The sequence below is a fragment of the Solanum dulcamara genome, chromosome 1 (genome assembly GCF_947179165.1).
Source record: "Solanum dulcamara chromosome 1, daSolDulc1.2, whole genome shotgun sequence".
NCBI lineage: Eukaryota > Viridiplantae > Streptophyta > Magnoliopsida > Solanales > Solanaceae > Solanum > Solanum dulcamara.
Window position 1 is genome coordinate 16,925,817 of NC_077237.1, and position 144,179 is coordinate 17,069,995.

The 144,179-nt window shown below is 36.6% G+C and overlaps 3 protein-coding genes across 4 annotated transcripts; 2 read left to right on the top strand and 1 right to left on the bottom strand.

Moving 5' to 3' along the window:
• Positions 1–35,748: 35,748 nt before the first annotated feature.
• Positions 35,749–51,291, top strand: LOC129902781 (cyclin-dependent kinase C-1-like). Of its 2 annotated transcripts, XM_055978194.1 has the most exons (12): positions 35,751–36,029; positions 39,281–39,362; positions 39,495–39,585; positions 39,681–39,710; positions 39,804–39,919; positions 40,015–40,087; positions 40,188–40,308; positions 40,411–40,528; positions 43,588–43,727; positions 43,817–43,874; positions 50,215–50,285; positions 50,518–51,291. In XM_055978194.1, the coding sequence occupies exons 1-12, from the start codon at positions 35,920–35,922 to the stop codon at positions 51,044–51,046; spliced, it is 1,539 nt and encodes a 512-aa protein (XP_055834169.1). In that variant the 5' UTR covers positions 35,751–35,919; the 3' UTR covers positions 51,047–51,291. The 2 variants fall into 2 exon arrangements, with proteins under 2 accessions (XP_055834159.1, XP_055834169.1); XM_055978184.1 differs by having other exon boundaries at positions 35,749–36,029; positions 39,681–39,919.
• A 384-nt stretch (positions 51,292–51,675) lies between these two features.
• Positions 51,676–65,279, bottom strand: LOC129902795 (ubiquitin carboxyl-terminal hydrolase 4). Its single transcript, XM_055978206.1, has 6 exons — positions 64,996–65,279; positions 60,066–60,182; positions 56,526–56,624; positions 55,482–55,670; positions 52,514–52,695; positions 51,676–52,359 (listed from the first exon to the last, which is right to left on the bottom strand). The coding sequence occupies exons 1-6, from the start codon at positions 65,110–65,112 to the stop codon at positions 51,954–51,956; spliced, it is 1,110 nt and encodes a 369-aa protein (XP_055834181.1). The 5' UTR covers positions 65,113–65,279; the 3' UTR covers positions 51,676–51,953.
• A 25,733-nt stretch (positions 65,280–91,012) lies between these two features.
• LOC129891968 (uncharacterized) lies at positions 91,013–92,186 on the top strand. Its single transcript, XM_055967480.1, has 5 exons — positions 91,013–91,133; positions 91,289–91,471; positions 91,591–91,709; positions 91,818–91,888; positions 91,985–92,186. Exons 1-5 carry the CDS (start codon positions 91,013–91,015, stop codon positions 92,184–92,186), a joined length of 696 nt encoding a protein of 231 aa, XP_055823455.1.
• The last annotated feature ends 51,993 nt before the right edge of the window (positions 92,187–144,179 follow it).

The following is a 144,179-nucleotide window of genomic DNA, read 5'->3' on the forward strand; positions in this document are numbered from 1 at the left end:
TCCATAAATTAGTTTAATTAATTAAGTAAAGGACCATCTCTTTCACTTTTTTCTTTCTCATTAACTTTCCTACTTTTATTAAAGTTGGGGTGGGTGTGCCTCAATATAGATTCAATAATTTATTGGGCGTACATTAGAGAGATAGATAAAATTGTTTTTTTATAAGTGGTGTAAATTTATTTCCCCTAGAAAAATCAGTTTCCTTATATTTAAGTAACTTATTTTAGTAAGAATAATATATCTTAAAATATTTTTGACCAATTAAACATGAGAAAATCAAACAATTTTTTGGAACATATTTTCTTCCTTACCAAACACATTTTGATGGATGAAGACATTTTCAACATGTTACAATACATATTACTTCTTTTGATTGGTTGTTAGTGACAAAGAAATTTACGGTAATAGATTTTCTTTGCAGCTTCATCCACTTGTACTTTTAGCTGTCCATTGTGTATGTATTGCTGTGGAGTTCGTTGAAAATTTTACAAAAAATACTGTCACGCCCCGGGAGGGTACCCTAGACGTAACCGGCACCCGAAGGCCATTTCTGACCTCTGAGCGAACCACCTGATCCAGTCACACATTCATTCAATCGCATTCTCTTAGCGGAAACTCAATTAATGAGATACTATTCACAATATGGGGGCCGAAGGCCAAACATCCATCAACTCAACAAACAAATATAATAAGACTCCTCAAAATAACCGTTCAACCTCCCCACACTCCAGTCTATGAAGCCTCTATCAAAGTTTAAAAGGTGCCAATGACAAGTCCATGGCTACCAACAATCAAAATAAGGGAAATGACAACAAAACTGTACAAGAAGGCTCAACATCCTCCGGGAACTAGGAGGACTCACCAACTAGCGGGAAGTGTATGTGGATCCTCAACGGAGCGCCGGTTGATGATCTCTAGTACCTGTCTCTGCATCATGAAATAATACAGGCCAAATGGCGTCAGTACATGGAATGTACGAGTATGTAAAATGGCCGAATACAACGAACATCAAGGAAGAATCAGTCAACTCGGAATCTCAACTCATATATATATATATACAGGACAACTCACTCAAATGTCCTAAGTCTAAATAAGAATATGATTTAGACGGGACCAATCACATATCATTCAACTCAGTCTGACTCAGAGTACTATCAAGACCTATTTGGGAGTTTCTCTTATCCGACAACCATCACTTATGAGCCAGTGAAAGTACAACAAATCGACGTTGTTGCCGCGTCCGTTCATACTTTGCCAAGGTATGAACGAATCAACCAATCATGGATCCAATCCAACCAAGTCCTATAATGTCAGGACAAATCTCTCGGGGAAGCATCCGACTTTAACGGTTCAATCCCCCTACGTTTGGCAACACAAGTATTGGGTTCGAGTATGGACTATACTCTTGCCCAATTCGGTGCTCGATACTCCTCCCAAGACTCAATGCTCATAAAATTCCATCCAATCAACTCAATCAACTCATATCGACAAGTCTCATTACAACCTTGTCAACTCATAAACTCTATCACAATCAAATTTCTTCCAATCGTACTATCCGATCAATCTCAATCATCTCTTCAAAAGAAATTTAAATGCACATTTATAGCAACATATAGATATAATCAATCATTACCTCCATCCATTTGAGAAATCTTTGTGACTCATCACGACTTCAAGACTTTAAATCGTCATTTTAAAATCGACAACATTTTTAGGAAAATAACATCCTTTATCACAATCTAAATAATTAAAAGGTCAATAAAACATATTTAACAACTCTTCTTTATCAACTCATACTCACATAAAGGACCATTTTAAGAACTTTTTAGCTCAACAACATCAACACATATAGAGTCAAATAAATAGGGGACAAAGCTCATACAAACATAACCATACCAAGAAAACTCCATTTTTCATGAACATCTAACCTCAAAGCAAGAGTAGGGTACATGGGTGGACTCAACCCATGTTTTGGATAGCCTTACATACCTTAGTGAAGACTTGAAGAAAACCTTGTGGTTGGGTCTTCAATGGAGAACTCAAATCTTGAAGCTTTTGGACAAACCTTTGTTGGAAATGGAGGAGAAGGAGAAGAAGAAGAAGAAGAGAGAGAGAGAGACTTCTAGGGCTTTTAGAGAGAGAGTGGGGGCTGAAGAAATGGTCCAAAAATGTTCAAGGCTTGTGAATATATAATTTGGGACAATTCCCAAATTACCCTTCCTCCAAAAATTTTGAAAAATAGGCCAAAAACACCTTTGGCGCGATAGTGGCGCGTCGCGCCCTTACAGTGCCAAGGCCAATTACGCCTAAAAACCTGCACAACTTTTAGTGGCGCGCCGCGCCAAGGACCAAACTACTGAGGCATGTTTCTGGCGCGATAGTGGCGCGTAGCGCCCTTACAGCGCCAAGGCCAATATTTTTTAGGTTCTGGAAATTGGCTTGAAAAACCCTGCACACCTTTTAGTGGCGCTCCGCGCCAGAGCCCAAACTACTGAGGTATGTTTCTGACGCGATAGTGGCGCATCGCGCCACTGCGGCGACAAGCCCAGTTTTCCAGCAATTTCAACCCAGGCCTGAAAATCTCTACTGGGCTAGTTCATCTTAGGATCGTCATATCTTTTGACTCCAAACTCCAAAATGCACATTCTTGGTGGCGTTGGAAAGAAGACTTGACGACCATTAATTTAATAGGTTGTGGGCCACCCAGATCGTCATATATCAAAAGATAGGGTCGTTAGAAGTCAACCCCTCATGCAAACTCCTCCTCAAACTTAGCCACGACGAACCTTTTTGGTCTTAGCTCGATCCTAGGGGTCCTCCGTGACACCACATAACCTCCAACACTCCTCAATTACTCAGGGACTCATCTCAACTCAAGCACACACTTCTAAATAATTGGGTTCGACCCGGCACGATACAAGAAGGGTCTGAATCCTAGGGAAGAATTTTTGAGGGGTGTTACATTATCTCCCCCTTGGGATCATTCATCCTCGAATGACGAGTAACCAAGAATGGACTCGGAGTACAAATCACAATCAGAATTCAGTCAATCAATCAATCAAATTCTCAATCAATTATCAATCAAGACTCAAAATGCACAAATGAATTCAAGTCAAGGAAATGGGCATTACCTTCAACATTCTCATCGGTAGGCATGAATAGATGTGGATATTTAGATCTCATGGCTTCCTCCGCTTCCCATGTGGCTTCCTCAACAAATTGGTTCCTCCACAGGACCTTGACTGAGGCGACCTCTTTGTTCCTCAACTTGCGAATTTGGCGATCGAGAATTTGGATCGGAACCTCTTCATAAGACAAGTTATCCTTAATTCCAACGCTATGAATGGGGACTACCAACGAGGGATCGCCCAAGCACTTTTTCAACATCGAAACGTGGAACACCGGATGAATAGAGACTAGCTCTGAAGGTAACTCCAACTCATAGGCAACACTCCCAATTCGCCTTGAAATCTGGTAAGGACCAATATATCGAGGACTGAGCTTTCCTTTCCTTCCAAACCTCATGACACCCTTCATGGGTGACACTTTCAAATACACCTAATCACCCACCTCAAACTCCAAGTCTCTCCTCCTCACATCGGTGTAAGATTTTTGGCGGCTTTGGGCTGTCTTTAGCCTATCTTGAATAATTCTCACTTTCTCCATGGCTTGGTGGACAAGGTCAGGCCCAATCAACTCGGCTTCACTAACATCAAACCACCCAATAGGAGATCTACACCTTTTCCCATACAAAGCTTCATAAGGAGCCATTTGAATGCTTGCATGATAGCTATTGTTGTACGCAAACTCTATGAGAGGTAAGTGGTCATCCCAATTTACCTTGAAGTCAAGCACACATGCCCTCAACATATCTTCCAATGTCTGGATGGTGCACTCTTCTTGGCCATCTGTCTGGGGGTGGAAGGTTGTACTCAAGTTCACCTTCGAACCTAATCCCTTCTAAAAGGATTTCCAAAATTGGAAAGTGAATTGGGCTCCTCTGTCTGAGATGATAGACAAAGGGACCCCATGCAATCTGACGATCTCCTGTATATACAACTTTGCATAACCCTCTGCGGTGTTAGTAGTCTTAACCGCCAAGAAGTGAGCTGATTTCGTCATTCTATCCACAATCACCCAAATGGAATCGTGTTGCTTTCGGGACCTCGGCAAGCCTGTAATAAAGTCCATGTTGATCATCTCCCACTTCCATTCTGGAATTTCTATGTTTTGGGCTAAACCACATGGACTTTGATGCTCCACCTTCACCTGTTGGCAATTTGGGCATTTGGAAACAAATTCCGCAATATCCCTCTTCATCCCACTCCACCAATAGATTTCCCTCAAGTCATGATACATTTTCGTGGAGCCTGGATGAATAGAGTACCTGGAACTATGCGCTTAGGCCATAATCCTTTCTCGAACATCATCGACATCAGGTACACACAATCTACTTTGGTACCTCAACACACCATCTCCCCCTTTGGTGAAAACCATCACCCCTTGTTTGTGAACAACTTCTTTCAACCGGAGGAGGATGGGATCCTGATCTTGTTTCTCCTTTACTTCTGCTACAAGTGAGGACGTAGCCCTATCTCAAACGTTTACTCCACCTTCATTATTTTCTTCGAGTCGAACTCCTAATCGGGCTAATCGATGTACCTCCTTCGCCAATTCCCTCCTTTCTTTTTCCACATGGGCAGTGCTACCCATGGACAACCTGCTAAGAGCATCAGCAACAACATTAGCTTTACCTAGATGGTAGAGGATGCTCATGTCGTAGTCCTTGAGTAGCTCTAGCCATCGCCTTTGCCTCAGGTTGAGTTCCTTCTGGCTGAAGACATATTGTAAGCTCTTGTGATCGGTAAACATATCAACATGCACTCCATACAAGTAGTGGCGCCAAATTTTAAGCGCAAACACCACCGCTGCCAGCTCAAGGTCATGAGTTGGGTAATTCCTCTCATGAACCTTAAGCTGTCTTGAAGCATAGGCTATTACCTTCCCCCTTTGCATCAACACACAACCCAAACCAATTCTGGATGCATCACAATAGACCACAAAGCCCTCTATTCCATCGGGCAAAGCTAGAACAGGAGCAGTGGTTAGCTTGGTCTTCAATTTCTGGAAACTCTCCTCACAGGCATCGGACCATTGGAACTTAGCCTTTTTTTGAGTCAGCTTAGTCAATGGTGATGATATGGATGAGAATCCCTCTACAAACCTTCGATAATAGCCAGCCAAACCCAAAAAGCTTCTTATCTCTGTCGGGGATATGGGTCTGGGCCAATTCTTCACCGCTTCAATCTTCTGAGCGTCAACCTGAATACCATCTCCAAATACAATGTGGCCTAGGAAGGCCACTGATGCAAGCCAAAATTCACATTTGGAGAACTTTGCATACAATACCTGGTCCTTCAAAGTTTGTAAAATGACTCTAAGATGATAGGCGTGCTCCTCTTCATTCTTGGAGTAGACCAGAATATCATTTATGAATACAATCACAAATATATCAAGATATGGTTTAAACACGCGGTTCATGAGATTCATAAAAGCTGCGGGGGCATTAGTCAACCCAAAGGACATGACCAAAAATTCAAAGTGGCCATAACGAGTCTGGAAAGCAGTCTTCGGAATATCACATTCTCTCACCTTCAACTGGTGGTAACCGAATCTCAAGTCTATCTTTGAGAAACACGTGGCACTCTGAAGTTGATCAAATAAATCATCTATTCTGGGGAGAGGGTATTTGTTCTTTACGGTGACCTTATTCAACTGCCTGTAGTCAATACACATTCTAAGGGACCCATCTTTCTTCCGCACAAATAGGACCGGAGCACCCCATGGTGAGACACTCGGCCTAATAAATCCCTTATCTAATAAGTCCTTCAACTGTTCTTTCAACTCCTTCAACTCGGCCGGAGCCATTCTATATGGAGGGATTGAGATAGGCTGGGCATCAGGAAGAACATCAATCCCGAAGTCGATCTCCCTATCAGGAGGGACTCCAGGCAGATCTTCAGGAAAGACATCCGGAAACTCGTTGACAATCGGAACCGACTCAAGGGATGGAGACTCAATATTGTCATTTTTCACTCAGACAATGTGATAAACACACCCTTTTGAGATTAGCTTCCTGGCCCTAAGGTATGAAATAAACTTACCCTTAGGCGTGATAGGACTCCCTTTCCACTCTATGACTGCCTTATTCGGGAATTTGAACTTGACAATCTGAGTCCTACAATCAATAGAGGCGTAACAGACATAAAGCCAGTCCATGCTAAGGTTCACATCGAAATCCACCATGTCCAACTCAACCAAGTCAACCAAGGTATCCTTGTGATGAATTGACACAGTGCAATCTCTATAGACTCTCTCAGCTAAGACAGAATCACCGACAAAAGTAGCTACACTGAAAGGCTCAAGAAGACATTCGGGAATTTTATTGAACTTACTAGCCACATAAGGAGTTACAAAAGATAGGGTGGCACCCGGATCCATCAAAACATAACAGTCAAGAGAAGAGACTCGAATCATACCCATCACGACATTTGGAGAGTTCTCCTGATCTTGGCGACTACCCATGGCATATAGGCGGTTTGTACCTCCACTCATACCTGAAGTAGTGCCCCTCTGATTACCCCTAGCTGGCGGTGCGGTGGTAGAGAACTGGGCTCTATTCCCCCATGCTGGACACTCCTTCTAAAAATGGTCTATTTGGCCACATTTATAACAACCAACCCTTCCCGCTCTGCATTCTCCCAAGTGGAGCCTACCACACTTGCCGCATGGTGGCTTCCCTTGCGAACCTTGACCCATGCTAGCTTGTGATTGAGAACCCTGGGGTCTAAAATTCTGGCGACTCTGACCCTGCCGATCGTACCTGTTCTGCGGCATAGGTGCACTGGCGGTAGATGAGGCATAGTTGGAAGGCCTCTTCTGGAAGAAGGACCTGTGGCCCTTGCTCTGCCTCTGTTCACTCTCATGGCCCGCTGATTTTACCTTCTTGCTCAGGTGCTCTTCTCTGTCTTTTCTTTTCTCCTCCTCTATCTGTTGAGCATACACCATTAATCTAGAAATATCCATATCCGAGATCAATAATGCTGCTTTGCATTCCTTCTTCACATGCCTCCCTAATCCGGAGACGAACTTCCTCATCTTTGACCTCATATCTGGGATCATTTCTGGAGCATACCTGGATAGCTGGATAAACTTCAGGCCATACTCATTAACTGTCATACCCTCTTGTTTCAGATTTACAAACTTCTCCACTTTTGCTTCCCTCAGTTCTCGGGGAAAGAAGTGGTCAAGAAAGGCTCCCTCAAATTCATCCCACCTAGCAGGTTCAACATCCTCACCCCTACCTTGCTCCCATTGGTTATACCAGATGTTTGCCACATCCTTGGGTTGATAGGACACCAACTCAACCCCCTCAACCTCCGTAGCATGCATAGCTTTCAGGATTTTCCACATCTCATCAATAAAATTTTTGGGGTCTTCGTCAACCTTAGAACCCGTGAATGCTGGCAGATTCATCCTCAGGAAGTCTCTAATTCTAGTGGCAGCAGACGGCTCTTGGGAATTAGAGCTAAGAGTCGGCGAACTCTGGTTACCATTTCGGGCAGCCATTAGTTGCGTGAGCATTGCAATTGCCCTTCGAAATTCTGTCTCTGATGTGGTTGCAGGCGGAGTAGCAGGCAATTGGGGCGCCTCCGCATACCTCGCAGGTCGGCCTCTAGCCCTTGACGGGCGTACCTCAGACTGAGGCATCTCTGCATTGACGCATGAATTAGAAGGGAAGTTTCATAGAGTTTAACTCTATCGTACGAAGTCAGAGTATGAAAGAAGTGAAACAATTCCTAATGTCCTATAGCCTCCTGCTTATAAGTGTGGTGCACAACACACCCATAAGCAAGACTCTACTAGACACGGCTTCATAGACTCCCTAGGAGACTTGAACTCTGTGCTTTGATACCATGTTTGTCACGCCCCGAGAGGGTACCCTAGACGTAACCGGCACCCGAAGGCCATTTCTGACCTCTGAGCGAACCACCTGATCCAGTCACACATTCATTCAATCACATTCTCTTAGCGGAAACTCAATTAATGAGATATTATTCACAATATGGGGGCCGAAGGCCAAACATCCATCAACTCAACAAACAAATATAATAAGACTCCTCAAAATAACCGTTCAACCTCCCCACACTCCAGTCTATGAAGCCTCTATCAAAGTTTAAAAGGTTCCAATGACAAGTCCATGGCTACCAACAATCAAAATAAGGGAAATGACAACAAAACTGTACAAGAAGGCTCAACATCCTCCGGGAACTAGGAGGACTCACCAACTAGCGGGAAGTGTATATGGATCCTCAACGGAGCGTCGGTTGATAATCTCTAGTACCTGTCTCTGCATCATGAAACGATGCAGGCCAAATGGCGTCAGTACATGGAATGTACGAGTATGTAAAATGGCCGAATACAACGAACATCAAGGAAGAATCAGTCAACTCGGAATCTCAACTCATATATATATATATATATATATATATATACAGGACAACTCACTCAAATGTCCTAAGTCTAAACAAGAATATGATTTAGACGGGACCAATCACATATCATTCAACTCAGTCTGACTCAGAGTACTATCAAGACCTATTTGGGAGTTTCTCTTAACCGACAACCATCACTTATGAGCTAGTGAAAGTACAACAAACCGACGTTGTTGCCGTGTCCGTTCATACTTTGCCAGGGTATGAACGAATCGACCAATCATGGATCCAATCCAACCAAGTCTTATAATGTCAAGATAAATCTCTCGGGGAAGCATCCGACTTTAACGGTTCAATCCCCCCTACATTTGGCAACACAGGTATTGGGTTCGAGTATGGACTATACTCTTGCCCAATTCGATGCTCGATACTCCTCCCAAGACTCAATGCTCATAAAACTCCATCCAATCAACTCAATCAACTCATATCGACAAGTCTCATTACAACCTTGTCAACTCATAAACTCTATCACAATCAAATCTCTTCCAATTGTATTATCCGATAAATCTCAATCATCTCTTCAAAAGAAATTTAAATGCACATTTATAGCAACATATAGATATAATCAATCATTACCTCCATCCATTTGAGAAATCTTTGTGACTCATCACGACTTCAAGACTTTAAATCGTCATTTTAAAATCGACAACATTTTTAGGAAAATAACATCCTTTATCACAATCTAAATAATTAAAAGGTCAATAAAACATATTTAACAACTCTTCTTTATCAACTCATACTCACATAAAGGACCATTTTAAGAACTTTTTAGCTCAACAACATCAACACATATAGAGTCAAATAAATAGGGGACAAAGCTCATACAAACATAACCATACCAAGAAAACTCTATTTTTCATGAACATTTAACCTCAAAGCAAGAGTAGGGCACATGGGTGGACTCAACCCATGTTTTGGATAGCCTTACATACCTTAGTGAAGACTTGAAGAAAACCTTGTGGTTGGGTCTTCAATGGAGAACTCAAATCTTGATGCTTTTGGACAAACCTTTGTTGGAAATGGAGGAGAAGGAGAAGAAGAAGAAGAGAGAGAGAGAGAGAGACTTTTAGGGCTTTTAGAGAGAGAGTGGGGGCTGAAGAAATGGTCCAAAAATGTTCAAGGCTTGTGAATATATAATTGGGGACAATTCCCAAATTACCCTTCCTCCAAAATTTTTGAAAAATAGGCCAAAAACACCTTCGGTGTGATAGTGGCGCGTCGCGCCCTTACAGCGCCAAGGCCAATTATGCCTACAAACCTGCACAACTTTTAGTGGCGCGCCGCGCCAAGGACCAAACTACTGAGGCATGTTTCTGGCGCGATAGTGGCGCGTCGTGCCCTTACAGCGCCAAGGCCAATATTTTCTGGGTTCTGGAAATTGGCTTGAAAACCCCTGCACACCTTTTAGTGGCGCACCGTGCCAGAGCCCAAACTACTGAGGTATGTTTCTGGCGCGATAGTGGCGCGTCGCGCCACTGCGGCGCCAAACCCAGTTTTCCAGCAATTTTAACCCAGGCCTGAAAATCTCTACTGGGCTAGTTCATCTTAGGATCGTCATATCTTTTGACTCCAAACTCCAAAATGCACATTCTTGGTGGCGTTGGAAAGAAGACTTGACGACCATTAATTTAATAGGTTGTGGGCCACCCATATTATCATATATCAAAAGATAGGATCGTTAGAAGTCAACCTCTCATGCAAACCCCTCCTCAAACTTAGCCACGACGAACCTTTTTGGTCTTAGCTCGATCCTAAGGGTCCTCCGTGACCCCACATAACCTCCAACACTCCTCAATTACTCGGGGAATCATCTCAACTCAAGCACACACTTCTAAATAATTGGGTTCGACCCGGCACAATATAAGAAGGGTCTGAATCCTAGGGAAGAATTTTTTAGGGGTGTTACAAATACCTTCTCATAACAAACACAAAAACTTTATCACGAACATGTATACTTTATCACGGATACTTGTAAGGAATTCACATAGTTTGAGGTGTGTTTCTGTCATTATCCTTAAGAATATTTCACCCGATATGGGTGTATCCCCTAGGATTCAATAAGCTCTTCTAGTATAAAACTACGACCCAGAATCTAACAAAGATTTAAAGAAAAAAACCCAGAACACCAATAGAATGTTATTTAGTTTTGATGATCAACAAACTATGGAACCTGATACACGGACCTGGTCCCATGAGTAAGTCAAGCTGCAAGACAAAACTAGTCAGCTGTAAAACTGCTATCCTCTGCTGTGGTTGGTAGAACCAGCAGAGGTAGCAGACCTAACAGCCAATTAGATAAATCCTAGGATGAGTATCTCCAACGTTAATACTCAACCCTTGGACAACAAAGTTTGTTGTTTTTCGACTAAAAGAATCAACAATCAAAAAGGCTTTGTTTTTGTTTTCTCAAGAAAAGACAAACTTCTACAAAGCTACACGGGACCTGATAGAGTTGTTCACAAGATGTTCTTCTTTGTAGCTTTATTGTTGTGTTAAGTCTTATGTGTAATATTGTAAAATCAGTTCCTGTTGTATAAAGAAATCTTGATTATTTTTCGTTGTATTGCATGGTTGTGACTTCATTGCTAGAGTTAGCTTTGAAGTAGTTTCTAAACTCTACGTCAACTAGAGTATGTTGGGGTAGTGGGCAATAGAGATATTGCTTAGGCTCAAGTCTTGTAATAGTTGTGTTACAAGCAAAAGGGTAGAGAGGGTTAATAACTAGTTACAATAGGTTGTAATAGTTTACTTTGCTCTTGCATCTTAGTGAAGATTGATAGTTAAACCCTGAGGGTCAGGTCGTGGTTTTTCCTTCCTTGAGCAAGGAGGTTTGTCTTATAGTTTATAATTTATTCATGGGACCAGGTCCATTGACACAGTGATGGACTTGTGCAAAGCTATCAATTGATATATCAGAGCAAGTGTTCTCTATACAGTTAATACTGCCAGAAGATCCTATAACTGAAAGATGGTTGCTCCACCTAATCTTGAAGAGGGAAAATCATCTACTAGGCCACCTAGATTTAATGGTCAGTTTTATGGGTGGTGGAAGACTCGCATGCACGACTTTCTCATGGCAGAAGATACTGAACTATGGGATGTTGTTCTAGATGGACCCTATGTTCCTCTAGGTGAAAGAATGAGAAGTTACTCGAGTTATACCTAAAAATTGAAAGGAATATGATGAAGCTAACAAAAAGAAGATAGAAAAGAACTACAAAGAAAAAAAACTACTGGTCTGCAGAATAGGACCTAATGAATACAATAGGATTTCTGCATGTGAATCTGCCCAGGAAATATGGGATTTCTTAAGGACCGCTCATGAAGGAACTACTCAAGTGAAGGAATCAAAAGTTGACATGTTGACTACTCAATATGAGAACTTCACTATGAAGAAAGGGGAAATAATTCATGAAATGTATATGAGGTTCACCTCTATCACCAATGAACTTCGGTGTTTAGGTGAACCCATCCATTCCAGTAAACAGGTCAGAAAAATTCTCAGAATTCTTCTAAAGTCCTGAGAGAGTAAAGTAGATGCCATTACTGAAGCAAAGGATCTGAAGATTCTTACTATGAATGAGTTGATTTAAAATCTTCAGACTCATGACTTAAATAAGCAGCACGATCATTCCAGGAAAGGCACGAAGAAAGAAAAATCCTTAGCTCTAAATGTAACTCAGAATGAGGATTATGAAGAAGATCAAGATATGGCGTACTTAACTAAAAGATTTCATAAAATAATAACATCTCATGATCTTGACGTAGCAAACAATATCGTAAAAAAATATATTAGATCCGTAGCCAAGTCGATCTTCAATAAATAAAGTTTAAACCAAAAATTTAAAACGATGATACCGGAAAGGACCTGTAAAGATCCGTCTTCAATAGAACAATCTGATCTCTCATTTTTGCGGCATCTCGTCTTCATCGTCGGATTTCACTAGAGCAACTCTTCTCGCCGGAGCTGGGTGATGCAGTGGCTATTTATTGTTGTTGTTGTTGTCGGTGGATCGCTGGAGGAGTTGTAGCAGGTGGTGCTTCTGCTCATGGCTGCCGTTCGTGGCCGTGTTGCTGCTGCTGGTGGCTCGCTGCAGCTGAAGGTTGATGTCCAGCTCACCGTTGCAGCTGGTTGTTGTTGGTTGTTGTAGCTATGCGTCATGGCTGCTGATAGCAGCGCTGGGGTCGTTATATTGTGCTGCTGAACAGCAGCTCCAACAGCTCGGAGGAGAAGGAGCAACGGCGGTGGCTGCTTGGTGAAGAGGAGAGGACTGGTAGTTGCTGGGGGTTTTCCGGTGGTTGGTTTCGATGGTGAAGAAGAGAGATCGAGAGAGAGACGGCGGATCTTCTTCTTCTCCTTTGGAGAAAATGACCAGAAAATGGAAAAAGGAAAAAAAAATCCTTTAGGTTTAGGGTGTGGGTAGTTAGAAATAAGAGTTGTACTCCTAGTCGTTCATTAATTTTGATGAGCGGTTGGAATTGAATCTTGGCATTGGATAAAGATGAAATAGATGGGTGGGATTAAGAGATGGATTTAAGATTTGAATTTGGGTCATATTGAATTTAATTTAGGCTAAAATTAAAATGAATTGAACAAAAAGGACCATGCTTAAAATAAAGTAGAAAAAAATGGATAGATTGCTATCTAATTAATAATCATAATATATATATATTGAATACGTAAAATCATAAATTTTATTCAAGTAGTAATATTTTTATACATAAGGTAACTACTTATGGATATACTATATAAATATATGTATATATATAGCGTACGTATGTATATAATACGTACTAAAATAGATGCATAATTAATATAGTTAACTAAAATATATAATAAACTTAATTAAATAATAACTTTATAAACACATGTATATATGAGACGTATTAAAATAGATATGTAATATGTATATGTTAATATGAATAAGTAAATTATAAACTTAGTTAAGTAATATTTTTATATAAAGAAAATACACACATATATAATATATGCTAAATAGACATGTAAAAATATTCGAACGTATGAAGCTCGTTATTTAAAAAATAAAAAATAATAAAGATAATAGTAGTAATATTAATAAATATCAAAAATATTGTAAATTACGAATGTCAAAATATACGATTTATCGGGTAAAGCTAAATATAAATTTATTTATTTAATAAAGAAATAATTTTGAAAAAATACTTATTTATTAAGATAACAATCCGAAAAATAGTTATGAATTGGTCAAAATTGGATGTCAACATCTTTTAACTGTCATGCCCTACAACTAGAAGTCCACCTGCCAAGATCTACACTGTGTTGACATAGTCCTTCTCTCACTTCAAACCCATCAACTCCATTAAATTCAATATTATAATTCATTGACCTATCAATATTCTCCTCTAGTATCTTCAAAGCCGTTGGAGAGAAATTGTATTTCCAAGTATTTGTGAACTTTGTTAACTTAGCTATTCTTGTCATCAGCTTCACTCTTATCTCTTCAAGCATAGTGATAATTGTCTTGTGTCTTGCTGCCAAGATCCATGCATTAAAGTACTCAGACATGTTGTTGTCTACAGAGTCACATTTCACTTTAGTATTAAAGTAAATTTTACACCAGTACTCTATGTTGTAGTACATTAAATCATCTATCATTCTTTCTGGACCAAGAAACTTCATCTTCCCCATATTTTTCCTCAATTGAGATTCAAATGTACTCTTGGCAATCAACCAAAATTGTTGTCTTCTTTGAAGACCTCTGCAATCCTTAGCCCAGTTAGCAAAGATGTACCTAGCACACTTTCTATGTTCAACAACAGGTAAAATATCTTGAATTGCTGCAAACAATCCCTGTAGTAGATGTAGTTATGTTAAAATAATAAATACAACATGAAAAATAATAAATACAAATATAAAATACAAGAGTATACATACCTTTTGCATATCTGTAATCAAGGTGAGATCTTCACAATCTCCTAGTCTTAGATCATCCTTTAACAGTTTGACAAACCATGTCCATGTATTTTTATTTTCATACTCAACTACTGCCCAAGCAAGTGGCAGCATCTGGTTATTACCATCTTTGGCCACAGCAACTAACAACTGAACTCTACAAACTCCTTTAAGAAAACAACCCTCTAAACCTATGCACCTTCTACAAGTTAAGAATGCCTTCTTCAAGCAATCAAAGCAAATGTAAAAGCTCTGAAATACTATCCTATCAAGTGCATCAAGTTCACTAAGTTTAACAACACAAGTGTTCCCTGGATTGGTCCTCAACAGTTCATCTTTGTAGTAAAAAATTCTGCCAAATTCCACAATATGATCACCCATGATATCTTTCAACACTTTAGATCTTGCCTTTCTAACAGTAGTCTTGCCAACATGAATTTTAAACTATTTTCTAATTAACTCTTGCAACTTGAAAACTCTTATGTTTGACTGCTCAATAATTCTTTTTCTAAAGGTAGAAGATATGAACCTTGCATTACATAAATAATTTCTTATTGTGCTGTTACAAGTATGCTTTGGATTGTATGTCTTTATCATGAAATCATTTGTTGTGTTGTCAAGACATGCATATAAAAGCCATGAACAACTATCCTTGTACCTAACTCTAACTCTTTTTGGCTCATTCACCCACTTCTCTATCTGAACTCTTTTTTGGACAGCATATTTAGTTACTGCTCTTCTAAATTCATTCACATCTGCAAAGACCATACCTAATTGCCACACAATTTTCTCGATAGTAGGATCATGAATAATTTTCTGCTTTCTTGCCTTCCTTCTTCTAGATAAATTTACACTTCTAAATAAAATTTGCTCTACTAGATTCAACATCTTCATCACTAAATACAGCTTCATCTATTTTAAAACTATCAGCATCAGAACTTACATAATAAGGTTCATCACCTTCTAACCTTCCTTCAACACTTATTTTACCTATTTGAATTTCATCAAAACCTAAATCTGGTCCAGCTTCACCTACTGGTACCTATTCAGTATCAGTTGGTGCTCTCTCACTTCTTTTTCTTCTTTTAAAAGTTCTCTTTTCAGCCCTCAACTCCCTAACATTTTCATGTTCATCATTACCATAATCCTCATCATCATCTCCAACAAATCCACATTTAGACTAAATATGCAAGTTCTGGTATATCCTAATTCTTTAATGTAGCCTTTCAATTCAAAATAGGACATCCTATCCACATCAACATCCAAAAATTTTGTAACTTGTCCACCATTATACACTGGTTGTGCACTACTTAAATATAACACCCCACCATGATACCATCTTAAAGTAACCAAAGTAAACCCACTCATTTTCTACCTGATTAGAATAAAATACGCACATATAGTATGAAATAAATTGAACAGAGATAATATTAGAGAAAATGGCCATAAGAAAGGAAAGACCAATTTTCATGACAATATGAACATAATATGATATAAACTAAACAATGAAATCCATGATACTAAAATACACATACTGCTGCACATAATTTTATTCTTTATTTTTTGCCTTACTAGTAACATTAATCCCTAATCAAACAATGGCATAAAAAAGAGATCTTAACTAAATAACCTTTAATTAGTAATGATACTAAGATATATATATATTGTTGAACATAGTGTTGCTTCACATTTTGCAAATTAACAGTAAAAATAAAAAACCCTATTAAACACTACCATTAGAAACAAAATGAAACACCTCAAAAAAAAATAACCTTCAGTTAGTAAATAACTCACCTTTAATCGCCTTTTCAAGTAGATATTTCCAACCAAACTTTGATCATCAAACTGAAGAAGAATGAGGGTGAATTTGGAGAGAATGGAGGAAGAAAGAGGAAAAGGTACGATTGAATGAAAGAGGCATTCCTAAAGTCGTCTCTAAAGTTGTGGTCGTAGGGTCAAGTCAATAATACGTGGCCAGCGCGTGTTTGCAAACATTTTTATATATCTGATATATATGGACACATCAGCGTAAAGGGGTTAAATAATATTTTAAAAAAAGGTTCAGGGGGGTCATAGGACCTCCGTGAAGAATGTGTGTAGTTAAAAATTCGATTATATCTTGGGGGGCTTTTGGCCATTTTCTCTTAAATTGATTTTAAATGAATCCCACGATGTTGCTCCTTATTTGCAAAAATTGGGATATAACAGTTACTATCTACTTTTTGTGTAAACTACCTTGTAATTCTCTTGTGAAAGAAAATTGTCTAGTGCTCCAACTTGCAATGTTGGTCATAACATCTAGGAGACGTGTTTGGCAAAACCTAATTTTTTTTCCCCGTAAAACCTAGTAATTTTTATTCGAGACTTAAATTTTTGATTTTTTATTTCAAAAATCCAAATATTTAAAATAACAAATCTTTATCTTAAAACAAATTTAAAAAATAACCAAGAGCGCGGCCAAACTTATTATCCTTGAGTTCCAACGTTGCAACAAATCTATCGATAAAAAAACAAAAGAAGTAATAAAGGTTGTACCTATATCACTTAAGAAAGAGAAATGAAGATGATAGTGTAATAGATGTAAAACATTAGAATGAATTAGGGTTTAATTAGCAGCCTCTATAATTTGTTTTCTAGGTAATTGTCACGACCTAAGGGTACCTACTCTAACACCTAAGTAGGAGAACCCTCAATTCTATAAACAAAAATAACATGTGAAATTTTGACAAAATGCAGATTAAAAGTCTAAAAGAATTAGGAGGTCACTATATGTTACATTAAAAACTCTCCAAGATTTATTACAAGAACACTTTAACACCCCTAGAATACTAGTCTAAATAGGTACAAGAGAATCTAAGAGTATAGTTTATAAGTAAAAATAAGACACAACTCCCACCATAAGGAAGGAAAAGTGGAAGCTGTTGGAAAATCATCTTCGTCTTCACCTAAGAAACCTCACTGACCCTGCAACCAAATTATGCCAAATAGCATAGCAAGAGTAGTATCATTACAAATAACACGTACTGGTAGGCATCATCGGTCAACTCAATACCCACTATATAATATAAAAAAATCAACAAGAAGAAAGCATGCTCTTAAAGAAATACACAGCCAAAACTTTATGCACAAGCTCTTATCATTCTCATTAACCTCCTTGTCGTTCAAGCCTAATACTTATCCCTTCTAGTTGGTCTGCTGCCAACTCTATTACAGATCAAGACCTAGCCATTCTAACATGTAAAGGGTAATCTGAACTACGGGCCACCAGTAACACTGTCTAACCAGTCTACTTCCTTAAGTTTTCACACCAACACTTAACTCTAGAATATTGAACATTTCACTTGAAAGAGGGAAACATTTAAGTGGACTACGAGTCACCTTCTAACTGCACTAGCCTGCCATGGCAATACCTATCCTGCTTTGGCGGCCTTACCACAGTGGGATTCCTCCCGCTAGGCCAGCTCGTCCAGAGACAGAATCTCTAAACTCTCTCCAATCTCCCCATTTTCCATATATACTAACAAGATACCATCAATATCTGACTCTAAGTCACTAATTTTACTAAACCACACATCAATTTCTCTCTACTTATTTACCCCAGCCTCATACCTATGATATAGATGCATCTAGCAAACATTGCATAATTCGAACACGCTTATACAGAAGCACATACCAACTTACTATTTCAAGAGCAATATACAGTTTCAATGTGTAAATCTCAAATACAATAGTCAACATAGTAGCATTTGGACCTTCGGTCCTTTCATATCAATTGTTACATAGGATAGGCATACTCAATTATGTTTGGGTCAGTTTCTCTATCATCAATCATATAATTAAGATCAATTCAGAGATGATAGCCACATATAGGTTTTCTGATTTAACCCATACCCAAAGTATATATGTGTCGGAATGTGACACCCATTTCAATATATGTGTCAGAATATGACACCCGATCCTATACTGGTGTTAAAATGTAATATCTGATCTAATATATATATCAAAATGTGACACCCGATCTAATATGACAATCATAAACACAATCAGAGTCCATAATGAATAGTTCACACACTTGTACAATCAAGTAACAGATTTATTGCATGCAATTATTCATAAATTATCATTTTATTGGTTTCATTCTATCTTTCTCTTCATTAACAATATTTCATCAAACCTTTTTTATTCAAGGCATAACTCTTGGTAGAGCAAGTTCAAGATTATAGATTTCAAGGTCTTGGGATTGTAGACCACTCACAACAACAGATCAATCACTCAACCATAATAATTAAATACATGGTAAACATCACAATATTACTCAATCACTATTAAGAGTCTCTCTATTATATAGACTAAACCATAACTACAGTCACATGTAATCAAATATGTTCATGGCATGAAATCCATCAATACTAAGCCAATCACATTCACCCTTTATTTCATAATTCGCATTACTCAAGTAGTTCACAGGAAATAATCAACATAAACCCACATAGTTATTCGTATAAACACATACCTCTATAAACATCAATAGCCCATAATTCCCGAGTCTCAAGATTCCGTTATAACCCAGTTATTATCTACACTTAATCTCACAAGAATCATTGGCCTTCTAAATAGTTTCACCAAGATTAAGATTAAAATATTGAACTTTTATCACTAATCACATAATAATCATCACCCACAACATATATTCCCACTATAAAAACCAATTGACAATCAGTTAACCATCCAGACTCTGTGCCAAAAGGCTTGGGCATGAAATCTCCCATCAATCTACATTATATTAAGTAATGGGAATGAATTTATAACTACTCAATTGAGAAAACCTAGACTACCTTGGCGCCAAGCAATTGTAGAAGGATTATAGCATGATCCCTAACTTCTGGAGAGACAAACTATGGAGACGGGCCTGAAATTCGTGAGTTGTAGCATTTCTTGCACTAGGAATCTCTTTTTCCCTTCTCTCCAAGCCTGTAATAACTTCTTGGGGTTTATGGGGTAACCCTCATCTATTTTGGCACTTAGAGGAAGAATAAGATAATAAATATATGCCCTTTTTAACTTCTGGCCCATCGGATCCCACTTTGGCGGCCAAATCCCGCTCTGGAGGCTCAATATAGACAGTGCTCAGTAAAATAGGCATAATGTTTTACTTCGAGCTCCAAATGAGGCAAACTTGGTGGCGTTAGAAAAAAGACTCATAGAACTTTAATTTGATAGTTCATGGGCTACTAATTCATTATTGGATGAGTGCTATGGTCATTTGAAGTTGACCATAGTTTAAACTCAAGTTCAAAACTAAATTGAAAAGACACTTTCAACTTAACTTTATGTTAGGGGCATCGTATGACCGTAATTCACAACTAATGCACTTGCATACCAAGGAATTGGTCCTAATCTTATGACGAATGAGATTCGTATACCTTTATCGCATATATTTTTAGTAACAATGGGTTAGGTCATTACAATAACTACCACTTTACCCCTCGTTCGTTCCTGAATGACAACACGGAGAAGAGAGCACAAGCCGATCTAAGAGTTTTTGAAACCAATGATGAGACATCATTATAACTTAGGAAAAATCAAATCCCAAACTAACCCTTTTTATGTCAAATGCTATATTTGGAGTTCTACAAACCCGAATTGCATTTTAAAAGTTTCTATGGGATACTATGTCCCTCACAAATCATGATACCACCTTAATCTTCTCAAAATCTACACCTCGAGACACCAAAATACCTCTGAACCACATAATTCATAAATTTTATTAGAATCTATTCTAACTGAAATCTTGTCAACTCTCATACTAGAGGGAACTTTACCTGGGCACTTACACCCTAACCGATGTTTTAACAAGCACATCATCCCCATTCAAAGAGAAGTAACCACAAAGTATCTTATGAATCAAACATAGGAATCAATACACCACAATTAAGTATGCAAGGATGCTCATTCACAATTAATAATCGAGCATCAATCACATTCGCTAGCAATGACCTCGGCATCACAATCTCATCGGAAATGACCTCGACAACACACTCTCACTGGCAATGACCTTGGCATCACACTCTCCATCTCATCACAATGTCTAGGAACAAAATACAATTTGGCATGTTCACACATTAATGACAAAACAACAAGTTCAAGCAATTCATAATCACAATGGGACTATTAAGGCACGTGTAAGAATTTTGGGGTTGTGGTCACCCATATAAACCGACCCGATCGAATCTTACCTGATCTGTGAATACAAGAATAAATCTAATTTTAAAATAAAGAGTAGAACAATTATATTATAACTGTTCAGCCTTATCCTTGAATAGTTACTGTTTAACTCCCTTTTGAAAAAGAAGAGAGAATAATTATTTAACTGTTCAACCTCTCCCTATTTTAAGGAGGCATGATGTCTTCTTTTGAGGGAAGTCAGTAACCTTTAAAGAGAAGTTACGTGACTAGAAAAATAGAAGATAGAAAAAGAAGAAAAACTAGAGAAAGGAAATTCATCTTAATTTTCTAGATTCATCAACACACAAACAAAAGGGCATTTAGTTTGTGCATATCAAACTTGATTTCCTAGTGAAATCAAAGTAGATCTGTGGTAAATTTACTTGGTAGTAATAACAATGATCCGCTGCAAATACACAAATACACAACCCATTGTTCTTGCTCCTTTTCTGCTTCATTGGTATCAGAGTGTGGTTATATGATTTGATTATTTCATGAAAATAGCCTTCAGATCATTATTTATATGTCTAAGATGAAATCTTATTAGTTGTCGAATCTTTGCGATAAGTTTTAAATAAAGCAACTTTTGTTTAGATCCGTTTTAATCATAGTTTGTTATTATTTGAGGCCTAAATCTTTGATATTCATGATCTACTCATTTTTTAAAAATCGGCAGTTTTTGACTATTTTTCTCCAAACAACTGTTGTTGTTTATGTGATTTTAGGCTTTGGTAATTAAATTTTCAGATTTGATTCTTTCATAATGATGATCTATTCGTTTTGGGATTTTCTAAAATATATTATAATAGTCAAACGGATTTAAAACAAATAAGTTAGAATTTTTTGAAAGTTTTGAGTAATTTTTTTAAAGGTGGTCTTCCAACCTTTAATTTTTTTTATGATCCTTATTTTACTTTCTACCAAAAGGTTATGACATTTGTTGTCACATTGAATGGTATTTACCATTATTCTAATTTTTGGTTCCTATTTTAAATTTGGTTGAACAGGAATATGTTTCTATTACTCCAACTAAAAGTGATGTAAACAGAGAAGCAAAAAGAAAAAGTAAAAGAACTCGACGCAAGAGAATAAAAGTGCAAGTTGATTCAGATTCAGAGCTCGCAGTCATAAGAAATGATTCAAGGAAAATACAGAATCAGAACAAAGATGAAAGGGCACAAAAAAGAGAAGAAAGAAGACTGCTTGAGGATTTCGAGAAAATTAAAGTGATTCCTTTAGACTTTATGCTAGACTACCTCAGGACCTTCAATGACAAATTAGAAAAAATTCTTGATCATCACATTTGTGTTAAGGATAAGGATGACCTAAAAATTATTTATGATTCTTTATCAGAAAAATGGAAGAATAAAATTATTAATGTTTATGATGAGTCAGAGCCCAATAAACCTTTGTGGAGGTACTTGTTGGCCCTAGAAGTCATATGGGTCAAAATTACTGTTGTAAACATTGATTAGTAATTTCTTTTATTTGTTAATGAACAAATTTATTTTGTTTACGATATATTATGTGACAAGAAAGTGCCACCATAACTTAAGGGCAAGTTCTACAAAGTGGTGGTTAGACCGGCTATGTTATATGGGTTGGAGTGTTGGCCAGTTAAGGTCTCTCACGTTCAAAAGATAAAAGTAGCCGAGATGAGAATGTTAAGATAGATGTATGGGCATACCAGGAGCGACAAGATTAGAAATGAGGCTATTCGGGACAAGGTAGGAGTGGCCTCGGTGGAATACAAGATGCGGAAAATGTGACTGAGATAGTTTGGGCATATGAAGAGGAGAGACACGGATGCTCCGGTGAGGAGTTGTGAGAGGTTGTCCATGGATGATTTCAGAAGAGGTAGGGGTAGGCCGAAGAAATATTGGAGAGAGGTGATTAGACAGGACATGACACAGTTACAACTCATCGAGGACATGACCGTAGATAGGAGGGTGTGGAGGACCCATATTAGGGTAGAAGGCTAGTACACAGTCTCCTTATTCTTTCCTATTAGTAGGCGCATTAGCGCACTATAATTTCTTTTGTGGAGGAATCAGATTAGGATAAAAGGCTAGGTAACTTATCCTTACACCATAGTAGTTGTAGTTCTGCTCATTGTTTATTGCCATTTAATTTCTATATTATATTGATGTGTATAGGTGTGGGGACGTTGTACTTTGATTATCTTATTTATTTATAGTAGTTAATGCCTCTTTCTTTCTGTACTATTCTACCATGATTTTCTCACTTTTTTTATTCCTTATTTTCATCTTATTTTCGATATGCTTGTCCCTATCTTACCTTTTATCTTATTTTCTTCTCTAGAGCCGAGGGTCTTTCGAAAACAGTCGCCCTACCTTTTAAGGTAGGGGTTAGGTCTGCGTACACTCTACCCTCCCCAGACCCCACATGGTGGGATTATACTGGGTTTGTTGTTGTTGTTGTATATTATGATTTTATATCTGTGCTTTATCATATTTTGAATTGTTTGATATTCCATAAAAATTGTAATATGAGGTTTATCTAAGACTTAGAAAATCTTTGTGATTAAGTCTTCATAGTATTAATACACATTAAGAAATTATTTCTAATTTTGGTTAAATATTTGATTTGTAGATGATGATTGGATATTTATATACCCTTTCGATTTTACATCAAATATGAAACCCTTATTGGAATTAATTTGCTTGAATGAGTATGACACATGCATTATTGATGAATAAAGTTGATTAATTGTCTCTTAACCACAGATATGACATCTTAAAGCATTATTGCTGACTCAAACAAAGGAGAAAAACTAAATGGTGACAATTACGACATCTGGAGTCGTAAGATATAGTGTGTCTTAGATAAGAAAAATGCGCTCAAAGGCATAAATAGGGTAATACTGCTCAACACAGAAGAGATCTTGAAGCTTACAAAGCTTGAAAAAGAACAGGTTTCATTGCACGTGGAATCATTGCAAGTTCTGTGGTTGATGAACTTAATTGAGAATGTGAAGGATTCTCTAATGCCCATACCATGTGGGCACACTTATGAGGAACATATGGTGTACTTCTGTGATTCGTCTGAGATAGTTGACTAGCAAGTTTGACACTATCAAAAAGCGTCATGATCAAAGCATCAAACAATACCTTAAGGTGATGTCAAATATGATAGCACAACTCAAGAGTGTTGATCACGTTCTCACAGATGAGCAACAAGTTTAGGCAGTGATCCGGCCTCTTCCCAATAATTGGGAACATTTGAAGGTTAACTTGAACCACAATAAAAGTATCAAAACCTTTTCTGATATCGCTCAACATGATGAACTTGAAGATGAGCCATTTGGTGCTGCTAAAGTTGCTTCTAATGTCATTGTGGCTGAAGCTAGTGGTTCAGAGTCTTCAGTTTCAATCGTAAGAAAAATTGAAAAAGGAAAGAAAAGAGTAAGGAAACTGAAGGACCCTCTGAGAAAAAGAACAAACCAAATTCCAAGAAAGGAAAATGGTTCTTCAAGAAGCGAGACAAGAGAAAAATGAAGTGCTACAATTGCCAAGAATTAGGGCATTTTGCTCCTGAATGTACCGAGCTAACAAGGTAGTATTTCTAAATGCATCTCCAAGTGTTTCATATGTTTCTAGCACTTCTTTAGTAACTGAATCTTATCCTATGTGGATTGTAGACTCAGGCTCCACCAACCAAGTAAGTTGAGATCGAGAAGCATTTGTGAAATTTCATCGAGTTTCACCTGGATCAAGATGGATTTATGTAGGAAATAATGCTAAACTTGAAGTCAAGGGAATAGGCACTTGCAAAGTGGAATTGCAAGGTGGCCGATCTTTGATGTTGCATGACATCCTATATGCTCTAGAGATTTGACGAAATTTAGTATCTGTCTCAGTTCTTTTAGATGTTGATTTTGATTTATTTTTTAGTTATAACAGTGTTAGAATAACTCTAGATAATGTTTTGTATGGTTTTGAATTTCGTTATGATCGCTTTGTTATTTTAGATTGTAAGTCTTCAACTTATGACTATTATGTTGATCATTGTGTAATGATATGTTATTCAAGTAATAATGATATTGATGTTATAACATGGCATGCAAAATTAGGTCATATAGGACAAGATCGAATGGAAAGGTTGGCAAAGGAATTACACGTAAACCATTATTTAACTGTTCAACCTCTCCCTATTTTAAGGGGACATAATGTCTTCTTTTGAGGGAAGTCAGTAACCTGCAAAAGAGAAGTTACGTGACTAGAAAAATAGAAGTGAGAAAAAAAAAAGAAAAACCAGAGAAAGAAAATTCATCTTAATTTTCTAGATTCATCAATACACACAAACAAAAGGGCATTTAGTTTGTGGATATCAAACTTGATTTCCTAGTGAAATCAAAGTAGATATGTGGCAAATTTACTTGGTAGAAATAAAAGCGGTTCACTGTGAATATATAGGTACACAACCCGTTGTTCTTGCTCCGTTTTTCCTTCAGCATATCATAAGATTCACATCAATGTCAATATCAAGCATTTCACACTTTTCAATCACATTATAACGACACATTGCCATTTTATTAACCCCGTTAATTTGTTAATATCAACTCACATGAATACATAATCCATCACCTAAACCCGACAACATTACCCATATCAAATTAATTACATCATGATAAATAAAAATATTATTTTAGAAACAACTAAAGCATTGAGTTCCCATAAAGTTAATCCACTAGTCTAAACAATTATGATAGATAGAGATACAATTTAACAACAACTAAAGCATTAAGTCCCCATAAACTCAATTCAATAGTCAAAATAATTATGACAAATAGACACACAATTTAGCAACAACTAAAGCATTGAGTCCCCATAAATTCAATTTAATAGTTAAAACAATCATAATCACAAGTGCAACATAGACCGAACTCTCAATCTCAAGTCTTAACTTAATAAACACATGGCATCGCATTAAGGCCCTTAACATAATTTCAAGATCAACCCAAGCAATGCATAGACAAAATTTCAGCATCACATTATTTTAAACCAGTTATGAAACGTGTTAAAGAGATCTTTTATAACAAAAAATTCCGCTATTATGAAACAATAGCCCTTTTATCACATGCTTCCCAACCAATGCTGACTGTCCTGAAACTAGAGTTTCTCCACAGTCACAAATAACTTATTTTTCTTTACCATCTTTACCAACGGTACGCACAATTAGTAGTTGTATTTCCTCACCCAAGTATATCATTTAACACATCAAAAATTCATTCATTAATCAAATTACAGTTTATCACTAGACCATTGCACATAACCAAGTTATAACCCTTTTTTCTGACAACAAGGTCATAGAAACCCAAACAATCATATCTCACACAATTTCAACCATTCAGGCAAGTATCTTTTGTACATAGATATTTATCTCAGGCAATATAAAATTCACAACACATCGTATTATCCATGTAAGAAAAAATCATACATCATATTATTCATGTAAGCATAATTCACACATCATCCATCACGTAGACATCATTATGCACAAAATCACAACATCTGGAACCACATATCCAAGCAAGTCAAACTCATTAACTTAATTAATTCACTTTAAGGATAACCATTCATTGATCATCCATACACTTACATAGCCTTTATGGCCAGATACCAATTAGAACCTTCTCGGTTTTAATTTTTCTTGCTTGTGTCCCTTCAACCGCGATAGCAGTATCAAGCTTGATTCATTGAGATAACAATTGGAATTCAGAGATACCAATTGGACTCAACCCATATCACAAATAACAAACCACACGAAAAGATAAAAGAAATGGAACAACTTCTTAGAATGTTTCATGGCTTCTCAAAGATTAAATGTGGACGTCAACACACCAATCCATAGGAGTCTATTCCACACTTGCTCTTGTATCGGGAGACCGGTAACTTGGGCTTGGTTATCAACTTGTCATAACCCAATCACCGTGCAGAGAGGACACCTACACTAACACCTAAGCAGGAGAACCCTCAATGCTATAAACGAAAATAACATGCGGAAGTTTGACAGAATGTAGATTAAAAGTCTAAAAGAATAAGGAGATTGTTATATGTTACTTTAAAAACTCTCCAAGGTTTATTACAAGAATACTTTAACACCCTAGGATACTAGTCTAAATAGGTACAAGAGCATCTAAGAGTATATTTTATAAGTACAAATAAGACAGCTCCCACCATAAGGAAGGAAACGTAGAAGCTATTGGAGAATCATCTTCGTCTTCACACATTACTGACCCAGCAACCAGACAATGTCAAATGACATAGCAAGAGTAGTATCAGTACAAACAACAAGTACTGGTAGGCATCATCAGTCAATCCGATACCCATCGCATAATATAAAGAAATCAACAAGAAGAAAGCATGCCCTGAAGGAAATACACCGCTAAAACTTTATGCATAAGCTATTATCATTCTCATTTACCTCCTCATCGGTCAAGCCTAATACTTATCCATTCTAGTTGGTCTGCTGCCAACTCTATTAAAGATCAAGACCTAGCCATTCTAACATGTAGAGGAGTCTCTGAACTATAGGCCACCACTAAAACTGACTAACCAATCTACTTCCTTAAGCTTTCACACCAACACTTGGCCCTAGAATAATTAACATCTCACTTGAAAGAGGAAAACATTTAGGTGGACTAAGACTTACCTTCTAACCACATTGGCCCGCATTGTGGGATGTATCCTGCTTTGGCAGCCTTGCCACAGCGGGATTCCTCCCGCCAGGGCAGCCCGCCTAGAGACAGAATCTCCAAATTCTCTCCAATCTCCCCTTTTTCCACATATACCAATAAGATGTCAGCAATACCTTACTCTAAGTCACTAATCTTAGTAAACCACACATCAATTGTCTCCACTTGGTTACCTTCGGCCTCATACATATGATACAAATGCATCTAGTAAATATTGCATAATTTGAACACACATATACAAAAGTGCATTACCAATTTACCATTTCAAAAGAAATATATGGTTTTACAATGTAAATCTAAAATATAACAGTCAACATGGTAACACTTGTACCTTCGGTCCTTTCATATCAATTATTACATAAGATGAGTATGCTTAATTATACTTGGGTTAGTTTCTATATCATTAACCATATAGTCAAGATCAATTTACAGATAATAGCCACATAATGGTTCTTCGGAGGGATCAGTCTCAATCGAATAACTGGGGCTCCGCCTGCTCGGTCTTGGAGCTTGAGGTCTCATGTGTATCTTGGGCCCTTCTCCGCACCCCCTCAGTTGTCTAAAGCTGGTCTCTTTATTTTTTACCTCAACCTGTACCCACCTGCAAGAAAAGAGGTCAAAAACAAGTTTCCCTTAGAGATATTACCGTACCCTTAGTAGTCCGTTAAGGAGGGATTATCCTAATAGAACAGCTTTATCGCACGATCTAAGGCAAGAAAGAAAGATAAGATCCTAAATATCTTGTAGCCTCCTGTTTATAGATATGGTGCACAACACGTCGATAAATAAGACTCTACTAGACACGGTCTATAGACATTCCAAGAAAAGACTGCTCTGATACCACTTTTATTATGACCCAACCCCGTAGGCCGTGACGGGTGCCCGAATTGGACACTCGCGTATACCCTTGCTAGCTATAAGCAAACATGTCTCCTGTTTGAGTCACAGTATACAAATATACTAGATAACACCTCAACTGGCACGACTATCACGACAGGGGAAAATGCCCCCAAAACATAAACCATATCAGCACAACTGTGCATACATGCATATACAACACATATACAACCCACATACATATCTACAGACCTCTAAGAGTACAATGATAATATAAGGCGGGACAAGGCCCTCGTCGTACCCCTGAATAAACAAAATAAATGTACAAATCAAGAGACCAGTACCACAACTAGGCTCCGATACAATGGAACTTTTCCCGAACTTGCTGGTAGGAGTCCTAAGCTGGTGGGTCTCCAAAACGTGCGTCTGTACCTGCGGGCATGAACGCAGCCCCCCGAAGAAAGGGAGGTCAATACGATATATGTACTGAGTATGTAAAGCATAACTGGAAACATATCTGAAATAAAAAGAGCCAGGGGGATAAATTCGTTACTTAAGAAAACACTGTAACTGTACCTTGTGAATCATAAAACATGCATGCTCATATTATATAATATAGCCGGCCTCTTCAGAGACTCAGTGAAAGATATATTTGTAGGACCATCATAGGGCCCGGTGCCATCATCACCTTATCACATCACATCACCATATATATATACATATATTTTCGGCCCTCTAGTGAGGGACTCAGTGAGTTGTTCATGTCATTGCATTATCATTTCCTCATATAGGTTCTCGGCCCTTTAGTAAGGGACTCGGTGGATAATGTAGTGAACTGTGCACGATTACGTTCCCGGCCCGAGACTCGGTGAAAAAAGGGTTACAGTATACATGAGTAGAGTAGTGAGTAACCATATGCAATTTAAACCATCATTTGAGACTTGTTGAAATAATCAAAATGAACTATCGTTCGAAAATTAGGACAATAGTCATAACAAGTACCTTTGGAGTGTCATTATGGTTTGCATCAAGGTAGCACTTTTGAAATTATCTACTTGTATCAAGGCGTAATAAAATATCTTTTGGAAGTCAAGAAAATGGCCATCTTAGTGGCTTTGAGAATGGGGACCTCCTTGGGATCACATATACTTCGTCTATTCATTTCATAAAGTTCATGCCAAAAAAAAAGATTTACTTTACCTACTTACTCCTTCCCAAGGTATAGAAAAACATGAGAAGCCATAGTTCAATTATTGGAAGAGTCCTAGCTTAAAGGAGTGAATGGGAGTCATGCCTTATACCACAACATAAATTATACCAACTTAGGATGGTTGTACACTTTCACATGAATCGAGGCAAAATGACATACGTTCTAGGAAATTAAAATGTTAGTCATCCTAGTGTACTTAAGAATAGGAGCTTCTTGTAGACTTTGCATATTCTTCGTCCGTTGGCTTTCTATGGGTCATGCCAAAAGAAGGAATAGAATAAGCTTTACATACCCTTTACTTTCCCTCATAGAGTCATTACATACATATATCGTACCTGCCCGTCATGAGCTCGGTATCATAACCTTCTCATTGCTTTACCATACCATCACATAACGTACCCGGCCCATGATGGGACTCGGTGAGTAATCATAATATTATAACATCGTACTTATGTCAAATACATGTCAAGAGGGAAGAAGGGTAGCTTTACCAACTTGTACCAAAAACATGCCAAGAGAAAGAAGGGCTTCACATACCTATTTAGGGATTAATTGAAATCCGTCTTGTCTTGATACCTCCTTAACCTATTTGACATGAAAGTAATACTAAGGTTAATAGATTTTCACTTTCCAATATCCCACTCTACAACCAAGTACTAATAGGAGTCATTTTCTATCCATTACCCTCGACTAGTTTGTTCTTAGTTCCGAAGCTACCGAAAATCGGGCAGCATTTCCCCTGTAACTTCAACGTTCCCGAGATTTTGACTCGGCCAAAATATCAACAACCATACCAACAATAACAAACAACAGCATATTTACAAGTAAATCACTTCAACATTGCACAATACAAGCTCCAAACAACTAGCTCTAGAATACGATACCAAAATAGAGTTTTTAATCTTTATTTCGCAAAATCTTTAACCATACCAAATGAAGGGTCGTGTGGATGAAACCAGAAGAACCCACACCCTTTTTAAAACACTTTAAAGCCATGCAACACGCAACTCACCAGCTGCACCCACAGCACCACAACGACAACACACTACGCGACTTCGATTTAGCTACTACAACTTTAATTTAGCTTGTTTTTAATGTCAAGCATCCTTGTAAAATTTTTCCACTTCTAGCATTATTTAATACATGTAATATACCTCATAACATCATCATAAACTCCAGTTCGAAAGAGAAACTCTTACCTTTCCCGAAACTCGTCAACCTCGTCGAAACTTACCTCGGAAGTTCCTTTAGTGCGCCTAAAACTTCTTGGCTATTTGGTAACGTTTTGGGATGATCCAAACCATATATTTTCATTAATAACACCTTCATAACATCGTGGTGCACCTTAGATAATTAATTCACGGAATGAAATTGGAAGCTTACCTTTTTTTTTCCTCAAATCTGAAACTCTCTCTAGCTTGAGGGTTTCTCTCCTCTTCTTCTCTTTTCTAAAATATTTGGATGAAGTAATAACTTAAGGGATAAGGATGACTAAAATTCATCAACATATATATATATATATATATATATATATATATATATATATATATATATATATATATATATATATAGTGTACTTTAAGGGGGACACATGTCACCCCCTAAGTGGTGACACATGTCAAGCCCTAAGTGGTGACACGTGTCAACCCCTCATTGGGCCAACGCACCTCTTTCCTCCAATCACAGGCTGCCACATGGCATGTGGGGGTCCACCACCCTTGCTGCAACTGCTACCACATGGCACTCCCTCATGTTGCCACATGGCACTCTCTCATGGGCTGCCACGTGTCGCTTTCTTTTCCTCTTCGTGGGTTCGTAATCTCATCTTACTTTACGAACCTATGTAATCCTTGCCACATAAGCTTGGTATGTACTCAAGTAGTTAAGTACGTAAGATTTCGAAATTGGTAGCTTACGTAAGTAAGTCGAGTCCTATGACTCATTACTTGGCCTCCAATTCCTTCCGGATTCTCATAACCATATTTCCAATCTTTCCTTCTATGGGGTGTCACATTCTCCCTTCCTTAGAGTTATTTAATAGCGTCATAGATTATCCGGCTCACATGACAACTTATAAGAAGCTTACGATCCTTTCAAGAAACTTAAGAAGCTTAAATAAAACTTAAGAAGCTTAAGAGGTTCAAGAAACTTAAGAAGCTTGAGAACCTTCCAAGGTACAAAAGTACGAGGTATAGCAAGACAGGCCTATAATTTGTGTGTTGTAGCCTTTCTTGTGCTAGGAATCTATTCTTCCCTTCTCTCTAAGCTTAGAACAACTTCTTGGGGGTTTCTAGGGTAACCCTTGTCACGACCCAACCCTGTAGGCCGTGACTAGTGCCCGAACTGGGCACTCGTGTACACTCCTATTATTTATAATCAATCCGCAACTAAAATGATATGGAACTTATACGGACGGAATGTTGTCTCGAAACTATCATACATGCACACACACACACACACACACACATATATATATATATATATATATATATATATATATATATTAAAGCCACCTGTCTTCTAAGGAGTCACGACCATCAAAAGATAACATAGTACGTAAGCCAACAAGGTTGTTATAATGTGTGGGAACATCCCAACTATACATAAATAAGCCGATAAGGCTGCCACTACATACAATATCCCAAAATATATATATACGCAAGCCGACAAGGTTGCCACTACGAATGAGAATGTCCCAAAATATAGGTCATAAAGACACAACTGAACACATATACACACAACCCCCACATATGTCTACAGATCTCTAAGAGTATCAACAGTATCATATGACGGGACAGGGACTCACCGTACCCCTAGATAAACATATATATACATAAAAAGGATCTGTACCAAAAGTCTTGGCTCTGGGACAATGGAGCATCTAAGACAGCTGAATAGAAGTTCTAAGATGGCAGATCACCAAAGCGAGTATCTGCACCTTCGAGCATGAAACGCAGCCCCCCGAAGAAGGAGGATCAGTACGAGATATGTACTGAGTATATATAGTATGAAATACAATAAGAAATATCATAACTGAAGTAGAGAGTCCAGGAGACAAGTATGATAATCAAGAACTCACTGTACCTGTGCCTTACGACACAAATCATGCATATCATTATCATATACTGTACCTGACCCATTATGGGTCTCGGTGCCATAACCGCATCATCATATTATCATATCATCATATACATATAATGTACCCGGCCCTCTAGTAAGGGACTCGGTGAATAAAGTCATGTGCACGTATACAGTACCCGGCCCATCATGGGACTCGGTAAATGATGTAGTAAAACTGTGCATGATAATATACCCGGTCTAGGACTCGGTGAATAATATAATAACAGTATGCATGAGTGGAATATTATGAGCAACCATATATAATTAGATTATCATCTGAGACTCAATAGAATAATCAAAATGAATCATCATTTGTAAATCAAGACCATAGTCATCTCCAGTACCCTTCGAATGTCATTATGAATTATACCAAATATGAATTATACCAAAATATGAATTATACCAAAATATGACGGCTGGAATCCTACACATGTATCAAGATATAATGATATAAGTTCTGGGAATCAAGAACATTAGCCATCCTAGTGTCTTTAAGAATAGGAGCTTCTTTGAAATTTATACATTCGTCGTCCGTTTGTTTCATATGGATCATGCCAAAAGAGAGAAGGGTAGCTCTACATACCTTGAACTCTATCTAAATGTCCAACGTCTACTTCTCAAGCTCATGGGTCTAAAATTAAGATAACATTGACCACAATTAGATATCCACATCACTTACTAACTAATCCAAGTACGAATGAAACTTAACAAAATTCGAGTAGCATTTCCCTTACAAACTTAATAATTCTCGAAATTCCAATTTAGCCAAACACCAATTAAAATATAAACAACAACAATACCAACAATTTCATATCAAATTAGAATTAAATCCATCCTTAAGTTACTTCCAAAATAGCCCAATATATATTCAGATGTCAATGCTAGTATACACTTCTTTATTTCTGTATATCCATAGTATATCAACAACAACAACTATAGCCAATCCCTCGATATTCCAGCCCACAAAACAGTTCATAACAATTTTGAAATAGTTCCCAAAATATCATCGCAAAACAGCCACAAAAAATATGTAAAACAGCCTCAAATATTGTCACAAAACAGTCCGATATATGCTTTGTATACAATATTTTCATACACTTTATTCTTCCAAATTCAAAGACAACAACTCATCAACAATATCAAAAATAATATCAATAATTATTATACATCATAACTCAGCTAATTCCATTCATTTAATCCACCTAAAATAGCCCCTTAATCCATAAATCTCAATAAAATAACAAACGAGTTTATAACGCTATTTTCTCCGTTCTAATCCATTAAAACTCTAAATAAACTTGTTAACAATGAAAAAGGGACTTTAATATTACCTTAAGTATGCAACAACTACATTAACACTCTCCTTCTTGGCTGATGTTTAGCTCAAATTGAAGGCAACGCGACGTACAACACTTTTCTCTTCATGAGCTTGGGGATTCGGGGCTCAAATTTTGGTCAAAATTGGTGTTTCTCTCTAAGATTCTCCTCTCTCTCTCTATGGAAATTCCTAGATGTTTTGGCCTGAAGAATGAAGGAGTAAGCTGAAAATTTTCTTTAAATGGCGTGGGTATTGGGCTTGATCCGACTTCAAATCGAGTTGGGCCGAATCCACTATTCAGCTTGACCTTTATTCCTTAAAACGTCCATATCTCCTTATCCCGATGTCACATCCAGAACCATGACCTATGATTGGAAAGCTATTTCAATTATCTACACCTTTACTTTTGAGAGATTTCCCAAATTCCCAAATTCTGAAGGGGTTATGGCCTGCCGAAATCCGATCATCCGAAAACGTAACTTAAAAATATATATTTTTTTGGATGTCTTCCACTTTGTTTACAAGCAAGTCGTGCCATTTTAAAATTCGAAATTAAAAATCCTTGAATTTATGTCCATTAGCTCACGAATAGTCCAATGTGTAAAAATACGAAATATAACAACCCTCATTTATTTTGGCACTTAGGGAAGGAATGAGATAATAAAAATATGCCCTTTTTAACTTCTGGCCCATCGGATCCTGCTCTGGCGGCTCAACACAAACGATGCTCAGTAAAATAGGCAAAACTCTTTACTCCAAACTCCAAATAAGGCAAACTTGGTGTCCCTGGAAAGAAGACTCATAGAACTTTAATCTGATAGGTATAGGCCACCTAATTCATTATAGGCTAAGAGTTATGGTCATTTGAAGTTGACCCTAGTTTAAACTCAAGTCCAAAATTAAATCGGAAAGACATTTTCAACTTAACTTTGTGCTAGGGGCATCGCATGACCTTAATTCACAACTAATGCACTAACATACCAAGAAATTGATCCTAATCTTATGACGAATGAGATTCGTATATCTTTACCACATATATTTTTAGTAACGATGGCTAGGTCGTTATAGGAATGGTCTAATGGGTATGGAAAATGGATGCATTTGTTTGGGTTAAGTTAGTAGGGTCGAGTTTGGGTTATACTAGGATAGTGGATTATTTTCTTAAAAAAATGGGTAATTTTATTTAATTTGAAATGTTCCATCCAATTGAAGTGTATGAGAAAAAACTTTATTAATAGTAGGGGTATCAATAACTTCATTTTAACGGTAAGGGTAAAGTCAACTAATAAATAAAAGTTGAAGGATAATTTTGATCCTTTCCTTATATTTGAATCTTATCACATATAACACAATATCTTACGATAATTTTAGATGGAGAAATTTTATTTTATGGCCTTCTTATCAATGACCCTGAATCAAATAATTTGAATTAACAATTACTCAAGTAATAAATAAATAAGATGGTTAAACAAATAAGAAAATAACTTTTTACAATTTTTTTTCTAATATATATTTTTTCGCTATCGTGCAAGTACTACACTAATATTATTTAATACTTCAATATTTATGTAATTTACAATTAGAATTATATTAATGATTTTAGGTGGCTACTTTAATACTTCATTTGAATGGTTGCTAATCATTATATTATATTATTATGTTAATATAAATATATTATTTATTTTAATTATTACTTAATTTTGATTATATCGTATCACTAAATTCATGATAACAATCAAAAATCTAATTTTTATGTAATTATTGAATTGACGTGATCAGATCATTATTTCAAGTTTTCTTCTTATTTTATGTTTACTTATTGATGCCAAAAAGCCCTTGTTAAACTCTATTTGTTTAGTGGGAAAAACCCACAATTCCATACCAAGTAATCCGAAGCCGCCTCCATTACAATTACAGCGTTCCCCTATATTTTGAATTGAACTTTCCTCCACACCAATCGTTCTTCTTCACACACAGAGGAGAAGAGAGGTAGGTACGAACATGGCGGTGGCTGCTTTTGGTCAGCTGAATTTTGATGAATCGCCATTATGGGGTTCTCGAAGTATCGACTGTTTCGAAAAGCTTGAACAAATCGGAGAAGGAACTTATGGGTCAGCCGTTTTTCCTCCCCAAGAAATTTAAATTCCTCTATTTTACCTATTATTTGGATAGTTACTGCTTTATTTCTCATTTTTTTTTAATAATCGACAAGGATGGGTTCGCTTAGTTTTATAACTTGAAGGTTAATGGGTTGCTTTTTTTTTTTTTTGCCTCATTGAATCAAGAAAATAGCAGTTTTTGGTACATTTGTGTTATTGATGTTACTTTTTGTATTTTGCTGTTGTACTCTTTCTGGGTAAACGAGAACTTGCGCATATGACCCGGAGGGGGGGGGGGCGTATTTTATTGTAGTTTTGTCTTAGTTTGCTGTAATGCCATTACTTCATGATCTGATGATAGGTTGTTATTGAGTTTCGAGATAGGCCATGTGAAGCTTTTTTTCTTTTGAAACTGATACTGTGAGGCCATTTTGAGAAAAGGGCATAACCAGAAGATACTTCTTGGGTAGCCCTTTATATTTTTGACTTAAAAAATATTAGTTAGGATTGTGTTTTGTTCTTTTGACATGTTGTGTATCATTCTGACCAGGCAATTTAGTTGATTCAGTTCTTACATTGGCATGATTTTGGGTTTTGAGCAAGGATCTGTTTAATTTGGAATTTCTCTCGCTCGCACAATTGAGTCAAGTTAAACTGCTTTGAGATGCTTTACTTGTGTCAGGGGTCTATCGAAAACAATCTCTATTTTTACGAGGTAGGGATAAGGTGTGTGCACACTTTACCCTCCCCTGACCCCACCTGTGGGATTACACTAAATATGCTATTGTTGTTGTTGTTGAACAATTGAGTCAAATATAAGAAGATGAATATTGGTAATTTGCATGTAATAATAAGATATGAAGAGAAGACTGCCATTGTATCGATTGTCGATGTTGGCTATATAGGCAAATCCGGTAGGTGGTAGGGGTAAGGTTTAGGTACACCCTACCCACCCTCAGATCCCACTTGTGGGATAACACTGGGTATATTGTTGTTGTAGGCAAGCCGGTGCTCATATTCCAGTCAGTGTAATATTGACAAGGATTATATTTCCTATGTAACTATGCAAAGAGTTAGTAATTAGTTCCAGTTTTTTTGGATCGAAGAAGGAGATGCTGGGAGAACGGATAGGTGGTGCATGTGGAGTTTGTTTTTAACTATAGTCTATTAATATCGGATTAAATGAATTCCGATATTTCAGCCAAAAGCTCTTTATAAATTTTGAAAATGCATTTGGAAGCCTCAAGATTCGGAGGCTAGAAAAGTTTCCATCTCTAGTGAAAGATTAGCTGCTGTTTACATGAAGAACTTTGATCTGCATTCTGGTGATAGTTGATTGCCTCCTGTAATTCCAGTACAAGTTGTTGGTTCCTGGGGTTCGGGTATCAAGAATGATCTATTTCTTGTGGGAAGCAATAGACTTTTGATACATTGCTAAATAGTTTCTAGAGTGTACGTGTGGCCATTGGTAAATTCTGGAAGGATCTGATGTACGAGTATACTTTGGAATGTAGAGTAGGCATGAGACTTTTAGTGCACATTCTTGTTGAGCAGGAGTCAGCCCTTTAGATGTTTTGCCATTATACTTGGTTGTTTCCATTTTATTGGTTGTGATACATTTTTTTTTGATTGTTTTTATTGGTTATGGTATTTCACATAAAAGCTTCGAGGATATTGTCAGTTATTACTCACTCCGGCCGTTTTATGTTTAGGTGCTTTGTGACATGTAGGTCAAATATATGCGAAATACCGAAATACTCTTTTAAATATGTAGTGGTGAGAGTTCCAATGTTACACTTTAAATGAGTGGTGGTAAGTGTCTTAACAAGTTATGTCTTCATTAAGGGTAACATGGGATGTATTTTCCAAAAAGGAAAGGTGTCATTCTTTTTGGGACAAACAAAAAAGGGAAGTGAGTTACGTAATTGGAATACTTATTTCTATTTATCATTACTGGTGTAGTGTGAGTAGATCATTTCTATGATCCCAGTGTTTGAGTGAAGTTGTGATATGGCCCCTAACTTTCAATTATCCCCATTTGTTTTGAGAAAACTTTCAATTATACCCATTCAAACTCGCTTGTGCCATTTATGACAATGCTGAGGGTTCAATTATTTGCTTCCGAATTGAAATTCGGGTGGGTGGGGGGACCTTGCTCCCATATTCAATTATCTACACAGCCCTCTTTAACTGGTGGCATTTGGTTTAGAAATGTTCTAGTTTTGTTTTGTTTTTGACTTTTTCTTGTTTGAATTTGGTTTTGGGAAATTAATGTTGACTTTGTAACAATGAAAAAATAATTGTTTTTGTCCGAAGAACTTGCACTAGTTTTGTTTTGAAGAAAAAGCATATCATTACTCACCTCATCTTATCCTCCCCAAACCCACTTGTGGGATTACACTGGGGTTTGTTGTTGTTGTTCACTCCTCGCCTTAGTGAAGGGGACCTCGTCGCTTTTTGTCACCTCTCCCCTCCCAAAACACTCGTTGGAGGTTTCCTTTTTTTTTTTGGATGAAACCCCCAGTTGAAGGCTTTCCCTGGAATAATCCAAGAGTCAATCCTTGCATACCAACCATAGATGTTGATATTCTGGTAAACTTTACAAGTGTTAAGTTGATTTTTCCTGGCCCAGATCCTTCAAGACAGTCGTGGGACCTGTTCATCAACATTTTTGGGCAGCATTGGATAGTGTGACAGTCGATCAGACAATTATTGGATGGTTGGGGGAAGGCTTCATAGATCTCTTATTATGTAGAGTAGTATCCGGGTATGTGTCTGTTTGGTAAGATGGATAGGGAGGAATTTTAGGTATTCTGAGGGCAGAACTCACTCAACTCAGATAATAAAATACAGATGTTTAGACTTTCTAGCATCTTCTTGCAATCTACAGAATGTATATGATGAAAATTGCATGATAGATTTTATCGACTCACAGCAGTACTTTTTGTATTGGTGAGCAACTTCTTTTAGTTTTTGTATAGGGGAGCTTCTCAATTTGTAATATCCAGCACTAGCTTGTTTGCTTGGCCACTTTTTGTTGATAAAAATATAACTGACTGATTAAGAATGGGCCAAAGTCATGCAATAAGGATGCAATTGGCACTATCACTTGGATTCACATTGCAACTATTGTAATTGATGACTGTAGATGCCATTGATTCAATTTAGAGATGACTCAGCCAACTTTGCGTTTGTTGATATTTCAAAGGTATTGCTTCATGGTTTGTATGCTTAGCATGATTGGCACTGTTGCTCTTTTCCAGGCAAGTTTACATGGCCAGAGATAAACAAACTGGGGAGATTGTTGCTTTGAAAAAGATACGTATGGACAATGAGAAGGAGGGGGTACTGTTCTTCTCCCCAATCATCATGCTATTTTAGATTTGTATTTATACCATTTAAATATTGGAGCTTATTTTGACTATTGCATTGCTGGCCTAAAATTGATAACCTGGTGCTTTATACTTATTTCTGCAGTTCCCTATAACAGCTATCCGTGAGATTAAAATTCTAAAGAAATTGCAGCATGAAAATGTCATTAAGCTGTTGGAGATAGTAACCTCTCAAGGTACTTTGTTTCTTAATTCTTAAATGCTATAATTTTTGGAACTTTGCGTAAGTTTGAACTTTTATTGTCAGTCCTGACATGAATTTCTCATCTAGGTCCTGAAGGGGATGAGCCAGAGAAGCTAGGTATTCCAGCTAAGAAAATTTTCTTATTGGTAGTGAAGTTCCTTTCCCAATGTTTGCAGAAATTAACATCCATGAATTTCGATTTCCTTACAGGATCAGATAATAACAAGTACAAGGGAAACATCTACATGGTTTTTGAATACATGGATCATGACTTGACTGGCCTTGCTGATCGACCAGGGTTGAGATTCACAATTCCGCAGATTAAAGTATCGTAAGCCTAACTAGCAGAAAAGATTATGTCTTTTCTTATTGTGATGACTATCTATTCGTTGCTCATTTATTGATGACACTCCTTTTCCAGTGCTACATGAAGCAACTGCTTACTGGTCTTCATTACTGCCATGTTAATCAAGTTCTTCACAGAGATATCAAAGGTTACTTTTTACTTATTTCTCTGTATGTAACATGTTGATATTTGCAAGTGTTCCTGGAAGATCGTGACACATTTGTTTTCTTTCATTTTTATGTTAGCAGGCTCTAATCTTCTGATAGATAATGAAGGAAATCTGAAGCTTGCTGATTTTGGTTTAGCCCGCTCATTTTCTGGTGATCATAATGCTAATCTGACAAATCGTGTTATTACTCTGTGGTACAGGTATATCTAAAGCCTGTTAAAGCATTCTTCTTATTACTTTGCTTGTATCACTCTGAGGTTTTTCTGCTCTTTCTAGACTAAATATACGATAATCTTGGACAGACCTCCGGAATTGTTGCTTGGAGCCACAAAGTATGGTCCCGCTGTTGACATGTGGTCCGTTGGTTGTATATTTGCTGAACTTTTATTCGGAAAGCCAATCTTACCTGGGAAAAATGAGGTAATATCCTCTTAAACTTTTTTCCTACTTCTCTAGGTGTTGTAGGTGTCAGTAGCTTCGCTTTACAAGTATCCTTGCTACTAGTGTTCTAAGGAATCTCTGCTAATGATCTATATTGCCTCTATTTCTTGATAGTATCTTATACTTATGTGATAGTTTGCGATACCATTTCTCTGGCTAATATGCTGATAACAATGAAGCTTTTGGATTAGAAAACAACTTATTCTAACCTAATCTAACAATTGAATAAAATCTGAAGAGGAGAGATTTTCTTAGTTTCTTTTATTTGATCTTGTTAGCTCTGTTCGTGACTAATAGTCTCCATTATATGATGACAAGCAAAATTTTACAAGTTCCTCCATTCTTTCTATATGATGATAATGGATTAGAAACTAAGCTTAATATATTAATTTGACTTATGTATGATATTAGCGGTGGCAGAAGGAAAAATTAAATTGACAATTGTAAAGTTTGTTGATAGATAAAAGATCATATTGAAGTTTAAAATTTGAATAGTTAATGAACTTGAAATCTTTGAAGTTATTTTGGCAATCTGTTGGGCACTTTTTTACTCTTTTTTAAATATTAGAAAAGGTAAATGTTTTTTGAGATTTGAGGTGTATGGCCAACAAAATAGATGTTTTTCTTTTTCCAAGAAACAAAAATAGGAAGTTATTTCAAGATAAAAATATCCTGCCATAAATTTATGTTTACCAAACTATCTCCTATTAGTTTTAACAAATCTATCTTTCAATTAAATATATACTCTTTGATTTTTTGGTTTACACCATGTCTTTCACTTTTCCATTTTTTGCCCTCTCTTTTTATCTCCTCTTCCCCTTTGGAATAGTCCATCAACTATAAATACATTACGAAAATGAGCTATCATTAATTAGATCATTGGGCCATGCGGGCTCGCCATAATAATTATGACCCATACCCTTAGCGTATTGGTTCTAAGCCATCTCTGACGATTAATCAACAATTCGAAGTGCGGATCTTCCCTTGCATGCGGATCTTAAAGTCGTGGATCTTTTGGGGATTTTCACTTCGTGGAGTTCGCCGGATTCGAACAAAAAGACAACTTGTCCTGTCTTTGGATAAGTATTGCGGTTAAGTTAGTAGTATAGCTCGTAACAATCTATCTTCCGGGGCATACGAAGAAGACTTCGGTCTTTTAAGTCTTAGATACTGCAACGGACGTGGATTTTTGTTCAAGAATGAAATCTTATTGGAACTGTCCATATCCGGTTCTATGCTGCTGATATGGAATAGCCCTTCTCTAGCCTTGAGCCTGGAAAAGCAAAGTCCGATCTACGATACATTTACGATCTCGAGTTTCCAGACATCTCCCATTTTCTACCATCTGTTCTTGTCTTCTTTGGAATAACAGAGCCATGGCTGGAAAAATATGGTTTATATTATTTTTCACATAACTTTAACAGCTTTCAGAACAACAACAACAACAACAACAACCACCACCCAGTGAAATCCCACAACGTGGGGTCTGGGGAGGGTAGAGTGTACGCAGACCTTACTCCTACCAAGGTAGGACGGCTGTTTCCGAGAGACCCTCGGCTCAAAAAAGGCATAAAAGGGGTCAGATAAGGTTAAGAAATTCAAAGCGCTATAGGAAAATAAATAACGAAGGCATCACAGATAAAATAGAGTAATCAAAAGTACTGAAAGCAATAAATAGTAACAGAAATAGCAGAAATGAGAGTACAAAGAATTGTAATGTGCTAGTGCGCCTATGAATAGGGAAGAATAACGAGACTATGTACTAGCCTTCTACCCTAATGTGGGTCCTCCACAACCTCCTATCTAAGGTCATGTCCTCGGTAAGCTGTAACTGAGCCATGTCCTGTCTAATCACCTCTCCCCAATACTTCTTCGGCCTACCCCTACCTCTTCTGTAACCATCCATGGCCAACCTCTCACACCTCCTCACTGGGTCATCTATGTCTCTCCTCTTCACATGCCCAAACCATCTCAGTCGCATTTCCCGCATCTTGTCTTCCACCGAGGCCACTCCTACCTTGTCCCGAATAGCCTCATTTCTAATCATGTCGCTCCTAGTGTGACCACACATCCATCTCAACATTCTCATCTCGGCAACTTTCATCTTTTGAATGTGAGAGATCTTAACTGGCCAACACTCTGCCCCATACAACATAGCCGGTCTAACCACCACTTTGTAGAACTTGCCCTTAAGTTGTGGTGGCACCTTCTTGTCGCATAACACTCCGGAAGCGAGCCTCCATTTCATCCACGCTGCCCCAATACGATGTGTGACATCATCGTCAATCTCCCCGCTCCCTTGCATGATAGACCCAAGATACTTAAAACTACTTCTCTTTTGAATGGCTTGGGCACCAAGCTTAACTTCCACGCCAACCTCCTGAGGTGTCTCACTAAACTTGCACTGTAAGTACTCTGTCTTGGTCATACTCAGCTTAAACCCTTTAGACTCCAAGGTATGTCTCCAATCCTCCAGCTTAGCATTAACTCCACTACGAGTCTCATCAATCAGGACTATGTCATCCGCGAAAAGCATACACCATGGCACCTCACCTTGAATTTGTCGCGTCAATGCATCCATTACCAAGGCAAATAAAAATGGACTTAGAGCTGATCCTTGATGCAACCCCATCCCAACTGGGATACTTAAATTTATCTCTTTAAATAATCCTAATAGTAAAATGTGTCTTGATACTTGTCCTTTTTTTAAAAAAAATATTTTGACACTTAAAGCACTTTTTGAAAAGATTGGTCAAACACAATCTGCTTATCAAATACTGAAGAAAAAACTTCTCTAATGAATTGGCCAAACATGTTTCTTTTCTCCCGCTAGTACTTTATTGTGACGAAAGTGCTTCTCAAAATAAGCAGCTTTTGGCCACTTGGCCAAACATGCTCTTAGTGTGTTTCTTTTGATGTGTGCTCTCTTACTATTTTTTTTTCTGTGTTCTTGCTTTTGCTTCATCTTTATGCTCTATTTTTAGTCCAATTTTATGATTTCAGTTGGCTTTATCTCTCTTAATCTTTTCTGATTGCAGCCTGAACAATTAAACAAAATATTTGAGCTTTGTGGAACCCCTGATGAGATTAACTGGCCTGGTGTATCAAAGATTCCTTGGTACAGCAAGTTCAAGCCAGCAAGGCCAATGAAAAGACGAGTTAGAGAGGTCTTTAGGCAGTTAAGGGTTCACCGTTTGAAATGATGAGTAGTTTGAACTACTTGTTTTGTACAATGGCTAACTTACTTGATTTTCATTCATTGTGCAGTTTTGATCGCCATGCTTTGGATTTATTAGACAAAATGCTGAATCTTGATCCATCTCAGGTATTCCCCTTAATGTGGTTTTAGTAACTAAATCGCGAAGTGCAAAGGTTTCCTTTGTTCAAACCTTTGTTCCATAACCAGAAGACGTTTGAGTACAAAACAACCGATAAGGATCAAACTCTCTTTTGCCTCAAGAATATAGGTTTTACTGGCATCTGAACTTATTTATGAAGGCAATATGTACTCTTCTTAGGAGTTCCGTTCAGTCCAAACACTTGGTTCACTAGTGTGTGACTATTCTGAGTATGTATATTGTTTATAACTGTTGTAATTTGTATGCTCAATTGATTTGCTTTTGTCTGGTGTTATCAGAATTTTTAGAGGGACGTTGGTTGTATGTTTGTTAGTTCCCGTAACGATTATAGTAGAACATAATAGTGAAACAGCGCCTTTAACCAAAGTTCTTATTCCCACTTTTATGATGTGATGCATTTTGACCGGACAAAATGTATGAGCGTCCAAATTTATGGGGTTCCCTTTCCTTTTTAGTCTGTCCCAAGAAGAATGCAACCTTTCTATTATTAGAAACAACTTAACTTTCAAATTTCTCTCTTAACCCTTAATGAAATGATTTATAGCCACATGAATGTCTAAAGGTCGTGTTTTAGACCACAAATTTCAGAGGTTCTCCTTTTTGTCTTAAAGTTTGTGCCAAGTTAAAGGGTGCCACAAAGACTGGGACGGAGGGAGTAAGCATTTGCTACTATTCTGTTTCTAATTTGATATACGCTAAGACCTATAAGAGTAAAAAAATTTGTAGAATGAAATGGGCAGGTTGATCATCTATAAGATTGAATTGAAATGAATGAATGGTGAGTTGGTGTTTTAAGCTGTGCAATTAATAGTGTTGGCATACCCTTTCCTAATTAGGGCATGCGGGTTAATGAAGTGCATCATTTACAAAGGTTGGGTGATACTTTGGGCTGTCAATTAAGAGCTTCCCTCCAATTACCTGGGCATGCCTCTTTAGGTACCAGCTACAAGGCAAAAAAGGTGTTGGAGAAGATTGAGAAGAGTTGTGAAAACTGAAAAGAGATTTGCAACCTGAAAAGGCTGTACATTTCTCTCGGGCTAGGATCATACTCATTAACAGTGTACTCACTCTCTTTCATTTTTTATTTTTTTTTAAACTGGTCAAATTGTATTCTTCTGCATTAAGGGCATGCTGGCCACTGCCAAAAAGTGTCAATTACAACCTTCCTATCAAATCTACAATTTGATCTGTATCTACTATACACAACTGTTTACACCAAAAGAGTAAAGATACTAAACAATTCCATTTAACCTTGTGTATGGAATTGGATCTATCTTCAAAACATCTACCATTCCTTTCCTTCCAAAGTGACCACCATATTCATGATGGTATTAGCCTTTTCCATCTCCTCTGACTCTTGCTGCCTCCTCTCCCAACCCAGTTCTTTAACAACTTTGATGTATGTTCTGGCATTGTCCAGTTCAGACTCGAGATGCTAAGGAATAAATTCCAGATTTGCTTGGTGAAGTTACAATGCAAGAATAGGTGGTTGTTAGTTTCTCCTGTCGTTGCACAAAAAGCATCTATGAACTAGTTGTTGCCCTTCTTCTTTACTACTTCTTGAGTTAAACAAGCCCTCTTTATCACTAGCCAGGTGAAACATTTCACTTTTGTAGGAATGTACCCCTTCCACAAATAGTTCAATTGACGTTTTGGATCCCCAGCTAACAGTTGGAGACCTCTTCTGTAGGCTCTACTAACTGAGTAAAGTCCATCTTTTTATGCTTCCATAGCATCTTGTAGATGGCATTTGTGTCCACACTCATTCCACCTATCTTCCCTAGTAACTCTGCAACCCTTTCCACCTCCCAATCAGTACCCAGCCAGTATGAAGAAAAAATTGGATAAGGTTAGGAGGAACTCTGTGGGATGTAAACAAAAAAGAGAACTTTTCCATTGGTGAAGTGGGAGGTGGTGATGCCAGATAAAAGAAAGGGAGGACTTGGAATGAGAACCTTGAAAGCACATTATAGTAGTCTACTATTGAAATGGCTATGGAGATTTTATGCAAAAGTGTAATTGTTGCTAAATATGGAGAACAAACAACAACAACAACAACATACCCAGTGAAATCCCACAAGTGCGGTCTGGGGAGGGTAAGATGTACGCAGACCTTACCACTACCTCATGGAGATAGAGAGGCTGTTTCCGAAAGACCCTGGCTCAAAAGTCACAGTCCCAAGTAAAAGATAAAAACAATAAATATAGCATAATGACACAAAAAAACGAAAAACGATGCAAATTTTAAAGAACAAGAGCAATAACAAGAACAATAATGATAGCAAAGCAATGTGATTAATGTGATAATCAAAGGCAGTAACAACACAACTAAAAAGGCACGCTTAGACCTACGACCGCTCTGAATATGGAGAACAAAGTCTCTGGTATATAGGTATAGTTCGGACACCTCATGGCTTGTATGGAAGCACATGTGCAGCTTGTGACCAGGCACCAACTTTTAGAACCAGTATAAAGATTAAGGTTACTCATGGCAGGAATACAAGGTTCTGTTTGGAAAGGACATACACCACTTACGATTTTATATGAAGACCATTATAATTTCACCACCAATGTAGGAAGTGTCATATTGTTGGAATTGTGGCAGCTGGTGCATAAACTCTAGAAGACTCTACTTTGATTGGGAAGTACCATGAATGATGCTATTGCCAAAAGACTTGGAGCATGTGGCTCTAAATGCAGAAGAAGCTGATTGTACCATATGGAAGAGGCAACAAGTGAACTATTCTTTTTAGGTTCATGTTATAAGGAGATGATTTTTTTGGATGAAGATTTTCACAAGGAGATTAAATAAAGAGTTAGGCAGCCTTTTCAGTTGGCCATGGAAGAAATGGAAATCTAAGACCTCTCTTATAAGGTTGCCTGCTTTACATGTTTGGTTTCAGATGATGTGTGCTTCAGCCGATGCAATCTACAGGGATGGGGGATGTTGATTTGTAGCAAATGTTATGTGTAGCGGGGAGGAGAACTGCATCATACTTTATTGCATTGCACTGTTGCTAGACATATTTTGAACCTGTTTTTGATCTGTTCAATGTCTTTTGTAATGCAATACACGGTGAAGGATTTATTGACTGGCTATGGTTGTCTTCATCAGAAAACCATTGAATTAATTTATGGAAAATCGTGCCATCTTGTATACATTGAGTCTTGTGGGTATGAAAGGAATTACAGATGTTTTGAAAGGGAAGATCTTGTGCAGAAACTAAAGCGTAGATGTTTATGTTTTTTGATACATACATGATGTAAAGGATGATGATAGCATGTTACAGTTCATATATTTACTACAGAAATAGAACTTTTGTACAGATGGAACTCCTTTTTTTTATAGGAGGTTTCCTAACTTTGTAATGTCCTAGCACATCTTAGTACTAGGCTTTTTATTTTAATATAATCACTACCTACCTACTCAAAACAACTTGGGGCCTTTGGGACGAGCTCATTAGATTTTCATGCAGGAGAAAAGAGAGAAACACTATTCCTTTATAGATTAAAGAAAGGTGATTACTATTTGAAAGTTAAGCAGAGGAATGGGGGAAAATGGCAAAGACAACTATTATTGACAGATTGGAAGCCAGAAGATAAATAGTGGCCGAGAATTTGAGAACTTGTGCTTTTGTGTAGAAGAAAATTATACGATGAGAAAAGATTGGATCAGTTCAAAAGGAACTTTCACTTAGTTGAATGGACTAAAGTCACTGCTAGGAAGTATGAGGACTGGAAATGAAAACCTGAGGCAGCACGATAGGGGCTTACTCTCGAAGTAGTTATTGAGGTTAAACTATGAAACTGAGGCTTTCTGGATTCAACAGTCTCATTCGAAGTGCCTCGCATATCTTGGTTAATGGACCCGAAATGCATGTTTGAGACTTGACAACCTTCCAAAAAAGGGACATTTCTTGTGCAGTAGGTGTCACTTCTGTGGGAAGCAGAAAGTATTAACCATCTTTTCATTCATTGCAGAGTAACAACAGAGCCATGACACATACCAAAACATAGTAGGCCTAGAATGGGGAATACCGCGAACCTATGTTGCTGGGACTCTTCTAAAATGTTGACGGGTGCATGTTGGATGCTCCAAAAGTAATGCATTTTGGAGAAATCTGGCACAGGTGCACAACAATATTGGAGATTCCAAGCAACATAGCCGAGAACTACCACAGATTGTTACAGGCAAAAAGAGGAGAAAGAAGTCACTATGGTGTAATATCATCCCCGGCATGCATATGGTAGATTGTTTGGAAGGAAAAGAACAATTGATGTTTTGAAGACAAAGCTAATTCAGTCCAACGTCTCAAGTTTAGTTGTATTTTGTTTTCTCAATGGGGAATTTGTAAATGAGCAGAATACAATTATCTTTCCAAATAAGCTTATAGAAAGAGATCATAGATGGTTTACTGTTTCTCAAATGACACAAATTCAAGTGTGATATAGCTTAGCTAGTGGAAATATCGATCATATGCATTGGGAGCTTCTATAGAAATGTGCATTACCTTGTCTACGATGGTTGAAATGGAACAATGTTACAAGATGTTTTGTGTGCTAGGAAGATAGCTGCAGTGAAAGAGTAGTTCTTTACGATGGGTGTGAGACTAGTGACGTTATATTTTTGTGAATATTGGGATTCCAACACGTAATCCACTAGATAAATGTCGTAAAAATGCAGATGTTAAAATGGATGTGTCCTATTCAACAGGTGGTGCATGTGGCACACAACAACAACATACCCAGTGGAATCCCACAAGTGGGGTCTGGGAGGGTAGGATGTACGCAGACCTTACCTCTACCTCATGGAGATAAAGAGACTGTTTTCAAAAGACCTTCGGCTCGAAAGTCACAGTTCCAAGTACGAGAGAAGAAAACAATATATATAGCATAAAGAAAATAGAAATAAAATTAATAAATAAATAAATAAAAAGTAAAAACAGAAATAAAAATAAAAATAAAATGCAATGCAAAATTTACAAGACAAGAACAATAACTATAGCAAAGTACTGCAATAATCAAAGGCAATAGCAAAACAACTATAAAGGCCCGCCTAGATCTATGACCACCCTAAATCGACACACGGTAAGACACCATTCTATCCCTACTAGCCTTCTACCCTAATCCGCGACCTCCACTCTTTTCTATCTAAGGTCATATCCTCGGTGATATGGAGTACCGCCATCCATATCTTGTCTAATCACCTCTCTTCAGTACTTTTTCGGTCTACCCCTACCCCTCCGCATAGCCCCCAAATCCAACCGCTTGCACCTCCTAACTGGGGCGTCGACACCCCTCCTCTGCACATGCCCAAACCATCTCAGTCTTGCTTCTCTCATCTTGTCGACCACGGATCACTCCTAGTGTGTCACATTAAGATAAAAAGAAAGGTTGCTTGATATGGTTTGGCCATGTCGTACACAAACTTGTATCCATAGATGCGCCAATGTGACGATTAAGATATGATAAAAAAGGATGAGATGACATGGAGGGAAGGTATCTAGAAAACCTACATCTCCCTCATGACCAATGCATACTTAGAATAGAACAAAACGGGATCAAAAGATTCGTAGGGGCACCAACTATTTTGGATTTAGGTTGAGTGATAGCGAAGCCAAGCTGCTGTCTATAGGCGAGAAAGGACGAAAACCCGATGAAGGCCTATGCTATAGTAAGAAAAAAGTTTAGGTTGAAGACCCCGTAGCGTGTATGCGCCAATAAGACCACCAAAGGCCTTCGTGGCACTAGTGTGCCACAGAAGTCATGGGTGATCATTGGTCTGATACTTCAGGTGGGGGTTAAGAGCAACCACTTCGTCAACTCAGTCTCTTTATGTGCAAACGATCAAATCGATCGAGAATATCATCTGTTAGGTTACATTTACTCTAGTTTGGATCAAGGGTAGGTAATAAAGATTCTGTTGATGTAAACTGGAAAACTTTCATCTATTTTTTGTGCATTTCCCTTCTGACTGTTATGTATCTTTTACTTGTTTTACCTTTATATTTATAATGGATCTAGATAATGCTTTTCTTGAGCAAGCCAGCATGATTTATTGAAAGCAAACAAATTGGAGATGTACCGGTTTTATTTATCTATATTACTTCAAAAGGACTACATATTTTTGACATTTTTATGATCTCGTTTAACCCCAATGTGGACATCTCCTTTCTTACAAAGGCATCTGAACTCGACATTAAATTTTATAATAAGCTGTTTGACTGCATAAGCTTGGTTGTAACTTGTAAAGCATGTTTCTGCTCGTTTACTAATTCTGGTTTTAATTGACACCTTTTTTTGCAGAGAATATGTGCAAAGGATGCTCTAGATGGTGAATATTTCTGGACCGACCCCTTACCTTGTGATCCTAGAAGGTGTGCACCTTATTTACATCAACATTTCTCAGTGCTGTTTGTGCATATTGTATTCCCTGCGATGGATCTGGAACTTCTTGGCCAATGTGCTTACAGCCAACCACCTGTTCCAACTAATTTGGATTTTTATAGATTTATAAGCATCAATGAAAGCATATCCTGAGATATAATATGATATGTATGCATATATATCTTTTAACCTAACAACCTGTTTCCGCACTGTATTTAACAGCCTACCTAAGTACGAATCATCACACGAGTTCCAGACTAAGAAAAAGAGGCAACAACAGAGACAGAATGAAGAAATGGCCAAAAGACACAAGCTGCCGCACCCACAGCAACATTCACGCCTCCCTCCTATCCAACAGCCTGGTCATTCTCAGCACTGGGGTGGATCTAATCATCAAATGAGCAATTCCCAGCCTGCAATATCTGCTGGGGCTGGTCATCATCAGTTTGGAAAGCCTCGTGGTTCTGGAGGATCAAATCGGTATCCTCCAGGCGGAAACCCTGGTGGGGGGTATTATCAAGATCGTGGGGCACAGGGCGGAGGTTATAGTAGTGGGGCATATCCACCTCAGGGACGAGCCCCGCCTTATCCTGGCAGTGGGTTGGCTCCCAATGGTCCCCGGGCACCGAGTGGTGGATATGGTGTTCCTCCTAATTACTCCCAAAGTGGTCAATATGGAGGTTCTGGTGCAGGGAGAGGTTCTAACCAGATGAGTGGAAACCGTAACCAGCAATATGGTTGGCAGCAATAGCCTGACCTGTGTATGCAATGTAGAAAATCTGGCTAGACAGCATCAAAGAAAATATCAATTGTTAGAAATCGGGGGCTTATGCAACATCTTTTACATATCTTAGAGAGCTTTAACGTACATGTGAAGGCATGTTTTTTGTGAAGGAAATGGTGTAGTAGATCTTTTTTGGCTTAGGTGTACAAATTTTTGTGAAAAGTTCTGCTGCCTGATTCTTTTAAATAGCAATTTATTGTTTTAAACTAGAATTTTTCGATATTCTGAATTGAGTTTATTGCCTGTGATATGCATGTAGTCGTGATAGTTGGCACTATAATGGTGCAGTTAACTGATTAAACTCATTTCAAGGAAATATTAGGAATGACTTCATATTTCAACCAGTGCTTCTACGTTTGGCCTTCTGGTAAAGGCGCATAGAGAATATTCTTGACTAGGCATGCAAAGTAAATGTAGCATTGTGAGGTTTGTAAAAGTTTATTTCAAGTCATCATAATGGGAACTTAAATATCTTTTATAAGCTGTCTGAGAAAGGGCTGTTTCCAGTTTCATCTTTTGATATAAAGTTGAAAATGTCAAACTGTAAGCTTTTTGGCTTCAGCATTCTAAATTAGCTAATGGACAACAAAAGCGGATTAGCAGTCCATAAACTGGAGAATAAAGCCTCCTAAACTCAAGCATCACATACGCTACATATCCTTTTCCCCTTTTATTGTTGGAAATATAGATGGTAAAGCTTTTACCATCCACTGTACAAGGCAACAACCTAGATATGTATTCTTCACATTTCATGTCAACTCACTAGAATTTTTTTGAAGAAACTACAAGGAAAGTAGCAAATGATAAAATTGATCATTAGAGGGAGAAATTGAGTTCAAAATTGGAAACAAAATAAACTAAACTCATTAAGCTACTAACTAATGCTTCCATTGGAGACTCTCTCGTAAAATAAGATGTACCCGTGATCTGTATTGCTGGAATACTCTTGAGCTGACCCAAAGAATGTTTGAACAGCTGACTCATCAATCATCTCAACATTCTCATCATCAAAGAACAACCAGTGGTTGTGACTCTTCACAAGGCTGACGTAGTGTCCATGGTTTGGTCCACTCCCAACATGGACTACCACAGCGAATAAGGAATACTCAGCATCTGCATCCTCAACTGTATTGCTCAGCTTCAGCTCAAGTGGGAAGACAACACGGTACGAGAGCTTCTTATACCGACCAAGCTGTTCAATGTACTTAAAACGCTTCAAATGGATAACTAGGATGTGAGGGGGCTTTTTAATCTTCATCCTCTTCTGAGCTTCCTGCAAGCTAAGTTCTCAAAAGTGGTGAATTAGTTAGTTTGCTGGAGAGAAAATAGCAAAGAGACAAATCATGTTAGTTTGCTGCAGCTATGTCAAATAGGCATATGCCTAAAAGGAGTGTTCTGTATTTATCCAACAAGAAAGCAAAAAACACATTATACCTGCAACACTTGTCACAGAAGAATTTATCCTCTGCATTCAAAGTCTCTGTGGAACTAAAGTTCTTCAGGCAGCTAGTTATTGAACTGTTCTGTTCAATGTCGAGGCTCAAATCAAGAAATGTCTCATCTCTAGCAGTTACAGTCTCACAACGCAAGCACTTAGTTTCATTTGTGAGTATACCCTGGAAGTAAATACCATTAAGATCAATTAAAGAGTCTAGACAGTACTGGTTTCAATTGTAGAGAGTAGAGAGTACTGGTTTCAATTAAAGAGTGTCGAGAGTACTGGTTTAACAGTGACATCTCAAGACCAGATAAAATACTCTTTAACTTTCTTTTTCGTACTGTCAAAGAACAACAACATACCCAGTGAAATCCCATAAGTGGGGTCTGGGTTGTACTGTCAAAGAAATGATGTTAAAATCTTAGTTCTACTTCTGAACTCTTCTTTCTCCAAGCTTTCTTTAATTTTGACAAGAGACGTCAGACACCAGAAGCAGTATAAGGATGCAATATCAGGCACTTATTCTGACTTAACCAAGTTTGTGGAGAATCTACAAGAAAAGCACATCGATCCCTGAAAAATCAATCAACTATGCCTTGATCGCCGAATAGTTGGGTCGACCATAAGAATCCTTCAATTCCATTTTATTTGGCTTATTTCATTCCAATACTAAATAATTGTCATTTTTTATAAATTAGAAATTCTTTAAAACTAGTTCTCTAAATCTCCTTTTTTTAAAAAAAATAAAAAAGCTCTCAAGAGACCTAATACAAATGTAATAACAACTAAACAACATCAACTACTATGCCCAAGTCTGAAACAAGTTGGGATCTCCATTTAAACTCATCTCGGGCCAATATTATATACAATAAATTAAAAATAAGAAGTACCAGAAGTTCTCTCATTTTCTAGTGGTATATAAATCTCTGATATGACTAGAAGATACCTATCAAAGTTTAAACTATAACATGATTCAAACATATGTCCAATTAATTGGTATCGTCTATATAGAGCTTTCTCTTCGATTGTGTCCTAACTATCGCTAAGTCTACATTGATTCCAACAGACTGTAGGGCCTTAGAGACAACTTCATTCTTCAATAGTACCAATTTCAAAAAAAAAAAGAAAAGAAAACTTCATTCTATGAGATTTTAGATCTACCTTGTTCCTTTTCGACACCTACACTCACCATAATTCTACTCCTATAAACCAGTGCATCTAAAGGTCGACATAGGACATGAACAAACCATTTCAATAGACCTTCTCTTATTTTATCCTCAGTGTGTGCTACTTGCACCTTTTGGTGCAATGTGATCATTTTAAATATTGTCCAATTTTATGACTGTACATCCATCTTTAACATTCGCATCTCTATGACACCCATCTTGTAAACGTGTTGGACTTTAGCAGCTCAATATTAACTCCTTCCATATAACATTGTTGGTCTTATAATTGTACTGAAGAACTTAACTATGACTTTGGTAGGCACATTCTACACATAACACCCTGATAACACTTCTTCATTTCAACCATCCAATTATCATTGAATGTGTAACATCTCCATCGATCATTCCATTCTCCAGTCTCACTCCAATTTACAGGTGAGCTTAGATATGTGAATTGATTGCATTTTGGTACCTCAATGCCATCTAATCTCACCTCAACTTCACTTTTCTTATGCTAACATATTTTGCAATACATATATTCAATCTACTACTACTTATCGTAAGCCTTACTCTCTAGAGTACTTCTCCATAGTCCAAGCTTATAGTTAACACCTAATTGGTTTCTTCTGTTAGTGCAATAGTGTCAACAAATTGCCTATACCACAGGACCTCATCTCATATTGTGTAGACCTAATTAGTTGATATGGCCCATAGGAATCTTTTGCTTCCTTTGTTTCTAACTTATCTAAGTCCTCATTAATTTTTTATCTGTAAGGAAAAAAAATGCGGACTTAATTAAGGCTAGAAACAATGGAAGCAAAGATTTTAGATCTTTTATGATGACTTCCTATGATTTTAAATCTACTTCCTTGCTTTCATATCTTCAATCATCCGCATCTATGGACTAGTGCATAAAAAAATCTAAGCAGACCTAATGCCATATTATCCTCCACCTGTGCTACTTGCTCCCTATGTCAGAAGTGATAATTTTGAATCTTGCTCAATCTTACTTACAAATGAATTTCTAGGACATCCATTTTGTGGATACATCGGGTCTTAGATGTCAAATATTAACACCTAGAAGACGTTGCTGGTCTTCACGATCGTTCCACTGAATGTGCCTATCACTGTCGTTATGTATCTTCCTATCACAGCATTGTCGTAGCATTCTCCCATTTCAACCATCATATACATTCGTCAGCCTGTAAGGTATCTTCAAATTGATTACATTCTAGCAGCAATCCTCCAATTTAGCAATCCTATTTTTTGTTCTGTGTTATATTCTATTTATATGTCAACTTTCAGCGCAAATATCTGAATTGTTTGGAGTTAAGAACCACAATGTCGTCTCACTTTGCTTCATTCTTCTTATCGAGGCTAAACTTACCATGCATATGTTGCTACTTGATAATAGATGCTTCACTTTAGAGTTCACATCTAGCTTTTGATAGACTCTGCTAATTTTGAAATCTAACATAATATTATTTGCAAGTAGAATGCACCATTTCAAGTATGAGTCCATAGCAGATCCCTAGAGTAAACCGGCAGTTCATTTTTATCACTCAAAATATACTTTTCTTCCTGACTGTAGCCAGAAACTGAACAATGTACATGGCAAGACTGAATGTAAGGCACAATCACGAAGTGCTGAACACCAGACAACCCAATTTAAACAGTCCTGGCAGATAAACTTAAAAAAGAAATAGAAAAAAGAGGAATACAGTTTCTGACATTTCAGGTGATGCATAACCAGAAATGATGGCATAAGCTCATAACTGCCAAGACTAGCAAGCTTTACCTGGAAATTTTTGTGCACCCATGTAACCAGGGGCTCCTTTTTAAGACCATTAGCATGAACACTGGTTGGTCTATTTGCAATCTTTTCTGTTGGGGAAGAAGTTTCTTGATCACTTTTAGCAGCACTGGCTTCTTTCTCCAGTATGTCAACCAGTTCGTTCAGCAAATAGTTCAAAAATTCGTGTGCGTCCTAACAAAGAAGGATATCTATAAACATGAGTGGCGGGAGAGTACATCAGAGCATATAAGCACCAACACATAAAGGGAAATGAAGAGTAACCGATGAATAAAAGTCAAAAGCATCATAATGACAGTTAGTTTAGCTATCATTATTTGGGAATGTGAATCTCTCTCTCTCTCTCTCTCCCTCCTCCCTCTGAATCAGTAGAATGCAAGTCTTCAATTTCTGGGACAAATTTCTTAGAAAATAGATAAAGCTGGATCTGATGACCACATGCATACCCCTCCACATAGCAGAAACAATGTAAAGCAAGTAGAATATCTAACCCTTTTAAATGAGCTTAACCTCCTAGTAGCTAAATTAACATGAAGAAGAATGTTTGAAGACTAGCACAACAATAATTGTTTAGTCTGGACCACACAAAGGCAGAGAGGGATATCTTCAAAGATAACAAATAGAAGTCCGTTAGGCAGGAAAATCAACTCCAAGCAGGGATTTTTTCATTTGATCTGATCAATTGACTGGCCTAAGAACAAGATTTCCAGTTCAACACTTACATTTCTCAATCACACTTGCCCAAGGAAAATACTACCAAATGCAGCATGAAAAAAAAATAAAAAAGAAAAAGGAGGCAAATATAAGAAACAACTAATTAATTTTTAGGATTTCTAGCGATCTCACATTATAGCAGTCTAGTAATACCAAAAGGGAGTAAAGCACACAATTCAGTAAATGCAAATAAAAGGAGGGAGAGGGGTTTTTAACATCTGTACAGACAAACTCAGGGGCTATCTTCCCCATATTTATAGGATAAAGGAATATTAGTTTCTAACTAGCATTTTAAAAGAAGTGACTATAGGACACCTGATGCATGTAACTGCGGAAAATCTCATTCTGCTTCTTCAATCTCTGTACAAAGCGCTTGGGAGCAATGACACCAGTTTTCTTCTTTTGTGAGCTTATCTACAAAATCACAAGAATAAGCCCATTGGTTCGATGATGAAGTACAATATTGATCATGGACTCATCAAATGCAAAAAAACACAAGTTCTGGCAATGTGCTTTCAAATATCTGTAAATAAAGGAGGGGGATATTATTGATTCAAACTAATAATGTGCAACCTTTTAAAGAGAACAACAGATGGTAGGAATAAGTCATCTTATATGCTTAGCTAATCACCGCCTTTTCCAAGTCATAAAAGCTGGTCTCATATGTGAGACAGTGAAAGCCGATGTATTACTTGAACTTGTTACTTTCTAATAATACACTCCCTCCGTCCTAATTTATGCAGCACTTTCCTCTTCCCGAGAGTCAATTTGAATAATCTTTGAAGCTAAATTGGATAAGATCAACTCAATATTTTAAAATTAAAATTTATATATTTAAAAATTACGCGAAAAGTACTATAAGTTGCAATTCTCATGTCAATAAGATTAAAAAATGCATTTTAAAATGTCAGTCAAACTTTACACAGTTTGAATCTCGAAAACAAAGAGTGCCACATAAATTGAGACAGAGGAAGTATTATTTTTCATTACTGAAGCTGATCGAAAGTTCAGTTTAAAGATCCCAAAACATTAGCAGAACAAACATTTATGTGCCCAAATTGTCAATTGTCAATTGCCAACATTTAATCGAATTGGACTAAACACGTCACTTATTTGGAGAAATCGTGAATGCATTCACTTTTTCCTACGGAATCAAAAATAAGAGAATAAACCAATAATAATTGAACAATCTACTCAAAGAGATGGCTTACGATAAAGTCCTAAGGAAAGTCTTGTGGTGATGCCTAAAGGCAAGAGGTGTACCGATGGCCTACATTAGGGCAATAAAGGACATGTACGAAGGAGCTAAAACGCGGGAAAGAAGGTTACACTAGGGGTCAACTCTTAGTCTGTTTCTATTTGCATAGGTGATGGATGTATTGACGTGAGACATTCAAGATGAGGTCTCGTGGTGTTTGTTATTTGTGGATGACATAGTACTGATTGCTGAGATGTGCAATGGAGTGAATGCTAAGTTAGAGGTGTGGAGACAAACTTTGGAGGCTAAAGGGTTTAGGTTGAGCAGGACTAAGATAGGATATGTGAAATGCAAATTCAATGATGCGATGCATGGAGTAGGCGTGGAAGTAAGACTTGACACACATAATATCCCCAAGAGAGAGATTCAAGTATATTAGGTCTATAATCCAAGGGAGTAGGGACATTGATGATGATATCACATACCGTATTGGTGCTGCATCAGGACTAAGACAGGATATGTGGAGTGCAAATTCAATGATGCGATGCATGTGGTAGGTGTGGAAGTAAGGCTTGACACACATAATATCTCCAAGAGAGATAGATTCAAGTATATTAGGTCTATAATCCAAGGGCATGGGGACATCGACGATGGTATCACATACCGTATTGGTGCAGTATGGATGAAGTGGAGGCTTTCCTCTGGAGTCTTGTGTGATGGAAAGGTGCCACTGAAACTCAAAGATATGTTTTATAGGGTAATGGTTAGACTGACTTTGTTATATGGGGAGGAGTGTTGGCTAGTCAAGAACTCCCATGTACAGAAGATGCATGTTGCGAAAATGAGGATGTTGAGATGAATGTGTGGTCATACCAGGAGTGATAGGAGTGATAAGACCAGAAATAAGGATATCTGAAATAAGGTAGGTGTAGCCTCTATAGTGGACAATATGAGGGAAGTGAGACTGAGATAGTTTGGACATGTGAAGAGGAGATGCATAGATGCACTAGTGAGGAGGTGCGAGAGGTTAACTATAGAGGGCACGAGGAGAGGCGAAGATAGGCCGAAGAAGTATAGGGAAGAGGTGATAAGACAAGATATGACGCAACTTTAGGGTATCGAAGACATGATCCTAGATAGAAGGGTGTGGAGGACTTGTATTAAGGTAGAAGGGTAGTAGGTAGTGTAGTGTTGTCTTGCTTAGGGTAGTTGGTGTTTGCGATTGTACTAGTGTATTATTGTTGTTTATGGTGTTTCGATGGTCACATGATTTTATTGTTGTTTTCACTACATTTGCACTGTGCCTTGTTATTTTCTATATTCTCTACATTGTCTCATTTTTCTTTATACCGAGATTTGTTACACTTGAGCTGAGGGTCCTTCGGAAACAACCTCTCTACCTCCACGAGGTAGTGGTCAGGTCTGCGTACATTCTGCCCTCCTTAGACCTTACTTGTGTGATTTCACTGGGTATGTTGTTGTGGTGGTTGTTGTACTCAAAGACAAGAACATGACATAGATCTCAAGACAAACTCTGAGCCAATGCATACTAAAGGCATGAAACTAAGAAATAAATCAATAATGGAGAGCAACATGCCAGCTGGACAGGCCATTAACAAGCACCAGAATTACTTTATGCACATCCTCTAGGAACTCATCTTCTAATTCTATTTTCAGCCTTACAGGAATAAGAAACAACAACAAATTCCAAGTCTCCCCTACAAATAAAATAAAACTGCCTTAAGCCAATTGATGATTCTTTTTGGGTCAAACTGAAAACACAGAACCCATGACAAAACCCAAAAGGGTCAGATCAGGGAATTGGTTCTTAAAACTGAGCTCACAGGTGAAAAACGTAAACAGATAGTCATAACTATAAAACCAAAATCTGCATATCATCTGAATTCTTCAAATAAAGTGTGACTGGGAAACAAAATTTCAGAAAGATCACATCCACATTCATACCCTGAGAACAACTACCCTACCCCCATCCAGGAGCTGGCTATTGGGCCTTCTCCACTCTGAAGAACATTCCTTGTTCCCTTTGTGCAAGTGAGTAAATATAAAAAACAAAGAGAGAAATCTACGAAGAACATCTCAGCAAGATTCTGGTTATCTGATCCACATAATGACCCACAAAGGAAAAAATAACATTTTAGGTTTATTAAACCTGAACATGCTGATTATGCATTTAAAATGAAATTCTATCGGAAACACATGGAAATGTAATCTCCTAACTAACCTTTAAAAAGAAAGAAAAGAGAAGAAATTTTTCACTGACAGTGAAGTACAACGAGAAGGGGTTTACTATGGTCAGTGCAGTGAGGGTACTTGTACAACACTCGTCCCAAGTTTGACTTAGACCAAGCAATGCCCAAAGACTCCCATTTCTTTCTTTCTTGGTCAATAACCAATGTTTTGTATATGTAAATTCTAATGAACAGTTGAACACGAATTCTCTAAATAGAGAGAATGGACATTAGTCCAAAGATCTATCCTGGCAGCTCCTAGATATCTGTTACGTGCAGATATGGACATCATAACTGTGGGTTCTTATTATCAGCTTAACACATGATTGTGTTCGCTTGTGCATCATAATTATACGATCAAGGGAAAACAATTAGGAAAAGATAATGTCAACAATAGTCACGTAATACCTGCATAAACAGGTCAGCAAGGCATGTCAAGAGATTTTCATCTGCATCAGCAAGATTTTTGTTATTTGAATAATAATCCAGTAGCTGTTCTCGAAATGGAACACAGAAATATAGAGCCTGTTGAAAGAAAAAAGAACAAAATAATGCTATCAACTTCAGGTCATACATAATATAACACACATAAGACAATGTTATCAACGTGGGGTTCATATATAATATAACATGTATACATGCAGGGTGAGATCAACAATCTCTTTTTGGTTAATTCAGCAAACAGGTAGCACATCATAGGGCTAAAATAACTATTTTCTACATTTCACACAAAAAATCAATGGATGCAATGCATTTAAACCCGCTATTCACCATTTTCAGCATTCCAAAAACACAACCAAAGCCAATCTTTTGAATATTTCCTGGATTTTGCTTCAACCTGTATGCAAATAGGGTGCTGGTGGTTGAACTATCATATCTAAATTGCTGAATTGTCCAACCACCTCATCTAAAAACTTAACCATCAAAAAAGCACACTTTTACTTAGTTATGCCTTCATGTTTATAAAAGAGGTGGTTATAAACTTCATCAGGTATTAGAGTAGGTAGAAGCCCAAAGAATACGTCTTACATCCTGCCCTTCATTAAACAAATTCACCTGCTTGACACTCCAAAAACAATTTCGTCTGCATACAAGGAGGCATGTTGAAGGCATAAATCACTAAATAAAAATGTGCCCTCTAGCAATTTAAGCTTTTAAATGAGCTGATGACAATTCAGTAAAGACTATTTTCACCATATCTTGTTTGACATTTGACAGATGCAGGATAGAAAAAAGGTAGACTCGTCAATTAATAAATGATTAATAATGTAAAAAGATAAGTAATGTAAGGTTGAATGAGAAGAAAAGAGTTCAAATACATATGAGAGAGGATCATATCTTATGAAATTCATCAGAATTCACATTGCTTAGTCCACCATACATGCCACCTTCACCGTGTTCAACTTCAGAAACATCTCAAACTTCCTCTATGTAATTTTTTTGGTAAGTCTTCCAGTACCCAATTTTCATCAACTTAAATTTTGATTTTAGTTTCTCTCTCAATAACACTCACCACTTTGAGACTCTCCTACTATTTATGAAGACCACAAAACCCAACAAGCAAAAGATTTAAAATGATTTCTCAAGGTCTCTACTCTCCTATGTAGTCATACAACACAAATCTTCATCTTAGAGACCTCTCTCAGTTTCAATCACTCGTCCTGTTCCACTCAATCAATCACTCCCCGTTCCCTTTCACTCACTCAATAAATCCATCTCACTCCTTTTTACATATTATTATTCTCCTTGTTTCTTCCTTCATAGTTCATTGAGACCGTCAATATCTTCAATTTTAAGTTATTACCCCCTTCAATTTTGGTTATCAAACAATCATTGTGTTCTCATCCCTAACTCCCATTTACTTGCATTCATTTTCAATCCCAGTGAGTGAATTTATTTCTCCTGGCCTGTAAAAGAAATATCCAAAAACTCACAAAAATAGCACATTTATCGATGACACCAAACATGGTTATCTTCATATGTTTTTTCATGATGTCTCCAATCAACTCAAAGTTATCTTCCTTCTTTGTAATGTCCAGTGGTGCAATTTTACTACTTGTGTGTTACTGCTCTAGCTTTGTTCATCAACTTCAATTTATGTCACCCGCTATGTACTGTACCATGAATTGGAAGCAGCCTTCACATAATCTTAAGGATTCCACTGATAAGGGAATACTGATCTTTCGAAGAGGATACAACTGTCCTATGCTTTTTCTCTCCTTTTGTTCTCTTCCCCTTGGATTTAGTTTCTTCTCGTCTCCGTCGCAATAAATAGCTTCAGCCTTTTTCTTTGACTTCTTTATAGTGTTTTTGTCTCCTATCTTAAAATTTGACTCTGCAGGTTGAGACTCTTTGGTTACAGATGGTTCTCGATATGCTAACTTGTTTCCTAGTTCCGCAAATAGTAATGGAGCTTATGGGAATTGTCCAAGGTGAACGATCATTTCCATTGTCATGATGAGTCATCTTCTAATCCAAGGATGTGGTCTTACAGTCAATAATGTTGCATGAACCATGGGAGACAGAGTTCAAATCCACCGGAGGCAAAAGACGTAAGGTGATCTTTTCCCATCTGTTTAAGCCTTGATAGACAAAGCAATCCGGTATTGTTTTAGTGAGTGGTAGCACGTACCCAGTGAATTAGTCTAGGTGTAGACAAGCTGGCCCGAACACAATCTTTATTAAAAAAGAATGGTGTGCAATCTTTGAGCTTTTGGCCAAAAACATTGCTCAGCTATCCTCAAACTTAACCACATCCTTGTACTACCACGGTGAACACAAAACATAACAAGTTATATTTATCTGTCATACTCAGTTAAAAAACTAACATAATGGAGGATGGATTTCTTCTCTGCAAGTGTTGGGCCATGAGTGTGCTTTTTATGCTGGGATTTGATTTTTTGGGAAGAAAGAGGGGTGAGACTGAGGGAAAATTGGTGGATAGGTGTAGACGAGCATTTTGACAGAGAGAATTAATGTTGGAGTCCTTAAAGTCATGACTATGGGCTATGCTACCAATGGAGTACAATATGAGCGGTAACAACATCTGGGATCACACTAGCTGATTGGCCTTCTTTATACTGATCTATTCTTGAGCTTTTGAAATTGAGCTTGAGTAAGCCTCCTTCCTTTTCCTGACTTTCCTTTTAACTGAATAATACAATTCACATCTTCTCTATAGTCTACATGACGATCATGTTGTGTTGCACAAATAAATTGCAACCAAATCACACTCAATCTCTTTGACTGGCGGTTGAATCATATCAAACAATTGTTGTGCTGATAAACAAAAGCACTTTGTGCTGGATGTTAAAGACGGGTTTTTTTTTGGAAGGGGGGGTTAAGGAGATGGGTAGGGGCATTTGTGGGAAATACCTTTTTTGGTTAAAGATGTAAGTTTGTGCCAACAAAACTTAGGAAGGACGAATCTTGTAAAATTTTGGATAGCTTAAGGATGAATTTTGTTCAATGTGGTAATACAAGGATGTACTTTAAGTTTGAGGTAAAGTTAAGGGATGTTTTTGGCCAAAAACTCTACCATATTTTCACTTCTCTCTCATACACTCAACCAATGTGCTTGCTCCATTGGACTTGATATCACCAGCTTCAACATTAGCCAAAACAAACTCCACCTCTATCTTGGCCGAGTCTCGTACCATGCTAGGAAGGAACTTGTCTTTGATTTTTTCTATTCCTACATTTTTTTGCTTCTCGTAGATGATAAGAACTTGTTTTCATCTGCTTCTATTTAGCTGTAGACATTTTTGCATACTACTTCCCCTTTCAACCTAAAAAGATGTATGCTTGGTAAAACTTTTAGGGTCGTTTGGTGTGGTGGATAAGGCAAAATAATCCTGGGATAAATTTTTAGCACCCCTCAATAGCTTGTTTGGTTACAAAGTGTGGGATAACTTATCCCAGGATTAATAATTATGACTGAAATAAGTTATCCCTACTTGTGGGTGGAATACTAATCCCAGGATAAAAATATAAAATAACAAAAGTACCTCTTAAACCCTCTTTTATACATCACTTTTACATACATTTTATATTAAAATAATCTTTAATACCATTTATAACAACATTCACTACTCGTTATTTTATGATTATATATTTTTCCATTAAAAATGACACTATATAAATATATTTTTTATTTATGAATATATTATACGTTGAATTTATTTCATTGATCCTTTTGTTTATTTATATTTTTATTTCTTTTAAAATGTTCATTCCATTATTAAATTACATATTTTTAATTAAAGTCTTGTAATCACTTGAAAATATGTATCTTATATATCAATTAAAATGAAGATTACTTTAATATTTTACAATGATATATGCTTAAATAAAGTGACATCAACGATAAATTTTCTTTTATTTTAACAAACTTAAAATGAAAGATTTATTTTTAAGCTAAATAAGATGGATGTTTTATATTTAAAAACACACGGCATAATTATGAGAATGCACATAGAAAATTAATTAAGCTAAAATAAGATGAAAATTTTATTTTTAAGAGTGAATAACTAAAACTTGCAAAGGAAGTGTAAAAAATATGAAATGAAGGGTATTTTTGTAAACAAACAACTCATTCTTAGAAATTATGCCATGCATATTATTTGAATACAACATACCAAACAACCAATAAAAAATCACCTCAGCATAACTTATCCCAACATAACTTATCCCCTCATAACTAATCTCATCATAACTTGTATTCAAACCAAACGATCCCTTAGCTATATGAACTTGGATAGAGAATTTTGAAATTTCCCTTTTAAGAATAGCATTTATGTTATGCTCTTCTCCCATCATTCTATTTTAAGATAAACCTAGCTATGACATTTATACTAACAAAGTGATGAGTCCATTCTCAGATATGTTGGTTTTAATGTATGAGATAATTGGTTTAATTTTCTGAAGATTGAAAGAGGACTGAACCAAAGTTTTTGAAGATGCCGACTTGCTTGCTTCCAACAGGTTTCACTTGGTCTTTTGAAAATATCATAGTCCTTTTTCTTCAGTGACTTCTTGGCACCACCGGCCAACGCAAAATGCAATCCATTACAGAACTATCTACTTACAATTGCCACTATACCACCCAGCAGAAACCATAATATACCTCAATCCCAAACTAGTTAGGTATGTCTATATGAAACCTTATCTGCTCCAGTCAATCAATCAATACCTACAACACCATCACAAAAAATCCCCCCAAAAGGTCAATTTTTCCCCATAATTCCAGATAACACAAATTGGTGAAGTTCCAATAATCTAAGCAAACAACGTGAAAATGATGCAAATCAAAATGAATAGTAAACGGGAAAAAAAAGACCTGAAGAACGCTGTTACAATAGCAAGTATTGCCGAAATTCTCAAGGCCAAAGTAACGTTCTCCTTCAGGAAATTGGTCACCCAGAGCTTTCTCGAGTTTGGAACCTGCTGCACCCATCTCAGTTCATTCCTAAATCTCCTTCCACAACGTGAATTTGATAAATGGGCATTAGGGTTTCTTGGAGTTCTCTGAGCAGCGATTTACAAGGAGTGATGAAAAAAAACTGAATCAGAAGAAGTGAAAAATGAGGGCTTTTTTTCCGATGGAGAAGAGTGATGAAGAAACAAATTAAATAAATAATAGAAATAATTAAAAACAAATTATTTATGATATATATTGAAAAGGCCAACAAAAAAAATTATGGTCCACTATTTGAGGCTATCACTGTCCAGATCAATTATGAGTGCCAAGCTGTAAATATGGTTTTACTTCAATTAATCTCATTTATGGACAAGAAGATGTGATGCATGAAGTATACTATACTTTTTCTTAAAAACATTCAAACATCTATTTTTTATAATCATAGTATCCGGATGCGCTTTAGGCATCTAGATAAGAATAAATCATTTAATATTTTTATCTTTATTGAGTTTTGAACTTAATATCTCATGATTCTCAATTCACTTCAATGACCCCTAGATCATGTCCTTGAATGCATTATCACTAAACATGTTTCCGTTTGTATTACCACCATACATTTAAAAAATATAATTGCTTATTATGAACATTGATGTAGAAGATCCCATTATTTTTTTTTCATTTTTATATACTTAGGTATTTTAATACTTAATTTACATTTTCACAAATAAAGTCTTTCATGTCACCTTGCAGTGTTTATAGTATTTTACTAGTGAAAAAAAGATATTCTACTTATTGAAAAGGAAAAAAAAGGTAGGTGCATTCGATAATGTTTTGAGATGGCAAGATCTCTCATGTCTTCCAAAAAAAAAAAACGGGAATGCCAAATTTGTGATTTTTCTAGTTAGAATGGATTGGTAGTATCTATCTAATCAATAATTGTTTATGACTGACTCGCTATTCAGATGCCGATAGTTTTCCACAAGAATTGATGATGGAAGCTCTTAATTCTAAATATTTCGTGGATGGAGAGGAAATTTACCAATATTATTAAATTGTCACGCTCCGAGAGGGTACCCTAGACGTGACCGGCACTCGAAAACCATTTCTGACCTTCAAGCGAACCACCTGATTCAGTCACACTATCATTCAATCACATTCACTCAAAGGAGGGTTCAATCATAACATACTATATGGAATGTGGGGGCCGAAGGCCAAACATTATCAACTCAATAAAACAAGTATAATAGGACTCCTCAAGGTAACAGTCCAACCTCCCCACACTCTAGTCTATGAAGCCTCTATCAAAGTCTAGGAGGTGCCAATGACAAGCCCATGGCTACCAACAATCAAAATAAGAAGACAAAACGAAACTATACAGGGAGCTCAAGATCCTCCGAAAACTAGGAGGACTCACCAAGTAGCTGGAAGTGTGTGGATAATCACCGGTGCACTGGTTGATGATCTCTGGTACCTGTCTCTGCATCATGAAACGATGCAGGCCAAATGGCGTCAGTACGTGGAATGTACGAGTATGTAAAATGTCCGAATGAAACAAACATCAAGAAAACATCAATATCAACTCAGGATCTCAACTCATATATATACATAACAACTCACTCAAGTGTCCTAAGTCTAACAAGAAATGGTTTAGACGGGACCAATCACAAGCCACTCAACTCAACTGACTCGGAGTACTATCAAGACCTAAATGGGAGTTTCTCTTATCCGACAACCATTACCTATGAGCCAGTGATAGTACAACAATCAGACGTTGTTGCCACGTCCGTCCATACCTTGCCAGGGCATGAACGCCTCCCTAATCATAGATACCATCGATTAGTCAAGTCCTATCATTTCAGGACAATAAAATGGGAAACATCCGACTTTAACGGTTCGATCCCACGGGAAGCATCCGACTTTAACGGTTCCATCCCTACCTACGTTGGCGGCGTAGTTTCTGGGGTTCGAGTATGGACTATACTCTTACCCGCTTCGGTGCTCGATACTCCTCGGTAACATCCCCTAAAAACGTTGTATACGATATTTCAATTCTCGCCTAAATATGATATAGCCTCGTATTTTGGGCATACCTTTTCATAGGAATATCTAAATTGGGTAATTCAAATTTCTGAGTAACCACAAGATCTTTACCTACAACTCTTGTGAAGACCATATTTTAAGTTTCGGAGGTTAAGTAGGTCAAATAAATTAATTATTGTAAGACAAAATGTTGTGACGGAAAGGAGTATTTATAGAAGAAACATCATATCTTACTGTAGGATTATCCAAATTGGTTGATTCTTAAACGACATAAAACTAGACTTTTATATCTACAATTCTTATGAAGACACCAAATCCTAATAAGGAATTTATCCTATTCAAACGTAGCTCCGAAAAGGAGTATTTTGTCAAAGATAACTCATTTCACCTACCATGGAAAGATCTAGATACATTTGACATCACTCATGACATAAATTGTCCTCCATTTAACATCATCCATGAGATCAATATATTCCATTAAATTTTCAGATTTTTTTTATAATTATTTTATTTATTGTTAGGTCTCTTTTCCACCTATAAATACCCACCTTATTTCCTCATTTTATTCATCAAGCTTTCTCAAGCAAGTCTTCTCTCTATACACTTCTTTACACATTCTCAAATATAGTTTTAGTTCTTAGTAGTAAAGAAATACTATTCCGGTGATTCATATACTCCGGGTAGTACACAAAACGTTCCGGCGGGGAGAAAAGTTAGGACTCAAGAGTGTTCATTAAGTCTTTCGGTTCTGACTAAAGCTTCGGATTCTAGGTATCTAAGGCTTCAATGAGAGTATTCCTTCCACTCTCATGTGTAAATTATTTTGATGATATAATAAATTATATTTATTTTCTTTAAGCTCTACTCTAAGTTATGTGGGTGTTTATCCATGGGTTCTTCCACCCATGTAGTCCAAAAACTCTTTCAATTAAGTCTCTTGATTTCAAGTAATATTTTTTTATGGTAATTCTTATTTTTACTTAATAGTATGAATCATGGTTAAACTAATGATTATTGGTCTATTTTGATACAACATAATTTTATATGTATGAATTGATGGATTGCAAGTAATTTATTTATTTATATCTTTAAAGGTTCTTGAAATTCATGGTGGGTTGTTTAAAGAATGATTTTTAATTAATGGATTTCAAAGTATTTATGTATATTTATTTACATACATATTTGCACGTTGAAGTGATTTGAACCCACCTAGTTTTACTATGTTTTTAATAAAGTTCGACTTGAAAGCTTTGACTCCAAATAAATGTTTATGAAAGCAATATCTATGATCAAAAAGGGAGTCTTATGAAATGAAAGAATGATGAAATGATATGAATGATGGATTCTTTATGCAATAAGGACAATTCTTGCATATTTGAATTATCAAATGTTTTAATGAGCTATTCTACCGAATATGATATTTGAATTCTCAAGTTATATGCTATGAATATTTTGAAGTATTAAACTATTCCGTGGGATTGACTTAGCACCGAATGAGGCATTGAGGTGAGATTCGGTAAGGAAATCCTAGTAGCAACCCCTTGTCTCATTAACTATGTGCTAATATAGGAGCCCTTGTAGGCTTAGGCTAATGGATCCATAAATAGCCCTTAAAGTTAAAGTTAAAGAAATGAATGAAGTTGACGGAGTTTTACCCGGCAAGTAGTCTCCCCGGCCAACGTAGGGGGTTATGTTGGATTCCATGTAATAGCTCGCATGGTATTAAATGTCGGTTATGGTTAATTTCCCACAAAATGAATGTTTTAAAGGATATATATATATATGATTTATTATGCATACATTAAATTATGTTCCATATTACATAAATGTTTTAATTTTTTCCTCAATGTTCATGCATCCTTACATACTTAGTACATTCAAAGTACTAACGCATACTCTTTTGCCTACATGATATCACCATGTAGGGATTAGTGCTCCTCCTCGTTCTCCTCCACGTGGCTAGTTGATATTCCATTGAAGACTACTTCTGGTGAGTTCCCATGTTCCGGGAACAATACTCCTTTATCTTTCTAGCTTATGATATGTTAAGATATTTTACTATGGCATTTCTTCTATTATAATTGAGGGTGAGCTAGGGACTTGTCTTAGCCCCATTAAATCTAATAGTTAGAGGTATTGTTGGACATATGTAAGTTGAATATTTACTATTATGATTTCCGCTTATTTATTTATCATCATTACCTATGAAAGGCTAAAAGAATGCTAAGAGGCTTGATTGAGGTACTTTCGGGTTCCTCAATCGCCATGTCACGTCTAGGCCCTAGGCTTGGGTCGTGACATCCTCCCATGACTTCATGCTCATAAGACTCCCTCCAATCATCTCAAACAAGCCCTCACGGCTAGTTTCATATGGGACATTGCCAACTCATCAACTTTATTCTCATTTTAACTCAATTAAATCATAATGGCAAGTCCCATTTAGGACCTCGTCCACTCGTCAATTCTATCCTCCAATCAACTCAATCAAGCCTCATTTAGATAAGCATTTATAACCTCTCCTTAGGACTCATCACAACTCTAAGGCTTTAACCCAACAATTCAAGTAGAATAGCACATTCAGGAAAATTGACTTATGCAACATAATCACATGGTTAAAGAGATCAACAAAACATAATAACAAGTCATCTCCATCAACTCATACTAAAATGAAGGTTTTAGGAACTTCTTAGCTCAACAACATCAATACCAATAAAGTCAAATTAATAGGAGACAAAACTCATTCAAACATAAACCATACCAAGAAACTCCATTCTCATGGACCTCTAACCTCAAAGCAAGAGTAGGGCACATGGGTGGACTCAACCCATATTTTGGATAGCCTTACATACCTTAGTGAAGACTTGGAGAAAACCTTGATGTCGGGTTTTCAATGGAGAACTCGAATCTTGGAGCTCTTGGAGGCAATTCCTTATTAGAAATGGAAAAGAAGAAGAAGAGAGAGAGAGATACTCCTAGGGCTTTTAGAGAGAGAGAGGGGGATGAAAATATATTCCCAAATTGGTCAAGGATGATACATATATAATTTGGTATAATTCCCAAATTGCCCCTTCTCAAAAGTTCTGAAAAATAGGCTAAAATGCTCCTGGCGCGATAGTGGTGCGTCGCGCCACTGCAGTGCCAAGTCGATTAGGCATAAAAACCCTGCAATCCAATAGTGGCGCGTTGCGCTAGAGACCAAACTACTGAGGCTGTTTTGTGGCGCGATAGTGGCGTGTCGCGCCCTTACAGTGCCTAGCCAATTTTTTGGGTTCTGGGAAAATTGGCCTGAAAAACCCTGCACACCTCGTAGTGGCGCGCCACGCCAGGGACCAAAATACTGAGGCTGTTTTGTGGTGCGATAGTGGCGCATCGCGCCACTACGGCGCCAAGCCCAGATTCCCAGCAATTGCGACCCAGGCCTGAAATCCCTGCCGTGCTAGTTTGTCTTAGGATCGCCATATATTTTGACTCCGAACTTTAAAATTTACATTCTTGGTGACGTTGGAAAAAAGACTCGATGACCTTTAATTTAATAGGTTGTGGGCCACCCAGATTGTCGTCCTTCAAAAGATAGGGTCGTTAGAAGTCAACCCCTTATGCGAACTCCTCCTCAAACTTAGCCACGACGAATCTTTTGGATTTGATTTGGTCCTAGAGGTCCTTCATGACCGCACATCACCTCTAACGCTGCTCAATTTCTCAAAGACGCATCTTAACTCATTCAAATGCTCCACAATACTCGAGTTTGACCCTACCTGAATACAAGAAGGGTCTGAATCTTAGGGAAAATTTTTGAGGGGTGTTACATAAATATACATGGGTCCAACGATTGATGCAACTTTTTTGGGGAAGTGTTTCTTTTTTCGCGCTTCAAAATTTGAAAAACCTCTATAGTGGACATGGTGACTCATAATAAAACTAGACCTAGTTGTGCCATGGTAAAGATAGAGATACACCTACTGAGTGAATTTTTCAAAAAGGATAAATGTTGGAATGAAAAAAGCAGAAGACAAGGAAAATAGCAAAGAAGTGGATCAAAATCAATCATGATTATGTGCCTAAATATCGTAAGAACTCCAAATTACAGGGGCACAATAAGAAAGAATATTTCATCGTACATCCTAAATTATACCCTAAAGAGAGGAGGAGAAAAATGAACAACTAGAGAAAAAGAAGAATACAATGAACACTGCGAAGAGCACATAAGAACTGGACAAGGGAGACAAAGCCAAAATAAAAGCCAAAGCAATTCAAGAAGGACAAAACAAGAATGAACAAGGAGATAAAAAATGAAAACATATAGATAACAACTTCAAAGAATATGAACAAAAGAATGGGTTCAGAAGGAGTGGACAATACAATACAATAGGGAAAAAAGATACAAGAATGGAACCAAAAATTTATCCAAAGGAATGAACAACGATTGACAAACCTAACAAATTTGAATCACTTAGGAAAACAATAAAAGGGGTAACAAATAATTAGAGGACGAGAAAACAGTTGACTTACCCAAGAAGGCACAAAGAGAATCAATAAAATAATGGGTTAAAAACTCTTTTGGCAAACAATTAGATGATAAAGGCAACTCTATTATCAAAAAATATATCCCTCAAGAAAAGGCCGGAGATAACAAGACACCCCAGGCAGTGAAAATCACAAGAATAACAATAAGGATGATGGATAATAAATATGAGGAGAAAGTTTAAATTATAGATGAGGACAAAGAGGGTATTTACAACAAGGGTAGAGATACAACCATCAAGAAAGCAATTGTAGAATGAGACCCATCAAGTAAGGAGAACAACACATCAACATCCATTAAGAAAGCTAACTAAGTATACTTAGTCGCAGATGATGAAAATGATAAACATGGTGATGAGAAAGAGAAACCCTAGATGACCTATCACAACCTAGTTCTATAGTTAATAATAAAGAGGAAACACATGAAAATGACACCATTCTTCTGCATATTGTGGTACTTAACAATCTAATACAACAAGCACTAGTGTTGGAGAATATGACACGAGAGCAGATCTAACAAATCAGCGATACATAAAAAGATGAGAATATGGAGAAAAAAATCCAACGTATAATCAATGAAGGAGCAAATATATAACCTAAAAAGTAAAGTAAAATGAGAGGGGGGTGGAGGAGGCAACACACTGCCACTATAGGTTATTACAAAGAGAAATAAGGTTAAATCATATATAAATGATCAATAATTGACAAAATTATTTTCTAAAACATAAGATTTGTTGAGAGGTTACTAGACCTTACTAGAAGACATTACTAATCTTATATAGCATATATGGAGCCTTTCCAAAGTCCACATGAATTAGAGGATTACAAAAGAAGATTGAGATTTCAGAAGGCAATGATAACTCAATAATGATATGAATCTTTTGGAAGAATGAGTTAAGAAGGGCAAGTGATCTCTGAAATCTTACAACAAATAACTCAAAAGTTCAAATATAGTGAGTACCACTAAGACTTCATGATATCAACGATTTATGCAAAGTACAATGCTTGGATAGATTAGAATTGTGAGTGGATATGAAGCAGATTACACTAACTAATCAAACACCCTAGATAGTAAGAGGGACTTTGATATAAATCTGGATGAATCTGAGAAGTTAGGAAGAGATTCAGTGAGTCAACATGAAACAATAAACTTTGCACAATATATTAGCAGTTCTTCTCTTACTAAGCTTAAATTTACTAAAAGCGCACACACTTGGTGGAATGGAAGGTTGCATCTGCAAAAGACTAGGTAAAATCATCAGCAGTATTCTGAAAAGCGAGTGCTTCATCGCTTTAAGCAATGAAGCGAAGTGATGCGAACCTGTTACGCTTCGCAGACTAGAAGTAATGAAGGTGAAGAGAAGTGGTCGCTTCAAAGGTTGAAGCGATGAAGCAACGAAACAAGGCAAAGCACAAGTAACGACGCTTAATTATGTTTTAGTCTTACAAGTAGATTAAAGCTGAAAAAGAAGAGCCACACCTTTTTCTTTCAAGAGACCCAATTTAGTTTGACTACTGGTCTGAAAAAAAAGAGTCATAGACTAGGGTTTTCACGCATTCTTCTCTTCCTTCAGGCAATTTCTCTATCTTTCTTCTTCTTGTTGTTGTTTCTTCTTCCCCATCTTTGTTCTTCTGCTTCTCCATGAACCTAGGGTTTTTATTCTTTTTTTCTACTCTTTTTTTGCTCTGTTTGCTACGTTGATTTCTTCTTCTTTCTCTTCTTTTATTTTTTTTCTTCTTTTTTTTTCTTCTTCTTCTTCTTCTTTTTCTTCCTGCTCTATTTTATAACAGTGATTAACTAATATATTACTTCAGTGATTTTTTAATAAAAGAATTGGACTTTTTGCTGATTTTTTTCTAAACATTGAGTCAATGATTATTATATATTGCTACAGTGATAAAAAAATAATGCTGATTTTTTTCTTAAATCTTAACAACGATAAAAAAATGAGTGATCCAGCCTGAAAATATGGGGAAAAATTTAGTGAGACCGACCGTTCTACAGTGATATGTGTGTTTTATAACGAGCAATTCAAAAGCAGAATCTTTCATCACAAGGAACATCTTATCGATACTTCTAAGAATGTCGTACGGTATTCAAAATGCCCGGATAATGTGAGGAAAGAAATAAAAAGATATGTTGAGGAAAAAAAGAATCTAAAATGTCAAATATTACACCAATAAGATGTGACTAATCTTGATGATGATGATGAAGAAGAAATGGAGGAAGGTGAATTTGCTGATTTGTTACTTCCTATAAAATCACATAAACAAGCAATGAATGCAACAAACTCTTCAAGTTGTAGATCAATCGATAAGAAAGGTCATTTAGATTTTTATTTTCCACAAATGACAGGAGATAATGTAGGAAAAAATGGTAAAAAAAATTTGCAGGATGTTGTCAGGGGAATTTAAAGGGAATATGCCGTTGCAGCCTTTTCACAATGGGTGTACGATGCAGGGCTCCCCTTCAATTGTGTCAATTATACCAACACTTTTGGATCCTTCATTGAGGTAGTAAACCTCGCACTTATTATGAAGTTAGTGTCAGTTGTCTAATCAAGGAAGTGGAAGAGACATAAAATTGTGGAAGAGCATATAATAGAATGGAACAAGTTTGGATGTTCCATTATGATGAATAAGTGGACGGCAAGAACAAAAAAAATGATCATCAATGTGTTGGTGAATTCTCCAAATGAAAGCTTATTTCTTGAATCCATTGATGTGAGTGATCGTCTACTAATTCAATCAAAATGTTCTCCTTATTTCAGAACACAATAGAGAAGATTGGAGCAGAAAATGTTGTTCAAGTTGTTACAGATACAACAACAACAACAATAATAACAACCCAGTAAAATTCTACAGCGTGGAGTCTGAGGAGGGTAGAGTGTACGCAGACCTTACTCCCCAAGGTAGGACGGTTATTTTTGAGAGACCCTCGGCTCAATAGAAGCATAAAAATAGGTCAGATAAGGCAAAAAAGTTCAAAGCAATATGGAAAAGAAAATAATGAAACCGACACAGATAAAATAGAGTAATCAAAGTACAGAAAGTAATAGATAATAACAGAAGTCAGAACACAAGGCACTAATGCGCCTACTAATACTGAAGAATAACGAGACTATGTACTAGCCTTCTACCCTAATATGGGCCCTCCTCACCCTCCCATCTAAGGTCATGTCCTCGATAAGCTATAACTACGCCATGTCCTGTCTAATCACCTCTCCCCAATATTTCTTCGGCTTACCCCTACCTCTTCTGAAACCATCTATGGCCAACCTCTCACACCTCTGCACTAGGTCATTTATGTCTCTCCTCTTCACATGCCCAAACTATCTCAGTCGCATTTCCCACATCTAGTCTTCCACCAAGGCCACTCCTATTTTGTCCCGAATAACCTCATTTCTAATCCTGTCACTCCTGGTATGCCCACACTTCTATCTCAATATTCTCATCTCGGCAACTTTCATCTTTTGAATGTGAGAGACCTTAACTGACCAATATTTCGCCCTATATAATATAGCCAGTCTAACCACCACTTTGTAGAACTTACCCTTAAGTTGTGGTGGCACCTTCTTTTCACATAGCACACCGGAAGCGAGCCTTCATTTCATCCACCCTACCCTAATACGATGTGTGGCATCATCATCAATCTCACCGCTACCTTTCATGATAGACCCAAGGTACTTGAAACTACTTTTCTTTTGGATGACCTAGTCATCTTAAACCCTTCATTTCATCCACCCTGAACTTGCACTCTAAGTACTCTGTATTGGTCCTACTCAACTTAAACCCTTTAAACTCCAAGGTATGTCTCCAATCCTCCAACTTAGCATTAACTTCACTACGAGTCTCATCGATCAGGACTATGTCGTCTGCGAAAAGAATAAACCATGGAACCTCACCTTGAATTTGGTGTATCAATCCATCTATCACCAAGGAAAATAAAAATGGACTAAGAGCTGATCCTTGATGCAACCCCATCACAATTGGGAAGTGCTCTGAGTCCTCTCCTACTGTCCTTACCCTGGTTTTGGCACCCTCATACATGTCCTTCTTCACCCTAATGTACGCCATAGGCACACCTTTAGCCTCTAAACATCTCCATAGTATCTCTCGTGGAACTTTATTGTAAACCTTTTTTAGGTCGATGAATACCATATGTAAGTCCCTCTTCCTCTCCCTATATTGCTCCACCAGTCTCCTCATAAGATGGATGGCTTCTGTAGTTGAGCGTACCGGCATAAATCCAAACTGGTTCTCTGAAATAGACACACTTCTCCTCACCCTTATCTCCACCACTCTTTCCTACACTTTCATAGTATGGATTAGAAGCTTGATTCCTCTATAGTTATTGCAGCTATGGATATCCCCCTTGTTTTTATATAAAGGGATCACTACGCTCGACCTCTATTCTTCGGGCATCATTGCCATCTTAAAGATGAAATTAAATAACCTAGTCAGCCACTCCAAACCTACCGAGCTCGCGCTCTTCCAAAATTTCCTAGGGATCTCGTCAGGTCCAGTCGCTCTTCTTCAGCGCATCCTACGCACAACACCCTTAACCTCTTTGACTGTAATACTCCTGCAACACCTAAAATCGTGACGCCTCCTTGTATGTTTCAAATATCCCAACACAATTTCTCTGTCTCCTTCTTTATTCAAGAGTTTATGGAAGTATGACTGCCATCTCTATTTAATGAGGGTCTTCTCTATCAATACTTTTCCATGCTCGTCCTTCATGCGCTTCATTTGATCCATATCACGTGCCCTTCTCTCCTACACCTTAGCTAGCCTGAACAATTTCCTATCCCCGCCTTTCTCTTCTAGTTTAGCATAAAGGCGTTCAAAAGATGCCGTTTTTGCCGTCCAAACCACCGATTTTGCCTCCTTCCTCGCTATCTTATAAATTTCCCTATTCATCCACTTCTCCACCTCATCCTTTCTTTCTATCAGCTTTGTATACGCCATCTTCTTTGCTTCCACCTTCCCTTGCACTTCTCCATTACACCACCAGTCCCCTCGATGCCGACCACGGCTACTTGTCGAGACTCCTAACACTTCCCTTTCTATAACCCTAATACAACTAGCCGTCCTATCCTACATACTGTTCGTATCCCCACTACTATCCCATGCCCCCATATCCTTCAATTTCTCTCCCATCTCTAGGGCACTAGCCGTGGTCAAACTCCCCTATTTGTTCCTAGATCGGTCATCCCCGACCCTCTTCTTCCTCGTCATCTTAATTCCTAAATCCATCACCATGAGCTTATGTCGGGTTGTAAGGTTATCAATCGGAATGACCTTACAGTCTTTGCACAGACCTTTATCATCCTTTCTAAGAGTAAAAAATCTATATGTGTCTTAGCCACCGAATTACGGAAGGTTACCAAGTGGTCCTCCTTCTTTGGAAAACTCGAATTGGCTATCACCAATCCAAAAGCTCTTGTGAAATCCAAAAGTGAAACTTCTCCTTCATTTCTGTCTCCAAAGCTAAAGCCTCCATGCACATCATCATACCCTCCTAAAATAGACCCGATGTGCCCATTGAAATCCCTTTCCACGAAAAGCTTTTCAGTAGGCGGTATGCCTCTTACTAACTTGTCCAAATCCTCCCAAAAGTTCCCCTTATCCTCCTCGTCTAAGCCCTCTTATGGCGTATAACACTAATAATGTTCAACGTGATCCTTTCAACGACTACCTTAATCGATATCATCCTATCAGTGACTCTTCTAACCTCCACCACCTGATCTCTTAAATCACTGTCTACTAAAATGCCTATCCTATTCCTATACTTTGATCTACTAGAGAGCTACAACTTATACCCGTCTACCTCCTTAGCTTAGAACCTACCCATTTGGTCTCTTGGACACAAGCTATATTAATCTTTCTTTTCTTTAAAATCTTAACTAGCTCTATGGATTTTCTCGTTAACTTCCCAATGTTCCAAGAACCTACTCTCAGTCTAGACACTCCTTTAACCCACTTATCCCTTCTTACCCTCATCCCCGTCCCCGTCCCCTTCCCCGTCGCTGAGTGAGAACATGACTCTAGTCTACCATCATTACCTAAAGCCACGAAAATGCGTATAAACTAATAAATTATTTAAAGGTCTAAAGTCAGCAAAATGTAACTATAGCTGTATGAGCAAAGAATAGATATGGAAAGATATGAAAGATGGAGGTACCAACTCTCGTTGAAATGAACCTAGTTGCCGTCAAAAACACTGTTCACATCGGAGTTACTCTTCACGTCAGAGTTACTGTTCACGTTGGCTTGCCAATATGCTGTTCACAACGACCTTACGGTTGTGTGGGTAGCAGATCTTGGATTGAATGAATCTTTGGGCCAATGCCTATGGCCAATCATAGTTGTGTAGGGATTCAGTGAAATAACTATGTCCAATCACAGTTGCTACAAGTTCCAGCTCGAGTGGACTTTTCCAAATTACCTTACACTTATTCTTATGAATCTCCCACTAACACTCGGTTACTCGGACTTCACCAATAAGCTCCTTTTCCTCTTAGATAATTTATCGAACAGATGAGTGCATTAAGTTCTCTTACTCTTCTTCACAGCTAGGCAATGATATTGCCCAGCAAAAAGCAGCAACTCAAGGAAATGGGCAGAGATGCCATCTTGATGAGTTTAAAATCTGATAATTGGACTAGTGCCCTCAACTAAAAATTAAATTAACAAGGCCACAAAAATGGCTCTTACAGAACAAAGTGGAAGTTCGTGCTTGAGGAAGATGATAGCCGGAGTCGATGGATTGCGGGGAACAATGGTTGTACATGCGAGATCTTCTCTTTCACAAATGATTTCTATAATTATAGATAAATAGTAAATTATTATAAAAAATATATCATATGGATTAAACCAGTAAAAATAAAAACTTAGTATAAAAAATTAAACACTTCTAATTTATTTTCAGAAAATCACAAAGCAAAAATGCAGCTAAAAATGTTAAAGAGGATAATATGTTGAAGGGAGTGTTCCAAACATATATTGAACTCCACCTGCGACTTATTGCATAAATTTGATCTTTGGGGACATTTTCAAGGAAAGACCCTTCACAGGTGTTTTCACTAAGGCAGTTAGGGTACATTCCTACATTGTTCAAAGGCCTTTATTATTGAATATGATACGTGTTAGAATAGGAATAGGTATATTCAATACTACTTAGAGTAGGAATAGAAATATGAATATTAATAGGAATAAAATTAGTAAATAGTATCCTACTTGAAAAAAGATTGTATTGTAGTGTCTATAAATAGAGTATTGTAGTATCTATAAATAGGGTCTCTGTGTAATAATGTAGTGACACAATGCAATAATATTTCCCCCTATATTTTTCACATGGAATCATAGCCTTTAAGATCTTGGTAGAAAATTAAAAAAAAGCTTCTACTGTCGGCAGACGGCTATTACCCTTATATGCCGCCCGTCTGGCCAATGATTATTTTAGCAAAAGTAGAGGTCACCTTGTATCTTTCTAGTAACTATTTTCTCATATCTAATTTGCGTAGCACCGTGCATCTTTCCGGTGACTACTTTGTTTTTTCATATTTAATTTGCATAGTACCGTGTATTTTTTTGGACTATTTTCTCATATCTGATTTGTGTAGCACCGTGCATCATTTTGGTGACTATTTTTTTATATCTTATTTGTTTAGCATCGTGCCATCTTTTCGATGAGTACCTTCTCATATTCGATTTGTGTAGCATTGTGCCATTTTTTGGTGACTACTTTTTCATATCTGATTTGCGTAGCACCGTGCCATCTTTTCAGTGACTACTTTCTTATTTATGTGATCGTGCAATTATTCCAATCCTACACATATAATTTCTATTTTCCAGTAGAATCGTGCCATCACTCTAATTCTACCCATATCATTCTCTTTCTCAGTAGGGTCATGTCATCATTCCGACCCTATCCATATAATTTTATTTCTAAGATTGTGACCATTTTTAGCCATCAAATCTAATAATTCAGCGCATGAGCATATTCCAGCCAATTTTACGGTGACTTTCTTGTTTAAGATTTACTCATCTCTTGATTTCGAGACAGTCCATGTATTTTATATCAGATTTTAAGCATTTTCCAATGACCATTGCATTGTTTCCGAGTGATATGAGTTTGCTACCGTTTTTTCTTTCTGTTTCAAATTTACTTTTGCAAAAAAAAAAGAAGAAAAAGGTATAATCAGATATTTGGGCTGGATTACAATGATATTTTCTCTCTCGTGGCTAAAATAGCATATGTCCGCCTTTTTTATCTTTAGTTGTCATTCTTCATTGGCCTTTTAATCAGTTGGACATTAAGAATAATTTTCTCCACGGTGATCTCTAGGAAGAAGTCTATATGGAGCAACTACCTGATTTTGTTGCTTAGGGAGAGTTTGGTAGCCTTGTATGTCGATTGTGTAGTCACTCTTTGGGCTGAGTCTTCTCAAATTTGGTTTGGGAAGTTCAACATTTTAATTCAGAAATTTATCACTCTGTGTTTTATCGACATTATGTCCCAAATTCAGTTTATCATAAGAAGATAAGGACATTGAGATTGACTGGCATTGTGCATCAAATACAATATTTCATGAGAAGACTAAGCACATTGAGATTGACTGTCAATTTTGTAAAGTCGAGTGATCAACTTGCAGATATCTCCGAAGCCCCTCATCGGTCCTCATATTAATTATATTTGTAACAAGCTAGAGACATATGAATTATATGCACTAGCTTAAGGGGGAGTGTTAGAATAGGAATAGGTATATACAATCCTACTTAAAGTAGGAATAAAAATATGAATATTAATAGGAATATAAATAATAAACAGTATCCTACTTGGTAAATGATTATATTGTAGCGTCAATAAATATGGTCTCTGTGTAATAATGTAGAGAAATAATTCAATAATATTTCCCTCTTATATTTCTCACAATGAGGAGATTCACAAAACAAAAAATTTGGTAAAACCTGGCAAGACTAGATTTGCTACTGCTTTCTTGACCTTGCATAGCATGCACACACAAAAGGCCAATTTAAGAAGCTTGTTTATTTCAGAAGAATGAAACACTAGTAAATTCGCAAACGAAGTGACAGTAAAAGAAGTTGCACGCATAATGCTTTCTTATACCTTTTGAAATAATGTTGTGCATGCTCTCAAAGTTGGTGGTCCCTTGATTAAGGTATTTCGTTTGGTGGATGGGGAGCAAAAACCACCAATGGGGTACCTTAATGAAGCAATGGATAAGGCTAAGGAAGCTATTCAAGCAACATTTACTGATGAGTATAAATATGCAAAGGTTTTTGAGATCATTGATAAAAGATGGAATGATCAACTTCACCAACCTTTGCATACAGCTAGGCATATTTTGAATCCAACACTTCTTTATGATAATAATGAGAAGAATTTACTGGATAAAGAAGTGTGGAAGGGATTCCATAAATGTGTTACTAAGTTGGTTGCTGATGAACATGTTCAAGATTCAATAGCAGATGAGATTAGCACTTGTAGGAGTGCTGAAGGTCTTTTTGGATTACAAATGCAATTACACAAAGAATGAAGAAGTTACCACATGAATGAGTGTTTTAATGTTTTTGTATAGCTTTAGCTTTCAAAATATTTCTTTATACTTGCTAATTTTTGAGTTGTTCTACCTGAATAGTTGAATGGTTGAGGTTGTATGGCTCAGAAACACCAGAATTATAAAATTTCTCCATCAAAGTTCTAAGTCTAACTCGTAGTTCATCGGGGTGTGAAAGAAACTGAAGTGTGTTTGAACATGTAAGAACTTAGAGAAAAGATTTTTTTATATTGATATAACTAAATTATATCTTAATTATCTTATCTCTTACTAATTAATTGCCATAATTTATTTGCAGCTTCATACCAAGAAAAGAAATAGACTAACCCTCAAGCGCCTCAACGACCTAGTTTTCATAAAATACAATAGAATATTGAGGCGTCGTTACAATGCTCGCAATGTGATTGATCCAATTCTTTTGGACAATATTGATGATGCCAATGAATGGCTAACTGGAGTTAAGTATGCTGAATATGAAGAAATTTTTAAGGGATATTCTGACTTCACTTGGGGTGTTGTTGGGGAGGCAAGTGGGACTGAGGAGAACCGTTATGGTTTAGGGGAAATACTTCAAGATCAAATATGAGCAGAAAAGAAGTAGCTACAAGTATATCCCTAGTTGATGAAGTTGAAAGAGACGGTGATGAACTTGAAGAAGATGATGAGCATTATAATGATAATGGAGGAATACAAGAGTTTAACAATCTTGTAGAAGAAAAATTGTAGAATTAAAAAAATTAGATGTTGAACCATGAATCACCTTGATAGTGCTTGGGTTATGGTATATGGAGGATTTTTTGATGTCTACTTTTTAGTTTTTAATTTGAAAATTTTCTTAAATATATTGTCTATATTTATTTTAGTCTCTTTTATTTTAACTTACGCTTCACTTCATTGAAGCAAGCGCTTCGCTTCACGCTTCGCTTAAAGCGTGAAGTAGGGCCTTATCATTATTTTCCACTTCACGCTTTCCTGAACACTGATCATTAGAAACTAAGAGTTTATGACTGCTCTCCTAGCTAGTGAAGTTTACCACTTGATCAGACAAGGATATGACCATGCTCCATTACGTCTAATATGTATCTCCCAACAAGAGTAATGGTCAAATCCTTATCATCAATTCCTATGGGTTGTGAGGAATAACTGGAGGGTGGATTTTGTAGGCACTCTCTTTATAGAATTTTATGACAAAATCAAGAAAGTAAGTGGTGCACTAGCTTAATAGAGTAAGGACAATTTTGTTAACATATTCATATGGATCTCAACCTTAGAGGATTTTATCAAGATCAAACAAATATAAATAAAAATTCACCCCACAGAAGCTAACAAGGCTGCCCTCGGCAAAGCAGAAGCTAATTTAAGTATATACTTACATATCGAGGAGGAGTATTGAAATAAAAAATACGAAATGAATGATTTTAAGATAGGGATAGAAATACAAAAGTTTTCTATTCCTATGTTAAAGGGAGGAGAAGAAAGTTGAATATTTCTTAAATTAAAAAAAAACTGTGTGACATGATCCACACTACATAATACATGAGTGAATAACATTGAATGTCTTCCGAGATTAGTTCAGGAAAACAAATATAGTAACATAATATGGGATGCTTGAGAACCTTCTTACCTTAGTTACTCAGGAGCATAATGAAGACATCATTTAACAACCTAGTATTGGAGAGGTGAAAGAGGTGGTATTTGATATAAATTGAGAGAAACACAAGTGGACTAGATGGTTTCTCTGGCAAATTCTTTCAGAGTTGTTGGGACTTTGTAGGGCAGTATATGACTAATAGAGTTTTAGCTTTCTTTTATGGGAAACAATTTACCTAGATATATAACTCACACTAATTTGGTTGTCATCCCCAAAAAGAAAATGTTATTAACTTCACTAAATTAAGGCCCATAAACTTGAATACTTTCGCTAACAAGATCATCTCCAGAATATCATATGAGAGGTTAGTGATAGTACTGCCAGTGCCTATATCAAGAAACCAAACAGGTTTTATTAAAGGGAAAAACATTTATGAGATTGTTCTACTGGTCAAGAGATCATGAGAGATATCAATAAAGAAAATAAGATTGACAATGTAATTGTCAAACTATACATGGAAAGGCTTATGACAGAGTATCATAGATATTCTTGAGTAAGGTATTGAGAAAGTTTGGCTTCTAAAAAATTGATACTGACCTAGTGAGGAGGTTGTTCAGTAATAATTGGTATTATTTATTAATCAATGGGCAATCTTGGTTTATTAAAAGAGAAATTGATAAATTTCAATATAAAGTGCAATGTGATGATGTTATCCCAATCAAAACTTGTCATTTGTTACTTTTTTGGACAATTAGAAGTTTCTAACAAGTTTGTGTCATTCTCAGAGGTCAAGAGCATTTATTTATTCCATCAGCACTTTGAATGTAAAAGAAAGGTACTTGGAGATGCTATGTTTGACAAGAAAAAGGCAAAGTTTGAGAAAGAAAATGTCATTATTTAAAGAGAAATATGAAGAGTAAAATTGGCAATTCTCAAAGTGTAATATTCAAAGTTGAAGTGAAGAGTCTCCCTACTCCTTCAAAGGAAATTCTTGAAGATTAACCAAAATTAAAAGAATTACATAGAGAAAAAATTAAAAGGAGTAAGAAAGTGACAAGTGACAACTCAAAAATGGAAAAGGAGAACTTCAGTTGAGGATAGTGAGTGAGTTGCAACATGTATCTGAAAATGAGGAAAAAAAGGAAAAGAAATTAAGAGAAGTGAAGAAAAAAAAGTTTGAGAGATCTTGCTTCTTATCTTCACTCTAATGCTAATCCTTTTTCATCTAATAGTTGTGATGTCTTTTTTGTGGTGTGCTTGGAAATAAATGCATGAAGGAAATAACAATGCAAAGTATTCTACCGTTGAGGATTCAAGTGTTGGCCATAGCATTCACTACTTCTTCAAGTGATCAAGTGAGCTTTAATGATAACCAAAAAGGTAAAAAATAAATTTTAGGAGCATTTCAAGGTAAAATGGCTAACCCTAGTATTTCATTTTCTTCAAGTAAGCTTGACGAGAATTTTAGTATAGGTGAAAGTCATTCTTCTTTTCGAAATGAATATTTTCTTTGTGATAAAAGTCATGTTGTATGTTATAGTCAATCACTAGTTGAAACTACTTGTGTAAAAATAGTGATATTTTCTTAGTTTAATGTGTTTGCAAATTAGTGTTCATAATTTGATGACTTTGGAGGCTTAAAAAGAGATTCTTTAACTACATGTAATTTTTTGGATTATAAATAGTCTTTATGTCAAAAGAATACTATTAGTGTTGGCAATGGTGTTGAGGAGTCATTTTTGAAATAATCTTGAATTTGAAGAATGTGATTCTATTGGAATTATTTATGATAGTCATCTTATTTGTGTTGATATGCCACTAGTTGATGATAATTGTGAATTATTTAGCGAACCTCTATTTAATGTTTAAAATATTGTAGATTATTTTGGAGTTTGATTTTATGTTACTCTCTTTGAGAGTTGGAGATTTGTCTGATATTTCTTCTTGAAACTCGCTAGAACTACTACGAGTAGTAATTCATGTATGAGTTCATAGCTATTTTTCTCTTTGGATTGTATCTCATATTTGAATATTAATCTAATTAGTTCCTAGATTCTCTTCATTGTTTCTTTGAGTTAATTGATTGCATTTCAATTCTAGACTAAACCTTACTTTTTTTCGTATCTTAGATTTAAGATTATTTATTGAATATATGTCTAGGTAATTAATTATTTAGATGTGTGTTTACCATAATACTTTGCTTAATCTTCCTATTATTTTATTATTTTCTATAATCCTTCTTTAATTTCTTTAAATTCCTAAACCTCACATCAAATTGTTAGCAACTTAGTTTCTAGATTTTCTCTCTCTTTATTTCTATCTTTTCTCCCTATCTTCTATCTAATATTGGTTGTTGTTTGTTATCTTTATTCTCAAATTTACATCACCAAAATATCAAATGGGAATGGAAACTGGCCTACTAGGGATATCCGTTGTCTTATGAATTTGACCCTGCATTGATGAAAATATAGTGCTCCAAAAGTAAGGACGTCAATACATATAAAACATATAATGATATGTGAAGTAAACAAAAGAGCAGGCAGATAAGTAAGAATACTCAAATGAATCGAATATCAAAGATAAGCATTTATGTGCATATGAATATAGTAAGTACGACATGAAGCTGTAACTGTAACCAACCTCGGTGGTTCTCATATAACATCTTGTAAGTTATTCATTAAAGTATATGATACTTAGTAATTTTACTAGGTGATATATTGTGTCTATCTATAGGACAAGTATACAAGTAATCACATGATGGCCTGCAAAGGTGATCTATGACCTTTGTAAGGCATATGTTGCTGAATCGCATGAGTTTGTATGTCTCAAATAACTATATATCATGATCTGTTGTATGGTATGCCCCCTTGGGTTTCATTAGAAGGGTCTTCTCGTATACTTTCATTCCATGTATTGACTTGGTTAAGGAAACTAGTGCATGCCATTCTAATTGATTATAACATATGATGTATACTACAAAGGGCAGTCTGCCTCCGTTTCGATCTCGAAATATCACTACATGTATGCATGTGGACCTATGAATACACACTTATCATTATAGTGTAGGTTTCAATCACAAATTGCCTACAAAGGCCTATAACACATGAGTTACCATTTATATCTTTCATATAAACAAAGAAAAAATGTTATGTATCTCACGAGTCATATTAACGTGTATTCTAGTCTATCAAGTATTCCTATTGCTATGTGATTTCTACAAGCGTAGCATGTGTGACCAATTGTTTTCCCTTTTAACACATGACAAATATATTGTGACACCCCAAAAATTTCTAGCAAAGATCCGAATCCTTCTCTATATGTGAATAGGTCCAAACTCAATGACTTCTAATTTATATGTATGTGTTAAGATAAATTTCTAAGTGTTGGAAGTGTATTAGATGTGAATTAGGGTCATAAGAGACCTCTAAACTAAGTCAAATTCAAAGCTTCTCTACCAATTGAGTTTTTCCATGAGATTATGAAAGGGTCAAATTCAAATGACCATATATCTTATAATATGGAGATTTAGGTAACCCACAACCTATCAAATCAAACGTCTATGATTCTTCTTTTCAATGTCGCTAACTGTTTGTTAATCTGAGTTTGGAGGAGAAAGTTATGGTTGTTTTATTATAAAATGTCTGAACTAAAAAATTCAGCGATGACACCTGCCAATTCGATGAATCACTGAATAATTTGGCGTATCGCCGAAATGCATCACCAAAGTGGCAGAGTACCTTGAGAAACTTTTAATTTTTGCAATCCAAAGTCCCATTTTAGAGATCCACAGAATATTTTGCCAATGAGGCCTCTAAATCGCCGATTTGGCCGACAGGATTCATTAAAAGATCATATTCTCTTTGGTTTTACAAGTCTTCTTACATTCCAAGAGGGTTATTTTTACCCTTTTACCCTATATTAACTTCCCCAACTCTATATTATAGCCTAATAACATCCTAACACGCATAGTAACTCCCAAAATCCCTAATTCTCCTTCTCCCAAAGATCAAGAACATCAAGAAAGAAATTTTTTCCAAATTTCTCAAGATCTAAAGGCACCAAGTTCAATATTTTTTTCGAGAATCCTAGGGTTTTGAATAATGAATCTTCCTCAAACTTTTTCTCCAAAAAATTCCATAGAAGGGTTTCTCAAGTTTAAACTATAAGGTTCCAAGTCCAAAGCTTTTCTTCAAGAACTATTGTTCTTCCAAATATATAATGATATCTCCACGTATGAAAACATCTTGTTCTTCTCCATGAAATAAATTTCTATGTTTTCAGAGTGTCTTTCATGAATGAGTTAGGGCTAGAACGGAAATCTATTTTCTTGAATTGTTCTGGACTCTTTATGAAACCCCAAGAATCCTCCAAAAAAGCATCCTATTCCCATGAAGATTCTTACCCCCATGAGTTATACAAGATTTTCTTTGTGATATTTTGAATGACTATGAAAGTAATGGTTTCCATCTTGATAACTAAGTCTAATGGTTTCTTAATGACTTCTTAATAACTTCTTAATGATTTTTTGATGTTTCATTGATTCTTTATAAACCATTATGAAAATCTTCCATGAAAGTTATTTTGATTTTTCGATATTTATGTAATTGACTCCATGAACTATCGAGTTATGTATGTACGAAAAGTCATGTTTCTCTTACCGAATTTTTATGAACTCAATATATCGACATTCAAGGAAATTTTATTCCAAGAGTTTATCCCTTTTTCTCTACAAAATTTTAAAAGCATGAATTATAGTTTTATGACTTTTCTTCAAAGCATGAATCATATAAAATTCTACCCAAATTGTGAAGCCTATGATTTTTGATATGATTTCAAAGTATGAGCTATGTCATATGTATTTCATGTCTTTTCTAATGATTTTCCTCTATAAACTATGAAGTATATTTTCTCATGATCTCTACAAGTGTAACACACCGTGTTAATCTAGCCTAGACTAAATTTGCGGACCATAAGAAAGATAGAGAAAAATGAGTGGTGCCTAAGAGTAAGAGTCAACCTACGAGTCGTAAGAACTCATACGGATAGTAGGAGGGACTCGTAGTTTTGGCATTGAGTTTTGAAATATGGACAAGACTTGAAGTAAGTCTACGTGTCTATTGATGACACGTAGAGAGGTCTACAACCCATAAGGATGAGTCGTGGGATCAAGTCTAATTTCTGGAAAAAAAAATGCAAGCCTCAGTACTTTGGCTATGAGTCAACAGGATGATTCGTAGAAAGAATTACGGGTCGTAGAAATGACTCGTAGAGACCCTTGAAACTTAGCCAAAATTCAAGACTCCAAGTCACTTCCACATCAATGTACGAGTCGTAGACACGTCTCGTAGAAAAGATTCAGAGACTTAGAGATTCAGAGTCTAAAAAAGTTGACTCATAACACTTTTTATGAGTCGTAGACTCAACTCGTAGAAACATTTATAGACTGCAACCCATCTCTATGATGGGACTTCTATGACCCGTAGAAGTTTCTATGAGTCGTAGAACTGATTCGTAGACGGCTAGGGTCGATTTTTATGAAGGGTATTCGTGTCTTTTCCCACCCTTTTAAAACTAAAACCCTGACGTTTAGGACTAAATTAAGTCCCTTATGAGTATTCTAAATGCCTAAACTTTCATTAACACTTAGACTAATTGAGAGCGAGGATTTGGAGAAGAGGAGAAAGGCTAGGGTTCGAGTTCTTCAAGAGAGGTCTTCAACTTTTGAATTTTCTTCAAGTTTTAGGTATGTAAGGCTACCCATAATGTGGATTGAGTTCATTCGCATGCCCTACATCTTTAGTTTTCTTAGTTGAGATGAGTTTCAAAGTTTCATGAATCGAGTTCTTGAATTATCTATCATTCTTATTGAGTTCGTATATAAATTTCATTGTGTTATTGTATATGTATTACGATATTCTTTGATGAGTTTCTTGAATTGAGTCCTGTTGAGAGTGTGGGTTCGTGTTTGCATTCATATGAACCCTAATTAAGATTTTTCATTGTACATTATGCATTGACGGAGTTTTAAAGAAGGAGTTGTAAATGTTTTGCATTAAATATTTTATGCATTTATTTTGAGTTTAAAGAATAACAAGCGTCATCTTTGATTGAGAAAGAGTTTGAGTGTGAGTTGAGAAATCTCCTAAGTAGCATCTTGAGCATGAGAATTATAAGTATGAACGAGTTGAGAAATATTTTGTTACGTATATTTTGAAATTTATTTGAAAAGTCAAATTATAGTTTTATTTTAAATGCATTCCTTGAGTTTAGATGAGTCTAGTTTTGAGCTAAGTCCAAAAGAGACTAAGCGAGTATTATGAGTATTTTACTCACTTGATGTGTATGAGCATAATAAAATATTTTGGGAGTAGTATTGAACACCGATATGGGGTGAGCCCATAAAATAGTAGCCAACATAGGGTTGAGGTCATGCCTCTCAAGTCCCAAAATGATGGACTGTGATTGATTTTGGATCCATTGAGTTGAGCATCATTTACCCTGGCAAGGTATTAGTGGACTGCGACAACGTCAACTCTTAAGCGTTATACCATCACAAGCTCATAACTGATGGTTGTTAGTTAGAAAACATTCCATAGAGTGAATTAGCATACTTCCTATATGGAGTTATATATCTTATTGCATATTATTTAAAGCATTCTATTATTCTACTTCATGCTTTATTGAGTTGAGCTATTTTCAGAATTGAGTCTTATGAGTTGAGTTGAGTATAGTTGAGCAAGTTTCCTTTCAGCCATTTTTACATACTTGTATATTTTATGTACTGACGCCATTTGGCTTGCATTATTTTATGATGCAGATACAGGTGATAGAGGTCCTCAACAGGCACATCGTTGAAGACCAGATCCAACTCATCTTTTGGTGAGACCTCCTTCTATTTGGAGGGCTTCATATTTCTTTCCTTTATTTTTCATTCTGTTGATAGTCATTTGAGGAAACGTTGGACTTGTCTTGGCACCTCTCTAGTATTGAGTTAGAGGTTTCATGGACAAAACTCAGAATTGAGTTAGATGGGTTCGTTTTAGAGTTTGTTTTATTTTTCAAATTTAAGTTGATTATTGAGTAAACGACATTGAGTCACACCACTTGATCTATCTATCTATTAAGTTATAATAAACCTTCCATTGAGAGTTTTAGATTTGTGATTAGACCAAGTGGTTCACTTGGAAATCAACAATGGTCTTCTAGTACCAGTCACATCTAGGGTACCCTCCCGGTGCGTGATAAACTTGGTATTAGAGCACAGAGTTCAAGAGTCCTAGAGAGTCTATGAAGCCATGTCTAGTAGAGTCTTGCTTATAAGTGTGTCGTGCACCACACTTATTATCAGTAGGCTATAGGACATTAGAAATTGTTTCACTTCTTTCATACTCTGAGTTCTTGCTAAAGAGTTTAACTCTAAAAGTTTCTTCCTAATTTATGCGTTACACGTTGAAGATAATGCCTCTTAAATACACCATCAGTCAGAGAAATGCCGCCAATATTGAGGTTCCATAGACTGAGATACCCCCACTATCTGGTGTGAGGACTAGGGGCCGACCTGCAAGGTCCACTGAGGCATCCCAAGAGACTACCTCTTAGCCTGCACCAATATTAGAGGCAATTTTTTGAGGAGCGATTATATGCTCACTCAGCTGGTGGCTGCTTGAAATGGCAGCCATAGTTTGCCAGCTCCTAGCTCTAGTTATCAAGATCTGTCTTCTACCGCGAGGATTATGTATTTTCTGAGAATTAATCCACCAGTCTTCATGGGTTCTAAGGTTGAGGAAGACCCCCAAAATTTCATTGATGAGATGTGAAAGATCCTGAAGGTGATGCATGCTACGAAGATTGAGGGGGTTGAGTTAGTTTCTTATCAGCTCAAAGACATGGAGAACGTATGGTACAACTGATGGGAGGAAGTTAGAGGTGAGGATGCTGAGCCTGTGGTTTGAGATAAGTTCGAGAGTGCTTTCCTTGATCACTTCTTTCTAGAGAGTTGAGGGAAGAAAAGGTAGAGGAGTTCGTGAATCAGAAATAAGAGGGGCTGAAAGTAAAGGAGTATGGTTTGAAGTTCATCTAGCTGTCCAGATATACTCCAGAGATGATCCTAAATATGAGTTCTAAGATGAAGAAGTTTGTCTTCGACTTGGGTAGACATGTGAAGAAGAAGTGTAAGACATCATTATTAATTTCGTACATGGACATTTCTAGGCTCATAATCTATGCTCAGCAGGTTGTAGAGGATAAGAGGAAAGATAGAGAAGATCAGTTGAGCAAGATAGCCAAATTAGCTGGGCATGAGAATGAGCTGATACAAGGCAAGGGAAATATGTCTTTCTTTTAGAAAAAATCATCCATCTATGCTCCATCGACAACAAGTGCACCTGACCCCAACCATAGGTATGATAAGAAATCCTAGAGTCACCAAAATTCTAGAGCTCTGGGTTCCCAATCCCAAGGGAGTGTGGCCTAGGGACTGAAGAGGAAGCTTCCCTGTGGCAGACTTCATTGAGAAGAGTGCAAAGGGGTTACCAGGGGTTGTTTAACTGTGGTAAAGAGGGCCATTTCCAGAGGGATTGCCTGATGTTGGGAGACAAAGCTCAATCTTTTATCGCGGCACCACCAAGTCAGGGTTACCATAGGGGTACTACTGTAGGTACAGCGGAGGTCCAAACTGCCTATATGCTATGGCTAAGGATCAGGAGAACTCACCACATGTTGTCACCGATATGCTATGAGTATTCTCTTTTGATTGTTATGTTTTACTTGATCTAGGTGCCACTTTGTCATTTGTGACCCCTCATGTGGCAAATAAATTTAATAGAATTTCTGAGTGTCTGCTTGAGCCTTTCAGTATGTCCACTTCTATTGGTGAGTCTATTTTAGCGGAGAGGGTCTATAGAGATTGTATCATGTCAATCTATCTCAAGGATATCATGGATGACTTAGTTGAGTTAGACATGGTTGATTTTGACGTGATTCTTGGCATGGAATGGCTTTAGGCTTGTTATGCCTCTGTCGATTATAGGACTCGAGTGGTTAAGTTCAGTTTCCCAAATGAGCCTGTCTTAAAGTGAAAAGGTAGTCTTGCTGTGCCAAAGGGTAAATTTATCTCATACCTTAGAGCCAGGAGGTTGATCTCTAAAGGGTGTATTTATCACATCATTAGATTCAAAGATGATAGTGTCGAGTCCTCTACTCTTGAGTCAGTCCCCATTGTAAATGAGTTCCTAGAAGTGTTTCTTGAGGATCTTCCCGGAGTCCCTCCTGATAGAGAGATAGATTTTGAGATTGATGTCCTTCCCGATATGCAACCTATTTCTATTCCGCCATATAGAATGACTCTTGCCGAGTTGAAAGAGCAACTTTAAGATCTCTTAGATAAGGGGTTTATTAGGCCAAGTGTCTCACCTTGGGGCACTCCTGTCCTATTTGTGTGGAATATAGATGGATCCTTGAGAATGTGCATTTACTATCGTCAGCTGAACAAGGTTACTATAAAGAACAAGTACCCCCTTCCGAGAGTCGATGATCTTTTTGACTAACTTTAAGGTACCACTTATTTCTCCAAGATAGACCTCAGATCAGGCTATCATCAGCTGAAAGTAGGAGACTGTAACATCCAAAGACAGCTTTCAAACCCAGGTATGGTCATTATGACTTTTTAGTCATATCCTTTGGTTTGATTAATGCTCCTGCAATACTTATGGACCTCATGAATAGAGTTTTCAAGCAGTATCTATATTTGTTTGTGATTGTATTTATCGACGACATACTAAGCTATTCGAGGAATGTGGAGGAGCATGCTAACTATCTCATAATTGTCCTCCAAACTCTCAAGGAAATGGAGTTATATGCTAAGTTTTCCAAGTGTGAGTTCTAGATAGCATTTGTGGCATTCGTAGGCCATATTATTTCTGTAGATGGTATCCAAGTTGACTCACAGAAGATTGAAATGGTTAAGATTGGCCAAGGCCCATATCCTCGATTGACATAAGAAGTTTCTTGGGTTTAGCCGGCTATTACTGTAGATTTTTTAAGGGTTCTCATCCATATCTTCATGATTGACTAAGCTAACTCAAAAGAAGGCTAAGTTTCAATAGTCAGATGCTTGTGAGGAGAGTTTTCAAGAGTTAAAAACAAGGTTGACTATTGCAGTGCTATCCCTACCCAAGGGAACAAATGGTTTTGTTATCTATTATGATGTGTCCAGAATTGGATTATGTTGTATGTTGATGCAGAAGAGAAAAGTAATAGCTTATGCTTTTAGAAATCTTAAAATTCATGAGAGAAACTACCCAACTCATGACCTTGAGTTGGCAGCCATAGTATTCGCTCTCAAGATTTGGCTTTATTACCTTCATAGCATGTATGTTAATGCGTTCACAGATCACAAGAGCCTACAATATGTGTTTACATAAAAGAAGCTGAACCTGAGATAGAGGAGATGGCTTGAGTTGCTCAAGGACTATGATATAAGCATTCTCTACCATCCAGGTAAAGCTAATATTATTGCTAATACTCTTAGCAGGTTATCTATGGGGAGTACGACCCATGTAGAAGAGGGAAAGAAAGAATTAGGTAAAGAGGTACATAGGCTTGCACATTTGGGAGTTCAACTTATTTACTCTAGTGACAGTGGTAATTTTGTTTAAAATGGATCTACATCATTTTTAGCTGCAGAGGTGAAGGAAAAGCAAGATTAAGATCCCATTCTCCTCCAACTAAAAGATAACGTTCATAATAAGAAAGTGATGGCTTTTGCAAAAAAATGAGATAGAAGGTTGAGGTATCGAGGGAGATTATATGTTCCAAGTGTTGATGGAATCCGAGAGAGAATCATGGAAGAAGCCCATAATTCCAGGTATTCCATCCATCCAAGTTCTACAAAGATATATCATGACATGAGAGAAGTATACTTATGGAGTTGAATGAAGATAGATATAGAGGAGTTTGTGTCCAAATGTCTGAACTGCCAACAAGTCAAAGTTGAGCATCAAAAGCCTTGTGGAGTATCTCAGAATATTGAGATTCCAGAATGGAAATAGAAGATGATAAATATGGACTTCATTACAGATCTACCGCAGTCCCGCAGACAACATGACTCTATTTGGGTGATTGTGGACATGATTACCAAATCGGCCCATTTTTTGCCAGTTAAGACTACTGATACCACAGTAGAGTATGTCAGACTATATCTTCAAGAGATTGTTAGATTGCATGGAGTTACTTTGTCTATCATCTCAGATAGGGGAGCTTAGTTCACTGCTCAATTTTGGAAGTCATTCCAGAAAGGTTTGGGTTCAAGGATGAACCTTAGTACTGCTTTTCATCCACAGATAGACGATTAGGCAGAACATATGATACAGACTTTAGAGGATATGTTGAAAGCCTGTGTCATTTTTTTCAAAGGTAATTGGGATAATAATTTACCTCTTATTGAGTTTGTGTACAATAATAGTTTTCATTGGAGCATTCAAATGGCTTCCTATGAAGCTCTGCATGAGAGGAGATATATATCACCAATTGGTTAGTTCAAGATTGGTGAAGCTGAGTTGGTTGGGACAGAATTGGTTCATCAAGCTATGGAGAAAGTAAACATCATCCAAGAGAGGTTGAAAACCGCATAGAGTCACCAGAAATCCTACATTGATGTTAGGAGGAGAGATTTAGAGTTAGAAGTGCACAATTGGGTATACTTGAAAGTTTCACCCATGAAGGGTGTGATGAGATTTGGAAAGAAAGGGAAGCTTAGTCCCTGCTTCATTGGTCCTTACCAATTGTGAAGAGGGTGGGTAACGTAGCCTATGAATTGGAGTTTCCCCTAGAGTTAGCAGCTATTCATCCTGTGTTTCACATCTCTATGCTTAAGAAGTGTTTGAGAGATCCTTTACTTGTTGTCCCGACTGAGAGAATTGGGGTGAAAGAGAGACTGAGTTATGAGGAGATCCCAGTTCAAATCCTTGATCGTCAGGTTCGCAAATTGAGAACCAAAGAGGTAGCATCCATCAAAATTCTATGGCAAAATCAGTTCGTTGAAGAAGCTACATGGGAAGCTGAAGAGGATATGAAAGCTAGATACCTTCATCTATTCATGCCTCCTAATGATGATGTTGATGGTAATGTCCCATTTTCCTATATTTGATATGAAGTTCCTTTTGAGTTTGAGTATTCGATATGTATTCTTGAATCCGAGTAGTGATTGTTTGATCGATAGTGTATTTGAGTCTTGATTATATTCATGCATAGAGTAAACCTGTAGATTGATCTTCATTCAAAGATGAATGATACCAAGGGGAAGATATTGTAACAACCCATTTTATTTAGCCTAGACTAAGTTTACGGGCCATAAGAAAGATAGAGAAAAATGAGTTGTGCGTAAGAGTACGAGTTAACCTACGAGTCATAAAAACTCATAAGGATCGTAGGAGGGACTCGTAGTGTTGGAATTGAGTTTTGAAATCTGGCCAAGACTAGAAGTGAGTCTATGAGTCTATTGACGACTCGTAGAGAGGTCTACGACCCATAAGGATGAGTCATGGGATCAAGTCTAATTTTTGAAAAAAATGCTAGCCTCAATACTTTGGCTATGAGTCAATAAGAATATCTGTAGAAAGAATTACGAGTCGTAGAAATGACTTATAGAGACCCTTGACACTTAGCCAAAATTCAAGACTCCAAGTCACTTCTACGAGTGAAGTCGAAGACCCATCAAAGAGTCTACGAGTCATAGACACGACTCGTAAAAGAGATTCAGAGTCTGAAAATATTGCTAGGACGAGAAGGGTCTATGACCCATAATACTTTCTACGAGTCATAGAATCTACTCATAGAAATGTTTATAGACTACAACCCATCCCAACGACTGGTCTTCTACTACCCGTAGGAGTTTCTACGAGTCGTAGAACTGATCCGTAGACGGCCAAGGTTGATTTTTATGGAGGGTATTCATGTCTTTTCCCACCCTTATCAAACTAAAATCCTAATGTTTTAAGACTAAATTAAGTCCCTTATCAGTATCCTAAACTTTCATTAACACTTAGACTAATTGAGAGCGAGGATTTGGAGAAGAGGAGAAAGGCTAGGGTTCGAGTTCTTCAAGAGAGGTCTTCAACTTTTGAATTTTCTTCAAGTTTTAGGTATGTAAGGCTACCCATAATGTGGATTGAATTCATTCGCATGCCCTACATCTTTAGTTTTCTTAGTTGAGATGAGTTTCAAAGTTCCATGAATCGAGCTCTTAAATTATCTATCATTCCTATTGAGTTCGTATATAACTTTTATTGTGTTATTGTATATGTATTACGATATTCTTTGATGAGTTTCTTGAATTGAGTTCTGTTGAGAGTGTGGGTTCAAGTTTGCATTAACATGAACCCTAATTTAGATTTTTCATTATACATTATGCATTGACGGAGTTTTAAAGAACGAGTTGTGAACCTTTTCCATTAAATATTTTATGCATTTATTTTGAGTTTAAAGAATAACAAGTGTCATCTTTGATTGAGAAAGAGTTTGAGTGTGAGTTGAGAAATCTCTTGAGTAGCATCTTGAGATTGAGCATTCTAAGTATAAACAAGTTGAGCAATATTTTATTAAAATGTCTATTTTGAAATTGAGTTGAGAAGTCAAATTATATTTTTATTTTAAATGTATTCATTGAGTTCAGATGAGTTGAGTTTTGAGCTAACTCCAAAAGATACTAAATGAGTATTTTGAGTATTTTACTCACTTGATGTATACAACAACAACAATAACAACAACTCAGTAAAATTCTACAATGTAGGGTCAGAAGAGGGTAAAGTTTATGCAGAATTTACTCCTACTAAGGTAGGACGACTGTTTCCGAGAGACCCTCAGCTCAATAGAAACATAAAAGGAGGTCAGATAAGGCTAAGAAGTTCAAAGAGATATGGAAAAGTAAATAGCGAAAATGACACAGATAAAATACAGTATAATAAAGTATTTTTGGAGTAGTATTGAGCACCAATACAGGGTGAGCCTATAAACTACGTAGCCAGTGTAGGGTAGAGGTCATGCCTCTCAAGTCCCAAAATAATGGACTATGATTGATTTTGGATCTATTGAGTTGAGCATCCTTTACCCTGGCAAGGTATTGGACAGTTGCATCAATGACAACTTTTAAGCATTACACTATCACTACCTCATAAGTGATTGTTGTCGGTTAGAGAACCTCCCACAGAGTAAATTATCGTACTTTCTATATGGAGTTATCTCTCTTATTGCATATAATTTAAAGAATTATATTATTCTACTTCATGCTTTATTGAGTTGAGCTATTTTTAGAATTGAGTCCTATGAGTTGAGTTGAGTATAATTGAGTAAGTTTCCTTCCATCCATTTTTACATACTAGTACATTCCATGTACTTAGGCCATTGGCATGCATCATTTTATGATGCAGATACAGGTGATAGAGGTCCTCAACAGGCATATCGTTAAACACCAGATCCAACTCAGCTTTTGGTGAGACATCCTTGCATTCGGAGGGCTTTATATTTATTTCCTTTATTTGTCATTCTTTTGATAGTCATTTGAGGTTGCCTTGGACTTGTCTTGGAACCTTATATATATGATTTGTATCATGTCTTATTGTCTTTTAAGCCAAACATGTATCTCTCATGATATAAGATATGTTTATAATTTATTTTATGAAGTATGAGCTTTCAAGCCAAATATATTTTTCATGGGCGTTTATGCCAAATTATGATATATGAGCTTAAAGCTCTATTATGACGATTTTTAGAGTAATGGTTAACAACAAATAACATATGTTCAGATAACAAATGCACGAAACTATGATTGCCAAAGTAGGTTAAGGATCATACGGCGGGTTCGGGTGACTCTTCTATGTGCCTATGGTAAGGGCTATGAATCCATAAGACATGCATGCCTCATACCCTGACAAGGTATGTGGTGGCATAGCCGATCTAGTCTAGATTAGACTTTATGTGCTCCCATGGTGGTTATGTTGGGTTAACCTAAAAAGTATGATAGTTTATGAATTTAAAAGGCTATTCTTATGAGTTATGATTTTATGATATATGATTCTGGCCACCAGTTGTAATGGGTTTTGAAGAAAATGCCTTGCATATAAATATTCACTTAGCCAACATTCAGTTTATTTATTGGTTGCTTAGTTTCAGAATATTTTAAGCTCTTTAGATGCTCTAATTAATTTTGATAATTTTTATGTTTCTTACATTCATGTACTCAAATATTTCATGATCTTGATGTTTATCATATTCATGTTTATTTGTCTAGCTTTACCAGTTATATTCCTATTTTAATTTAGTTATTTTGCATAGCGTACATTTCATGTATTGATGCTATTCGGTGCTACATTATTTTATGATGCAAATATTGGGATTCAGACCCAACGTCAGATGATTTATTAGCTCCATTTTCCTCAATGTAAGTGAGTCCTCCTTGATCTCAAAAGACTTAGTTAGATTGAGTTCATCTCATTAGTTAGTAGTTAATTGATTAGGAAAAGGTAGATCGGGGGCCTTGTCCCAGTAGATATTTCTCAATCATGTTAGAGGCTTCATAAATAGACAATCAGTTTGTTATGTATTTCAGTTTTGACCTTGGTGTCATTATGCTTTGAATCTTCAATGATTTATTTATGAAATGTGTTTATTTGAAGATTTATTCTTTTTATCATGATGACTTTCTCAAAGAGTATATTTTTAAATTATGCTTTAATGTCTAGATATAAGCTCATGTATCATGCCATGTTATGGGTACGCTCGGTCCAGAAATACCATCGAGTGCCATCGACGTCATCGACGTCATCGAGTGCCATCCACATCTAAGTGTAGGCTTAGAGCGTGACATATACCATGTAACTTCTAAGAATTTCAAATGAAAACATGTATGGTCATGTAAACCTTATGAGAATTTAACTTGAATAGGAGTACTATGAACACATATAGACTTTGGCACCTAAGCATGAGAATAATCTAACGTAGAAGAGACTTTATTTCCATGTATCATATAAGTTGTATAGACCTTTATATGACAAACATATGACTCTTTGTTGTGCCTTATTGATGAAGGAGGGTTTAGCTTCAAATACCTTTCTTCTTGACTTGATCACTTACGACATGTCATCTATATCCTTTAATGACAACTTTATCTATAACACAAATCATATTGGAGCGGTATAAGTATATTACCAAGAAGTACAACTTTACCAGTAACACAATAGTAATGCATGAGTGATAACCTCGACACATACTATAAATAAGCGGTGTATCACTGCACCTTTCTTTTTTTCCACTTCCCAGATGATCATATGACCTTTACATAATGTCAAGATTACTCCCCCAACATTACTCCATAATAAACAACCCCTTTCTTAGCTTTAAAAAACATATATAAATCGAACTCATGACTTTCAAACACTATCTCGTGGTGAGTTCTTTATCAAATAGTGTACAAATGCTCTTACAAGCTCATAGATAAATATGGAGTTGAAAAATTATCCTTTTTAGTTAAACCCTACTAGTTTCCTTGCTAACACTGCTATAAAATCTCAGCTCAAATTTAAAAGTGAGGAATAAGCTTTCATAAGCAACACGTTGATAACAGGTGAACCCGATCCGAACTAAGAAGGATACTTACCTTGAACTTTGGAAGTAAAAGAAATCTCTCTGGATAGATTTTGGGGGGTATTAGGTGAATAAAATAATGAAAATGACGTTTATGTCATGTGTTAGGTATGCATAAACTTTTCAACACTTTAAGTTTACTGATCAACTTATGGCCGTAAAACTTTCATGGTCATTAAAGTGGTTGTGGATGACCATTCATGGTCATGAATCCCACCATAAATGGTGGTGCATATCTAATTCAGAAACTCACTTTTCATCCACCCCTCAACCTTAACTAAATCAACTATCGTTCTTGAAGCCACGTTTATGGCCATAAATCCCACTGTGGATGACTATCATTGGAAAAGCTCATTGTTTAAGAATGTAAATCAATGTCATTGAGAAGTATAGACCGTATCTTTTTTTCATGATCATAAACCACCTTATATGATCCATTACTTAATCTTAAATCTCAGGCATTGAAGCCTTATATTATACACTAACATATGGACAGTAAAAGACATTTTATGATCGTGAAACCCATCTTGTGTTAGCCCACATACTTAGTCTTCAATATTTAGATCCAATCTTATTAACCTCTACAAAATACCTTTAAACACTTATTTTCTTAACCTTATACGCTTAAATACTCATTTAACACTTACAAGTTATGAACTTTTGCCGATACCAACTAGGTCATACATGTACTATAAATTACAAGGTGCTATACATCTACAATTTATATAGAGGCACATTGCATTAACAGACTTGTGGGGGAACTAGAAGTGGACACAAGAAGAAAAGGGGAAAACGTAGAAGCTGAAGCCCCTAGACATCACCATGACGCACTGCTATCACGACCTGATTTCTCAAGTTATGATGATACCTACTATCAACCCACCAGTAGGTAAGCCTAACCCACAGTCCAGAACCATAGGCAACAGACTATCACAAGTGGAAGGAAAGAACCGAATAATAATAATAATAATAATAATGATAAGAAAAGAAGAATAATAACAATACAATAAGATAACCCCAAGACTTGGTATCAGTCGGTAGTCGAGCCACTAGACCAAATAAGAAAGTAAAATAATTATACATATACAGTAGTAGTAATAATAATATAGTCTGTCTCCGAATACCAAATAAAGACAATTCCAACCCCAAATAGAAAGAGATAGGCAACTCCGAATGCCAAGATTCACCCAAGTCTCAAAAATCCAAGAGTTGCTCCGTACGATATTCAAATTAGTAGTGAAAACATATACTATGATCTACAGGGTGTAGAAGTGTAGTATGAGTACCAACAAGTGGCACTCAGTAGGAATCGTCCGAATAAGCTTCCAAGATAAAGCAAGTATAAAGAACATGTAAGCAAGGAGTATATTACAAGTAACTGACAAGAATAATGCGGAAACCTACAATAAGGAACATTAGATATAAGAAGGGGAGATAATGAGAGACAAGTAAAGATGTACCTGGTGGCGTCATCCCAAGACCTAAACACTACAAAAGGGGGAACAACTAAGTAACACCCTACTAAAAAACATAAACACAGATATCACATAAAGGCCCAAAAGGTCGTATCACTAAATCCCTATACAAAAGATAGATAAATAAGAACAAGCGTAGACCCTATCTTCAAACAAGAGACAACCATTTATACCGCCATAAGTTCACAAATAGTAAGCCAATACCTCATAAGCCCCTGTGTGCCCAGGAAGTTCACTCACAAATAGGTAAACCCGTACGACATCTTATACTATCGATAGGTATAAACAATTGTGCTGATGATAGACAATGCATATATGAATGAGAGTAATGCAGTAAAACCAGTAGTACCATATGTGCCAAGTGCCTCATACCAAGATATATACACCTACTTCCAGTTCCGGACAGGAAGTAGGACCCATGCGCCTCTATGGGATTGCCATAGGGGCCTCGGGAATGCCTCTATATCCTCCTGGTCCCTATCCAGGTCTTATATCAATCTGTAAATGAGAGCATCCTTGGTGCCTTAAATCAATATCATAAAATGAGTGCATCCTCGATGCCTTGAATAAATAAAATGAGCACATCCTCGATGCCTCCAGCCCAAAATGAGCGCATCCTCGATGCCTCCAGCCCATTGAAAATAGTCGTAGTAAAAGTAATGCGACTCCCATTCAAAAATCAAATCAGTATAAAATAGTTTGGGTCACAACCCAACTGTTACACCCCAGAAAATTCCGTGTTACTAAGGCTACTGATGGCTTAATATGAGTTCGAGGAGGAAAAAATATTATGAGTATAAGGAATGAAATTCTACCATATTAGTATGAGGATAGAATGAGTATAATATTTGGATTTCGTACAATATGATTGGAATGATATGTTAAAAGATATATAGCCCTTGTAATCGTGAGCTAAGGTGGGGCCCACATGATGAATTTTTTTTATATATAAAAATGACATATGATAAGTTATATGGATAATATATGTAAAGTTAAAAACAAATCAAGAAGGAACCTTGAGCCAAATCCAAGTGTAAGCCCTCCAAAAAGATGTTTCTAAGTTATGTTTTCGGGCGATATGATTTGGAGAGACCATAACGTTATCATGATTCAGTAATTTGGAAAATCTCATAAAATAAAAGTTGTAGATAATTGGATTATGTTTCTAACCATAGGTCATGGTAATTTATTTGATATCAGCATCAAAAGATATGACTATTTTACAGAACAAAGGTGTTGACCACAATTAGAGAGCCTGACATGTGGTGGACACGTGGCCGGACCACTCCACCGCCCTTTATCACTATAAGTAGGCTTAAAAATATGTCATAAACAGAATGATAATTGTTATATTCCATGATTTTGTGCATTGGACTATTCGCGAGCTAATGGGCTGTTATATTCCGTATTTTCATACGTCGAGTCAGTCTCAAGAGAATTGACTCAAGTTAAAGACGGGATCATCTTTAGACACGAGGTAGAAATTTTTAATTCCTAATTCTAATTAGAAGATATTAGTTGATATTATTAATTAATTAACCATGATTGGATTATTAAGTGGGAATTTGGGATTAATTAAGATGAATTAAGTTAATTAGTGGAATAAAGAATGGTCCCCCACTGCCACATGGCCAATTTCTATTGGCCCACATTTTTATAAGGGCCAATTAGGCCTCTTGGGAAGATACTTGGTCCCCTTATTGACAAAAATCTTCAGCCACTTCTTTTTCAACTCTAGAGAGTTCTCCAAGAAGGAAGAACTCTCATCTTCAACAAATGAAGATAGAGAGAAGCAACGGAAGTGTAGAGAAAGAGAGAGGCGGACAAGCTAGAGAGTGAGGAAGAAATTGAGGGGTTAAGTGTGGTGATTATTCAAGGTCATGAAAGCAAGGATGGATCCATTAGAGAAGCAAAAATATTTTTGACCAAGCCCTCAAGTTTTCAAGCAAATTGTGTCATAAAAGCCTAATGTAAGATTTCATCTCCTTTTTCATTTTTCCCTCATCTTGAAGGTAATTGAAGCTTGTGTGAGTTGATAAATGAGTGATGAATGTATGAAATTATGTGTGTTGATGTTGAGGCATGGTAGGAGACGTTTGGGGCTTCTTGGTGTAGAAAAAGATGAATTAATTTTGCTTAGTATTGGATTGTTATTGTTATGAATTTTGTGATGAGAGTGAAAGAATTAAATGGTTAAGGTTGAGGTTAAATTTGTTGTAGAACTTGTGGTGATATTAACATGGCTTTCTTGCATATGAATGAATGATATTGTGGTTGTGTGTGACTGCTGTTATAGGCCACAAAAATTGGATGAAAAGTAGTATGAAATAAGGTGTAAAAATTGTAGGTGGTTTGCTTGGCTTGTTGTAGGTGTTCATAAGGTTTTTGAGCATCTTTATGTTGTTGGTTAGAGGCTATTTTGATAGGTTGTTGTTGTTCTTGTTGGGCTTGGAAGATTAATGATAATTAAGGTTATATGTTGCATTATATGTTGGTTAGGCTGTTTTAGGATTGTTTCGATAAAACGTTAAGACTATGGATCATTAAGGATAATTGGAAGATGTAGTAGTTGTATGTGGGTTATTTGGAGTATTTTTGAATATCATCTTGGATTGTATTGACATGACATTTGAATGTGTGATTATTGATGTTGCTTGGTGATTGTATGGCTAATTTGAAATTGGAGAAAGTGAGTAGTATAAAGGAGTTGCTGCTCAGATTTTTGTGTTTTGCAAACCCATTTTTGGATGGGACTGCTGTTAGTAATGTTAGCATAACGTTTTGTATAAAACTCCATTTTGAGTCATTGAAGATGTTATGTAAAGATATTTCATAGATCTAAAACTTTCATTCAGGCTCTAAAACCTAGTTTTGCCTTTATATACTCGAAAAAGGGTGATGACGTTAAGAGGAGGTGCTGTCTAGTTTTTTTCCAGAAATAACCTACTAACGATAAAGTACGTTTTATGCCTTTCCATAGCTTAATCGTAGTGCCTAACATTTTAATATAGGTTGAGACAATATTGGACAGCATATACGTATTGAGCGCAAGTAAATGCTAAAGGTATGTAAAGCTAACCTTTCTTCCTTTTGGCATGATCCATATGAAACAAACGGACGATGCATACTTAAATTCCAAAGAAATTCCTATTCTTAGATACATTCGGATGGCTAACATTCTTGGGTTACAGAATTTATATTGTTATGTCTTGTCTCATGAGTATGATTCCAGCCATCCTAGTTGGTATAATTTATATTTTAGTACAATACATATTTTGGTATAATTCGTGTTTGGCATAATGCCTAACGACAATCAATGAGTACTTGAAATGACTACCATCCTGATTTTCAAATAATGGTTTGTTTTGATTATTCCATTAAGTCTTAAATGATGATTTAAATGCATATGGTTACTCACTACTCTACTCATGCATATCTTAATGTATCTTTCATCGAGTCCTGGGCCGGATATGTATTCGTGCACAGTTTTACTGCATTATTCACTGAGTCTCTCACTAGAGAGCTGGATACGGTATATATATATGATGATATGATATGATGACATGGTGATATGATGATGGTGCCAAGCCCCATGATGGACTGAATTTGATATACATGTATATGACAGATTCACCGAGTCTATAATGGGCCGGATATGATATATGATATGATCATGCATAAGGCACAGGTATAGTGATTTCTTGATTATCGGTATTATACTTGTCTCCTGATTGTCCTTTTCAAATGTGATCTCCTTTATGGTATATTATGCTTTATATACTCAGTACATATGTCGTACTGACCCCCTCTCTTCGGATGGCTGCGTTTCATGCCCGCAGGTACAAATACTCATTTCGGGGATCCGCTAGCTTAGGATTTCCATCCAGTTATTTTGAAAGTGCTCCATTGTTCCGGAGCGTTGACATTTGATATCGACCTTTTGATGTATATATTTATTTATCCAGGGGTACGACGGGGCCTTGTCCCGTCATATGTTATTATTGATATTCTTAGAGGTCTGTAGGCATATATGTGTGGGTTGTATATAGATGTTATCCAACTGTACTAGTATGACTAATGTTTTGGAACGTCCCCATTCATAGTGGCAGCCTTGCAGGCTTGCGTATATACATGTATATTTGGAATGTGATATGTAGTGGCAGGCTTGTCGGCTTGCGTATCTGTATATGATATATAGCGGGACGTTCCTACATGTAATGAAAGCCTTGTTGGTTTACATACTATGTTATCTTTTGACAATTGTGACTACCCAGGAGACAGGTGGTTTTGATATATATATATGACTGTTTTGAGGCGAAATTCTGCCCGTATAAGTCCCCTATCATGTTTAGTTACTGACAAGTGTATATACGAGTGTCCAGTTCGGGCACTAGTCACGACCACCAACTTTCTCAAATCAATGCCAAGAACCAATGCATGCACCGGGGTTGACTACATCCATGAGAAAACATTGATCCAATGCAATGCATGCTATCACCAACATCTAAACAACACGCACAATCATATACAATAATGACTCCACAAGTGCCTTACACTCTAGAGATTGAAAATAGGACTAACAAATGCAACCAACCTCAAATTAAGGCCTAAAGCTCCACTCTACTCCTATAACTCAATCACAAGGCCCAAAAGAGAACTCAACCCTAATTGGGTAACAAAAAGGAGGAAATGAGGAAACAGGTGCTCAACTAGTCAATCAATACCTCAAGATCTATTTGGGAAATATCGCCTTGAGATTCATAACCACAGATAGCCCCATCAAGTGGCGACAAGACAGCATAGGGGATTCTAGCTCTAAATCCAGAAATGGGATCCAACAATAATTCACAAGCCTAACTAGGTGAGAACCACTACACCAAGGCTTCAAAATAGGTGCTATAATAGCGAAGGATACTACGTCTCATAACTTCCGGCCAACAACGACTACATCAACTAAGTTTCATCCCAAAAATCGATTCTAAGGAAAACAATTCCGCCAACCACTATAACATCAATCAAGTCACCTAAAATAGGCTAAACAAGGCCAAACTAAGGCATAATTAATAAGCTTACCAACTAGACGAAAAATCTGATAAAGGCAAACTAGCCTAAGGCTCATACAGGAACAACGAGACAATAATTTAGGAGTCAAGCCCAACCCATCACATACAATCCAAACCACAAGAAAATTATACTAAACAATACCTATTGAAGCTCAATCAAAGAATAGGAGACCATAGCCTATCTCGAAGCCGAACACGTACGCTCCAAGTCCACTTTTAGGTAGCTTTCCGCTCCAAAATCAGCTCCCATTTTCTCCACGCTATCAAAATATTGATTACCTCATCAATATGATGTTTTGATACTAAAATCATATTTTTCGGAGACGAACCTAAAATTGAGTCAGAAACAGGATTATGGGGCCTGCGATGGGAGTCCCAAAAATGATTTCTTGAAAATTTTTTAAACACATTATTGAGATTGTACCCCAAAATGGGGCACAAACCAATGCTCAAAACGAGAGAAATCATCCCAACAATAAATTCCACCATTAAAGCTTTAAATTAAGCTAGGGAAGCCCCTTTGGGCAATAAATTACATCAAACCGATGATTTTCACGCTTCTCTAAGTCTACCAACACATAGTCACGACTCCCATGAACCCAATGCACTTGGAAGAGCTCAATTTGGAGCTCAATAACTCCCAAAATCGAAGAAAAGAAAATGGGGTTCAGGACATTCACGTTTGTCTTTAACTTAAAGACCAGACGACGTTGGCCTTCGCGATCGTGGAGATTGAGTTGCGATCGCGACACCTAGAATAAATGTCCATTGCGATCATGCGAGGCTCTTCGCGAATGCAAAGGGTAAGTAGACCTGACCATCGCGATCACGGATAAGACTCCACGATCGTATTAGTTTGGATGGCTGGTCTTCGCAAACGCGACCATTAGGCTCGCGATCGCAAAGCGCAATGGTGCTTGCACCAGCAAGTGCTGGACCAGCTCAACCTTGAGCTTTGAACAAGCTCAAATGGGGTGCTCAAGATTCGTTCGAAATTCCATGCGCACAGATGAATTATGCTACCCCATCAAATTCGACGTTCCAAACTCAATGGCGCAGTAGAAATTTCCATCCGAGGTCGTCTCGACAAAATGTGGGTCCCAGACCCAAGCATATTTTTTGTCAATTCTACAAGGAGGCTCAAAATAAGACCGAAAGCCTCGGGCCACGAACGAAAGCTTGTCTTAGACCAAACTCGATATTTCGAAGCTAACCGCGCTGACGAAATTTCAATTCAAGCGCATTTACCAAGAATGTTGACCAAAGTCAACCTTATGCTAAATTTCAAAGGCTAAAGCGCCAAATGGCCTCAAACTCACACTGATTTCCTTGATACTCGTGCCGACAATGCTACTAGCCTAATTTGGTCATTCCGGAGTTGATGGAATTGTTGGAATTCCATTCTGAGGCCATTTTCCTGGCTTTTTAACCGAAGTCAACCGTTCAAACTCTAAGAGCCCCAAAATAGGGAATCAGGCATAAAATCCAAATGAACGACCAAGCGACTGAACTATCAGTACCAGCAAGTCATATATGGCTTGGGGTCGGTACAGAAAAGCTCTAAATGCTGAAAAGATCGTAAACGGATGAAAATGACTAGGAAGGTCATTACAAATGCCCAACACAATGAATTTTATTGCAATGGATAGTACACCGAGGTGCCCAAATAAATTGTACATGTATAAAATTCACTAAGTCTAAAGGGAACACTTTACCGCAATACACTACCCATAACAGGGAATTTCCTGTGATGAGCGTTACAGTGCCCAAGTACAGTGGTCCATATAAAAATTAACTAAGTCTGGAAGTCAAATCTCACCACGACGCACTGATCATTATAATGAATTTCACTGTGATCAAGTGTACCATAGTAACAGGTAAGCTTCGATTGATTTTTTTTTTAATTTGCAGGTCTACATGACCCAAAACTCCCTAAAACCCCTCATTCCCCTACTTGTTCTACCACTCTCTTCAAACACTGCCATAACTCTTCCATTCCCCCCAACACTCTCTCCTTCTCTTTCATTTCTCAAATTTCTAGCAAGGAACTTATGGTAAATGTTCTTAATTATATTGAGTAATTTTTCATGAAAACTTCATCTCCTCTTCTCCCATTGTTGTTAAGTGATGATAACGCTAGATGATTCTCGTCATAATGAAGCTTATGTGTTGTGCTTTAATGATAGTTGACGAGCATAATACCCTAAATATCCCCACCCATGTAGTTGTTCTTGCGTTGGTAAAGATGCCCATTTTTTTTGAGAAGATTACTTGAAAAAGGGTTGATTAATAGTTGCACACTAATTTTAAACCCCACCAACACATATTGCACAACCAGTGTTGAATAAAATGCACCTACAAAAGTCAAGGGCATATTTTTTCCAATGTCTCACCCCTAGTTTTCCTCGCCTCGCTCTTAAAAGAAGAACGGTGAGTTTTGAAAAAAGAGTTTTTTCAATTAAAGTGATATTTTAAAAAGGGATTATTTTATTATTTCAGAGCTGTTACTTGGAATTGAGTTTTGGTGTTTCAAGCCACCTTGTTTAGATCCTTAATCAAAAGGAAGTTGACTCTTTATTTTATTGGTCTGCAAACTAGAAATCTAGGTAAGAAATTCTATTGATCGAGGGAAGGTATTAGACATCCATCGAGTCTCGTGGTTCTAGCACGGTAGCTTGATTGACTTATGTCTGGCTTGAACTAATTTTTGAATATATTATGCTAATGTGTTATACAAAAATGCTTATTACCCGCCTTCTTTGATTTATTAAAAACTCATTTAAAACAGTCTTATTTTATTAATGTGTGATGTAACTGGCAGCAACGCTTTCTAACCTTGCCACAAATTATTTATTTATTTATTTATATTTCACGCCTAAAATTTGCCTAAAGCTCTTCAGATCATAAAGTTTGCCTATTATTATTATCGACCTAAAATAAGCTCCTAACGATTCTATTTAAAGAAATTTAACTATCAAAATTTATTTAAATATCACAAATCTTTCTAAATTATTTTATTAAAAACTAATCATTATAAGTCACTAAAGGCATAATTCAAACAACCAAATGTATTATATTAGCAACTAAAATTAATCATCAAGGTCATACTTAAATCCCTTTTAAAAATAAATAACATGACCCAAATGTAACATTATAATAAGAAGAAAGAAAAAATAATAATCTTGAACTAAACACATAACTTAGGAAAGAAATATAATTAAAGATTAAAAACAAAAAGTGCAGGCAGGTTGCTAACAAAATCTAAACTACTATGTGCCACCAAAATTTCAATAAAAATAGCAAATAAAATAAAATAATAGTAAATAAATAGTGAAAATATTATCCTATGATATAAGATTATTGAAGCTATTACAATTAATAATTCAATAAACTAGAGCACTATTTGTTAAGTCAACTAGCAACCCCCATGACGTTAATATCTACATATCCATTAGGAGGAATAAAATAACACAAATCAACTAATTAATTCTTTTCAAGAATAAACTAACAAAATTTAAAGAGAACAAACATATCAACTCTACACTACAGATAAAAATAAGATGTGGAGCAAAATCTCGTTTATATTTGGCTAATAAACAAACGAACAAGGAAATATCATATCACGTTTTCATTTAACATTAATGTTAAGATACAAGAAAGGCCGGGGTTCAAATGTTACCTCTTGCGAAAATTTCCACACTATAAAAAGCGCTATTAATCTACTGATTTCCAAGGACCAACGAATGCTAAAACTCTCCTAAGCTACTAACCGGAGCCAACAAACAAAAACTCGAACGGTGTGAGGAGCTAACTTTTTGTTTGTTCTCTCGTCTTTTTTTTCTGTCTTTGTGTCTGTGTTGTGATTCAAGGATGTGAGGAAATGGACCTTTTTTTATAATATAGTGTAGGGGTGTTCTGTACGACTGTACGTGTGTGTTGTATATCTACGGTGTATGTGAGTGGGACTGTTGGATTAAGGTGTGTGTTAGATGTGAGGTCAGAGTGGGAGTGTTGTGATAGAATCTATGTGTATTGTAGTAGTGAGCCAGGTAAGAAAAAACAAAGTGTCTGGAATTGGAGTAATGAGCAGGTTAATGGGGGTAATAGGATGATGTGAGGTTGTGAAGGGAGGAGTTATGATTAGTGGGTAGTTTAGGTTAATTTTTTCATTTACAAAAATAAATAAATAAAATATAATAATAAGAAAGTTAGCAAATTATTTTGAACTACCAAAAATATAAATAGATATACTAAATGTAATTAAAGAAAATATTAAAATCACTATCTTATTTATTAAACCTAAATTTTAAAAAACATATATTTCTTCTAAATTTTCATTTCTTTTTGAAACAATTGAAAATAAAACTTACCCGAAAATGTGATTCTATTTTTGTTGTTTTCAAAGCTTTTAAAATAAACGGAATAAAATAAGATAAAATCAAATAACTAATTTAGATCTAAAAAACTATTTAAATACTAAAAATATTGTAAAATTTTAGATTCAGTTAAAAATTATGTGTTTACATCCAATGACGGATAAATAAAGACCGTCTTGAGGGAATAATAGTCATTACGTTTTGCATATGTGGAATGGGCCTCACAAGTGTGCATAATTTAAGTGTGGTATGGTTAATCAGAATGGTGATGATGTTTTGGATGAGAAGTGGATGGCCGCTAGACATGTTTGAAATTTAAATAAGGGGAAGCTTGAGTACCCTTCGTAGGCTTGTCGCACCCATTCTAGCGAACTATGGGGTCATTCCTATCTACACGTTAGTTCATCAGCCATTGTTATGTTATATAATGACTAATTGTGTTTGCACATTTGAAAAATGGTATGACCATGTTGTCACGATCCAGGTTAGGACCTAAACGTGACACGATAATTAGGATCTCGAGAAAACCCAACCAAGTGTCACTACTCAAGCTAGGACCTAAATGTGACACGACGATTAGGATCCCGAAAGACCCCAACCAAGCCTCGTAATGATCATACATAAGGTAAATAAGAAGCAAAAGCTAAACATAAATGCAGAATAGGAATCTCAAATAGGAAATCTCAACATAAGAGAAGAGCAAGCTAAAATCTCCGATTAATGGGACAACATAGACATAGTCACATCTAACATGCCTCTACTAGTCTAGACGGGGCATAGGACAAGTTCCTAACTCACCAAACATAAATAGTAAAAGTCATATGGGAAAATTAAAGAAAGTCATAAATATCGCATCCTCAAACCATGAGGACTCACTAACAAGTATGGAGCAACTCAAATATTTAGCCACGAGCGGGGTGCGAGTGATGATCGTCGAATCCTACATTATGATACAATGTAGGCAAAAGTATGCTTATACATGAAATGTACTAAGTATGTAAGAAACATACATGAACAAGAATAATCAGACATAATCAATATGAACATGTGATGCATGACCAAATAACATGAAAACATGAGATAAAACTTGAAGACATTTAATAAGATCAATGCATCATAAAACGTCATTAAGGACTTATAAGAGAAGTATATACATATGCAGGATATTAACCTTAACTAACATTTAAGACCATCTAAGCTATATTATGAAATCCAATGTGACTCTCACACCGAGAAGAGATAGGCTACTTGCCAAGGTAGACTTCATATGTAACAACATGATATATGTGGATCTACTAGCTAAGCCATTAAGGCAGCTACAGGGGCACACCGTTTGAAACCAGAGGTTGCTACTAGGGCTTCCTTGCGAAGTCCCCACCATAAAGTTCTCTCGGTTCTAAGAATCCCAATATAATGGAATACATAACGTAATCATAATGTAGTTTTTACAAGAAATAGAAATTTTATAATGTCGTATATCATCATGGTTGCCATACTCGATATCCATACTACTAATGAACTCTGATTTATAAGAAACTGATCCACGATAATTGATGGTATTTCGGGTACATGTCATACATGTCATGTATCTACATAAGATGGAGTAGCTTCTTTAGAACCATGATCATAACATAAACTTGTAGATACTTACCTTTCTAAGCATTCATGATTTCTTGCATATTTGTGAGAAAACCTTTCACAATTCATGATTTCTTACTTGAAAACATACTTGAATCATAATCCATAACTTTCATAAATCATACATGATACTTCATAAATTTATGATCAAAAATACATAAATCATACTTTGAAATTGATAACATAATGAATGTATCCTTGTAAAATTCATTGAGAAACTTGTAATTGAAACCAAATCATGCATGAATAAACTATTGAAATTAAATAAAAGCATAATTAAATTGACCCAATGCAAATTGATCAAAATTAGAATTTAGGAAAAACTTATAAAGAGGAAATTGAGAAACCTTTGGGATTCCAAGGATGGAAGAAGATCCATGGATGAATTTCCATATACCTTGATTAATCAAAGCCCTAAATGCAATTGAAATTGGGAGACTTGAACTTGGAGATCCTTTAAACCCTTGGCTTGGAGAAGAAAATCGATCTTTGAGAGAGAATTCTAGAGAGAGAATTATTGTATTAAGTAATTTAGAGGGAATGATGGGGATTTGAAGTATTTGGGTAGTTATAGCCTAGGGAAAATACCCAAAAACGACTTAGCATAGGTAATTAATGAGTGTGACATGTCCAAAATGACCCTAAAAATTTAATATCGCAGACCCTTCACGGGTGCCCTATACGGACCATGAACAACACCATGGACCTACAAGGGTCCGTGGAAGCAAGGGGTGGTTGGATGCCTGAGGGGTGATCTATACGGACCTTACGATCCGTTCAAGGGCCCATGGAAGTCACCTTCATGGTTTCCTCTGAAGCCCCCTATATGGGCCTCTATACGGCTAATGGAATAAGATACAGACCGTATAGTGATCCATAAAGCACTGAACCCCAACTTCCTTTTTCTGGAGTTCTTCACGGGGGTTTCTTCACGGCTCGTGAAGCGCTACACGGCCCGTGAAGGCCCTTGTGAAAACCCCCTGCAACATTTTCTGCAACAGTTTCAAGAATTTTCTTTTGTTCAATTTTCCAACTTCTGGGGTTTTACTCCAAGTCTCTAAGCATATCATACATGAGCATACATAAGATAAATAGAAAATAAAGATTAAATACATTAAAGTAGAATATAAGTTTCTACATGAATGTCTCGATAAAGGAAAAATCAAAATCAAACTTCGAATGAACATAACAACATGGACATAACAAAATCTAACATCCCTCTATTAGTCTAGATGAGGCATAACACAAGTTCCTAGCTCATCAACTTAAAGAATAAGAGTCATAAGGAACAGAAGAAATCATAAATGTCGCATTCTCAAAATATGAGTACTCACCAACAAATAGAAAACTAACTCCATTATCTAACCACGAGTGGGGTGCGAGTGATGATCATCGGATCCTGCATTATGATACAATATAGGTAAAAAAATATGCATTAGTACATAAAATGTACTAAGTATGTGAGAATCAAGCATGAACAATGATAATTGGAGATAGTCAATATGAACATGTGATGCATGACCAATATCTTGAAAATATGAATAAAACTTGAAATCACTTGAAAATATTTCATGATGTCAATGCATCATAAAAAATCATTAAACCTTGTGGATATTTCATATACATATGTGGGATATTAATCTTAACCGACATTTAAGACCACCTGAGCTATAACATAGAATTCGATGTAACTCCCACACCGAGAAGAGAGAGGCTACTTGCCAAGGTTGACTCTGTATAAACATGAACATGAGTTATATGTGGATCCACTAGCTAGGCCATAAATGCATTTATGGTGGCACATAGTTTTGGAACTAAGAATTGCTACCAGGGTTCCCTTGTGGATACCCACCACAAAGTTTGCTCGGTGCTACGTTAATCCCAACGGAATACATAAAATATAGTAATTAGAAAATGTGAATCAACCAATCCAATCATGAAAATACATCATAAGAATAGCTCCTTGAAAACCATGATAATAATTTGAACTTATGGATACTTACCTTTCTAAGCATCCAAATCATGATATCTTGCGTATTGCGAGGAAACCTTTTCCAATTCATGGTTTTATACTTGAATATATAATTTTCATAAATCATACATGAGAATTCATAAATCCATGATTATAAATCCATAGTGCATACTTGAAATCCATAGCATAATGCATGAGTCCTCATAAAATTTATTGAAAACATGTAATTGAATTGAAATCATGCATGAATAGATCATTATAATTGAATAAAAGTATAATTGAATTGACCCAATGCAAATTTATTAAACTAGAGTTTAGATGAAATTCATAAAAGAGAGAATTGAGAAAACTTTGGGACTCCATGGATGGAAAAGACTCCATGAATGAATTCCCACGTACCATGATTAAAATCTATCTTGAAATCTTGAATAGGAGACTTGAACCTTGGAGCCCTAGCTTTGACTTGAGGATTGATCTTTGGGAGAGAATTCTAAGATATGATTTTTAGTTTCAATGACTTGGGAGCAAATGAAGGGAATTCAAAGAGTTTGGGTAGTTATAGGTTTAAGAAATAGGTTCCAAATGACATAGTCTAGAGATTATATATGTTGAAAAGGACGGAATTACCCAGTTAAATGACTGACAAAGATAGGTTGGCGAGATTGGTTGAGCTCGTCGTTCTGGTCGGCGAGTCGCTGATCTCCTAGCCCAGCTCGCCAACTTGCCTTGAGTTTATGAAGATTTTCTCTGATATATTTGGCGAGTTACCTCAGCTCGCTAACCAAGTCGACCAATTTAGTGAGTCATCGATATTACCTTTCCTTCGCCAACTTCCTTGCTTTCTTTGCCAAATTTTCTAATCTTATTAGCGAGGAAACTCAACTCACCTAATCCATTTGGCGAGTCGCCAAACTCATTCTCTTCTCGCCAATATTTCCTAATTTTTTAGCAAAGTTTTCAGGACTTTTAGGAAAGATATCTCTCGTCGCCAAACCATTTAGGCGAGTCACCGAACTTGACTCTACCTCTCTTAAATTCTCCTCTTCTATTCCTATTTTCTCAGGGTTATTGTGAGCAGCCGTCCACTTTGGGGATCCGCTGAATGCACTTGGTGAGTCGTCGAGTAACTTGGCGAGCTTCAACTTCCATTTTTCCTAAGTTTCCTCTTTCAATTTCATTATTCTGACTTTCCAACTTTTGAGGCCTTACACATGCCAATCAAAAGCATCCACAAAAAGGACAACCTTAGCTTATAGAGCCCTAGGCATGAAGAGGGCACATATGAGAATAGGCTTTAACAGCCCATCCCCAGAGCTTCCACACGAATATGTCTCTCTACTAAAATGGGTGAAATACTATGGTAAGAAATAGTTCAAGATGTTTAAGCGAAAACAAATATGATAATGAGATGTGATGGGGAGAAGTTTAGGGCACCTTACCCTCAAATAAGGAAATAAATCCGAATTCTAGGGATGAGGTTTCTATTATATCAACTCGGATATTCCAATATCAATTTCATATGGGAGTTCTATGTAACTTAGGACTTGAACAATCCTAATAATGTGTCAGTGCGGTGGTAGGTAGTAGATTTGTCTAATGGTGTTTTATGCAGATTTTAGGTGCAAAAAATATGTCAGTTTGGCCAATATAGGATCTTGTGACATGCCTCCATACCGTGAGATTCAATACTTGCTTTGTAGGTCTAGCTCAATTTCCAGATGGGGTAGCAATGATAAAGATGACACACATGGGACACTATCAACGACTCAATTCCAGAAGGATGATAAGGTGTGGTTGAAAATTTTGAGCCTGAGGTTGCTTCCCATATGTGGTTATGTATGTTATGAGGGACAAGTTGTGTGTGATTTTGTGGGGTCCAGTCCCCACCAATTGTTGGTGTAGATTGCTGGCCAAATTTGTTTTATTTGTCAAAAGTTGCTGCAATTTGGAGCCTTTTCGTATTACTTTTCAAAAATGGCAGGCAACGGTAGGTGGAAGAGCTCCTATAAAAAGAAGCTCTTCAGCTCTTCATTTCTGTATCCAATTCACAATCAAGATAGAGAGAAAAATATTTGAGTTGTGAGGTTTCCATAGACTATATAAATGAAAATAGTCTGTGAAGAAAAATAGAGTGTGAGTGATATTTTTAGTAAGGTGAAAAATCAAAAGAGTGTTATTCCTATTTTTGAGTGTGTGTGGTAGTTATTTTTAGTCTTGTACTCGGTACTATCCAGTATAAAATTCTTTACTATAGTAATATCAGTTACTCCTCTTGGCCCGTGGTTTTTCCCTTATTTGGATTTCCACGTAAAATTTTTTGTGTCATTATTTTTCTATTTTATTTCTATTATTTTTGACTATATTTTTCTTTGTGTTAGTCCATTTTTCCCAACAAGCTAGTATCATAGCAAGGTTTTATCTGAGTATGCTCTTTGGTTGCAGCATAGTCTGAACTTCCATATCAGAAAAAATTTACTTTGATTTAATATAGTTATATTTTTTTGGAAAAAATGATGGAAGCCAACACTAGTAGAATGGTTACTTTGAATGGTGTTAATTATGCCATTTGGAAGGGAAAAATGGAAGACTTGCTTTATGTCAAGAATTTTTATCAACCAGTCTTTACTACTGTAAAGCCTGATAATAAAATAGATGAAGAGTGGAATCTGTTGCACAGACATGTGTGTGGATTTATTAAGCAATGGGTTGACAATAATGTGTTGAACCATATTTCAGGGGAGATACACGCTCGTACCCTATGGGAGTATCTTGAAAGCTTGTATGCTCGAAAGACTGAGAACAATAAAATGTTCTTAATAAAGCAAATGTTAAGTTTAAAATATCATGATAGTTCTCCAATGATAGATCACCTGAATAATTTTCAGGGAATCATGAACCAGTTATCTGCTATGGGCATTAAATTTGACGAAGAAATTCAAGGCTTACTTCTACTTGGTTCCCTACCAGACTCTTGGGAAACATTTAGAACTTCATTATTAAATTCTGCTTCAGATGGTGTGATCCCTATGGATTCCGCCAAGAGTATTGTCTTGAACGAAGAAATGAGAAGAAAATCTAAAGGTTCTTCTTCTTCTTCATCGGATGTCCTGGTAACTGGCTCCAAGGGGAGAAATAAAAATTGTGGTTCTCAAAATAGAGAACATAGCAGGAGAAAATCCAGAGGCAGACTTAAGGATATTGAGTGCTACCATTGTGGCATGAAAGGACACACAAAGAAGTTCTGCCGAAAATTGAAAAAGGAGAACAAAGACAAAGAGGAAAATAAAGAAGATGGCAATGAAAATTGCCTAGCCACCGTCTCCACTAAAGATCTTGTTACAGTTCTTGATGCAGACCTGATAAATATTAATTGTGATGAGTCAAGCTGGGTTGTGGACACTGGTGCCGCATCTCATGTGACATCAATAAAGAAATTTTTCTCTTCCTATGCTCCTGGTGACTTTGGAACCTTGAGTATGGGTAATGAGACTGTATCTAGGGTGGTTGATGTTGGTACAATTTATTTGGAAACTAGTATTGGAACTAAACTAGTTTTGAACAATGTAAAACATGCACCTGATGTTCGTATGCATCTAATTTCTGTTGGCATTCTAGATGATGAAGGATATGTTAGTACCAATGGCGATGGAAAATAGAAACTCATCAAGGGTTCCTTGGTTGTGGCTCGTAGTAACAAATGTCATGGTCTATACTGGACCACGGCTTCTACTTGTGCAAATATGGTGAATATAGTTGAGAGCAATAACTCCTCAATGTTGTGGCACAAGATGTTTAGCCATATCAGTGAGAAAGGACTCAATGTTTTGGCCAAGAAGAAATTGTTGTCTGATTTTCAAAGTGCTAAATTAGACAAGTGTGAGCACTGCTTGGCAGAAAAACAAAATAGGGTCTCCTTTAAGTCTAACCCACCTTCAAAAAAGACAAAGTTGCTTGAGTTGGTGCACTTTGATTTATGCGATCCAATGAAGACAAGGACAATGGGTGGTGCACTCTACTTTGCCACTTTCATTGATGACTGCTCAAGAAAGATTTGGATCTATGTCTTGAAGATTAAAGACCAAGTGTTGGGTGTCTTTAAGCAATTTCAGGATTCAGTTGAAAGAGAAACTAGAAGGAAACTGAAATGTATTCGTACTGATAATAGTGGTGAATATTGTGGACCAATTGACGAATACTGCAAGCATCAAGGTATTAGACACCAGAAGACTCCTCCTAAGACTCCTCAGCTAAATGGGTTGGCTGAAAGGATGAACAAGACCTTGATGGAAAGAGTTAGATATTTTCTTTCTGAAGCAAAGTTGCCAAACTCTTTTTGGGGTGAGGCCTTATTGACCGCTACACATGTTATTAACTTATCTCCTGCGGTTGATTTGCAAGGTGATGTTCCAAATAGAGTTTGGTATGGAAAGGATGTTTTCTATGACCATTTGAGAGTATTTGGTTGCAAAGACTTAGTACATGTGCCAAAAGATGAGAGGTCAAAATTAGATGCTAAGACAAGGCAGTGTATTTTTATTGGATATGACCTTGATGAATTTGGTTACAGGCTATATGATCGAATTAAGAAGAAGCTTATGAGAAATTATGATGTCGTCTTCATGAAAAATCAAACCATTGAAGATATTGACAAAGAGGAGAAGCTAAAATCTTCAAGTTCAGATGGAGTAGTCCATCTTGATCAAGTTCCTCATACAAGTATACATGATGTTGATGGGCATGCTGATCATGGTGATGCTCAAAATTAGGTCCCAAATCAACATGTTGATGCTGATGATAACAATGATACTGTTATTGATAATGCTTCTTCTCATGAAGTTGTGGAAGAAGCAAATAATCCTCTTAGGAGGTCCATAAGACAAATTATTCCCTCATATCGTTATTCACCTAATGAGTATGTGTTACTCACTGATGGGGCTGAACCAGAGTGTTACAAGGAGGCCATGAAAAATGAGTATAAGAATCAATGGATTGAAGTCATGCAAGATGAGATAAAATCTTTGCATGAGAACCACACTTATGAGTCGGTGAAATTACCTAAGGGCATGAGAACAAGTGGGTGAAATTACCTAAGGGCATGAGAACAAGTGGGTGTTCAAAGTTAAAGTTGAAGAACACAGCTTGAAGCCCAGGTACAAAGCTAGATTGGTTGTTAAAGGATTTGGTCAAAGGAAGGGTATTGACTTTGATGAAATATTCTCTCCTGTTGTGAAAATGTCCTCCTTCATACAGTTCTTAGTTTGGCTGCTAGTCTAAATTTAGAAATTGAGCAGATGGATGTGAAGACGACTTTTCTTCATGGTGACCTAGAAGAGAAAATTTATATGGAACAACCTGAGGGCTTCAAAGTAAATGGTAGAGAAAATTTTGTGTGCAAACTGAAAAAGAGTCTCTACGGGCTAAAGCAAGCTCCTAGACAGTGGTACAAAAAGTTTAAATTTGTTGTGGGGGAGCAAGGCTACAAGAAGACTTCTTCAGATCATTGTGTATTTGTATAAAATTTTCTGAGGATGATTTTATCATCCTCTTGCTATATGTGGATGATATGTTGATTGTGGGCAGGAATACTTCCAAGATTGACAAACTGAAGAAAGAGTTGTCTAAGTATTTTGCTATGAAAGACTTGGGTCATGCCAAGCAAATTTTGGGCATGAGAATTACTTATCTCAGGGATGAAAGGAAGATTTATCTGTCACAAGAGAAGTACATTGTGTACTGAAGCGCTTCAACATGAAAAATACTAAGTCTGTTAGCACACCTCTTGCTGGTCATATAAAGTTGAGCAAGAAGATGTGTTCCACAGCTAGGGAGGAAAAATAGAGCATGGCCACGGTTCCATATTCCTCCGTCATCAGAAGTTTAATGCATGCAATGGTATGCACTAGACCTGATATTGCTCACGCAGTTGGTATTATCAGCAGGTTTCTCGACAATCTAGGAAAGCAATATTGGGAAGCTGTAAAGGGATACTCAAGTATCTAAGAGGAAGCTCAGATAAATGTTTGTATTTTGGAGGATCAAATCCAATCTTGAAGGACTATACAGATACTGATATGGCAGGTGACCTTGATAATAGAAAATTCACTACTGAATATTTGTTTACTTTTTCAGCGGAAGCTATATCATGGCAGTCAAAGTTGTAGAAATGTGTTGCACTATCTACAACTGAAGCTGAGTATATTGCGGCTACTGAAGCTGGCAAAGAGATGATATGGCTCAAGCAATTCCTTTAAGAGCTTGGCTAGCATCAGAAGGAGTATGTCGTCTATTGTGATAGTCAAAGTGCAATAGACTTAAGTAAGAACTCTATGTACCATGTAAGGACAAAACACATAGATGTGAGATATCACTGGATTCGAGAAAAGATAGAAGACGAATCTATGCAGGTCAAAAAGATCTCTACAAATGAGAAGCCTGCAGACATGCTGACCAAAGTGGTAACAAAGGACAAGTTCGAATTGTGCAAAGAACTTGTTGGCATGAGCTCTCTACGAAAAAATGAAGATACCTCCTTCTAGCAAATGGGACTAGAGGGGGCGATTTATGGGGTCCAGTCCCCACCAATTGTTGGTGTAGATTGCTGGCCAAATTTGTTTTATTTGTCAAAAGTTGCTGCAATTTGCAATTGCAAATTGCAGCCTTTTCGTATTACTTGTCAAAAATGGTAGGCAACGATAGGTGGAAGAGCTCTTATAAAAAGGAGCTCTTCATCTCCTTATTTCTATATCCAATTCACAATCAAGATAGAGAGAAAAATATTTGAGTTGTGAGGTTTCCATAGACTATATAAATGAAAATAGTCTGTGAAGAAAAATAGAGTGTGAGCGATATTTTTAGTAAGGTGGAAAATCAAAAGAGTGTTATTTCTATTTTTGAGTGTGTGTGGTAGTTATTTTTAGTCTTGTACTCGGTATTATCCAGTGTAAAATTCCTTACTATAATAATATCAGTTGCTCCTCTTGGATCGTGGTTTTTCCCTTATTTGGGTTTCCACATAAAATTTTGGTGTCATTATTTTTCCATTTTATTTCTACTATTTTTGACTATATTTTTCTTTGTGTTAGTCTATTTTTCCCAACAGATTTATATACTGATGATAGGACAACTTATCAATGTGGGCTATTTACTAAAGTTAGAGATATATAAGGCTCGTAAGAACAAGTCCAAGAAACTATTTGTTCGGGAATGTTATTACCTAGTTTATGCATAATGAGGATGTATATGAAGAAGTATGTGAGCACACACTGCTTACTGTCACACTTTATGCGTATGTGAGCAAAGTAGTTCCAGATGATTTGGGAGGCCCTATGATAACTATAACTGAGATACATGCTCGTGATGATAGATTTATGGCCCATATTTATTGGATGATGGATCTCTAGCTGAGTATAGGTTCAGAGTTTCCATGTTAGAGGATCAGACTATGCTTGATAAGAAATATCTTCTTAATAGCCATGCCTAATTCATATGCAAAATGAAGCTTGAGTTTGATATGCCATTGGACGATGAAAAAACACACATGAGAAGTCCTTGCACGAGGATGATGAAAAGGAAAACTATGATGAAGAGGAGCTTTGAGATAGTGAGAATGGTGGCACTACCTTTGTTCCCATTGCTAATGAGGCTGATGATGACGAGTAGACAGGGCGTTTTAGTTTTCCACCTCTCTTGATTATTGTTTTATTGCACCGAGGACAATTTTGTATTTTAACTGTGAGGTGGGAAAGTGAAAATTTTATCTATTCATGGTCTGTATAATTCGAATAATTTGTTTGTTTAGTCACCTAACTTTGTTTTGATTCATTTCATGTTTTGTAGTATTTTTGGGTAGTTGTACATTACACTATTTATGGCTTGTAAGAAGTCGTAATTAATATATCAGCTTAGATAGTATAATTAGTTGTCCTAATGGTTAGCACAACCCTTGGTGTTTCTTTTACATCGGTTCTTTTCTACTAGCAAGTCTTTAAATCATGTAGTATTTTTTTGTTTTTTTAGTCATAAGTAGTGACTTTTTCCTACGATGGATGGACGTCCATCTGTAGGAAATTTTAGTCATTAGCTATATAGGTAGGAGGTTTTATCCCAAAAATCATGTGAATGCTAGGTACTCAAGATTAGATGCACTATCAACAAAAAAGCAATTCTGTAGGGGTAGAGTGATGAACATGTACAAAAAGACTAAGTAACCCCTTTCGATTCATTTGACTCCGTTTTTAAGTTGATAGGCTTAAAAATGCTTGCATTGAACTTAACTTTGGTTTGATAAATAGAGGGTTGCCATGGATTCCTCTTGAATCAATCTTATACCATGTGTATGTGAGATTATTTGTTATATTCCATGTGTCATATTGCTGTTTAAAACTTTTCTGGTGTGTATACAGAGTGAAACAAGGCATATTGAGTCTAGGAAGTAATATATGCATTTCTTTGATCAGTCAATTCATACACTTCTTTTTACCTATTTATTTGATGATTTCCTTAGTTAATCCCATTGATCCTCTAACTTAGTTCTTTGTTAGCTGTATCTTAAGCTTAACATTCACTTGTTGACAATTTGGACAATAAGCCAAGAAAATCGAAGGCAAATCAGTGACGAAGTCCATATTCAAGGCTTTCCACTTCAAAGTAGGAATCTTGATGTATTGATCCAAACCTCCCAGTTTTAGATGCTCAACATTCACTTGTTGACAATTTGGACAATTAGCCAAGAATTCCGTGATACCCCTTTTCATGCAATTCCACCAATACACTTCTTTCATATCTCGATACATCTTAGTGGAATCAGGATGAATAGATTATACTGAACTATGAGCTTTGGACAATATCATATCCTCCAAACCATCTATATTCAGAACACACAATCAACCTTGATGTCTCAAAATACCATCTCCTTCTTCGAAGAAAGCCTCAATGTCTTTTTTGACAACCGCTTTCTTAAATTCAAGCAAAGTGGGATAACTATCTTGCTTTGCCATTACATCTGCCACAAGAGACGATTCGAAACCATTTCGCATAGTAACCACCAGTTTTCGAATCAACTAATCGTACACCCAAATAGGCTAATCTATGTACATCTCAAACTAGCTCTTTCCTTTCATCCTCAATATGAGCAACGTTATTCATAGATAATCTACTAAAAGCTTCGGCAACCACATTTGCCTTTCCAAGATGTCATAGCACACTCATGTCATAATCCTTCAATAATTCCTTCTCCGAAAACAATGTGGCCAAGAAAATAAATTGATCCTAAGAAAAATTCACATTTGGTAAAATTTGCATACAACTGACAGTCGTTGAGAATCTGCAACACAATACTCTAATGATAGGCATGCTCTTTATTATTTCGAGAATAAATCAAATTGTCATAAATAAACACAATCATGAACTTATCCAAAGCTGTAGGGGCATTCCTTAATCCAAAAGACATAACCAACAATTCAAAGTTACCATACCAAGTTCTGAAAGACATCTTTGAAATGTCTCATTCCCTCAATCGGAGTTGATGATAACCCAATCGGAGATCAATCTTTGAAAAGTAACTTTCTCCTTGAAGTTGATCGAACAAGTCCTAATTCCTTGGAATGGGATACTTATTCTTAATTCTGACCTTATTCAACTACCGATAATCTATACACATTCAAAGAGAACCATCCTTCTTCCTAACAAACAATACGGGAGAACCCCAAGGTGAAATTCCTGGTCTTATAAAACCTTTATCTAACAAATCCTTCAATTGCTCCTTCAAATCCTTAAGTTCCACTGGAGACATATGGTAAGGAGGAATAAAAATAGATTGCATATCGGGTAAGAGATCAATACCAAAGTCTATTTCCCTTTTAGGGCGAACACTGGGTAAGTCATCGAGAAATACATCAGAAAACTCATTAATTATAAGGACCAACTCAAGAGTAGGAGTTTCTGAATCAACATCCCTAACCTGCACTATATGATAGATGCACCCTTTCGAAATCATTTTGTGGGTCTTAAGACATGAGATGAATCGACCCTTAACCACCAAAATTAACCTTCCAATCAAGAATAGGCTCGATAGGAAATTAAAAGATGACTCTGCAGGTTCTACAATCAATGGATGCATAAGAGGCATGTAACTAATCCATACCAAGAATGATGTCAAAATCAGTCATATCTAATTCAACAAAATCAAAAGGGATAGCTTTATGAGAGACCGACACAAGACAATTCTTATAGACTCTTTCAGCCATAACCAACTCACCTATGGGTGTATAAATGAAGGTTCTAACAAAACTTCGGGGCATACATCAAACCTCATTGCCACTTAAGGGGTAAAAATAGATAAATTTTCATCTGGATCAAGCAAGGTTTAAATATCATAGTGAAAGATCCATAACATACTAGTAACTATATCGGGAGTCTCCTCCACCGCTTGTCTACCATGAAGAGCATAAAACCGTTTGTTGCATTGATCACCCTTTGGTGGAGCTTGGGTACCTTGTGGAACTTGGCCTTCTTGGGCTACTTGACCTTGAGGACGACCTTCTTTAGCCTTGTTGACAATATGAGGGCACTCAGATTGCTTATGGCCTATTTTTCCATATCCTAAGAAAGCACCCATTCCCATCAAACATCTCCCTTCATGATTCTTCCCACATTTAGCACAGTTAAGAAATGTAGGGCTACTAGCATTCACACCTTATCTTTGAGCCTTAGGATATGACACATTATTATTAACAAACTTCTTTTCAGAACCTTAGCCTTGTGGAAAACGGCCACCACTTCCATCGGACCTAGTATTTGAGAACCCACCTTCATATCGGGCTCTCTTTGAATCTCTCATTCTCATCTCTTTGAACTTCACTCCCTCAATTTGTTCGGTAAAAGTCATAAGCTGAGATATGTCCATTTCTTTGACAAGCATGGCAAATAATATTTTGGAGGGTTCACTGATGGACCACTTCTATAATGAGGCCAAAAAATTACTTGATCACATGGGTTTAGTTCCAGGCTCTAAGTCAATAACAAAATCAGTAGGAAATACATCAGGAAACTCCTTAACCACTAGAACCGTCTCTATAGGAGGTGACTCAAAATTGGTATCCCGAATAAAGGCCAAATAAAACATACACCCTCTATCAATTAACCTCTGAGCATGAATATATGAGATAACCTTACTGGGATAAGAGCCACTAGTACCCTTCCACTCAATCCTTAGGGCACCAAGTATTGCTAAGGTAACAGTTTTAGCATAACAATCGAGAATAGCACGATGGGGAGAAAGCCAATTCATACCCAATATCATATCAAAATCTACCATCCCCAGAATAATCATATCTACCCAAGTATCATACCCGGCCAAGGATACAAGACAGGATCGATATACTTGATCCACCACTAAGGGTTCACCCACGGGTGTAGAAACATAAATGGGCATGGATATACGATCATATGTCAAATCAAAGTCAGATGCAAAATAGGCAGACACATAGAAAAATATAGACCCTGGATCAAATAATACAGATGCAGGTCGATAACAGACTGGGATAATACCTGTGATAACTGTGTCAGAAACCTCAGCCTCGGGTCTCCCCAGAAAAGCATAACACTGAGCTCCCCTACCACCTCCGACCTGTCCAATACCTCTACCTCCTTCCTGAGGGACTATAGCACCACCAGTACCCTTCCAGGAGTGTGGCTATATCTACTAGTCTGGGCTCTACCTCGACCTCTGATCGGCGGCGCTGGTCCTCTAACTGCAACTAAAGAACTAGGCTGAGTTCCTCCTCGACCCTGAGAAGTACACTGCCATGAAAGATGATCCGGATCACCATAAGTATAACATGATCTCCCATGAGAAAACCTCTGCGATGAACCTGAAGAACTTGTATAACCACCCCAGCTCACCAGCATCTACTATGACCCCTGGTAACTCTGACCTATACTATAGGACTCACGAGGTGTCTGACCATCTTTAGAAGCTGGTATAGATACATGAACTAGTCCTCTATACTGGAAGGAACCACCTCCTCTATAGGACCTTTTATCTCCAGATGAGGTACCCAAAAACTAACCAGAAGCACAGGCCCTCTTGGGGTCCCCGAACTCCTCTCTCTTCATCAACTCTGCCTCTTTAGCAGTACCCATAATGGACTGAAAGAAAGCGCCCTCACAGGCAGGTTGAAAAACTACTGTACGAATAGTATAGTTCAGTCTTTACACAAATCTGTGAATCTGTTCTGTCTCATCAGGAAGGACAACCATGGCATGTCTGGACAACTGGTAGAAATGAGTCTTATACTTAGCAACAGTAAGACCCTCCTGCCTCAAATTCTCGAAACATAATTGGCTCTTTTCCTTCACACTCCAAGGATGAAACGGTCATAAAAGGCACTAACAAACTCATCCCAAGTCATCTGGGGTGACCCAACTGGCTTAGAACTCGTATACACTCTCCACCACTCTCTCGATGGTCCACATAACTATAGTGTAGTATAATGAACTTTGTGTGTCTCAGCTAACCCTACTGCCTCCAACAACTCTTAGCACATGGTCAAAAACTTGTGTACATTCTCAGTCTTCCCACCCTGAAACTATGAGAGGGTCCATTTTTCGGAACCTCTCATATCGACGTTGCTCATCGTCATCCAACCTGACTATAGGTACACCCTGGGCTCCCTCTCCATCCTTATCAGCTTTAGGGCCCACAGGTAAATGGCCCATCGGGCCCTGAATAATTGGAATTTGATGCTTTCCTAGGATTTGAGCTCTTTCTCTAGTTTGAGAACCCTCAGGTGTACCATTCGCCCTCACACTCTGATTAAATCCTTCGAGCGCATCCAATACTCGCATCAAAGTGGCCTGAAGCAATGGTGCAGTAGAAAGATTTAGAGGGACCTGTTCCTCTCTAGCATTAATCAATGGATCAAGAGAAGCCTCTCTAGCACGACCTCTAGCTGGTGTCGCTTCTCGGGCATGGCCTCTACCTGCCTCCACCTCCCAACCATGGCCTCTAGCTCGGCCTCTATCTCTACCCCTAGTTGGGGTCCCAACATCAACTTCGGAGAGTGCTTTCCTTTCTCTACCTCTAGCCATAGTTCTGTTAGAAAGGACATGCAAAAATTCAGTACCACACAAGTAACCACGCACGATACGGAGTGAAAGAACAAAGGGAAAATTTCCTAAATGTCCTCATAGCCTCTCGAAGATAAGTACAGACATCTCCGTACCGATCTTCTAGACTCTACTTAGACTAGGCTTGTATACACGTGGGACTTATAAACTTGGGGCTATGATACCATTTTGTCATGACCCAAATATGGGTATGATGTCACTCATCTCTAACCACCAAGACAAGTCAGCCTAATACCCAACAGAAAGTAGATGTAAAAGAAAAAAATATAAATCAAAATTTAACTTAATCAAAAACACCTAAAACAACCTCAAAATCCTCCAAGATTGGTTATCACGTGTACAAGCCACTAATACATTACTGAAGTACAAAATAAAATATAGTCATAATGTCTTTGTCTCTAGAATATGACTAAAATATAATAAAAGAGTAAGAGGTGTCCAAATCAAAATTTAACTTAATCGAAAACACCTAAAACAACCTCAAAATCCCCCAAGATTGGTTATCACGTGTACAAGCCACTAATACATTACCGAAGTACAAAATAAAATATAGTCACAATGTCTTTGTCTCTAGAATATGACTAAAATATAATAAAAGAGTAAGAGGTGTCCGCTAGATGAATGTAACAACTACCTTAACACTCGGAATAATAGCCTCGGATATAGTAGAAAATAGTAGGATATCAAGCAGATCTGGGCTCACAACCTACACAAGTGTAGAAGCAAGGGGTGAGTACCAAACAATACGGTACTCAGCAAGTGGACAACTAAAACTAAGCAAAGATCAATAGATATAAGTACTCCTTTCCTCCCAACCGGACTTCCTTAACTGTAACCTGCATAAAACTAGCCCAACTCTACACTTGTATAATAATAACAGTAATACAGTCCACAAATACTCATTAATAGTCTCATCAATGAATCATATCAAGTCAAGCTCAGCATATACAGAGCAATAAAGGGGTAAACATGAATTCACAAATATCAACAAAATGTGATGCAATGCAATAAGGTGATGCATGTCTGTCCTATCGGTACACATCCGCTGAATTACAGTCCGGAACCCATGGGGGACATTTCTGTCCATATAACCTACCATAGAGTGTGTGGCCCGACCCCTTTTTTTCATAATACCTGCCACAGAGTTTGTGGCCCGACCCTTTTTGTTTCATATCATTTTCGATCTCAACACAATATATCAAAACCAATGCAATAAATTCATGTTTATATAATTCACGATAATAACATGACAAAAACAATAATTTTCCTATCTCACATCAACATAGTCATTTTACATGTCCAAAATAAATTCATAATCACAACATATCAACTCCACCAATACATGTCATTAGATCACTATTTTATACCCCTCATCTCTATTTTTAAGGCCAATCATACAGTGAATAACCCAGTCTAATTTTCATTACTCCCTAGTACACATAACACGGAAATACAAGCATCTACAAGCTTAAACTGAGGTTTAGAAATTCACTTGCCTTAATTAATCAAGCAATCACTCCGGGACTTGAGCCTTCCCTTTTTGTTGGGCCTCCAAATCAACATAATCTAGTCAAATAAATAATCACAATAAGATTTTCGAAACTAACAACACCCTTATTACCATATGTCTAGCCTAGATCTAAAAATTTAAGCAAATCTGTAAATACGTTCCTAATCTTGATGCCACTTAACATGTCAACTCCCATATTTTCTGAATTTCAAAACTAGGGTTAAACCTCAATTAAATTGAATAATTACTTTAAAACTTGAGCCTTTCGTAATGATTTCTAATGATCAAAATCTATTTAAATACATAATCTTCATAAGAATACGAATCCAATGACACCCATATTGCTATATTTATTTTTGGATAAAAAATTGGGTCAAAAGTCATCTCGAGTCATTGAAGTCAAATCTGAAATTTTATTTCCGATTATGTTCACTCATGATAAAATAAACTCACATATCAAATTTCAGCTAAAATGGATTGTTATTCGACCCTCAAATCAAGATTTTATGTGAAGAACCCTAGGGTCATATTTTCTTATTTCAGCATTATTTCTCCACCAATATACCCTAAAAATATGTTCATAATCACATGAAAATTTAATGGAAAGGATGAGAATAATTACCTTGACGCTTTAGAATGAAAATCTCTATTTTTCTCTTCTTCTTTATTTTTCTTTTCCCCTTTGTTTTCTTTCTTCCTCCGTATTTTTTTTCTCCAGTTTTGGTGTTCATTTCTGCGTCGCTGTTCTCTTTTTCTCGTTACATCTGATGGCATTAAGCCATCATATTATATATATATATATATAAGTTTTTTCCTTTTCCAAACTAATTATGTATTAAAATTTACAAACCCTACTAACCTATTTTAATAAATATAAAAAAGTGGTATATGGTATTAAATAAATTAACACTTTACTCCATCAATTAAATTAATTGTCTAAAATTATCCCTCAACTAATTAACCAAAGTTACCGAAAGGTCTAAAATTTTCAACTTAAATTTACGAAAAGGGTCTTCTATGAAAGGAGGAGGACTCGTTCTCAAAATTACCTAACGGGTCATTACATTGACGGGAGATTTCATGCCTAAGCCTTCGGAAATGGAGTCTGGATGTTTAAATAATTTCCAATTGCATTTTAGGGTAGGAATGTATGATTTGGTCATGATTATTATGTGACTAGTGATAAACGTCTAATCTTTGAATGTTAACCTTGGTGAAAACTGCTTAGAAGGCCAATGACTGTTGTAGGATTAAATGTAGACAATTGTTGGGTTATTAAGAGATCTTAAGGCTTGTGGTTTATGGGTTATTGATGTATATAGAGGGATGTGTTTATACAAATAATTGTGTGTGTTCATATTGGCTATTCCCTTTGAAATACTTGAGCGATACGTGAACTACTTAGTGTTGATAAATCCCATGTCATGAACCTATTTGATTACCTATGGCTGTAAGTTATGATTTAGTCTATATCGTAGAGGGACTCTTAATAGTGATTGCGTAATGTTGTGGAGTTTTCTATCCATTTAATTGTTATTGTTGGATGATTGATATATTGTTGTGATTGGTCCATAGTCTCAAGACCGTTAAATCCATAATATTGAACTTGTTCTACCAAAAGTGATGCCTTGAATAAATGAGTCTCGATGAAGTATTATTAATGAAGGGAAAGATAGAATGAAACTAATGAAATTACTATTTGTGAACAATTGCATGCAATGAACCTGTTACTTAATTGTGCAAGTATATAAACTATTCGTTGTGGAGTGTGTTTGTATTTGTGATTGTAATATTAGATTGAGTATAATGTTTCGACACATATATTGGATCAGTTATCACATTCTGACACATATAGTGGATCGGATGTCACTTTCCAATACATATATTGGATTGGGTGTCATATTTTGTTATATATATTGGATTAGGTGTCATGTTTTGACACATATATCAGATTGAGTGTCATATTATGACGCATACTAACTATCGGTTAAGGTGTTATGTTAACACATTAACAGTTTGGGTATGTGTTCCATGAGAACCATTGTGTGGATAACATCTATGAATTGATCTTGCCTATATGTGTGATAATAGAGAAACTGACCCGATAGTAATTGAGCGTGCCCATCTTATGTAGTAACTAATATGAAAAGACTGATGGTCCAAATATTACCATGTTGGCTGATGTATTTGAATTTACACTGTGAAACTGTATGTTTCTCTTTAAAATGGTAAATCTGTAATACATTTTTGTATATGCATGTTCACATTATGCTATGGTTGCTAGATATGTCTGTATAAGAGGTATGAGGTTGTGGGTAACCAAGTGGAGAGCAATTGATGTGTGGTTTAGTAAGATTAGTGACTTAGAGTCAGATATTGATGGTGTTCTGTTGGTACATATGAAAAAGAGGAGAATGGGAGAGAATTTAAAGATTCTTTCTCTGTGCAGGCCACCTTAGTTGAAGGAATCCCGTTGTAGTGATGCCGATAAAGCGAGTTAGGTCCCACTATGGCGGGCTAGAGCAGTTAGAAGAGGAGCCTTAGTCCATATTAATATTTCCCTCTTGCTAGTGAGATGTTATTTATTCTAGGGACAGGTATTGGTGTGAAAGCTTAAGGAAGTAGACTGGTTAGACAATGTTAGTGGTGGGTCATAGTTCGGAGACTCCTCTACGTGTTAGAATGGCTAGTACTTGATGAGTATTAGAGTTGACAGTGGACCAACTAGAAGGGATAATTATTAGGCTTGAATGACAGTAAGGAGGTAAATGAGGATGATAAGAGTTTGTGCATAAAAGTTTTGGCAGTGTATTTCCTTAAGAGCATGTCTTCTTCTTGTTGATTTTTTTATATTATGTGGTGGGTATCAGATTGAAAAATGATGCCTACTAGTGTGCTTTGTTTGTACTAGTACTACTCTTGCTATGCCACTAGGCATAGTTTGGTTACAGGGTCAGTGATGTTTCTTAGGTGAAGACAAAGATGATTCTCAAATAGCTTCTACTCTTCCTTCCTTATGTTGGAAGCCGTGTCATTATTTTATTGTATATTGTATGTTTAGAAGCTCTTGTACCAGTTTAGACTATGTACTTTGGGGTGTTAAATTGTTTCTTGTAATAAACATTGAAGTTTTTAATTTAATATATATCGACTTTATAAGTCTTTTAGACTATTAATTATATTTTCTAGAACTTCCACATGATATTTCTGTTTAGCGGATTAAGGATTCTCCTAATTAGGTGTTGCTGTAGCTGCTCGCACGACCCGATAGGTTGGGTCATGATATTTGTAGTCTTGTAAGAGGAGATTTGATTTAAGTTTTGTCTAATACTCTAACATAGTATCTTTTTTCTGTGGCATTTAGTGTGGAATCTTCCATTGTATCTTAAACCATAGATCTATTGGTCCATCTTAAATTATGTTCCAAATATTTATATCTTCAATAATTACAAAAAATTGTATTCTTGATTTCACTACTGATAATGTTCTCTATTGAAGTATGGTCGCCTTGTGATTGATAGACCTTTTTGTGTTCTAGGTGGTGCAATCATCTTTTTTTTTTAAGATGTTGCTTTTTGAAAAAAACGTGATCTAGTACAAATTTTCTTTTATTGTCACCTATGTACTGAAGAACTAGGTTCTTCAACAACTATGCAAGAAGTAAGTGCAAAATAAGATAAATCAACTTAAGAATTTTTCACTTGGAGAACTCCTCTCCTATGAGACAAAAACATGAACTTCATTATAAGATTTCCTTCTCAAATTACCATTAAATTTGAATTACAATTTTAGGTTACAACGAACCAAGGAACTAACCACTAGTGCACTTATCACCCTCTATAATTCTTCCAAATTGTATCTCTTTTTTTCAATGACTACCTAGTCGAGAAAGCTTTTAAAACTCAAAAAAATCTAATACAAGTCACTATGAATGTTAAGGTTTACAAATAAAACTCAATGAATCTAACTTAACTCAAAAAACTATTTTTAATAACTCTTGATAGGAATTGGTTCTTCGTGAGATTTATTCTCTCTCTATGTATTAATATTTTCAACAACATCAAAGTGACACATTATATAGTAGTTGAATGGCCGCTTATTGTTATCCTAATTTAATATGGATCAGTTTTAGAATTCAAGAACCTAATCAAAATTTGATTTGGTTTACATTTTTATGCATTGACCATATTTTGTTTCTCCTAGTTACAAAACTTCTTCCGTAAAATATGGTGATATTTTTATATTATTTTTATTCCTTGCCTCATTGGATTAGGTGTATTTCTATTTCCTTAAGAAATCCTTCTATGTTCTTGGAATCTTCTCTACCTCGAGTAACAGTCATTTACTAGCCTGCTATGAAGGGACTGGTTACTTCATTCCTTATGGTTTACTCTTCAGAGAATCTCTAGTAGTAGACTTGTTAAGAAATATAGTTTTTAATATATACTATAGGTCCTTGTTTAAGACATGTATGAAATATGACTATTGCATATGTTTGTTATGTTTTGCTAATCATCAAAACTTCATATTGTTAGCCTAGCACATAAATCTCTATCTCACATAACTCTCCCATAAGGCAACTTTAAACAAAAATATCTGAAGTTATGGCATTGACAAATCCTAACTTTAGACATTTTTTGTATTGAAGTTGTGGCATTGGAAATGTCATGACCCAATTACGGCTGTGATGACACTTATCCTTTTCTACCGGACAAGTAAGCCCAAATCTAAATAAATGCGTAAAGTAAAATGGAAACAGTCTAAATAGATAGATAAGTATGTAAAAGTGGAAGCCTTAGACATATACAATATCTCAAAGGACTGGTTATCACATGTACAAACCTCTAATACAATAGAAATGAAAGATAAATACAAGTCTTGGTGCTTTTGCTTTTCAAACAGAACAACGCATAATGAAAAGAAACAAGAGAGATCACCAGTGTCGATAGCTACCTTTCAAGTATTCTTGAATAATCGTGGATGAAGAAAAGGAATCTGTATCACAGTCTGGGCTCATAACTTACACAAGTGTAGATAGCAAGGGGTGAGTACCAAACAACATAATACTCAGCAAGTAAGACACTAAACACAGGTAAAGCTAAATAGAAATAAGTACTCTTGACACGCCATCCAAAACTCCATAACTATAACATGCAAGCAGAACAACCCAGTCTAACAGTATATATAACTCATGTAGCACATAAGTTGTAGTGCATCTCATAATTCAGATAGGCCAGATAGATGTTAACAAAATCACATGTATATTAGTCATAATTACACATAATGTGGGAAAATTCTAAAATATTCAAACGGATGCAATGCAATGTAATGAGTGTGTAACATTCTATGTTATTCTAGCGTAGACAGAGTCTGAAAATCATGAGAAAAATTGATGAAATGGATTGAACTAGTGGACCACGAGTGTCCTCTATGATTCATAGAGAGTTGTACGAGTCGTAGGGATGACTCGTAGACATCCCCAACACTTAGTAAATTTTTTTGATTCTGAGAAGCCACCCTACAACTGACCTTACGATTCATAAGGGTTTCTACGACTCGTAGAGATGACTCATAGAACCCCTAGACCTATAGCCAAAACTCAGAACTCGAAGTCACTTCTACGATTGGAGTCGATGACTCATCAAAGAGTCTACGAGTCGTAAGAATGACTCATAGAAAAAGTTTAGAGAATTAGTTTTCTCTGATTTCCAAAGACCTAAAAGATGAGCCGTGTCTATGACTCGTTGAGTTGTTTACGACTTGTAGACACTAAGTCGTAGGCCCCATACCTTTTTCTAGCCCAACTCCACGACTAGTCTTCTACGAACACGTAGACATTTCTATGAGTCGTAGAATGACCCATAGACGACCAAACTCAGTTCAGTTTTATTAAAGGGTAGATTGGTTTTTCCCACCCTTACCAAATCAAAACCCTAACGTTTTTCAGTATCCAAAATGTCAAAAGCCCTCATTAACATTTAGTTTGATTGAGAGCAAGAATTGGAGAGGAAAAAAAAGCTAGGTTCAAGTGTACACTTCCACCCTTTCGAGGTCGATTGTTCTGGGAATTCTAGATATGTAAGGCTGAATTAAAACATGAACTTTGTTCTTCCATGTGCACATGATTGTGATAGATTGATTGTGAATGCATTGAGTCCCCGTGATTTTTTTCTTGAGAATTTCTTTTCTTAAATTATCATATTTTACTGATTATTGATAAATTCATGATTTTCTACGAATTAGTTTCTTGAAAAATAATTTGAACTACTTATTTCATAAACTCTAATAGCATATTGATGGGTGTTCAATGTATATGCTTAAGGATTGAGTCCAGAGCCTTGAATTTATGAATGCATGATTGTGATTGATATGTGAACATGATGATAGTATTGATGAACTTAATAGTCCCTTATATATTCATAATTTAACCCAAGTAAATGGTCTCAAATGAATGTTGTCATAAATGATTGTCCAACTTTGCTTAAATAAATGATTTGGAATGATTGGTTCAAATGATTGATTTGATAGAACTGATTAATTGATAAGAGTTCAATTGAGACTTATTGATTTGGTTTGATTTGAATTGATTGTCTTATGATCTTTGTGTCTTGGAAGGAGTATCGAGGACCAAATTGGATAAGAGTAAGTAATAACTCGAACCCAATAACTACGTTGCCAAATATAGGAAAGGAATGGACTGTTAAGTTAGATGTTTCCAAATTTATTGTCCTAACATGATAGGAATCGATTGGTTTTGGATCCATGATTGGTTGATTTATTCTTACCCTGGCAAGGTATCTAATAGATGTGGCAATAACTTTGGCTTATTCAACTATCACAGGCTCAGAAGTGATAGTTGTCGATAAGAGAAACTCTCATATATGTCTTGATAGTACTCTGATTGGATTGAATTGTATATGATTGGTCTCTATTTAAATCTTTTTTTTTATACTTAGGATGTCTTGATTGAGTTGTTCACCTTCCCAATTTGAGATCTCTGAGCTGATTTGATTCTACCTTGATGCATGTTTCATTCTGCTATATTAAATACTGATGCATTCTATGTGCTGACGTCCATTTGGACCTGCATCATTTCATGATATAGAGATAGGTCTTAGAGATCATCAACAAATACATCATTGAAGATCCTTTTGCTTTTCAACTGATTGGTGAGTCCTACCTGCTTCTAGAGGATACCACATTTATCTTTCTAACTTCTGGGTTTAGTTTTCTTCATTTGATTTGAGGTAGCTAGGAACCAGTCAATGGCACCACTTAGAAAATTATTAGAGTCTTCATAGACTAGAATGTTAAAGTTGTTGATCTGTATTGTCTTTGACTAGTTTCATTCATACACGTTTTGTCGATTGGAGTTGATAGTTGGTTGGCCTTTGGACTTATCTTATGATTCATTTTTATTGATGAGTTAAGTCTTCCGCTGATATAATGTGATTGAATAAATATGTGAACAAGCCAATTAGCTCTCTTAGGGACTAACAATAGTCTCTAAGTGCCGGCCACTAGGGTCCCCCCCACCCGAGGCTTGAAAAAATTGGTATCAGAACACAGAGTTCAAGAGTCCTAAAGAGTCAATGAAGCCGTGTCTAGTAGATTCTTTGTTATGGGTGTGTCGTGCACCACACTTATAATTAGGAGGTTATAGGACATTAGGAATAGTTTCACTTGTTCACACTCTGAATTTGTGCTAAAGAATTTAACTCTAAAAGTTTCTTCCTAATTCATACGTTATGCATTTGCAGAAAATGTCTTCAAAATGTACCGCTAGCCAGAGGAACATTGACAGCACTGAGGTTCCGCAGAATGAGATGTCCCCACCATCTAGAGTGAGAACTAGGGGCCAACCTATAAGGTCTTCTGAGACACCCCAAGAGCCTACTACTCAGCCAACTCCTACTTCGAAAGCTGAATTCATAGGTGCTATCACCAAGCTTACCCAACTGATAGCTGGCAGAGGGGTAACCAGAGTAAAATGGCTCCCAGCTCTTGCTATAATGAGTCGTCAGCTTCAGTGAGGATCAGAGACTTCTTAAGGATGAACCTACCAGTTTTCACGAGTTCTAAGGCTGAGGAGGACCCTAGAACTTTATCGATGAAATGTGGAAAATACTGAAAGCAATGCATGCCACTGAGATTGAGGAGGTTGAGTTGGTTTCTTATCAGCTCAAGGATATCCTAATGTCTGGCATAACTAGTGGAAAAAAGATAGAGGTGAGGATGTTGAGCCTGCTATTAGGGATAAATTCGAGGGAGCATTCCTTGATCACTTCTTTCCTAGAGAATTGAGGTAAGCAAAAGTTGAAGAGTTTGTGAATTTGAAGCAAGAGGGCTTGACACTGAAGGAGTACAACCTTAAATTTATCCATCTATCTAGATATGCTCCAGAGATGATCCCAAATATACGGTCTAAGATGAGGAAGTTTCTCTCCGGATTGGGAAAACATGTGAAGAAAGAGTGCAAAGCATCATTGCTGATTTCTGACATGGATATTTTCATGTTGATGGTGTATACTTAACAAGTAGAGGATGATAAGAAGAAAGACAAGGAAGAGCACTTGAGCAAGAAAGTGAAATCAAGTGGCATAAGAATAAGCAGAGGCAGAGGCAGAATAAGGGCAACAGATCCTTCTTCGAGAAAAGGTCCAACTATGCTCCATTAGCAGCAAGTGCACCTGCACCGCCTAATAAGTATGGTCAATAGTGTTATTTTGGAAAAAGAAGGTTTAAAATTAATTTCAGCTTTTTAGAAAAGAACCAATTTTTAGAAACAGAAGAATCACCACTTAATTTTTTAAAGAAATTAAGAAAACTTAATTTAAAAGACCCTAACAGATTTAAGTCTTAAAAATTCAGATAAAAAGGTGTGAGGTTCATATTACTATTTTAAGAAGGTTTTAGCATTTAAAATAGTCGCTAACATGCGATTATCCAACGATATAAATCATTTGGCTATTTATAAAAAAAAATATTTAAAGACAAGACACTTTAACCTCATTTGAAAGAATGTCTAACTTAAAATGTTCAAAATAATTTGAAAGAATATTCTATTTGTCAAGATATTAAAGTAAAAGAAAAACACTTTGAAAAAAATCATTTTTTTAGTAAATTAAAAGAAAAATGATTTCTCTTTTAAGAGAATTTAACAAATTAAACCAAGCTAAAATTAACATCTAAGCACATATAAATAAACATAAGTAAATTAAATTATTACAATCCGAATTAATTAAAAATAAATAAAATAATAAAAATATGAAAATTTGGCCCAACACTTAGTTTTTGTACGCTTGGACTAAGTAGCTGGGCCACCTACATTTAGGACTTTTGGCCCATTTCCCTGTATCGCAATTGTATATAGGCTGCACATCAGCCTTTTTTTCCCTCCGAAATCCGTATATCGGCTTCTCGTACACCTGTATTTTAGCTTCCAGGACGAGGTTGACTTGATGAAGGATTTGGGCCTCCATGGCCCAATTGAGAAATGCAAGGGAAAGAAGAGTCCCTTGGACTCACTCGGGAAAGTTAGTGCATGAAAGAAAAAAAACGACAAAGATTAGTATCAAAATTTTAAGTTCATACAACCATGATTTAGTTAGGAAAGATCATAATGATTCTCACAATAGCCAATGCGGATATACAAGGATAGATATGAGACAATAAGATTTTAAAACCACTTGAAAAATACATCACATAATTAAATGTAGGAGTGGTGAACAATTCTAATATATGGATGCATTCTACAATCTCCCAAAGAAACACATGGACACTCAACTAAGACGTACTTGTCTAAAAAAGAGATCAACATTTTAATAGAGTATGGGTCAAGACGAGCAGAGAACAAGTGAGCGAAAGTTTAGAGAGACATGAAACTCGAAACAGTCTTGAACTTGAAACAAAATGCAATTTGAGATTGACACTTTACTCATAACCAGATAATGGTAAAAATATGAACTAGATAGCAAGCCAAGGGTGACTATGAAGAGAAAATTAAATTAACATACTCATCTACTATATACAAACTTCACATTAATCAAACATCAACCATTAATCAAACCAAATTAATAACCAAACTATACTAGCATTCCTTTCACGACTAGAACGATATTAGCGAAGAGCAAATGTAAATGAATCGGAAAGCAAATCAAAAACTAAGACATTTATTCATCAAACTAAACATGTTTATACCTTTCTGAGAGCAGCGAATGAGATTACTAGCTTAATAGCGAAGCTTTTCCACACCACAAAAGAACTTCACTGAGGCTCAGGAGAATGACTAACAAACCAAAATAGAAGACCAAATTTTGACTATAGATCTCCCTTTCTTTAGAACCGAATCTGTAAAAGCACTCTTCCTATATAAGATTTCTTTTCTCTTGAAAACTCAAATTTAGCCAAAAGAAATTCGAACCCCAGTCCGAACAATGTATGAAGGGGTATAAATAAGAAAAGATTTTTGGGAAAAATTGGGGGGTGAAACAGATGGAATTCAAATTCTAAAAATCCCCAAATATTCCCCAGATCTTTAACAAATTGAAGTCATGAATCAGAAAGAAAAAAAAGAAAGGAGCCATCCCTCGAATGTACTGTTTGTCGAACGTGCTCGAGGAAGAAGATGGGAAAGTGCGCGCGGTATGGGCATACACACGTCTGTGTGTATTGTTGCGAGTATATACATATACTCATGGAGTATGATACGTGTCGTATGTATTTATGTTTGTTCCGTATGTAGAGTTTTTGATGGGCTTTGGGGGTTAAAATCGGTGATGGGCTATTGGATATTGTTGTATGATATAGAAAATATTTGTGGGTTGTTACATGTATATCATAGGTGTTGGTGAAGTAGGTGCTGGAGGAGTATTATGTTGTTGTATGTGAGGAAGTTGAGTGAATTAGTTAATTAAGGTGGTTAGGCAGTGGAATTAGATTTATGTGGCTAATGTTGCCAAGTGTTTTTGGGTTGAGTAGTATAGGCATGGGGTTACACGTGATGTTCCTGTAGGAAATTAGATAGTATAGATGTCAAAATAGTAATGTATAGGTGTAGTTGTTGTTTTTATTGTTGTTTGAATTAAATTACATACCACATGTATATTTTCGGTGCAAATTGAATATTCCATGAGTCTTTGTTTAATTTAATTTGACCAAAATACAATAACATTGGCAAGCTATATAACAACTAAACCTATATTTCCTTTATTCTTGTCACACTTGTCGATGATTGGGAAGACTTAACTTCATAATTAATGTGTTAAAATTAAGAATAATCATGTGTACGGGGTAGCAATTACTATTAAAGTCAAGATTTTACCTAACATTACTTTCAATCAATAAAAAATAAAAAAAGATGTATGGTCTTATCAATCCCTCTTTTATTTACTTTATTTATTAATTTACATAAAAGAAACAGAGAAGAGTAATTAAATGCCAATCCATTTGGCATCTAATCAGGGAGTTATAGGGATATTATTAAATTTTTTTTTAGGGAATATTATGTTTTCCAATGTTCTAGTCCTAGGGTTAATTAATATAATGATTACATGACTAGTAATGGAGTACCAATAATCTCCCTACTTAGTTAATATCATCTGGACAAATATCACAAGTTTATATGTTCGATTGGATACTACATATAGTATAATATTAATATATATTCCATTTGTTACAAAATATAGTCATTTTTATTAAAAATATTTATCTCAAAATATTTGTCATTTTAGAGTATTAAGACAAACTTTATTTATTATAAAACTGACAAAGTTAATTAAAAATGACATGAAAACATTCTTAATCTTTACAAAAATTAATTATTTTAAGTTATTTTAAATTAAGAAGCTCGATTATTAATTTACGTTGTGTAGAGTCAAAATTGGGTGTCAACAAGTAGGTACAGAGTCACCAAACTTCCAGAGCCCAGGGTTCTCAATCCCAGGCTAGTGTGGCTCAAGGTTCGAAAGGAAATCCACCTTGTGGAAAGTGCAGTAAGCTCCATATGGAAAAGTGCAGAGAGAGAAAGAATGGTTGTTATAAATATGGCCAAGTGGACCATTTTCAGAGAGAGTGTCTGACATAGGGCAACAGTGCCCAGTCTTCTACCAAGGCACCACCCTCTAGAGAAAATTAGAGAGGTACCACTTTAGGTACGGGCGAAGGTTCAAACCGTCTATATGCCATGGTTAGTTGCCAAGATCAAGAGAACTCCCCAGACATTGTGACGGGTATGATTCGAGTCTTTCCTCTTGATTATTATTTTTGATGGATCCAGGTGTCATTTTATCCTTTGTATCTCCTTATATGGCTAGTAGATTTGATGGATCCAGTATATATACTCCTATTGGTGAGTCTATCTTAGCAGGGAGGGTTTATAGAGATTGTAATGAGTCTTTTTTCACAAAGATACCATGGCTGACTTAGTTGAGTTGGACATGATCGATTTTGATGTGATTCTTGGAATAGACTGGCTATATGCTTGTTATGCCTCTGTTGATTATAGGACTTGGATTGTTAAGTTCAGTTTCCTAAATAATCATGTCTTAGAATCGAAGGGTAGTCTAGTTGTGCCTAAGGGTAAATTTGTCTCCTACCTTACGGCTAGAAAGTTGATCTCTAAAGAGTGTATTTATCACATCATTGTGTTGAGTCTCCTACTCTTGAGTCAGTCCTGATTGTAAATGCATTTCCTGAAGTGTTCCCTGAATATCAATTCAGAGTCCCTCCTGATATAGATATTGACTTTAGCATTGATGTTTTTCTTGATACATAGCATATTTCTATTCCGCCATATAGAATGGCTCCTGCTGAGTTGAAAGAATTGAAAGATCAGTTGAAGGATTTGTTAGATAAGGGCTTCATTAGGCCTAGTTTCTCACCTTGGGGTGCTCCTGTCCTATTCTTGCAAAAGAAAGATAGTTCATTGAAAATGTGCATTGACTATCATTAACTGAATAAGGTAACCATAAAGAACAAGTATCCCATTCACAAGATAGATGATCTGTTTGACCAGCTTCAGAGTGCTAGTTGTTTCTCAAAGATAAGCCTCAAATCTTGCTAACACCAGCTGAAAGTGAGAGAATGTGACATCCCAAAGATTGTTTTCCAGACCCGGTATAGTCACTTTGAGTTCTAGTTATGTCCTTTGGTTTGACCAGCGCTCCTGCAGTATTTATGGACTTGATGAACAGAGTGTTCAAATAGTATTTGTACATGTTTGTGATTGTATTTATAGATGATATACTGATATATTCGAGGAGTGAGAAGGAGCATGATAATCATCTTAGAATTGTTCTACAGACTCTCAATGATAGGGTGATGTATGCTAAGTTTTCAAAGTGTGAATTTTGGATTGCTTCTATGGCATTCTTAGGCCATGTTGTATCCAACGAGGGTATATGAGGTGATGCGCAAAAGGTTGAGGCAGTTAAGAACTGGCCAAGGCCCACATCCCCGACTGACATAAGAAGTATCTTGGGTTTGGCCAACTACTACCGTAGATTCATTGAAGGGTTCTCATCCATATCTTCACCATTGACTAAGTTAACTCAAAATAAGGCAAAGTTTCAATGCTCAGATGCTTACGAGAAGACTTTTCAATAGTTGAAAACAAGGTTGACTACTGGTCCAGTATTATCCCTACCTGAGGGAACAAATAGTTTTGTTATTTATTGTGATGCATCAAGAGTTGGATTGAGTTGTGTGCTAATACAGAAAGGCAAGGTTATTGCATATGCTTCTAGACAACTTAAAGTTCATAAGAGGAACTACCTGACTCACGACCTTGAATTTGCAGCCGTAGTGTTCACTATCAAGATTTAGCGTCACTATCTATACAATATGCATGTTGATGTGTTCACTGACCACATGATCCTGCAATATGTGTTTACTCAGAAAGAGTTGAACCTAAGGCAGAAGAGATGGCTTGAGTTGGTCAAAGATTATGATATGAGTATTCTCTACCATACAGGTATAGCTAATATTATTTCTAATGCTCTTAGCAAGTTATCTATGGGTAGAACTACCCATGTAGAAGAGGGGAAGAAAGAATTGGCAAAAAAGGTGCATAGGCTTACATGTTTGGGAATTCAACTTATTGATTCTAGTGAGGGTGGTACTATCATTCAGAATAGGTCTGAATAATCTCTAGTTGAAGAAATGAAATGAAAGCAAGATCAAGATCCCATACTCCTCCAATCAAAAGATGATTTTCAAATGCAAAAGTTTATGGCTTTTGCCCAAGGGGGAAGGAGTGTTGAGGTATCAAGGGAGACTGTATATTCCAAGCATTGATGGTATTCGAAAGAGGATCATTGAAGAGGACCATAACTCCAGGTACTTCATCTATACAGGTTCTACAAATATGTACCATGACTTGAGAGAAGTATATTGGTGGAGTGGAATGAAGAGGAATATAGCAGAGTTTGTGTCCAAGTGCCCAAACTGCCAACAAGTTAAAGTTGAGCACCAAAGGCCTTGTGCAGTAGCTCAGAATATTAAAATTTCAGAATAGAAGTGGGAGGTGATTAATATGGATTTCATAATAGGTTAAGCACGATCCTGCAGACAGCATGACTCTATTTGAGTGATTATGGATAGGATGACCAAATCAGCCTATTTCTTGGTAGTTAATACTACAGACACCGCAGAGGATTATGTCAGACTGTATCTTTGAGAGATTGTTAGACTACATAGAGTTCCTTTGTCCATCATTTCAGATACGGGAGCTCAGTTCACTGTCCTGTTTTAGAAGTCATTCCAGAGAGGTTTGGGTTCAAGAGTGAAACTTACCACTGCTTTCCATCCACAGATAAAAGGCCAGGCAGAGCGTACGATCTAGACTTTGGAGGATATGTTGAGAGCCTACATCATCAACTTCAAAAGTAATTGGGATGATTATTTACCTCTTATTGAGTTTGCATACAATAATATCTTCCATTCGAGCATTCAAATGGCTCTTTAAGAAGCTGTGTATAAGAGGAGGTGTAGATTGTCAATTTATTGGTTTAAAGTTGGTGAAACTGAGTTGATGGACCTAGACTTGGTTCATCAAGCCATGGAGGAGGTGAAGATCATCTAATAGAGGTTGAGGACTGCTCAGAGTCGCCAAAAATACTTCACTAATGTTAGGAGAAGAGATTTGGAGTTCAAAATGCATAATTGGGTACACTTGAAAGTTTCACCCATATAGGGTGTAATGAGATTTGGAAAGAAAGGGATGCTTAGTCCCCGCTGCATTGGACCTTATCAGATTGTGAAGAGAGTTGGTAATGTAGCCTATGAGTTGGAGTTGCCACCAGAGTTAACAACTATTCAACTACTATTTCACACTCTATGCTTAAGAAGTGTTTGGCAGATCCTTCACTTGTTGTCCCGACTGATAGCATTGGGTGAAAGAGAGTTTGATTTATAATGAGATTCCTATTCAGATTCTTGATCAGCAAGTTCACAAATTGAGAACCAAGGAGGTAGTATCCGTCAAAGTTCTATAAGGGAATCAGTTTGTTGAAGAGGCTACATGAGAAGCTGAAGAGGATATGAAAACTAGCTACCCCCATCTATTTG

Bases quoted from the DNA above. Each gene is read 5' to 3' on its own strand.
- LOC129902781 (XM_055978184.1), top strand. From the start codon at position 35,920: ATGGCGGTGGCTGCTTTTGGTCAGCTGAATTTTGATGAATCGCCATTA. The intron at 39,586-39,680 runs GTACTTTGTTTC...TTTCTCATCTAG, and splicing joins GGAGATAGTAACCTCTCAAG to GTCCTGAAGGGGATGAGCCA. The intron at 40,529-43,587 runs GTAATATCCTCT...TTCTGATTGCAG, and splicing joins TCTTACCTGGGAAAAATGAG to CCTGAACAATTAAACAAAAT.
- LOC129891968 (XM_055967480.1), top strand. From the start codon at position 91,013: ATGGACATTTCTAGGCTCATAATCTATGCTCAGCAGGTTGTAGAGGAT. The intron at 91,134-91,288 runs GCAAGGGAAATA...AGTGTGGCCTAG, and splicing joins TGAGAATGAGCTGATACAAG to GGACTGAAGAGGAAGCTTCC. The intron at 91,472-91,590 runs GTACAGCGGAGG...TACTTGATCTAG, and splicing joins CCATAGGGGTACTACTGTAG to GTGCCACTTTGTCATTTGTG.
- LOC129902795 (XM_055978206.1), bottom strand. From the start codon at position 65,112: ATGGGTGCAGCAGGTTCCAAACTCGAGAAAGCTCTGGGTGACCAATTT. The intron at 52,696-55,481 runs GTAAAGCTTGCT...ATTTACTTCCAG, and splicing joins GGGTGCACAAAAATTTCCAG to GGTATACTCACAAATGAAAC. The intron at 52,360-52,513 runs GTATAATGTGTT...TTGAGAACTTAG, and splicing joins TTCTGTGACAAGTGTTGCAG to CTTGCAGGAAGCTCAGAAGA.